Below are 119,160 nucleotides of genomic sequence, written 5' to 3' on the forward strand. Positions count from 1 at the left end.
ATGAAGTGGCCGTGAGTGGCGTATCTAGAAATTTTCACTGACCGTTTTAGAGGGGCCGATGCAGTCTGCTGTGGTAATTCCCTATATAACCAGCCCATATATTTTTTCCGCATTAAAAAAACAAGAGTGGTCCCACCAATAGGCTGAAATTAAAACTTGCTTTTTTTTAAATAAATGGTTCAATAATTCATCTTTTGATCAGGTGGAGAATGGGTTCGAAATTTATAATCTGCTTCTTCTATACCAAAAACAATATATATTATTTTTTAACCAAGGATTTATATGGAAATACTTATAGAAACCTTATTTAAGCTTCTTTTATATCTAAATACAGGAGTTTTACACATTCAATGAAAATATTTTGTTCATCTCGCTTTTAACACAAATCATTCCTAATAAAACGCATCTAAATAACAGATAAAAATATCCCGGCTCTTTAAAATAAAACAGCACGATACTAAAAAATCGTATGCGAGGCTCATGAATATGGTAAACGGACAAGTCATAGGAAAAAAAGTCACAGGACATAAAGTCACAAATTTGGTAGGACAAAAAGTCACAACATATATAATAGAAATATCTTGAAATATTTACTTTTTAATAATATTTTCATACTAAAGTTTAGGAAATGTGTCATTATTTATTTAATTTTAATCATGCAAAAGAAAGATTTCTTGGAACCATGAAGCCATTTAAGTGCCAAGCCACTATGACATTTTGTTTTTTTAACATTATTTGATCTGCATCTTTGATATTTTTTGGATAAATTGTGTGTACAAAGTTGGTTTATACTATACAATAGTTCAAGAAAAATACAAAATATATTTAAAGAAATAAGCATTCTTTTATTCAAATAAAATAATCAGAAAAATGAATTGTGACTTTTTGTCCTGTGACTTTTTGTCCGTGACTTTTTGTCCTGTGACTTTCTGTCCTACATTCCATGAAGATCCATGAATATAACATACATCTCAAGATAAGACCGATAACTCTGGTACATCGAGACTACTGAAGTAGAAGAATAAGAATATAATATGTCTCGGTTAAAACAATAACTTTGGGTTTCGGTGGTTGTCCACACATAGGGAGTTATATAGACTTATAATCCAAACATGTGTATATTTTCCCGCCAAATTTAGCAGAAGAGAGTGTGCAGCAGCTGAAACTAATCCAGAGTGAACATGCCCATAAATCAGCTTTAGCCACACAAGTTATCATGTCACAGGTCAGACTAACAAACAAATCTTCATTAAAGCAACCCACACAAATCGTTTGCGCCCCTTGATTATAGTGATGTAGGTTTTTTTCAGAAAAAGGGGGGGGGGGGGGGGGGGCAAATCAGAAAGCTGAGTGCGACCCATGAAAACAGAGAATCCGATCAGTTTGAATTACAAATGTACAGTTCTTTAAAGTTCTTAGTAGGTGTTCTGATGACCTGGGGTGATATTTTTAGCATGATCTATATAAATGACAACCCACCAGATGGAAAACTATCCTACAGTTACACCCCCTCCCATGACATTTAATGGGAAATACGAATATGAAAGATTATTTCGAGAATAATGTGAGGATGCTTACAATTATCCTACCGTAGTGTAAAATCAGTCATCTGGTTGGTTTGTTCAGTATTTGTGTTTGAACTTGTCACACAGGAAACTAAGCTTTGGCGTAACTACGCTACTACCAGCTTACAAAGTTAGTGCAGAATACGTTTTTTCTACACTTTTGAATATAAAAACATTTCTAAAGATGTGTTTTCATTGTTATTCTCAATTGTGGCTCAAAAATGCCAATTTCTAATGGCCTTTTCATACCTGACTTCTGAATGCCTAAAAACATTTCAGAACTTCACAAAATCCCACTGGCGGCCTTCACTGCTTTGTGTACATTCCATTCAGCGTCATCAATCTTGTGGCAGACAAAACAGGTCAAGCAAATCGAATTTTTATGAATTTCAACTTCTTAAGCAATTTTCCTGCGAAAAAAAAACCTATCCAAGATGAAAGGAAAACTATATGAAAAAACTATGTTCATGCCATAATTTTGTTCAGGAATATAGAGTAGGTAAATAAAAAATGATTTACATTTATTTTTCATAGAAAAAAAAATGATTCAATATGAAAAGATCAATATTCTGACCATCATGACTGTAGCTAAAATACAAAGTTCCATTGATGTCGAATTGCGAGGCTAAAAATGAGGTTTCCTGTTAAATAAACCCCTAAATTATTGCAAACTAATTCAAAGCAATATCACACAAACAAATAATATAATTGCCTAAGACTAAAAAAAGCACCTAATTGACAAATAAGAGCAATTTGATTGGATAGAAGATTCAAAGCATCACGTGATTTTGACGCCAATTTTAATGTAAAACAAACCAGGTCAGCAGCTATAGTATGGAACAATATCGTACATTGAGTGACTGAGAAATAATTATGAGTAACCAAGCTTGACAATACATGGTAATAAAAAATCAAAGCTAAGTCTACAGAAAAAATATGAAAAAAAATGTCCATAGGTGAATGACTTACCAACAGCAGGATATAAAACCAAGAAAACGTTCTGGTAAAGAGTGAAACAAAATAAAAATTTCCATTTAGCATTATTATTTTCCTCCTTACATAACAAATGATCATGAGTACAGCAGGATATAGAAGCTTGGTATAAATTGGTTTTAAATGTTGCTATGTGAATGAATCCCTGAGAACACACTTCAATTTATTTTTCTAAAGGCTTTATGCCTCTCTGGAACATGCCAATTCAGTGGCAGATCTAGAACTTTATATAAGGGGGGTGGAACCCGCTGACTGACCTAAAGGGGATCCACTGACTGACCTAAGGGGGGCCAACTTCAGTCATGCTTTATTAATTCCCTATATAATCAACCAAATCTTTCCCACGAAAAAAAGGGTGGTAGGGCATGGCACCCTTGGATCTTCCTATGCAATTATCAGTATATGTAGGAAGCTAGATTACATACATGTAATTTTTCTGGCAGGAGTCATATGGAGACAGCTACCCACCAGAAAGCTCACAACTCTATCAATTCAACACCACTGTTCAGTAGTGGTACCAAAATTGTCAATGTAGCTTTAATAGGCCAGGATTTTTTAATTTGTTGGTTTATGGATTTTCCCCTTGAAAAAGTTTGGTCGGTTGGTTGGGAAAAAAAAGATCTTTTAAGACTGAAAAATATGCAAAATAAATATATATTTCACCTTTCTAACAATATCATCATGAATATGATTGTTAATTTGTCATCATTTCTTAAATTTGAGTTCGATGAAATGTTATTGCTCAGCTGTCATAAACATCGCATGACATTGTCTAATAATTTCCCGTAAAAAAGGGGTGGGAGTGTGCAGGGACAAAGAAGAAATTACATCGTCATTTCACAAACAAGAAAAACATATTCACGTAGCTTTTAATCAATTCGAGAAAACTTGGTGAATAATGATCTTCAAGCATGATAACTGATAAAGAAAAAAAATTTAAAAACGTCGTACGAAAATATGTTTCAACACTTGTGTCAAAAACGTAATAGACTCGTCCACTGGGAAAACAAGAATATCGGGTTAAAGTGTTGTCACGCATTCCCGGTTTTTTGGTGGAAGAAGACATCAAGTCATGAAGGCCTATGGTGCCGGCTGTAAAATTATTGAACCGTTACCACATCTTTATGCCACATCAGTTTCTGTGTATTACAATTTCATAACAACTTCCGATTCTTGACACCGATTTAAACACATGATTAAGCATTCGAATCATTTAATTTGTAAATTAGGTTTGAAAAAAAATCACTATCGTATATATATATATATATCATGTATATACCCTTTTATTTATGTAAATTATTAGATTTCATCTCATCTTCATGAACATTATTTGTTTACTTGTAACCAGATGTTTTTAATGTAAATATTTGTAGTAGGCATGCATGAATTTGGTATCGGGTCGACTCGCTCTGTTTACATGTTCGCCCTTGGTCTGTTCGTCTTGAGTTCTTTCGCCCATATAGTACGTTCGCCCTGTGTTCATTCTCTTTACTCTTATCAAGGACATTTTATAATACGTCCTTGCATTTATTAAAAAATATTATAACATTAACTGGAAATCGGCAAAATCGGAACGGCGGATCCGTACACCAACAAATTAAAAAATCCTAGCCTTAAGCAGAGATACTTTTTACCAACTTTATATGAAGGCTGATCAATTTATCTTGAACTATAAATATATTCTTGCACTATATATATATATAATAAATAAATATTTGAAAACCCCTTATCTTTTATTTCTATCAAGTAAAAATGGCTATGGAGGTGTTTAAAGGTGTAGAATCATCAACAAAAAAGGAAAATATGCAGTTTGAACACAAAAAAGAAACACATTGTGTACGTTGAAAAAAAATGTAGATAAAAAATCTCCAGTTATGAGGCCCAAACTCCAGCTGAAAATTTCCTAATCTCCAGTTGTGGCTTGACAACTCTGTCACATGTCTGAGATTAGAGAAGTTCAGGGGGAAATATTCAAAGGAATTATTAAAAATGAAATGTTGTTAGAATTAACAGAATAAATTATGAATTGTATCGTCATCAACATTGTTTTATTCTTTGATTTTCTCAAATTTTTCAGAAGTGAATTTTCTTATGTTCTCAGTCACTATATATCATGTATATATCCCACCGCATTGTGTAACATACAGTAGGAATGAATAATATTTGGGTTTTCCTTGACTGTAGCATGCAGATATTTTGAAAGAATGAAATGTTAAGGGTATCACATGTCTTGCATTGTATAATGTATTTAAGATTGATTCTAATGTAAAATGTCTTGCATTGTATACATGTATTGAAGATTGATTCACATTTTATTCTTTTACAGGGAACAGATAGAAAGAAGAGATTTGAATTCCTTCTTAAACAGAGCGAGGTTTTTTCCCACTTTATACAAACAGGAATTGACACTGGAAAAAGCAAGCTGCCATCATGTCCATTGAAGATATCGAAGGTCATTGGTAAAAATGAAAAACACTTGAAAAGAGATAGAAAAGAAAGGTTTTTATATTTTTGATTTCTGTTAGATTTAATTTGTATTTAATAGCAATTCTATGTAACCAGGTGTTTGAAGCTTGGTTCATTTCAAGGATTTAGAATTTTGTCCATCAGTTTCGATGCTGTGCAAGAATTAAAATGAATTTATCATATTTTGATATTCAACAACTCAAGTCTTTGATGTTTATAATAAAACTTAAAGTAAATAAATTGTGCAACTGATAAGTATACCATATTGTAGCCTTGTAATATCTTAATACATGTATATTGTTAGAAAACACCATTGTGGTGCTGAAAAAGAAGCAGACAAAGAACTGCTTAATGTACAAGAAAGTGACACACCAATTAGATTTGAAAAAACTCCATCATGTAAGTTATAAATCCACTTTAATATTGAACAGAATACATTAGTGAAAAGTTCAAATTACAAATTTAAAATGTCTATAACTAGCAAGTATATATATATATAAAAGAAGATGTGGTATGATTGCCAATGAGACAACTCTCCACAATAGACCAACATGACTCAGAAATTTACAACTTAGGTCACCAACAGCCTTCAACAATGAGCAAAGCCCACACCGCATAGTCAGCTATATAAGGCCCCGAAATGACAATGTACAACAGTTCAAACGAAGAAAACGAACAGCCTTATTTATGTACAAAAAATGAACGAAAAACAAATATGTAACACATAAACAAATAGCAAGGTCTATTAATTTTGCAACTAGACATGATAAAAATTGTACAAAAATTAAATATCACAACCTATAAAAATTGAGATGAAAGCCCATATCATTTTAACCTCTTTTTTTTGGCCTTTGAGATTGAATTATTGAGGTATGAACTATAAGAATTATGTGAATTTGTCCTTAAAAGAACACAAGACATAGTAGAAATGCAAATAATTAGATATGTCGATAGTAATTATTCATTATATTAAAAGGAAACTTGTTTACTAGTTATTTTAACATAATTTTCTAGTTATAGAGGGTGGAGAAATGAGAGATTACCAGCTTAGAGGATTGAACTGGATGATATCCTTGAATAGAAATGATATAAACGGCATATTGGCTGATGAAATGGTACGAAATTATCTTTAATGGGAATGATAATTGGAGAAATTGTATACATATATGTTATTAGGGAATTGTTGGTTCCCATGTGCTTTAGCAAAACCTGAATCAAAAGATAACAAGTTATTAAACTTTAAACTATTTTATACTGTAAATAATAATGAAATGAAGGCTAAACTCTGAAGAACATTGACAACCTTTTATTACTTCGCAATGACCTTGAGGTCATTCCGATGTATTGCTATCACCCAGATTTCCATTATGTAAATTAGTTTTGGGTTTATAACCGATCTATAAACATGATAAATACGCACACATTAACGAGTGCAAAATAACATTCCTTATCATTTGATATAAATGGACCATTCCAGTTAATATCTGCTAAAGGGGGATGGATGGTCCTTTCTGAGGGGTGTAAAATTTATACATCTTAGGGGTAAAATTTTTGGCTTTTTCATCTGACACATACACTTATACGCAAAAATTTCTGAGGGTCTTGCAGCAGTAAATTAGAAAAAATAATTACATCTTAGGGGTTACAAAAAATACCTATTTCAGATCTTAGGGGTGCTTTGGAATGTAGACAGTTTCGTATCATGCATTATCTGGTATTGTATTTAAAATTCTGATGGGTACAATCCTTGCAGTAAAACATTCTGATAGGTCATTTTTACCAAGAAAGCCCATCCACCAAATATGAACAGAAACTCTACATCTGATAGGTCTTAATTTATAGATCTGATAGGTAGTTTTTCATGATGTTTTTTCTGATAGGTATGAAAAAAAATCTCCCCATCCATCCCCACCTGTCAGAAATTAACTGGAATGGCCCAATACATCTGTTCAATGAATAATGATAAAAATATTATTGTTTACAACATAAATTAATAATATGAAAATGTTTTGTAGTTATAAGTAAAAAATCATTGATAATATCAATGCACACATACCGAAAAATTATGTTAAAGCATGCCGGAGAACGCTTTGCCACAATACCGGCAAGAACAGGTAACTCTGTAATTGTTTTTGCGGTAAAGTATGAATTGCTACTAGTATGCAATTTTTAGAAAAATCAAAGTTTTACAGAAAAGTGTCCACCATGCACTTGCAATGCGCTATTTTTCGAATAGTAGAATAGAATGATATACAAATGGATGGAAATCATATATATATGTAACTGTTATTTTAATATGATAAATAACAACAAATCAGTGTATGTATACTGATTTGTATCACTACAATATAACAGTTATTACGATGAAGTTGAATTTCCTATCATTTATTCATCATCCAAACACGAACTTGTCTCAGGTAAAGAGATAAGTGATATTTTTTTCTGAGACAAGTGCTTTTGACCATTCACATGCAAGAATTTGTGGTCATCCGATGTTCAGTACTTCAGTACTTTGATCAGTATTACTATGCCTCCAAATCGAGAAAAAGATTTTCCCTTTTCATTTAATAATAAAATAATGAGTAGCTTGGGGTCAGCTGGATTTTGGTTCAAGTCCAGCCAATATTGCAACTTGAATCCTAAAATATACAAAAATATTTTGCATGTGATCAAGATATAAGTATGCGGTCTAAGTAGTAATCTCAAAAGTGCAAGAATTCTTGTTCTTTTATTCTGATAAAACAAACTATTTAATATTCAGTTTTGTTCTATTGTGATATTTTTGCAGCAGCTAAGCTACAATAGATAAAGGGGAAATTACCAATGTCCAATTTGAAAGTGGATGTTTACATATTCTAGCTGTTATTAGAAGATTGTCTATTTTCTTTCAGGGACTAGGAAAGACACTGCAGACAATATCTCTACTTGGATACATGAAGCACTATATGAATATTTCTGAACCTCATCTGGTCATTTGTCCGAAGTCAACTATGGACACATGGAAAGCAGAATTCAAAAGATGGTGTCCATCATTGAAAATCTTTTGTCTGACCGGTTACAAAGAGGAAAGGGTACATTTATTTAAAATCTGGTTTTTTTTCTACAGCAGCTCATTGTGGTTGTGGGGGCATTGCAACATGCAAAATTATAGCCTTTAGAATGACTGCAACTACAGTAAATATCCAAAAGCAAATACTGGTAACTTATTTGTTTTTGAATATTTTACTTGTTACAGTCATTCTTTTAAAGGTTAGCTGCCATTTGGCAAAAGTCCACTAAAATCAAATGCATGATCTGCTGTCCTATTGTAGTCTGAGATTACTCTGACGTCCAATGGCTGTTTTGCCAGACAAGCTGGGGCTTTGGGACGTCAGAGCTTGTCCAATATCAAAAAGTGGATATTTGCCCACCCAAAATAGATGTGCTGCTTCGTCGCTTCTGGTGCCGACTGACAGCCTTGGAATTTATCTTTTCATTTATGTAAGTTTCACCTTTATTTTTCCATATTTTAACAGTTTTCACAGAGACCCATCGATTTCTGCATTTTGACTTTCACTTTCAAATGGACCAAGTTACGAGAGAGTTCGTGGCCTCGAGACTCAAATATGCAAATATTTATATTTGTTCATCTCCTTTGCAAGCAAAAGAACAATTATAATATATGTTAAATTATGTTTCGGTGTTTGAAAGGTCACTGTTAAATGTTGTAGGGCAACATTTCTGCTTTGGGTAACTCCTTCCCCCTTTTCAAAACTGATGTCAGTTGAGATATGTTGAATTTTAAATTGGGAATCAATATTTGTGTTCTATCTATAGAAACTGATACAATAGTTTTTGTAAAAAATAATAAATGATTACAGTTAACAATCTCTTTAATTTTACAGAAAGAAATGATAAAGAAAGTTATGAAGACAACAGAATGGGATATCTGTCTGACATCTTATGAACTTTGTATCCTTGAGAAAACAGAATTGAAGAAGATTAAGTGGAAATACCTCATTATTGATGAGGCCCACAGGATAAAGAATGAAAAATCCAAGGTATATTATTGTGGTCAGATTGGTCTTGGAATATCTGAGTTTTAAGTTTGAATAAGGTCGTCCTAATCAAGAATGACAATATCTTGGAATGTCTTCGATCTTAAACTAGTCTACCTCTGATTTAGAATTACAAATATGAAGTTATACAGAAATACAGATTTTATATGGCTGAACATTTCAATAAAACGTACAAACATGAAATCCTTATTGCTTGAAAAAGAAAGAAAAAACCCTGAAAAACTAAAAGATGTCATGCAGTCTGATAAAATTGAGTGGAAATCAACATTCAAATTTTTTTGTGAGAGACCAGTTCGAACTTGTCATTGATTGAAAAGGGAAATTCTGACTTAACTTGTGTGTCTATCATGCCAGAGCTGTTGTTGTTTAACAAAATTTCCAGAGTTTGAATACATAGCCTTCGACTTTAGTCTAAAAAGCAAGACATAGTGATCCTACATTCTGTTTGCGTAGGTGTCGGCGGTGGCATCCACAAACATTCACTCTGTGGTTAAAGTTTTTGAAATTTTAATAACTTTCTTTTTCCGTATTTTACTTATAAATGGACTTAGTTTTTTTCTGCCAGGAAACATTACTTTCACTCTGTGGTTAAAGTTTTTATAATTTTAATAACTTTCTTAAACTATCCTGGATTTTTAACAAACTTGGACAGAAGCATGTTTCTAATCACAAGATAGTATCCAGAAGTAAATTTTGGAAAAAAAATATCTATTTTTCTGTATTTTACTTATAAATGGACTTATTATTTCTTCCATTTAACATTTCATAGTCTGCAGTTAAAGTTTTTAAAACATTTTTAAGATTCTTAAACTATCCTGGATTTTTACAAAAATTGGACAAAAGCTTCTGACAATCAAAAGATATATAATAGTATAGAGAGGAATATTTTTATTAATTTTTTTCATCATTTTGTTGAGTGTGATTAACAGCAAAAGTAGGCAAGACACTGGGTTCCGTGGAACCTTTACAAATTTTTTAGTATATAAGTTCTTTTAACAACTTTGCAATAAAAGTAATACGTAATGCCCAATATTAAAAGTGTTGTGTATTTTCAGCTATCAGAGATTGTTCGAAGCATAGCTTCAACCAACAGATTGTTGCTGACTGGAACCCCATTACAGAATAATTTGCATGAGTTATGGGCATTGCTGAATTTTCTATTACCTGATGTTTTTCATTCAGCTGGGGTACTTATTGATTTAATATATTCCTTTACATGATGTTGCAGAATTGTCCCCCTTGGTCTGAGACCACAATTGTCGTCCCTTGATTTTCGTTGTTCACAAATATAGTCCCTAGTGTTGACAGTGGGTTACTTGCCATTAATTTTTATACCCCTTCCAAATTTATTTCTCCATGTTTAACTCCTCAAATTGCAAGTAGGGGGGTGAAATTACACTGTAAAAAAATTTGGGTCCAGAATTTTAAAGGAAAGTAGTGATTTGGTCCAGCTGAAAAAGGTTGAAAATTAGCACTTCGGAAGCTGTCAAAAGATTTCAAGACGCCCTAAACATAAAATTGTCCATATTTTGAGTTAGAGCCGATGAAGTTTTCTATAATTTTGATATAATTTGTCCCAAAAGTAGTACAACACACTGTAAAAGTTTCTTTGAGAAAGCACAGGTGGGATTTTTGTTATTTTCATTTATGTTCTAAAAGAAATGCACTACGAAATAATTGTGTTCTTGGACCTAAGAGGTGAAATCTGTAAATATAGAATCTGTACTTTGGCAACTTCCCTAAATGTTTTGATGGTGTCAATTTGTCAAATAGCATGAAACTAAAGGATTTAAACTTTTAATTTTATAGAATTTCTGCAAAAATGACAAATTTTGGCATTTTATGGTCAAAATAGACATTTATAGCTTTTTCAATATTGATGCATAAATGGCATCCTGACTTTCTATCTGACAGGTTTTCATGTGTCAATATTTGTGTTTCTATGCCTTTATCTAGTTCTTTTACTTATTTATGAACTCTGAATCTACAGAAAAGAAGATTATCTCAGACAATATGTGCAAATTGTGTTGTATAAATGACCCTTGTCTAACGCCCTGTTTGGATGAAGTAAAAAGTGGGGAGCTTGGTACATAAAATTTGAAGTCCATAATAAAGACCTCACTTAATTTGTATCAAAAGCACTTTACAATGTCTATTGTACCTGTTCCATTTCACATAATATCTTTCTGTTCTTCTGTAGGATAGCAAGTGATTTAAATATAAGCCTGTTGAGAATAAATTGCATGCAAGTTTTTCCCTAAAAAGGCAAAAATCTTTGTATCAGACCATGCTGTTTGTAAGAAAAGTTAATTGCAAGAGTATTTTTGTGCTCAGATTTGTTGTATCATGTCACATGAGTATAGAAATGATAAAAAAGACACACATTTTTATTTCTTATAGCCTCAGTATGCATTTTTTAATGTAAATATATGGCACCGCCTAAATTGACCCTAATTTTTTTCCAGTCTTACTTGGCCTAAGACCCTTTTAAACTAATATGATATGTTATTTGTAACTTTTCTTTCCATTTAAAGTACTTTCAATACATATGTAAGGATAATTTATAACCAAAAAGCTTCACAAATTTAAAATTGCTGGAAAATATTACATCTTCATGTAAGGCTCCCCTTCATTGAAAAACCTCAATTTTTAGGCGCAGGCTCATATAAATTTTACTTTTGAATAATTATGCCAAGTCTGATAAATCAAATGAGTACTCTATTGCTTTAAGTACAGGATAAGTTATATATTCAGGCATTTAAAAAGTTTTTTTTTTGCAATATTTTAATTTTTAAAGCCCCAAATGTTGATAATTGAAATTTTTCAATTTTAACTTCAAAATTTTACACGCAGAGATGAGTGTAGAACTTAAGTTATTGTCTATAATATACATCCTATTGTCATGAAACTTTGTAAGCAGTGTTATAATTTATTAAGCTTTGGTCATACCAAGTTTTTTTTAGATTTGTCAACTCTTTCTATCCTATTAGGTCCGAGACCACAATTGTCGTCCCTTGATTTTCGTTGTTCACAAATATAGTCCCTAGTGGTGACAGTGGGTTACTTGCCATTAATTTTTATACCCCTTCCAAATTTATTTCTCCATGTTTAATGCCTCAAATTGCAAGTAGGGGGGTGAAATTACACTGTAAAAAAATTTGGGTCCAGAATTTTAAAGGAAAGTAGTGATTTGGTCCAGCTGAAAAAGGTTGAAAATTAGCACTTCGGAAGCTGTCAAAAGATTTCAAGACGCCCTATACATAAAATTGTCCATATTTTGAGTTAGAGCCGATGAAGTTTTCTATAATTTTGATATAATTTGTCCCAAAAGTAGTACAACACACTGTAAAAGTTTCTTCGAGAAAGCGCAGGTGGGATTTTTTTTTATTTTCATTTATGTTCTAAAAGAAATGCACTACGAAATAATTGTGTTCTCAAACCCTTGATTTGTGTTAAATTAATGATGATAATTTCAGGTTATATTTAAATTCAATATTCACAGTCTTTTTTACAGTTCTTTTAGATATACTTTAATTAAGTACTTTTAATGTACTATGGTTTCAATATAATTTGAGTGATTCCAATTTTAAATAATTTGGTGGTATAGGTGAACCACAAAATTCAATGTCCAACCAAACCACGAAATTTGATGTTCGACCAGGTTCAATTTTTCTATAAGTTTAGTTTTATTATACTTAAGAAAATAATACATTTAGCAAAACATACACATTAGACTAACTCAACACACAAATTAAAAAAAATAATAAAACCTGTACACACACAACACAGTCTATAGGGTTGTTTATTTTGGTTACTACCGGTAAATATACTCATTTAGGTAGCAATAAACAGTTAGGAAAAAATACTAAAATTTGCCCTTATGAATTTTACCATCCCCTTTTTCATTGCTTTCTTGCAATATCAAGCGTACTGTTTGTGTCATATATGGGCATATGTATGTAATCTGAATCTTCCATAGATTTTATATCCAGTATATAAAATGGTAAAATATAATTTCTTTTTGATGTATCCATGGCAACAATCTGCACCATTTATTTGTTATTAAATATTGCAGAAAGGGGGGGGGGGGGGGGGAAGATGTCACATATTTCCCCAAAAATTGGCTAAAAGTAGAATTTCAACCGCTTGAAGTAATACCTTTTCTGAAACTGTGTACATATATCATTCAGCAAATCCAATGAAAATCATACGTCGTTCGTCTCATTTTTTTGTAAAATTACGTCAAAAACTTTGTGTAGAAAAATAGTGTTTGTAAACAGTAAATTAATGGCCGGTCTAGCTATTAAAAAACAGATTGTCAAACAGAAAACAGCCCATAAAACATGTAAAAAATAATCTTGATGCACTTATAAACCATCTTTGAAGGCTAAATTAGCACTCATCTGTCTAAAAATGAATTTTATTACACAATAATCTTCCTATTTGAAAAATTCACAGGGGCCAAAATGCGAAACTAAACTCCTAACTGTGTATTGCTACCTTTATGATTTATGGTACTTTGCATGTAGCCAAGATCTTATATTTGTTGTGCTTGGGCCATACAACTTTGTAGCATCACAATTTTTTAAACATGCTGGTCACGAAAGAACTTAATAGATTTTAAATTGGCAGTCATGATCTTCTGATCTTTGACTGAATGACCATGAGAGGGCTTTATATCCAGTCAAGATTGTTACCAATAAGTAAGTCTCCACTATAGGTAAACTGTATGTGGAGAAAATATTGACTCTATAAAGTAGGATAGGAATCTTATCAAACCTCATGAGCTTTATCCATAATTATATAGCTCCTGTTGTTAAAAACACATTTTCACATTAATGCATTTCAAATCTTCTAAATTTTCAGCAACATTTTTTTATAAAGATCTGTTACTGTATTTATTTTGTAGGACTTCGATGCTTGGTTTTCCACTACAAATAGCTTGAGTGACGAAGAATTGATTAAACGTCTTCATGATGTAAGAGATTCTTTTACTGAAATTGGATTGTATGTTTAAATTTGAGAAATTCCTGATAATACTTGTGAGCCATTACTGATGAAAAATTGTGTATATGATACATTGAAGATCATATTTATTTACATTTAAGGTTTCCCAGATTTCTTATGTATCCCAGAACTAGGGCGTTTGCCAATGAATGTAATTAGAAAACAAAAAGTTTTAAAATACTGGTTAAAAATTGTAACTCATAAACCACTTATTGTGTATGATATTTATATATTGTTACTCAGAGATGCAAATACTGGTAAAACTAATTGGGTTTCTAATGTTCGTGACCTATTGTTTAGTATTGGTTTAAACTTTGTATGGTACCAGCAGTCTGGTATAAATATATCATTAGATGTAATAAAAACTAGGTTAAAAGATCAATATATTCAAAGCTGGTCTGCATCTATACAGGATTGTGAGAAACTTACTATGTACAGAATTTTAAAATTAGATTTTTGTTTTGAAGATTACGTAGATTATAACTATAATTCACATTTTTTCACAAAGCTATGTAGTGGTACTATGAAGTTAAATGTTGAGGTGGGGCGTTATACAAATATACTAAGAGAAAACAGATTATGTACTTGCTGTAATATGAAAAGTGTTGAAGATGTAGTGTGTCCTGTGTATAGACATGTACGGCTGCAGTTTTTACCAAATTATTACTGTTCGTGGCCAAATGTGACAAAACTTATGTATCTGTATCAAACAAAATCTAGATCTTTAGTTGGAAAATTATGTAATTATTAGAAATCTCCTTGGCCGGTTAGATCACATCTAATAAGTTGATAATTTTTCTATTGTTATATCTTATTATATTGTTCTCTGTTGTTTATTGTGTGTCACAATGTAAATATGTTTGTGTTGCTATAGCACGTAACTACTGCTTTGCAAATAAAGAATTCATTCATTCATAAAGTGTATTTATTCTATCTATATTTTTTCTTGTAATACAGATTTTAAGACCATTCCTTTTGAGAAGAATCAAATCAGATGTTGAGAAACAGCTTTTGCCTAAAAAGGAGACAAAAATATTTGTTGGATTAAGTAGCATGCAAAGAGAATGGTATGTTATTTGTGAATAAAAAAAGACAGACCAAAAAAAAAAAAAAAACATGCACAATTTGGAAAAATTAGATTTTAGTTTTATTGTAGATGTAATTTTGAATGTGTATATCAAAAGAAATATTTGTTTATATATCTATACAGCCAATTTCAGAAAGTAAAAAAATGTCAAGATTAGACATATTAAGATAGTTATCCCAAAAAGATCTAAAAATCCCCAGTTCAAAGTCAGATGTTCATGAAAAAGTTGTTTGATAGAAACTTCTTATTGAAAAGTCTGATCAACAAAATAATTTTGCTGAAACAATATGTGATTTAATGAAAATGGTAGCTTTTATAAATTTTCAATTTTGATAAAGGGAGATAACCCAAAGTAACACCAAGATGAAAAGCCAAACTATACATGTATACATACTTTGTAATATCTGCATTGTACAAAGAAAGGTCTAGTCTGTACATAGTTACACATGCTTGTTATATACTTATTCATAATTGTGATAAATAGTGTTATATTTTTTAATTTTTTACTTGTATGCATTTAAATGTACCTGCAATTCATGTTTACATTTTCAAATATTGGCCATAGTGTCTACATGCTATTTTTCTATCACAGCAAATGGGATAAACTCTTATCATATAGATCAACTGTCAGAATTTCGTCAAATCTAGGTGATAATTTCTTTTTCTCATCTTTTATAATTACAAATTCTAGTTTTCATTTAAGAATTGAATGCTTCTTTTTGTAAATTTATTGGAGTGTAAAAGCGTTGACCGAAGTACATTTTATATGAAGCGCGGAAGCACTTCATTCTAAAAATTTATGCACGGTCAACGCTTTTACAACCCTATAAAGTTACAAAAAGAAGCATTCAATACTTATAATTACATTTTTTAGCTATGATCACGAAAACACGAATCTTATATATTTTATTATTTAATTCACCTGTGCACTTTATTGTTCGAGCACGTGTTATCATGAATGAAAAGTTGTATTGAGCATTACAACTGCTTACGGAATAACACGTGATGTGCAGTAAGCCAATCAGAATAAAATATTATAATGAAACATACATCTAATGTAATTATAATATAATGTTTATACATACAAAGAGAGACAACTCTTATCTTCTTAAATTTCCATGTTCAACTCTTACATTATCAAACAAAAGTTATTAAGTTACTTTCATTCTTATTTTCTCATTTTATTATTAAACACAACTGATATATTGAAACTACATCTTATCAAATAAGAATTAAGCCTCAGGTATAAAATTGATTAATAGATTTGAAATTTATTCATATAATTATTCGTACATAAATGACAGTGCATCATAAGCCTCTAAAGGCTGGTTGGAATAATTATACATGTTTATTGAATGTTTATGTTTAAAACTGCAATATATTGCATTTCATGTATATGTACCAAGTTGTAATTTAATAATAAAAATATCTATCTATAAAATGTATGCTTATGGTTACCTTTTTATACCTATAGGTACACAAACATATTGATGAAAGACATAGATATAGTTAATGGAACTGGTGATGTGGATAAGATGAGATTACTCAATGTGTTGATGCAACTGAGGAAATGTTGTAATCATCCTTACTTGTTCGCTGGAGCGGAACAGGGTAAAATATAAATTAATCTATTTGCATGGATCCTGGAAATTACTTAAAATTGATATAACGTAGAAAAATCAAGGACTTTATTGTATCATATATAATTATTGATGAAGGAACTTGAAAAATATTAAATATTCTGAAACTGTGCAAAATGTTTTGAAGTGCTGTTTTTCAGTGTAGTTTAAAGTCACAAATTTTGAAAATCCAAATTAGATATAACCGTAGATAAGCTGGTATAACCGTTTGGAGGACAAAAAGTAACTCTGATACTTGTTAAACATACAATGGTAATATTAAAATTTTAGAAGTTTAAAAAAAAAAGGAACAAATAAAACCATTCATTTAAATCACAAGAAAAAAGAATTATAAAGTCTTTTGGGTAAATGGACCTTTATATTGCTTATTTTTTCAACATTCAAGGACTTAAACAACACTACAGAAAAAATTGGTGAAAATTATGAAAAGATGATTAACTGATCTAAAGCAACTGATTTTCTAATTTTAAAAATTAGGACAACTCTTCCACATTTTACCAGAAAAATTCTAATCATTTTCAGTATTAAAAATGCACAATTGAAGAAAATGGGCACAATGTTTGTATTTGGATATATTTAAGGGAAGAAAATGTACATATGTCAATTAGATGTGCGTTTATTCATCATCTGGTTTTGTAAGAATAATTATTGTAGGTCCACCGTATACAACTGGTATGCACCTTGTGTTAAACTGTGGAAAGATGTCAGTCCTACATAAACTGCTACCAAAATTAAAGAGTCAGGGTAGGTTGTTTAATTTAAGTATCACATAGAGATAAAACATTGCCTAATTTTGAAGAGACTCAAGTATATGTGTATAGTTCTACTTGAAGTCCTTTTTCTGGAATTGAATTCAGTAATGATTAGTTCTCAATTTTAAGAACTTTTGACCAATTGTGTTTGAGGGATATTTAGAAACTTCATTTCACATAATTACCAAAAACATTGGAAAAGACAACAGACAATGTACACTTAACACCAAATTTATTCCTTGGAGAAAATATACCACACAAAGACGAAAAACACTGAAAATTGCTGTAGGGGTGATCATCATATTTCCCTTAAAGATACAACCATTTCAGGAAAATTTAATATATCATTTTGCAAAATTAGAACTGGTCATGTATTTGGTTCATAATTGAGTGACAGCATATTTTGTCTATACATATTTTTTCATATATTTTTAGGTTCTAGAGTTTTGATCTTCAGTCAGATGACACGGGTACTAGACATTCTAGAAGATTACTTGTTCTGGCAAGGATACCAGTTTTGTAGACTGGATGGGAAAACTCCACATTTAGAAAGAACAGTAAGTGTAGAATGGTTAAATACCTGGATTTGTTTGCATTGGCCTAATTTTGTAGTTTGTTGCAGTAAATTTGAAATATTGGTCATAAGAAAAAGTATGGCCAAATCTTAACATTTTACTTTCATGGATTTACTGGTTTAACTCTGTTTGTCTGTCTGTCAGCTTAATATCCATTCCACATTAATTCTCAGCAACTACAAATCAAAGTCTCTTTAATAAACCATCCAGCCTCATCTAACTATGCAGATTGTAATATGTTTTTAGCTCCTTTGGTGCTTTCCTTCCTGTTGGGCTGAAAACGTATATCTTTAAGTTGTCATGCATACTGTATTTAGGGTTATATAATCCATGGACTTGTACTCAAAAATTTAAATTTGCATGCAGTACTTCAAGCAAGAAATAAGAGCAAAATTCAAATAAGTCAGACCAATGCCTGTTTTATTTTTACTTTTATTTTTTGTGTAATTATATGATTTGTGCAATCTTATTATTAACTTGTGCTATGTTTTAAGTGTACTATATGCTTTTAACTTATATATGTCATTAATGGTATCTTACTATGCATTATATGTTTAAAATTGTGTTGTTTTCATGACTTTTGTATGTGTGTATTGTATTGTGTGTGTGTATTGTATTTTGTTATTAAGTCGATTTGAAAAGCTCACTAGAGCTTGTGTTATGTAGTTTATTGAATATCGACTCTAAATAAAACTTTGAATCTTGAATCTTGAATCTTGAAAACAGTTTTGGCAAAACAGATAATTAATCCAAAATGACTTTTATTTTAGGTCTCGATCAATGAATTTAATTCACCTGATAGTGAAAAGTTCATCTTTATGTTGAGTACCCGAGCTGGTGGATTGGGAATAAATTTAGCAACAGCAGATGTCGTCATTATTTATGATTCTGATTTTAATCCACAGGTGGATTTACAAGCCATGGTAAGTTTTGAATGATTTCTTCAAATAGAAAGTTGTAATTAAATAAGTCACTTAAAAAATCCAATTTGAAGGGGTTCGCGGGTCTAAATCATTTATATAGGATTTCTCTATATTTTTCTATAAATGAACTTTATCTTATAGTTAATAGAAAAATAAAATAAAAAAGTGGGGTCACCGTTCATTTGCGCTCACAATCTGCCTTCGAAAGAAGCATACATTTTTGTAAAGGTGTTTTTTTTCTGTTGAAGTATTAGGAGAAATAAAGGTAATATCGAAATAAAAAAAAGAAATTTATTACAGAAATCGCTAAAATTTTACAATAATTTAGTTTTAAGTACAGCTTATATGGAAATTATATTAAAAAAGATAGGTCGCCGATGAGTTGAAAAAGATATTTCAATTTTAGAGCCAAAAAATTGCACTTTTCCACCAAAGGGAGATAATTTGGAACTTTTTCAATGATGTATACATTTTGAAAGTCATCTGGGGCCAACACGAAGTGATTGTTTTGAATGATTTTTGTACCATATGATAAAGTAGCAACTACAAAAGGAAATTAATAAAATTTGTAATGAAAAACAAATGTTTGATTTTTTTCTGAAATTTTTATACCCTCGAGCCTCCTTAAATTGTTTCATTTAACTTTTCAAGAAATAAACTCATCCCACCATAGAATCCCAAGCTGAAAATGTCCTTATGCTGATTTTATTCTTTCATATTTTGGAAGGTATGGCCCCATGATGGAAAATGTGATGAGTTGTAACATGTGAGCTTTATGAATATATCAGACACCTACTTCCTGTTTGCTGATTTCCATGATAAATTGGCCGTTTCAAAATCTAAAGCATCATGGGTAATTTCATTGTTTGAACCCCAAAATGAAAATAATGTCACGTCATTGGCTCAATTTCCATTGTTTATGACATTTTTAACCAATCACAAAAATATTACCCAGAATGCATTAGATTCTGAAACGGCGAATTGTCAAAGGGGATAAATTTAAGTTCTGTCCGACACATGCTTGCTGTTGAGGAATGTTTGACTTACAACTTAAATGTGCTAAGCAGAAAATGCATTCATTCTTTTTTTTTCTGGCTTAAACAAATCTTTTCTTGCAAACTACTGTTTCCAATTACATTACAAATGAAAAGCATGAGACTTTGATAATAAGCCTTTTATTCTTTATTCAGGACAGGGCACACAGAATTGGCCAGACCAAACAAGTCAGGGTCCTACGCTTTGTTACAGAACACACAGTGGAAGAGAAAATACTTGAAAGAGCTGAGAAAAAGCTGCGACTTGACCATATAGTTATACAGCAAGGTATTAAATTACAAACATATTTTGAGATATAATTCCATAATCAAAAGCAAGTGGTAAGCCCATCCATTAATCAGGAAGACATTTACTATAATCCACAAAAATTGGAACCCAAGAAAATAATTTAATCCCCATTGATTGGTTTTGGTATGCAGTTACACAAGCATATGCACATTTAATTTTTACCACAAATATGGTCAATTGAAATTTTAAAAGGATAATTTACATGTTTAAGCTTTGCCATTTAATTTCAACATTTGTATTTATCTTTTGATATTACATATGTCCAAGGCTTCTTTGTGTGAACAGTTTTTAGCTCACCTTTCCTAAAAGGAAATGTTAGCTTTTGCCATCACTTGGTGTCCGTCGTCGTCCGTCTGTTGTCGTCGTCGTCGTAAACTATTTCAAAGATCTTCTCCTCTGAAACTACTGAACCAATTCAAACCAAACTTCATCTGATTGATTCCTAGGGTATCTAAAATAAAATTTGTGTTTTAATTCCCATTTCATCAAAAAACATGGCCGCCATGGCTAAAAATAGAACATAGAGGGTAAAATGCAGTTTTTGGCTTATAACTCAAAAACCAAAGCATTTAGAGCAAATCTGACATGGGGTAAAATGTTTATCAGGTCAAGATCTATCTGCCCTGAAATTTTCAGATGAATCGGATAACTTGTTGTTGGGTTCCTGCCCCTGAATTGGTAATTTTTAGGAAATTTTACTGTTTTTGGTTATTATCTTGAAAATTATTATAGATAGAAATAAACTGTAAACAACAATAATGTTCAGCAAAGTAAGATCTACAAATAAGTCAACATGACCAAAATGGTCAGTTGACCCCTTTAGGAGTAATTGCCCTTTATAGTCAATTTTTAACCATTTTCTGTAAATCTTAGTTATCTTTTACAAAAATCTTCTCCTCTGAAACTACTGGGCCAAATAAAATCAAACTTGGCCACAATTCTCATTGGGGTATCTAGTTTAAAAATTGTGTCCAGTGACCCGGTCAACCATCCAAGATGGTCGCCATGGCTAAAAATAGAACATAGGGGTAAAATGCAGTATTGGGCTTATAACTTAAAAACCAAAGCATTTAGAGCAAATCTGACAGTGGAAGAAATTGTTTATCAAGTCCAGATCTATCTGCTCTAAAAATTTTCAGATGAATTGGACAACTGGTTGTTAGGTTGCTGCCCCTGAATTGGTAATTTTAAGGAAATTTTGCTGTTTTTAGTTATTATCTTGAATACTATTATAGATAGAGATAACCTGTAAACAGCAATGATGTTCAGAAAAGTAAGATTTACAAATAAGTCAACATGACTGAAATGGTCAATTGACCCTCTAAGGAGTTATTGTCCTTTATAGTCAATTTTTTAAAAATTTCATAAAATTTGGAAATTTTTACTAACATTTCCACTGAAACTACTTGGCCAAGTTCATTATAGATAGAGATAATTGTAAGCAGCAAGAATGTTCAGTAAAGTAAGATATACAAACACATCACCATCACCAAAACACAATTTTGTCATGAATCTATCTGCGTCCTTTGTTTAATATTCACATATACCAAGGTGAGCGAAACAGGCTCTTTAGAGCCTCTAGTTTAAGATCAAAGTCTTTTTAACCTCGCAACACCCTACAGTTAAAGCTCAAAAGTTAATTAGAATATGGGATAAATAATATTTGTTAAATGGGCAAGGATTTATTAAAGCATGCTTACTATTTTGTAAGATGTGCATACCAGAACTTCAATGACTTAAGAATAAGTGTAAAATTTTGAACTAGCAGTTTAACAATTCAAAATGAGAATCTGATGTCATTGCTTTGCGGAATCAAATTCATTCTCTGCAGCAATCTAGCTAAAGAAAACACTGTTATTAAATTCCATTGAATGAAAATGCTGTTTATTATTAAATTTCATTGAATGAAAATGCTGTTTATTATTATATTCCATTGAATGATTGCAGGTAGATTATCAGACAGCTCCAATAAACTAGGAAAAGGAGAAGTTCTTAATATGATCAAACATGGAGCCAGCCGAATAGCTGCTTCTAAAAACACTGATGTCAATGATGATGATATTGATACTATTTTGGCAAAGGGAGAGAAAAGGGTAAGGACAATTATTATGATGATATTGATATCATTTTGGCATAGGGAGAAAAAAAGGGTACAAACGTTTCCTGCAGTAAAAAGTTGAGAATAGTTATAGGCTATCAATGGTATTTTGAACAAGATGATTTTTAGCTACAATCTAATTAAAGGGAAACTACTGCAATGAGATGAAATCGAAAAGCATCCTCCAATATAAAAGACCATTGAAAGCATGGTTATCATAGTTTTCCTAGGTAATAATAACAAATTTTACACATATTTAAAATTTTAATAGATGTATATTTCTTATCTGTCATCAAGCTAAATTGTACCAGATAAAGGGTTTAACCTTGCATACAAAATTATTGGGATTATACAAAATTATTGGGATTTTCTTGTTAGATTTATGAAGGACTTACCAAAGGACATGTATTTTTTTATTGTGAAAGTTTTTCTGGATTGTCATGTCAAAGTTGCAGAATCTCAAGTATCAGATTTTTGTTGAATGTTTGCACATTGTACAATAAATGAGTAATCAGTATGCTTGGATACATTTTCTTAAAACATTAGACAAATGTTTGATTTGGTTCAATACTTCAAATTTTATACTGTTGTTGGGATTAATAAACATTACTCCATTTCAGTATACAAAAAAGGTATTTTCAGTCTGCAAAGAAAGATGTATTATGGATTCATTTATTTTCGTGGATGAGGGAAAACTTGCATATTTGTGGATATTTAAATTTGTGGTTTTGATAAAGTCTACATACAGGCCAATATAAGTTTTGTCATTTGATAAAGTCTACATACAGGCCAATATAAGTTTTGTCATTTGTTGAATATTTTATTTCGTGGTTCACCTGTAACAACAAAATCCACGAAAATGGATATCCAACAAAATTAATGAATCCACAGTATTATGCACAGCTAAGTATTATTCATTGAAATCTTAATTTACAGGAGTTCAATGGGTATATTAGTCCACAAATTTGAGTGTTCAATAAAGTATATATAGTCATATAGGTTGTATCCAGAATTTGTAAAACCAAAGTTTTATTAAAAGTACAATATGTCTTGAATCAATCAAAAATTGGTTTTAACAAAATAAAACGATCCATAATTTTTTGTTCTTTAAAATGATTTCAGACTGAAGAGATAAAAGAGAAGATGGATAGTGTAAGTGATCAGAACCTTAGATCATTCACCATGGATACATCCGAGATTGATATCTATCATTTTGAGGGGGAGGACTATAGAAACAAACAAAAAGTGGAGGAGACATTTATAGAACCTCCAAAGCGTACTAGAAGAGTCAACTACAGTGTTCAGGTGATTCCAGTTAAATTTAATATTTTGTACCTGAATATATGTGTTTGCTTTTTCAAAGTCATTTGGTTTGTAACCTTAAGCACAGAGTGCTATGGCTTTATCATGTATAAATATGAATTTAAAGAAAAGTTCAAAATCTAGAACCTCCAATTAACCTGACCTTGACCTCAATTTCAAGGTCATAAACTAAGGCCTTTAGGACTTGAATATGTATGGTTTATGAGTTATATCAGTTTACGCTTAAGTTTCAATATAAGAGGAGCCTAAAACTCCTATTTATTGTCCTTGACCTTCACCTTTGACCTTGACCTATTTTCATTTTTTGGACCAAGGACCTCAAATCAAAAGACCCTAGGCACTTATCAAATGCATAAGGGGGAATAACTCATATTGAGTCTCGTGATAGCTGTGGTCCAAATGGTCACCCTAATCCTTAAGACGTGCTGAGCAATTTGGTAATCTTTTACGGTTGTGAAGGAGTAGTGGACAGAAGAAAAATAGTGTTTGAGGAGATAACTCTTACAGCGTAAAGTCTTCAGTTCAATGGTGTCAGTTTTAAAAGTGTATAAACTGTTCGATATAATACACAAAATATCTAAGCGACATCTTATGATTGTGGCTATTAAATATTGATATTGACCATATAAAAATTCTTGGTGTGCAACACATAATCTTATGAACATTTAGTTTTCCTTTATAGCTGGAAACTTAGTGGCTTGTGAAATAGTACTCCAATGATATTATAATTTAACAGCTTAACTTTTAGGATCACACCACCAAAAGGCTTTTTTATGCCTCATCTATGATAGTTGAGGGGCATTATGTTTTCTGGTCTGTTCATTCGTCTGTCTGTCCCGCTTCAGGATAAAGTTTTTGGTCCAGTTAGTTTTTGATGAAGCTTAAGTCCAATCAACTTGAAACTTGGTACACATGTTCCCTATGATTTTAATTTTAGAGTTGTGATCCCAATTTCATGGTCCACAAGTGGGGCATCCATGTACTATGGACACATTCTTGTTTTATAAGGATTTTTTTATTGTGATCAAGTTTGAATGTTATACTTTCAGAAGGAAATGGTTAAACATAAACCAAGATTATCGTTGGAAAAGAAAATGGAAATTTTGGAAGAAGTCCACAAAGGGGAACAACCAAGACGACTAATTGCTGACAATTTTGGAATTTCTTCTGAATATTTAAGACATATTATACGAAGTCGTGTTAAAACAGTAGAAAGCTACTTCAATGTACAGTATGGATCAACATTTCAAGATGTAGAGTCTGAGTTAAAGAAGTATGTTGAGGAAAATATAAAGCTGAATATACTCGTTGAAAACCAGTATCTGCTGCTGGAGAATGCAAAGAATATTGCAAAAGAAAGAAGAATTGAAAATTTTCCTGGATCTCTTGCATGGATTGATAGATTCAAAACTATATATGTTGAATTGTTTTATCCACCTGTTGATGGCATAGTAAGATATTTTTGATAAACATATCTGAGAACTATTTTAATGGCTGGAGTTTTTGCCTTTCTCTCCTTAATATGTAAAAGGATAACAGGAATCTCCAAAAAATATCATGCAGTAGACTTTAAACCCCTTCCCCTTCCACTCTCCCCCCCCCCCCCCCCCCCCCCCCCCCCCCAGTAGTATTTGCATAATTGTATGAAGTCATTCTGTAGGATGAGGAATTTGTTCTGTTTCTGGCTCAAGAGTAATATTAATCTTTTTAATCACACCTAGTCTGAAAGGTCATGAGCTATATTGCTACTATATGGCATCAGTTGTTAATTAACATTTAAATTTTCACCCATCTTTTTTTTTTAAAGTACTTCACTTTTTACCCATTCTTGGCAAGAATAGTGTATTGAAGAACCCTTAAACTTGATCCTCACATTTTTAAGTCACCTGGCCTACTGGGCGAAATTTAATCAAACTTGGCCACTATCCTCATTAAGGTTTCTAGTTTTAAAAATGTGTACGATGATTTCGAAGATTTTTAAAGATAGAAATAAACAGTAAGCAGCAATAATGTTCTGCAAATTAAGATCTACAAATTAGTCAACATGACCAAAATTGTTAATCGACCCTTTTAGGAAGTATTGCCCTTTACAGTGAGTCAATTTTTCATAAATTATTGTTATCTTTTACAAAACTGCCAACCAAGATAGCAGACATGGCTAAAAATAGAACATAAGGGTAAAATGCATGTTTTGGCTTATATCTCCGAAACCTAAGCATTTAGAGCAAATCTGACATCTGATTAATATGTGTAATAGGTTATTATTTATCTGCCTTCAAATTTCCCAAGAATTATTAATTTAAAGGAATTTGTATTTTTTTGTTATTACCTTAAATATTATTATAATATCTAATCTAATCAAAAGTATCTTATTCAAATTAATTATGATTTTATTTACATCATTTCAAAAACAACAATTAATTCAGGTGAGCTACAAGCTCTTGAGATTGAGAGCCTCTAGATTAAGTTATACTTGAACGATGAGTTGGTATCATATACAACTGATTGCACTTAAATTACCAGTGAAATTATGTGGAGAAATTCCTTTTATTTTCTACAACTACTGGTACTTATCAATAGAAGCAAAGTTGGCAGAATTTATGAAAGGGTCCTTTTACTCTTGACCAAATTAGATTTAAATCTTCTACAAAGCTCTGCAGTTGTTCTAATTTGGAATGAAAACATGGTTGCAGGCACATTCTTTAATAATATTTGATCTGTCTTTAGACATTTTTTCCTTGAAAGTGCAAAATGGTATAATTCCTTTCTACACTGACAAATGGATACTCAAAGAAACATACGTACAGTGACCTATAGTTGTTTATGTCTGTGTCATTTTGGTCTCTTGTGGACAGTTGTCTCATTGGCAATCATACCACATCTTCTTTTTTATATTGTCTTGATAAATGGCAATCCTACTGAAGGAGCTTACCAAGTTGACTGATGCATCATTTGATTTTTTCAGGGTAGTAAACAAGACTTCAACCAAGCAAGGAAACAGTTAGATCATGCTTGCAATGATAATTCAGTATTGCCTGAACATCAAGTTAATTTATCTGAGTTGGGAAATCACAAGTCAGCCACCATTGAACCAAGAACAGAGTTGCAGAGAAAACAGGTTGAAAAAATCTACTTAAAGTGTGCAAATAAATTTCAAATTCTTGGATATATGAATAAAGTCCAACCTGCTTAAGAGACAACCTATAATAAGCAAAAACATGTTTTAAAAACCACCAATTTTAGATCCCTCTGTAGTACATTTCATATATATTGAACCGTTTATTAAAAGATCACCTGTCTTAAGAGACCACTTGTTTGCTCTCCGTTAAAGTCATATGAAACCTCAAATTAAAAAAAATGAAGCGTATGTTTTTTTATAAAAAAAAAAATGGATAGTTTTCATTATTAAACTTCTGTACATATACTTTTTTCTGAAGAAAATTCTTCAATTTGTCAACATTCAGAAGAAGTTTACTTTTTTTTTAATTGCTTGCTTCCAGGAAGCAATTCGACGACATATTTTCCGTATGCAAAGTGACCTTAGCGTGACCTTTCTCGTAAAAATCCTGTCATCGCAATATGCATGGATCTGTCACTGAAATAAATATGATTGTACATGTTAAACACGTGCTCAATATTTATGCTCTTTGTTGATTGTTTACAAACGGGTGACAATCATTAAACTTCGGCTTCAAAACACAAACTTTAATTACCTGCCATATTTGTTAAATCATAACAGACAGAAAGAAAAAAATTGACGATTATACGAAATTTATGCGAAAAAAAATGATAAAAGCATGCACAGAAGACTAAGTTTATGATATATGTATGCATTGGTTCAAAAATTGGATTAACATTATTTTTCACCGGTCATTTGTTTCATATGACTTTAAGTGGTTTCTTTAAACAGGTTTGACTACATCTTCTTTTCACCTAGTAGTCTAAGAAGGTTACTATCTACAAATAGGCATAAGGGAATATAATCCAAGTCCTACAGGTTTGAGGGGAGATAATCAAGTTCAAAAAATTATTGCAAGGTTTTTATAGATGAAAATAATGCAATGTATATAATGACCCTGCCATCCAACCAACATGGCCACCATGGATTAAAATAAAACATAGGGGTTTACTTTATAGAAGCCTATGGGAAAATTGTTTAAAACAATTTCAAATGGTCACAACTTGAACACTAATTTAAATAATGATAAGGAGTCTTCAGTAACTATTATCAGACTACACTCGGATGACCTGCTTTTAATTTAATTGCTGGGCCAAATTTTTTACAAAACTTGGTCTCAATCTTTATTAGGATATTTAATACTATTTATTAAGATTTTAACCTTATTTTACATGATCACCATAGATACAGGTGAGAGCCTCTAGTTATTAGAGACATTGACAATAAGAGTGCATTTGTTTCTAACCCGAAATTTTTTTCATCGATGACTATCGTTTAGTAAAAGTTAAGCTACTAGAAACAAATACTTCGTTTAATAAACTTTATCGACCCCACGTTGTCAGACAAAAATAGAGTACACTCACACACTGTAAACAAACAGGTAAAAGTGCGGGAAATAAATAACCAGGACTTTGCAAAAACAACACGTGCTCGTAATTATTTAAACGACAGATGCAGAAACAAATTTATCGTTTACACGTCTCAACAATAAATGATCAACGACTACGCGACTATTTTGCACGTACATCGTTTATGTGAACGATGTCAATGTTGACCAAAAAATGTAAAAAACAAATGGATTAAACGACTACGCGCGTAGTCGTTTACATCGTTTAGGTTAGAAACAAATGCGCTCTTATTAAATTGAAACAATGACATTCCGTGTAAAAAAAAGTTTTTCAGTAAGATTGACAATTGTTAAAAAGCTTAAGTTTTTAAATGTAAAATATGGTTTCAAAATGATATCTGCAGGCTGGATGGTTTTAGCATACCAAAAAATCAAGTTTAAGGTGGTACATAACACTACAGGGAGATAACTCTGTAAAAATCAACTGGAAGTTTTAATGACGTTCTATTGTCAAGTAAATATTAAGCTTCTTAATGATAAAAATTTGAGCTAGTCAAACTGCTATATGTTCAATGCAAATTGTACAATAAAGTGTGTGGTTCAAGGTTTTTGAAAATTTTGTCAAACGGTCAAAGTAAATATTTTGTCAAAATTTTATGAAAATTAAATGAGCCAAATTGATTTTAGTGAAGGTGTTTAGAACCACCTTTAGTAGAATAACTAAAAACAGTTCAGTAAGGAAAGATTAAAATTAATTTTTTAATTTCAGGTAAAGAAGCTGAAACATCAACAATATGATCACCCACCTTTCGGAGAGATGATACAAGATGCTATACACAGTTTAAAGATCAGAGGTGGATGCTCTAGACAGGCTATTCTGAAATACATTATAGCAAATTATAAGATAGCTGTTAATGGAAAATCTGAAAATAACAAGTTGAAATTGGCCCTTAATGATGGATTAAAAAATGGAACGTTAATACAATGCACAGGCTGGGGAGCATCAGGTTCATTTAAGATAGGAAGATCTATAAAAACCAAAAGCAAACCAAAACACAAAGAAACTAAGTGGACACCGAAACATTCATCAGAGCCAGAGGTAAATAAATCCAAATCTCAATCTGACTGCCAATACCAGAGTAGTCTTCCATCAGAGAACAGTTTAAGGCAATGGTCTGAAAAACAACCAAAGAAAGATGTCAGCAGTGTAAGTCAAAGATTAGGTGGATAAACGAATACATCGACAACAGTAAAAGATTGGAAACTATAATTGAAATTTTATCAGAGCAAATTGAGCAACATTGTATTATAGAGGCTTTAGAAAACAACCAAACAGCCTGGAAAATCATTTTTATCAATTAATAATATTTAGCATATTTATTTCACTTAGTTTTAAGATATAAGAATTTATAATTAGCTGGGTTGTAATGATGTTGAATTCCACTAATTAAATGATGAGTTTTCGAGGTCATTGAACTTGAACACACACAAAAAAATTCATCCACACATAATCCATAAAATTTCAAAACTGTTGTTGTGGACCCATTGTGTTTCTGCAATGCTACAGTAATATGGCAGAGGTATTTTATTTCTAGTTTCAATTAAAATTAAAGATATTTTTGGCATAATTAAAAAACAAAAATAGCCATAGATATGAAAGCACTCTCCAGGCCTCTACAATAACTTTTTTTTCAACTTGTCCTGTAGGACAAGTACATACCAAAACTTACTTGTCCGAATGAAATTGTAACTTGTCCAAAAAAAATCTTAATAATAACCTTTTTTGCATTTCAAGTTGATTCAAGGAACAAAATGAATTAAAAAAAAGATTGAACAGAATTTGAATTATATCCTTTGAAATACTTTTAAAAGATATGAGCCATGAACAACTGAATTTAGTTGTGTCACAGGACTTTGGTTCTAGTTTTTATCAATGCTAAAGTCTCATCATACTTTGCACATAAGGCACCATCTGATTGGCCTCTAAATGTACACTCATTGGATTTTTATCCTATTTTTTTTAAAAGTTGAAAAAAGTTTATTCAAATGCAATCAATAAAAAGAATATGAGGTATGATTGTCAATGAGACAAAAGACCAAATGACACAGAAATTAACAACTATAGGTCACTGCATTGCAAGTATTGTTTTTTCTACATCAAGATCAAACATGATTTGATGATTCTTATGGTAAATAATTTCCTCATTCTTATTTAAAAAATACGGTATGGACATTGGTATTAATTATTATAAAATAACAAAATAAGGTAGGAAAAAGTAAAATCACAAAAATACTGAACTTAGAGGAAGATCAATTGGGAAAGTCCATAATCACATGGCAAAATCAAATAACAAAACGCATCAAAAACGAATGGACAAGAACTGTCATATTCCTGACTTGGTACAGGCATTTTCAAATGTAGAAAATGGTGGATTAAACCTGGTTCTATAGCGCTAACCCTCTCACTTTTGTAATGACAGTCTCATCAATTTCCGATATTTTTACATTGATGCGTTAAATAAACAGACACAATAAATATAATAGTCAAAATATGGGTACATCAGTCATCATCGTTTAACAATTTTAAAAGGAACAATTTAACAGAACACAAAAACATCTACTATCTACGAACACATTTATTGAGTGTCTGACGTCAGAAAATTTTATACGTCACATAAATTTGTCGTTCAATGTGCGTACAAACAATTTTAAAATTTTCATGGGAATGTTAGCCGAAAAGAGGTTCTGATTTGTCTTGGTCCAGAAATGTCTACTGCCTTGCAAAACTGTCTATTAATCATGTCTGAAATATGTCTCCTATGGTGCCGAACTGTCTATTAAACTTGGAGCCGAATCATTTCCGAGCTGGTGACGAACTGTCTTTTAAAGTTACCTTATCTAAAAAGTGCATGGTTGAATGGGATCGGTAAGACTGGTTTCCGAGAAAAGTGTGCTTTTTACCTGTAAAAAGTACATGACAAAGAACCAGTTTTGAATTATAGATTGCAAGTCTGAGGGGTCTTGAGAAATAAAAAGTTTCAATTAGTTTCAGCTTAAAAAGGAAAGATGTCAAACAAATCTTCTTTTCTTGTTTTTTTTTTGTCAATAATTATACTTTGTTCATCAAAGTTGGATTAAAATTTATTTTCTGCAGAACGATTCTACTTGTCCGACCTTTTTTACCTCTGGTACCGGACAATCGGACAAGCGTTATTGTTGAGGCCTGCTCTCTTAATTCATGTTTAAAGAGGAATGAATTAAAAAAAGAATTCTAGTGGGGAAAAAAAATATTTTCTTTTAAATTAGGAAATAAAATATATGCACTGCAATTTTCATGTTATTGTATTGATTTCATTTGTTTACTTTCATATTTAGATGAATGCACTGACTTGTGATGCATCTAATTTGACCAATGATGGCAAGATCATGAGCAAACCTAAGAATGTAGATCGTGGAAACAAGGAAAATCAACACCTTGGCATTCAAAGGGGAGGTAATGAGGGTCGAGGAAATTTCATCCAGAGTTACCTTTCCTTTATATCAATTAGTGGAGATGCTTCAAATAATGAAGGAAAAAAGAAACAAGAAAGATGCATAATTGGAAAATCTGATGAAGTTAAGGCAGGATCGTATGTTCTGCTAAAACAATCTGATGAAGTTGAGGCAGGATCATATGTTCTGCCAAAACAAAATGCTAACTTTTTACCTAGTAATAAAGTTTTGTCTTCAAATGAAGCTGTTAATTCTGAAAACATTTCTGAGAGAAATGATGACAACCAAATTGTTCCAACTAGTCGGGCATTAAGTACTCAAAAAAGAAAAGCAGGGTCTTCCTTGATGGAGTCATCCTATAAAAAGTCATGTACAGACAGGATATCAGTTGCTGTAGAGAGAATAAATATAATCAAGAAAAATGTACAGCTGAATCAAACGCAATTATTTGGTACATTGCAGAATACAAAAAAGGATGATCTGTCTTTTAAATATCAATCTGGTGTCTATGGAGAGCAAAAGGTCATCAAAAAGGTGAACTTCGAAAACCAAGAAAATACAGTTGAGAAAAGTTCAAGGAATTTATCCGAAAATTTCCCTTCATTCTTTCAGGAAAAGGCATTTCAAAAATCAACAATACACACATCTCAGCCACTAGCAGACATATCTTCTAACACCAATTAAGATTCCTTTGTACTTGGCAGGAATAAAGAGTTCTGAGAGGAGTATGCTAATATTAAAACTTGTCTATAAACAAATAGTCATTGAGGCAAGAGAATAAGCTTGTTAAATGACATTAATTTATCAAATATTATCATTAAAAAGTACACAGAATAGTGTCCAAAATATTTTAGTTATAAAATTAATATTGAACTATGTTACTGTTAAAAGATGCAGACTATGGTATTGTAGTAAATATGCATTACCGGTACATGTTTTATGACTGGATTATATAGAAATGCTTTTGGTAAATAATTTTTTTTGCTTTTTTCTAACAATAAGGGCATTTGCTGGAAGATCTTGTATCTAGCCAAATAGACTTACCAAGGTCTTTTAAACAAAAAGAAAAGAATAAATTTTAGAATAACTTGTTTTAAGATTCCATGTTTTTAGTTGGGATCCTTTGGTGTCCCTTATGATCAATGAAGAATTCACTATTTTGAAAATATCAAGAAAATTGCTTGAGTATCATATAATACAAAATAAATAATACAGCATCACTGCCAGGGAATGGACGTGTCATTGTAAGTATGTTATTCCCCTTGAAGACATGTTATTGATACTAATAAATTTTCATGTCCTATTTTCTGTTGCATCCAAATTGAGTTGATCCTCAAATTCCAGTAATATCCAATAAAACCTTAATAAAACTTTTCAGTGAATTTGTTACGAAAATTCCTGCTTGAATTTTTATACCCCAGACTGAAGGGAAACAGTTATCAAATATGCACAACAATCTGATGACATATAATCATAAGTGAAAGTCAATTTGGCAGACACTGCACATGATTGTTTTTACTCTTTTTGAAAATTTAGGGCAAGTTGGCAATAGGGAAAGAGCCTTGATTTGAACTGTCTTTCTAATTTTTGTAATATTGGCATGAACCAAACTTTATTTTTGTGTGATGGCAGTTGAGAGTAAACTGTAATGTTAGGCCTAAATTAATATATTGTTTGTTTCCCCAATCCCAACCCTGCCAAGCCAGGTGTGGGTCGGAAGGTATGGAAATACTTTTATTTTTTCCAAAAAGCTTGAACAACATTGGACGATCCTGCAAGTCTGAAAATCGGAAATGAATAAAATAATATTTAACTTAAATTTGACAATAAAATTTTATGAGTAGCACTGTTTTTGCAGGGTCGGTCGGGATTGGGGAAACAAACAATATTTTATTTTAGGCCTTAGTGATAATATGTTGTTACTATTTAACTGCAGTGTGCACATGTTTTTTTTATAGTTCTGCTAGTCTTTATTGTTTTGTAGTTTTATCACTTAAGTTTAAAGCCAAATAAAGAAGATTTCAGCAGGAAAATCATATTTCTTTCTTTTATTAGTATTATTATTTTTGTATGTTAAGTTTGAGTTGAATCATAGATTTTGTGATATGATGAAAATGAAAGGAATTTTTATCAAAGAATTTATAGATGTGTTACTTTTGTTTTATGTTGAGGTATTAAATATTGAATAAAAAATTTCTGATTTTTCTTTTTTTCCAACAGTCATAAAAATGAATAATATATGTACAGTATGCAACTATGATAACTTACTATATGTACACAGAAACAGACCTTGAGCTGGGGGTGTGGTCTCGTATGACAAAATTTGCCTTCTGTGTCTGTAGTTTAAAAGATCATTCCAATAGTCTATTTGCCAATTCCTGTAATTGACCCTGTAATTAGAAATGTCTTTTTAGCTCATGTAGCCACAGGGCCAAGTAAGCTTTTCTCATCACTGTCCAGCGTCTATCAACATCGTCGTCGTTAACTTTGACAAATATCTTCTTCGCTGAAACTACTGGGCCAAATTTAAATTTGGCCACAATCATCATTGGGGTATCTAGTTTGAAAAATGCGTTTGATGACCCGGCCAACCAACCAAGGTGGCGGCCATGGCTAAAAATAGAACATATGGGTAAAATGCAGATTTTGGCTGATATATCTCAAACCAAAGCATTTAGAGCTTATCTGACATTGGTGATATTGTTTATCAGGTCAAGGTCTATCTGCCCTGAAATTTTCATACAAATCAGACAACCCGTTGTTTAGTTGCTGACCCTGAATTGGTAATTTTAAGGAATTTTGCAGTTTTTGGTTATTATCTTTAATATTATTATAGATAGAGTTAAACTGTAAATAGCAATAATGTTAAGCAAATTAATATCTACAAATAAGTCAAAGATGACTAAAATGGTCAATTGACCCCTTAAATAGTTATTGTCCTTTAAAGTCATTTTTAGCTCACCTGGCCTTTTCTCATCACTTGGCGTCCAGCTTCGTCGTTAACTTTTACAAAAATCTTCCCCTCTGAAACTACTTGGCCACAATCATCATTGGAGTATCTAGTTTTAAAAAATGTGTCCGGTGACCCGGCCAATCATCTAAGATGGCCCCCATGGCTAAAATTAGAACATAGGGGTGAAATGCAGTTTTTGGCTTATAACTCAAAAACCAAAGCATTTAGAGCAAATCTGACATGGGGTAGAATTGTTAAACAGGTAAACATCTATCTGCCCTGAAATTTTCAGATGAATCGGATAACCCGTTGTTGGGTTGCTGCCCCTGAATTAGTAATTTTAAGGAAATTTTGCTGTTTTTGGTTATCTTGAATATTATTATAGATAGAGATAAACAGTAAACAGCAATAATGTTCAGCAAAGTAAGATTTACAAATAAGTCAACATGACTGAAATGGTCAGTTGACCCCTTTAGGAGTTATTGCCCTTTATAGTCAATTTTTAACCATTTTTCGTAAATCTTAGTAATATTTTACAAAAATCTTCTCCTCTGAAACTACTGGGCCAAATTAATCCAAACTTGGCCACAATAATCTTTTGGGTTAGTAGTTTGAAAAATGTATCCGGTGATCCGGCCATCAAACCAAGATGGCCGCCATTGCTAAAAATAGAACATGGGGTAAAATGCAGTTTTTGGCTTATAACTCAAAACCCAAAGCATTTAGAGCAAATCTGACATGGCGTAAAATTGTTCAGTTCAAGATCTATCTGCCCTGAAATTTTCAGATGAATCGGACAACCCGTTGTTGGGTTGCTGGCCCTGAATTAGTAATTTTAAGGAAATTTTGATCTTTTTAGTAATTATCTTGAATATTATTATAGATAGAGATAAACTATAAACAGCAGTAATGTTCAGCAAAGTAAGATTTACAAATAAGTCGACATGACTGAAATGGTCAGTTGACCCCTTTAGGAGTTATTGCCCTTTATAGTCAATTTTTAACCATTTTTCGTAAATCTTATTAATCTTTTACAAAAATCTTCTCCTCTGAAACTACTGGGCCAAATTAATCCAAACTTGGCCACAATCATCTTTTGGGTTAGTAGTTTGAAAAATGTGTCCGGTGACCCGGCCATCCAACCAAGATGGCCGCCATGGCTAAAAATAAAACATGGGGTAAAATGCAGTTTTTGGCTTATAACTCAAAACTCGAAGCATTTATGCAAATCTGACATGGGGTAAAATTGTTTATCAGGTCAACATTTATCTGCTCTGAAATTTTTAGATGAATTGGACAACCCGTTGTTGGGTTGCTGACCCTGAATTGTTAGTTTTAAGAAAATTTTGCTGTTTTTGGTCATTATCTTGAATGTTATTATTGATAGAGATAAACTGTTAACAACAATAATGTTCAGCCAAGTAAGATTTACAAATAAGTCAACATGACCGAAATGGTCAATTGACCCCCTTAGGAGTTATTGTTCTTTATAGTCAATTTTTAACAATTTTCATAAAATTTGTAATTTTTTACTAACATTTTCCCCTGAAACTAATGGGCCAAGTTCATTATAGATAGAGATAATTTTAAGCAGCAAGAATGTTCAGTAAAGTAAGATGTACAAACACATCACCATCACCAAAACACAATTTTGTCATGAATCCATCTGCTTCCTTTAATATTCCCATATACCAAGGTGAGCGACACAGGCTCTTTAGAGCCTCTAGCTAGTTAGTTCACCTTGACCAAAGGGCCAAGTGAGTTTTTCTCATCACTTTGCGTCCATCGTCCGTCATCGTTAGCTTTTACAAAAATCTTCTCTGAAACTACTGGGCCATATTAAACCAAAAATTGGCCACAATCATCATTGGGGTATCTAGTTTTAAAAATGTGTGGCGTGACCCGGCCAACCAACCAAGATGGACACCATGGCTAAAATTAGAACATAGGGGTAAAATGTAGAATTTGGCTTATAACTCTGAAACCAAAGCATTTAGAGCAAATCTAACATGGGGTTAAAATTGTTTATCAGGTAAAGATCTATCTGCCCTGAAATTTTCAGAAGAATCTGACAACTGGTTGTTGGGTTTCTGTCCCTGAATTGGCAATTTTAAGGAAATTATACCGTTTCTTGGCTATTATCTTGAATATTATTATAGATAGAGATAAACTGTAAACAGCAATAATGATCAGCAAAGTAAGATCTACAAATAAGTTAAATATGACTAAAATGGTCAGTTGACCCCTTAAGGGGGTTCGCGGGTCTAAATCATTTATATAGGATTTCTCTATATTTTTCTATAAATGAACTTTATCTTATAGTTAACAGAAAAACAAAATAAAAAAGTGGGGTCACCGTTCATTTGCGCTCACAATCTGCCTTCGAAAGAAGCATACATTTTTGTAAAGCTGTTTTTTTTCTGTTGAAGTAATAGGAGAAATAAAGGTAATATCGAGAAAAAAAAGAAAGAAATTTATTACAGAAATCGCTCAAATTTTACAATAATTTAGTTTAAGTACAGCTTATATGGAAATTATATTAAAAAATATAGGTCACCGATGAGTTAAAAAAGATATTTCAATTTGAAAGCCAAAAAATGGCATTTTTCCACCAAAGGGAGATAATTTGGAACTTTTTCAATGATGTATACATTTTAAAAGTCATCTGGGGCCAACACGAATTGTTTGTTTTGAATGATTTTTGTACCATATGATAAGTAACAACTACAAAAGGTAACAAATAAAAATTTGAAATGAAAAACAAATGTTTATTTTTTTTCTGAAATTTTTATACCCTCGAGCCTCCTTAAGGAGTTATTGCCCTTTTATAGTCATTTTTTTACCAATTTTTGTAATTTTTTCTAATCTTTTACAAAAATCTTCTCCTCTAAAACTACTGTTCCAAATTTAACAATACTTTACCTTAATCATTATTGAGGTATCTAGTTTAAAAAATGTGTGCAGTGACCCAGCCAACCAACCAAGATGGCCACCATAGCTAAAAATAAAAAACATAGGGGTAAAATGTAGATTTTGGCTTATAACTCTGAAACCAAAGCATTAAGAGCAATTCAGATAGAGATAAATTGTTTTGCAAGTCAAGATCTATCTGCCCTGAAATTTTCAGATGAATCTGACAAGTGTTTGTTGGGTTGCTGCCCCTGAATTGGAAATTTTTAAGGAAATTTTGCTGTTTTTGGTTAATATCTTGAATATTATTATAGATATAAATAAACTGTAAACAGCAATAATGTTCAGCAAAGTAAGATCCACAAATAAGTTAACATGACCAAAAAGGTCAGTTGACCCCTTAAGGAGTTATTGCCCTTTATAGTCAATTTTTAATATTTTTGTAAATTTTAACAAAATATTTTCCTCTTTTACTAATGGGCCAAGTTCATTATAAATTGAGATAATTGTAAGAAGCAAGAATGTTCAGTTAAGTAAGATCTACAAACACATCATTATCACCAAAACACAATTTTGTCATGAATCCATCTGTGTCTTTGTTTAATATGCACATAGACCAAGGTGAGCGACACCGGCTCTTAAGAGCCTCTAGTTTAATAATCTTTTGTAATCTTTTACAAAAATCTTCTCCTCTGAAAAAGTTAAATTTTGCTGATATACTAGTAGTTAGTAGACTGTCACTCTTCATAGAACAGTGATTGCCCTTAAATGAGGATTGGTTTTACCTTTTTTTTCTGTTTTGAGCAAAAACTAAATGAGATAGAGAGAAACTAAACAGACTTAAAGATATCTTACAAGATCAACAAAATGTAGATTTTTGTCATTAAGTCTATTCTCTTCTGCAATGTTGGAGAGTGTCCTTTGTTTGATATGCACATAGTCCAATGTGAGTGACGCAGGCTATTTAGAGCTTCCAGTTTATATTTACCTAATATTGTGTGATTAATCATTCCTGAGTTGTTCATGTATAGTTTCCTAGCTCTCCTGGCTCAAAAGGCCATATGACATATTGGTATCACTTGGTATTCATCATCAGAAACTTACCAAAAATCTTTTGAAATAATACTAATATAAAAAAGAAGATATGGTATGATTGCAAATGAGACAACTATCCACAAAAGACCAAAATGACACAGACATTAACAACTATAGGTCACCATACAGCCTTCAACAATGAGCAGAGCCCATACCGCATAGTCAGCTATAAAAGGCCCCGAGAAGACAATGTAAAACAAGAAAACAAGAAAACTAACGGCCTTATTTATTTAAAAAAAAAAAAAAAAAAAAAATGAAACCAAATTTCAACCAATCTTACTGAATGATCCTTAGGGTATCTAGTATAAAGTATGTAGTTTTTGTTCCTGCCTTTTATGTCTTATATCGGGGTAAATTAAAAGGGTGCAAAATGCAAAGCAATTTTTTAAAAGAGCTACTTTCTTTCTTTTCCAACAAAATATATAATTACTTTATAGAAGTTATTGCCTATAAATGACAGTTTTTGGCATATTATCAAGTTAATGTCTATTATCTTGAAATATGTAATTAAAAAAAACTGAACACTAAAAATAATAATCCAAAATTAAAAATCAACAGAAATTCCAAAATGACCAAAACAATTGGAATTACTGCGAAAAACTAACATTTCAGAGTTTCTGTGCAAGATGGCTCTCATAGTCAAACTAAACCTTAAGAGCCTTCAAATATATTTTAATGGTGTTTTTTTTTTTTCTTCATACTTTTCCAGTCATAATGATATAGGCATGGTAAAATCGATAGTTTAGTTTGAATTTCGTGGACATATTTCCCGAAGAAACAATATGTACTATTTAGTGAATAAGGAGATCAGACTAAACTCCAAAGCATATATTAAACTAACTACTTTTACAAATTGTGACTTGGATGGAGGGTTGTCTCATTGGCACGCGATGATTATACCACATCTTCTTATATCTATAAAAATTTTAAAAAAAAAATTACAAAAATAACAAAGGCCAGAGGCTACTGACTTGAGACAGGCACAAAACTGTGGCGGGGTTAACCAGTAAAACTCGTTTAAACGAAGTTCGAGTCCGATGTCCTGAATAGGTAACAAAAAGAAACTAAGCAAAATGACAATTATACATAGATTAGCAAAGGACTACTAGCAGTTACTGACATGCCATCTCCAGACCTCAATTAAACTGATGAAAGAGTATTCAACATCATATGAGAAACAAGCAAAATCCCTACCGTAAAGGGTTTAGTATACAATCATGAAATATACGAAAAAGAACATAACCCGTACTTTGCCAGCAGTTTGTTTAAGAATAAATGTGTTTTTCCCTATGCAAACACCCTATGAGTTAATCAATATTGATACCAAAATATGCTTGACAACAGAATCGTAACTATATCACTTCTGAACAATTCTGTGTAAAGGTTCGGTTGACTTTATTTGTAGGTGAATGTCGACATTTTTGTGCTTTGTATAGAATATTACCATAAAAGAGTGGATGTAAAATACCTGAACGTATTAAACTTCTGCATGTTGATTTATATTTATGAATGATGTCATTGTACCGATTTGTGACATCGAAAACCCTGGTGTAATAATTTTTCAGTGATACAGAGATTTTTGTGGTTGAAATATAAATCTGTCAGATCTATGTTGGTTTTTTTTTCTTCAATTTTTATATTTTCAGCAGGGTTTCTAACTTCTTTTATTTAACATTAAAACAGCCAAATTGGTCCAACTATAGTTAATGGATTATTGTTGGTGTTTAACGTCACTTTTAGTGTTGTTGGCCATATCGTGGCGGTCAGTTTGTATTGGTGGGTGAAGCTGGACGCCCTGGAGATTACCCGATCAACTTTCAGTTTCAGCCAACTTAAAAAGGTTTTATCCAAAAACGATATTGTGTTGCAAGATGTACTTACAAAGCTGTTAGTGTGTGAACTATCGTCTTACAATATGCTTAGTTCGATATGAGTGAGAAGTGACCAATCTCTGTGTTTAAGAAGTCTCAGGTTCGAGTGAGGATTAAGAAGGGGCGCTTATTTGTAATTGAAGTATCCGTCATTTTTTTTGGGGCCAAAATATGGGGTTATAACTCATAATGAATTCTCAAGTTCGACCCCCTCCCCTTAACATCAATTCCTGGGTCCGCGCCTTCATGTCTAATTTGTCCAAGAATTTATATATGGTCACTTAAGGTCAATTTATGTCAATTTTGACATGTTTATGGCCATGTCACCATTAGTGTACTTTCTGAAATCAATGTCAAGTTATATCAACCTGTCCATTTATCAATCAAATTAACCTAATTTTGAAAGGCTTTAATAATTACACTATTTCTTCAATTTGGGGGGTCAAATAATAGCTCTTATCACCTCCTTTCCGTCTGGTTTATGTGTATTTCTGTAGCGCAGGTCATTTAATTTGTTCTCAGTTCTGTATGAGGATTACATATATTTTCACATCTTAAATTCATGCTTATGGTTAAGGATTAAAGGGTTTAATTTTATTTCCTAATAAGTTTGATTGAAAGTTAAAAAATATTTGTATATTAACTTATAACAAGTATATAATCAACCTGATCATAACGGTCATGCGCGTAGCTACGTTTACGTCAAAACGCCCGGGCGTACACTTGAATTTTGAAAATAAAACAAATAATCGACATAGAATAAGAAAGCACATCAGCCTTGTGTTTCTTTTTTTAATGGATTGTAATTTTGAATAAAAATTGGGACTAAATTTACTCAAATAAATCATTTAATATATTTGTTCGAATCTTTTGTAAAAGTCTGAAACCACTTTGAATTCTACCTTCTTTTCTTATATTTAAAGCAATTCACTATCTGCTCAGATTCGATATGCTGTTTGTATTTTTGTCGAGCCTGTGTTTTATGTCCCAAAAGCGAGACAAAGTGGTGTCAATATTTAGGTTTCCGAATGTGGATAAATTCTTTTAAATGACTCTCCGACCGTGAAATTTTACGAAAGTTGTACAGAAACTGTTTATGATCAAAAGAGTATTCAGAGCAATATAATAATGCAATTATATCTTTAATCTTCCCGCATTTTAAGGATAAAATGTGTTTCTTTCTGCAATTAATCTGAGACTACTATACCTGTGTTATAGTAGTCTCAGAATTAATAAGTGGTCGCAGTTTGGGCTTACATTTTGTTATTTTGTTATTTCTTCTACTTGTCGAACCTTCATCGAAATTTATGAAAATGTCGAAGAAGCTTTTTCTATGACTAATGTCTAAAGCTAAAATTTTAAAAGCATTAATTCGTTCATTTTTCGGTTCATTTCTGATAGACAGATAGCTGGACTCTTCTTTACGCAATTACATGCTCAATTTATAAACCTTCATAGATTGTCGTGAAAAATTCCAGATCAAGAAAAAAATATCAAAAGAAAATTTTAATTTTTTTTTAAATCCCTGTAAAGGAATGATACATTGATTCACTTTTTGTGGAAGAAATCCTAGGTGTTCCAGAATTTTTTTATATTGCACCTCTTAGAAATATTTTTTTTCGTGATCATTAAAAGGTGCTTTTGTTGATTATATGCGCACTCACGGCACCATTTAAACTTATTTAAAAGTAATATTGGTTTGGACGTTTTCTCTAAAACCAATTACCATAAGGCTAGCTTCCAGTTTAACACTATGAATAAGTTAACATATTACAAAATTTAACCAAAAAAAAAATAAACCATTTAGATTCAAAAGTATGTTGTTATCAATGATTTTTTACTGACAGGAATCATTATGGTATCTCATTCTCGATAGCTTTCGGGGGCTTCGTCCCTTTCGAACCCACTACCAACAGGTGCTTTGACATTGAGCGGTTGGCACCCCTCATATCCCTCGCCAAGGTTCGGGCGTACACGTAAAAATGACCCAGGTACGCCACTGACGGTAGATGGCCTTGGGCGAGTCAAGTATTTATAAATTTCAACTAGTTTAACAGAGTGATCAACTTTTTGTCATTAGAAGCAATGAAGTTATATCAGTATAAACGGTACATCAACCTTGGTGTGAAATATTCCAAACTAGTCACATCTATTATTTCTGACTGTGTCAATTGTGACAAAAGCTTTAGGCCTGTTGAGCGGATGAGCTACATTATAGTCGTTTCACTAGCTACTTACAAAAGGAAAGACGGATTCAGATAAATTTTACATTATACAGAAAAAAAGGTCTTTTTAAAACTCAAACAACTATTTGCTGTTTTAACTTTCAATTGTCATGGTATGATCTAAGAGAAACTAAAATCAAAGAAATTACTAATACCACTATTATACCAGCTTACAGTATAATTCTAAACCTTACACACAGGTAAAAGTTTGTTTTTCTCACGATCACAGTATAATAATGTGAAAACTTGAAACTTTTATTGAAGTCAAACTTATCTTTATAGCCCTTGAATATATCAATCATTTATGTAACAGCATGTGAGCTATTTACCCCCGCCCAGTTTTGACTGATATAATTGGTTGTACTTTTTTAAATGATAATCATTATTTTTTCACCCTTGAAATATATTAATATTAGACGAATCTCTCACAATTATATATACAGCGGTATCATTATTTCAAGATATACATTTAATACTGTCCAAATTAACTTTATAATCTAGACTTTGCAAAAAAATTCCAACAATAAAGAACCGCCTTTGGTTTTCGTAGATGTATTTTTTTCTATATTCGTCCGATTTCACCAGCCATATGACACTACTGATTTTTTACTTTTTACGTCACAACTTGTGTGGTGTATAATGTCGGTAATACGGTTTTCTGTAGACTGTATCTTTGCCTTATAGTCGTTGTCAACAATAAAACTATTTATATATATGACAAGGCCTTCTTGTTTCAACTTTGTATACTAATACTAATACTTTGCATGGGAAACGTTCATCTAGAAAATGAAGATAGCACTTTAATTGTCATATTTATAAATTTCTTGCGTACTGTTCCTTTTATTGGTTTGCCTAATTATTTCGAAAGCCAGGGATGTATAAATGCATATGATTTTTTTTTGCCAAAAGATGGGACTGTTATAGTATAATAGTCCCAGCCAAAAGGGACTGATAAGAATAGATCCAGGAAATTTTATTTTGAGGCAGTTGCGACCATAATTTCTAAATATGTTTTAATTTAATATTTGAGTCGAACAGGAATTGAATAAAATTGAGATGGAAATGCCCGATTATGGGGAATTTGTCAAAGAGACAACAACCCGACCATGCATGGAACAGACAACAGCAGAAGGTCACCAGCAGGTCTTCAATACAGCGAGAAACTCCCGCACCCGGAGGCATCCTTCAGCTGGTCCCTGCTGGTTTTGTTAGCTTCAGAGGTGAATACTGACATTTTTGTGCTTTATAAAGAATATTTCCATAAAAAAAATTGGATGTTAAATACCTGATCATATACTAGTCAACAAAAGAAACGATACAAGACTTTTTTTTCAAATTAAAGATAAAGTTTTCCGTTCATTGGACCAATATTGAAGGTAGTAATACTTAATCATTATGGAAATATAAATCCGTTTTAAAAAAAATATTTTTTTGCTTTCGTGACGTTTTTTCGCGATTTTTTTTTTTTTTTTTACAAAATTTACATAAAACGACAATTCTAAAAACAGAAGTTCCAATAAATGATGCCAACCTCTCATTTAAAAGTAAAGACAATGTTTGCCATCAATTTGTTTTTAAAAATCATACAGTTTCTTTGTTTATTTGTTAAGCAAAGTTCGGCCCCACGAGAAATCGTTAAAATGTATACATTATCAACTGATTTACCATAGACAGTATGTGTAAAGTGATATTCAAAAAGCGGTAAAAATCTTAAAACTAATCCGAAAGGTTCCAAATTTACTGTGTGTTGTTTTCATATCTAAAGCATTGATTTGAGACGAAAATAAAAAAAACCCATTTTTTTGCATTTTTTGAGATTTCAAAAATTTGAAAAAAAACAATATTTCAACCCATTAATTACAACATGAACATAACTTGATTAGCATATTGAATATTTTTAAACAAACTTGAAATTTTATTTAGTACTTAGAAAATTATCTGTCGATTTTTTATTCAACTTTCCGCAAAACTAATTTGCACCCTATGCTCGTTTACACGGAATTTAGATACTTTCCGACAAGTTTTGATTTTCATTATCACATGTGCATACATTGCAAATGAAAGCTTTTTAAAATAGTATATTTCATTTTGTTTTACATTTAATACTTTTTGATAAATTTTATTTCAAAGTCGTGTATCGTTTCTTTTGTTGACTAGTATATATATAAGAAGTCTGCATGTTGTATATTTACGAATGATGTCCCTATACCGATGATAAAATTTAGTAAATGTTTTGACTAGTTTGTGATATCGAAAACCCTGGTGTAATAATTTTTCAGTAATACATAACTTTCTCTCGTTAACATCTAAAACATTTTTACATACACGAGCGAATCGTACAAGTTGAGATATATAAACACCGTAAGATGGTGACAAGGGAACGTCACCATCTAAAAATGGATAATTAACGATAAGAATAGTTATAAATATCATGTCAGTATCAAAGTACTGACTACTATGCTGAACTGATGATACCCTCTGCTAGCAGTTGACCAGCAATGGTTTCGACCTAATGCTCGTAGATTTGAATAGAACTTTATTTGTCGTGTGTCAGAAGCGCTTTTCTTGATTCATGAATGATATAATAGATATATGAAATTATGATTTGGGGATGTTTGCCCTGTTGCCCAGATCCGAAGTACCTGTTTTTAGACTATCCAAGTTTCGGGTACCAGTGTGCTCTATTATATAATATGTTGTTTTTTCGTCACAGATAAGTCGGTATCAGATAATTTGCTATGAAATAACTGCCGCTTTATTCTAACTTAAGTCGAAAAATCTATGAATGCTTAAAATGGCATAGTGGTTTTATCCTAGAAAACACATTTAAAGCAAGTGCGTGTCTGCGTTTCTATTATATATAATTCTGGTGGATTTTTTCTCTCTCTCAGAAAAGTACCAAAAAAAACAATTGTTTAAGTTAACTTGAGGTGAATTTCTGACCCAATGGCTTTAATTTGCATGGAATATATGCCACTGAACGTTAAGCAAAAAATAAACAAATCAATCTAATACACTTGATGCAAAGAAACACTGGTAGTGCTAAGTCTATCCGATTTATACCCAGAAAAATTGTCAGCCATTATTCCACACGGAAAATGAAGTGCTGCATAAATAAAAGAAGATGAGAGGTAATTGTCAATGAGACAGCAACCCAACTACAGAAATAACCAAAACACATCTAGAGGGAGACGTGTAATCTACAACAATAGACAGCCTCAGGTGTCCTAAAAATATCTCACACGAGTGCTATCAGATTTATATTTTTTGTTCAACAATCCCTTGAACACTAAAGAACGTGTGGTTGGAATGAATAGAGGTTTAACATGTGGCATATGAGACCGACAAACGTATAAAATTAACAAAATAACAAAATAACAACAAACTGCAGGGTCTAGATTGAGGCTTCACATGCAGTAAACTAGAGAAATTATTGTATGAGGAATAATGAAATAATATGAAGGACATTGATTAATTAAAAGATAGTAAAGAACTTGAGAATCAATGGTTCCACTGGGCTTTCATCTAGAGTACAGGCCTTTTACAACGCGTTTAAAAATCTATTGAAATTTTGCAGCTTTAAACTTTTTTGATTAAGATTGAACTGCATACGACTGACCGTTGTTCTTCGATCACGGGACAACATTGGATTGTTCATGTATGTGATTGACAGCTGTTCAACGGAGCTCGTTTTCGGGCAACATGATGGAACATCGGTTATCAAAATACTAGATGATGGAACTTTCATGAGTGGTCCAGATCAGGGGTTATAAACTATAAAAAGAACATAATTATAGCACATGGAATTAAGCAAATATATCCCTTGTTTTCCAGTTTTCCAGTTTCAAATGCTAATGAATTCTTTTTTATCAGAGGTCAGATAAACCACCAAATATACATATATAAGTTCAAAAGATAAAAGCAATTATATATAAAAAAAAAAGAAGATGTGGTATGATTGCCAATGAGACTCGCAACTCTCCACAAAAGACCAAAATGACACAGAAATTAACAACTATAGGTCACCGTACGGCCTTCAACGATGAGCAAAGCCCATACCGCATAGTCAGCGTAAAGGGCCCCAAAATGGCAATGTAAAACAATTCAAACGAGAAAACTAACGGCCATATTTATATATAAAAAATGAACGAAAAACAAATATGTAACGCATAAACAAACGACAACCTATGAATAACAGGCTCCTGGCTTGGGACAGGAATATGCAGATCTAGAATGTGATATTTTTTTCATTTTGTTACAGATCGTAGTGTCCTCTCGCTTCAAACGTCACTATCAACCATATTCTGTAGCCAAAGATTACTATAATACAGTCTGCTTGAGAAATTCAAGGAAATATTAAGTCCTATTAAATTAATCTAACTGTTTTTACAGTAATTAAGTTTTGCCATATTAATAAGGGATAAAAAAATTGTTTTAATATTCAAAAGTTATGACAGTATTAATGTTACGAATATCAACAGTCGCCCAAGTGAACTCTATCAGACATCTTTTCTCCGCAGATATAAAGAATCTTTTTTTATACCGACGATATACCGTGCATAGTCATTAAAATTAATACACTCAGACTCAAACTGAGATTCGCTCCACCTTTACTTGCGGTATTGTATTCGTTCAAACCGACAAAAACACGTAATAATTTATTTCAATGCCATGTTCTCTAAATTCTTAATTGGTGGATACGCGTATTAGTCCTTGCCGAACGGTAGGTTTGTACAAATAATTTCAAATTAAAAAATGATAGAGGCCATTAACTAATGTCAAGATAATTAGACTTGTTATTTGCTTGGACTGTCACTTTCAGAAGAATGCACCCATCCCCTTATATATATCTAATCATACCATAGTGTGGCGACATAGCGAAATTAGGACTCATATTATATATCAGTCCAAGCATACATTCTGTTGATTTCTTTGATTTATTTTTGCCTTGGATTAATACATCATTTTCTTCTGTAAATTGCGTGTTAAAACTTAAAAAAGGAATCGCATTTGAGAATACACAACTTGAATTGTTTTACAGTGTCATTTCGGGGCCTTTTATAGCTGACTATGCGGTATGGGTTTTGTTCATTTTTTGAAGGCCGTACAGTGACCTATAGTTGTTAATTTCTGTGTCATTTTGGTCTCTTGTGGAGAGTTGTCTCTTGGCAATCATACCATATCTTCTTTTTTTATATTTCCTTGTTTCGTTAATCGTTAATTCATATCTGTACATACAAAATCTGTTAATTATGATCAATTATGATATATCGTATAGATTTTGTTTTTGTTGTCTTAAAAGTTCATATGAAAAATAGAATGAAATTCAAAACAGTGTAGCTATGGCCATTGATTGACACATTAAAATCATCCATTGATTGGGACAATTTACGTGAACGTTTGTCTGTAACGACCACTGTTCACGACGTACCTACGATAGACATTTAAACTGTGGGGTCACCAAAGGTTTCTTAACGCCTTTAATTATAAAATAATTCGAAAAATTAATCAGGAATAATTTTTGTGTTTTGATTTATATAATTGATATAAATCAAAATATCGTGTTATTTATGATTAATTTTTCGAATTACTTTATTTAGGTGTTGAGAACCTTTGGTGACCCCTTAGTTTAAGTGTCTTTAAAAAGTACATAGTGAGCATTGGTCGTTACATACAAACGTTCACCTAAATTGTCCCAGTCAATGGATGGTTTTAATGTGTCAATAAATGGCCACAGCTACACTGTTTTGAATTTCATTCTATATGATGAGCATATTTTATATGAATTTAGGGAGCTACCATTTGATTTTTATGGGGGGGGGGGGGGGGGGGGGAGGGGGGGGCTAGGATGAAAAATTTTGTCCTGCATTTTGTTTTAGCTGTAATCTCTGTCCTGCCTTTTTATTTTTCACTCTGTTCGGTCCTGCCTTTTTTTTTTTTTTTTTTATCTAAATTGTCGTCCTGACTTTTTTATTTTGCAAGTGTCTCATCCTGCCTTTTTTTTTTACTCAAAACTCCTGTCCTGCCTATTTTTTTCAAATTTCATCCTAGCCCCCCCCTAAAAATCAAATGGTAGCTCCCTTATGTAACTAAAATACCAATAAAACTGGAAAGACGGTTGACGTTTGTCATTTGTAGATAAAGTTATCAAATCGATTACGCATTGTGATGATTTCGTGATTAATTTTATTAATCTTATTAATCACTGAAATATTAGTTTCATGGACATTAAGTTGGCTTGGAGCAGAAATCAGATACTAGTCACAAGAAAAACCAATGTGTCATCAACAATTCCGTGTACTTTTAAATTGGGACAAAAACACGGTTTTATAGTATACCTGCATGACTGGGTATTACATAAAAAAATAAATCGGCATGTGTAATTATATTAATTTATTAATATTCGTACAAAAGGTAGCCTGGTATATATAAAAATGTATTTCCAATATGTTCAAATAATAGAGTAATTTTCTGTTGAAGCGAGAATTAATTAAAACAATTCGTTTTGATTAATTTCACTCAATATTTTAAATCCGTATTCTATCATACCTGAGTTATGACATCATTTAATCATAGGTGGCGCTAATAATTGAGCGTTATAGGCTTGACATCTGAAAGGATATAGAAATGTTTACCTTTTCGAAATTACTGACCTAAATTCCAAACCAAGGTAGGGGCTGGGTCTTATTATATTATTTGTTCATATATTGCAAGTATGATTTGCCTCTGTATTGGCAATAACTACGTCAGAAAAGTTCGATTTTATATGTAAACAACCCGACATTTTCACCTGCACATGCAGGTAAATTGTTTAATTGGCTAAAGGACGGCCTCAGTATTACATTCAGTGTTACTGGCAAATAAAGACATCCATAAGTTGCAAATAGTTATTTATTGTTTTTATTTCAGGCAACTTATTTTATTTAAAACCGGTGACCTCACGAGAAAGTTGTAAACAATCATGGCCAACGTTGATAGTCCGGAGAAAACTCGACGCCTTGCCCAAGCTGCCAGTTCAGGAAGGAGTGTAATTTGCAGAGTTTTATTATTAGATGGAACCACGTACGACATTGATGTCGATGTAAGATAGCAAATTTGCAAAAATAATTAAATATTTATATATCAGGAAGTGTTCGTTTGTTTTTCACACCTGGGTAAATCTAAAATGAGAATTTCTACCACAAAAACGAACTTATAACATGCGCATTTTGGTAAAGGTATGAGAAACAAAAACAGAACTAATTGGTTCACCTACATCATACCTAATGGGGTAAAAAGTGACCTTATTAAAGTTTAAATAAGCAGTCCCAAAGTGAGTGATCTACAAAATAAGTATTTTTAAGAAAAAAACATTGTATCATAACTATATATATAGAAATTTATAATAAAGCAACTTATAATATGAATATATTTTTATTGGTGATCCTCATTGCAAATAGTATCTTTATATGATTATGCATACCCTTTATAGGAATAGTGCTACACATTATTTTTATTTAGTACACAAAAAAAATATTATGTACGCTATAATGATTGATTAATTCCATTGATCTCTATGTATGTCATCAACGCTTGTTGTTCAGTATAACTACTAAACTGGCTCAGAGTGTTGATGCCATGTGGTACAAATAGTCAATGTGTGGCTCAAACTCAAAAACATATTAACATTGTCTTGTCCTCAGAAGTGACTGTAATATTTGGCGCTGGACATTACACACTTATCCATCATCATTCACCACCAACATGATTCTTTTTTGTGGAACTTTCAGAAAGTCTCAATTTTCGGCATTCAGTGAACAGGGTGAATCTCCCTTTTTTTCCTTCTAATTATGCTTTTTGATTTTCCAAAAGCAAAATTTCTGCAAGAATGATAAAGGGAGGTAGATGTTTTATGATTGTAACTAAACTCCTAAACCAGAAATTTGATTTTGATTTTTGGAGATTGAGTTCTGCATCAGGTTCTGTTTTTTTATTATACACTTCAACGGTTATTTACCTTATAATTACAGATTTCAAGTATGACATTTGAAAAACACCAAATATTTGCTTCAAGATTTTGATAATTGTGCTAGAAATGTGTTCATGATTATCTCAGACTCTTAATCTGAAATTGTATTGACCATATTTTTCATTTATTATTTCAGAAAAAAGCAGTTGGTTTGGTGTTGTTTGATAAAGTTTGCGATCATCTTGACTTGTTAGAAAAAGACTATTTCGGACTGAACTTTATTGATCCAAAAACTAACTTACAAGTAAGTCCAATTCCTTTATTTTAAGGAAACAGTGTTAAAAATTCTATTGACATTTTTAAAGTAACTTATTAAAGAACTTAATTAAGTTTCAAGCTTCAGTAATAAGTAGACTAATAGTGTACCATACCCAAAAGAAAAGTCTAATTTTCAACAAAAGAAAATTGGCAATCCTTAAGAGTGACTACCAGACAGAACTCTGGAAAATTAACATGAATATTATGCATTGCAAAATTGTTCAAATTTTATGTTTTATTATATAAATATATACATGATGTACAGTTAACAGTTAAAAAAATCGTCAAAATGAGTCCTATATGGGAACAAAACAAAAAAAGGATCAGTAATTGCAAACATATATTAATTCATAATATATAGGATAATATTAACTTTTTCAATCTTGATCGATGTTTAGAAAAATGTACAGTGAAGTATCGTGTGATTTGAGCTCTTAAAAAAATTCTTACAAATGTAACATGTCAATTTAGGAAATGAAATATGTTGTATTATTTAGTTGACCTAAGTTTTATATAAAATTCTTAATATGTTTGTTTTTTAATTTTCAGTCATGGTTAAATTTAGACAAGAAAATATCAAAACAAATGAAAGGTAGTGTATACATCCGTTTTCTTATGTCTTTGTGAGGGGTCTCATTGGGGGTTCTGATCCCCAATCCCACTTACACTATGTACGTTAGCAATTCTCATTTTTTGTAATTTCCTGTGTCCTTCTAGACTTCATTTCCCGTTTTCACGGCACAATAATTTGACTTTCACGTGTCACGCTTACAAAAAATAGGCAATCCCACATCATGCTTAGACACCAATGGGACCCACTTTGAGTGTCAACTGTGCTGAAATGATAAGCTGAATAGTAATGATTTTAAATTGAAACCATCTGAAAGAATAGATTCTTAGCTTAGTCAAAACTATGCAATACCAAGATCATCAGGTTCACTTCTGCATGCCTGACTTGTAAACACAAATTCCCAATATTTATATTTAATGTAGGATTTGAAAGAAAAATGACAGAATTATTTCAAACCATTTAATAAGGATTGTTTCAATTTGCATGTATTTGCAAAAGTGTCTGAATTGATCCCAACTGTGTGAAACTCGTAATTATTTAATGCATCTCATAACTTAAATTGTACCATGTTATACCTTTTAGATGTTTGATTATTTGTGCCAACATTTTGCATTTGTTTTCAAACTTTTTTTTATAGTTGGCTGAAGTCATCACCTTATAAAAGTTATTAAGTTAAGAGGAGAGCTAAAAGTTTACTATAATGTACAAAGATACAGTGAAACCCTGTCAGTAATATCATTTGTTTGGAAAGATACATACAGATTTTGTTGCTTTCATGAATTCATTTTGCTTTTTAGATCAAGCATGGCATTTTAATTTTGAAATAAAATTTTATCCGACTGATGTTCACCAGCTGCATGAAGATTTAACAAGGTAATGAATGTACTAATATATAAAGTTGTTTTGGACGTTGTGTAAATGGTGTTGATGTATAAATAAATGAAGAATTTAATTTGACTGATGCAGTAATCTTAACCTTTAAATTAGATTTGATAAAAATAGGATTATTTAATATTTTGTTTCTGTCATAATTCTGTATATCACATATCTCTCTTTATTCATATATGTTGTATTTAGTATGAACACTTTTTTTTTTATTTACCTTTTTATTTTCACTGAAAAGCAGTTGGTTTTGTTATATGATTTTCTGTTTGAATTACTTACAGGGATAGTAGCTACAATTTTGACAAAATTATGAACAAGTTTTAAAGCTGCTAAAATCAAAGATATGTACTAAATATAAGCAATAAGATCGCTAGATTATGTTTTCATAAACTACAGAAGTGTTAATAATTGATAATTCATATCGTGTTGTGTGCCTATTCATCTCATTAATTATGCATCAGGTTTACTTCCCGAACTTTGCCGACATAGCGAGTGAGCTAACCAAGATATATATAGATACGAACACGTGCTTTTTGTTTTCTTACATATTTGATAATTACTCTTTATCAAACGTACATATTTGACGCCATTTATCAAATTATGTAAATAAAAAATATAACAAATACCGGCATATTATTCCAACCCAAGATTCTCCAACAATGGCGATATTATACACTTGTTATTACCTTTGTATGACCAAGGACGTATAACTAACATACGTCCTTGGTATGACCAAACCATGCTGATAATGTATACATGTGTTTATGTGTTAAATCGGGGCCTCCATGAAGGATACACTTCAAGAATAATACTAAAGTTAAGGAAGTTGATTTCTAATTTCTTCTAAGCTGGGAGATTGACTGCCCGTAAATTTATAAACATATTTTTGACAATTATGAACACGTTGAGATTTTTTTTCATGTGATCTGGTAAATTTAAGAAATGTAAATATTACGCAAACCGTCGGCTACTTCTGTTTGACTTTGCCTGCGTTGCAGGTGTTTTTAGTGATTTTAATGACCGATCTCATCGACATTTTTTATTTTTGATTTACAATAACTTGTCTGCAGCTCTTTTTTGTTTCTTTTCTCGCTGAAACTGTAAATTCGCGTACCATTTCCGCGATAACATTCCCCTGTTCGACCATTTTCCCTTCGAGGAACAATGTGCGATTGCGCATTGGGAACTGAAAAGTAAAGGTCATATGAATAAGGGTTGGGCTTAACATCGAATTATAATCTATAGATAATAAATAAATGTAGGTGTTAAACGTTAAAAAGCTTCTAAATGCTCAATTGAACGGAACCAGTAATTGTTTTAATCCTAATTATTTTACTTTTTGTACAAAATCCGGTATATAGATTAAAAAAGTAATTTTAATGAAAATCGTAGCTACTATCCGTTTAAAGTGTGTATATTTTAACATAAAGATCTTTAGATATGGCATGTCTGGAATGTATTTGTTGTACATAATTTCTATTTTGATTCCAGAGTAAAAGAATTTAGAAAAAAATATGGTCTTGAATCAGGCCATAAAATAGCAATATGCTTGTAAGAAACAAGGCATGACATTTCACATAAATATTATCCGTTGAAGCACCCTCCTGTCGTTATTGACAAAACGTTGGTTTCTGGCCATCAAATTATTATCTCGGTTTTCTAATCACATACTTTATCCAATTGTTAGAACAATACCAATTACTTTAAAAAGTCTACACAACTTCACACTTCTCATAAATATTTAATGAATGATTTTGTAGCTCACCTTGTTCCATGAATCTAATGTTGCATATTTTTCTTTAGAATATGTTTATTTATGACACATGTATTTGTATCAAGAAGAAGTATAAATGTTATATTTTAGAATTTTGAAATCACAATTAGGAGTCTCTTTCCTCATAGTTACTAGTTAACATTAATTTGTGCATAATATCTGAACTATCTGATTGATTTAATCCACATGATTGACAAGCTTATGGTTCATTCCACCAATAAAATAGCTATATACCTGTAGATTTTGTGTCTTGTTTGTATTTCTGTTGTGTTGTTTGTTGCTGTTTAATGGAGGTATACCCTTACCTAAATGGCAAATTCTTCTCATAATAAAATCAATAGTTCAGAAAGTTTCAGTTGAAATAAGCCTAAAGAAATCAACCATTATAGGATGATTTTTTTTAAGTCATTATATCTGTTATTGTAATGTGGTTTAGCTAAAGATTTTTTTAATTTATATTGGAATATTTACATGTGATTTGATATAAGACACCTGTGTGATTATTATAGGCAAACAGCTGTATTGAGGTACAAGTATTCTAGATAACCAAAGTTATTACTAAATTTACAATATTTTGTGTCTTCTTTTTTTATAGATACAAGAATAATATAATTTTATTTTCAGGTTTAATAATGATACAATAAAATTAACTTAACAAAACACATGTATATTGTTATAAGTATTGTTTAGCATTTTCAAGCATTATGTTTATTTGTTAGACTTTTGAAAAATTTATAATGCTGTTCCATTTATTTCACTATTTAATTCATTAAAACATTATGCCACAAAATAAAAAATATAAAAATTAATAAGATGCTGAACATCATTTTTTTTATTATTATACAAGATATTTTCAGAAAATAATTTATACATGTGTTTTGTTTTCATGATAATTAAAAAGAAATTAACATTAAACTAAAAGGACCACTGGAAAGTGAATTTTTAAATAATAAAACAGCAATAATAGAAATGTTTTGAAATTGTTCTTTGGGATGAAATTTTAAAATAAGCATGTGGTCAGTGGATTGTTTCCTTAAATAAAAATTACAAATTTACTGATCTTTGGTGAATGTAATCCATAATGCAATGTTTTATTGAAACACATTTATAGTTATAGACCAACTATTTAAATGTGCAACGGGTCCTGACTTTTTCTAACATCACCAAATAAGAAAGATAACATATTATATATTCAGGATTACTTCATATATGTACATACTTGTAAAGATGACAATCAGTATAATCAGGATTAATTGATAAATTATTAAAGATGACAAAAGCATATTCAGGATTACTATTTCTAAAACAGTATGAAATGTATCATATATTTTCTATTTCTCTGTTGGCAACATTATATATTTAACAGATGAATATATATTTTAAATGGTCCAACATGGTTGTTATCTGAGACAACGTTGGGCCAAAATGACATACAAATATAAAGTAAGAAATATTTATTTGGCAAAAGTACAAAATTGTACGGCCACGGCTTCACAAAGAATGGGACTGCCGAGAAACATAATTGGCAAGTCCCTAGTACATGTATATAATATAATTAAACCTTATTGTCCATTCCTTATTTCCACATTATTGTCCATTCCTTATTGCTTATTTCCACCTTATTGTTATTCCTTATAATGTCATTTTCTTATATATCAACATAATATCCTTATTAACATTATTGCTTCCAAAATATATCGGATGCTGGCCCTGGGAAACAGAAGCTCAGCGGATACATAATTCCATTATAAGAAGCCTAATATATTTGTAGATGTTGTGTCGCTATTTTCGCCAAATGGTGGAAGTCTGGAAGTCTTTGTCTGAAGCCGTGACGAAGGACTGGGATTATAATTGAAATAAACTAACAATCTTTTCAACCTGAAAAATAGAACAAAAACAGCAGAACATCGAACAACATGATATAACATATATACATATTAATTACATTTAAGTGGTGGGTGGGTGGGTATCTTTTGAAACAACATTTGTTAATTTATACGGAACCTAATTTTCTACGTCTTGTCTCTGCTGTGGCGTGGGAAAGAAAGAATGAATGACGTCACAGTTATCAAGGTTAAAATAATCAACGTCACTTATAATATATTAATTCCATAACGTGTACAAAGCGGAACAACTCCCAAAACGTATGCCCACTTTCCTCCGATAACCGGATTTATTCTTCATAGGAATAAATCTTATTATCTGAGACAACGTTGGGCCAAAATGACATACAAATATAAAGTAAGAAATATTTATTTGGCAAAAGTACAAAATTGTACGGCCACGGCTTCACAAAGAATGGGACTGCCGAGAAACATAATTGGCAAGTCCCTAGTACATGTATATAATATAATTAAACCTTATTGTCCATTCCTTATTTCCACATTATTGTCCATTCCTTATTGCTTATTTCCACCTTATTGTTATTCCTTATAATGTCATTTTCTTATATATCAACATAATATCCTTATTAACATTATTGCTTCCAAAATATATCGGATGCTGGCCCTGGGAAACAGAAGCTCAGCGGATACATAATTCCATTATAAGAAGCCTAATATATTTGTAGATGTTGTGTCGCTATTTTCGCCATATGGTCGAATTCAGTGGCTATTCCGAGTGTTATTGGACACTGAGTTCGACCACCGCCACAAATGCGGTAGCGACATAACACAACCGCCGTGACCGTACTTTTAAATGACCATATTCATTAAATAAGCCTGTAAATGAAATAAGAAAAAACAATTTCCCAAATCAGATAAATGAACGCCGTCAGATGTGAACATTCCGGGATTGTTATATGATATTTCCGGGTATTTTATGTAACACCCTCCCAATTGTATACATAGCCAAGCGGCAAAGTTATTAATTCTTGTGGCTGCTATATTCATTGCTTGTTGGTTTTTACCATATCTCCACTTAAAACGCGGGAGAATCTGGGACCACACAATTTTTGTTTGTGGAAGCATTTCGTGTAATTTCATAATATCAGACCTCAAGGTTTCTCTAAAATCAAAGAGTGATATAGCCCCTATACTGTTACCACCACAATGTATAACTAAAATTTTAGGAGGGGATTCAATTTGCAGAAGAAATTTTATTCTTGGTACAAGCTCCCCCCATTTCATGCCACCTTTACCTTGCCACCATACCCTGTAACTTTTTCTATGTAGTCCTAAACTACAGCCATCAAATGATCTTTTCGCTTCTATAAACGCATGTTTTACAATCGAAGACCCAACAACCCAAATTGAATTGAGTTCTTGTTGACTTGAAGATTCATCTAATAAAAAAGTATGAATTGTAAATTTGTTAATTGGATATTTAACAAGCTGGTGTACATAAATTTTGCATTAATTGAATTTAAAGTTTTTTGAAAGAAAATCAATATCAGATCTTGTCGTACTTTGCAACTAGTTAACGAATGTACCCCTTAAATGCATTTGACTTCCAGCGACCTAGTCTCTTTATCTCTTCTTCAGAGGTTCCCTTTTCAAAGTGGCTTGAAGCAGCACCGATACGGAAAGAATGTGTTCGAAATGAAACCGAATCGGTTATCCCTACATGTATTAAAACCTTACTTAGAACACATGAAAACTGGTACCTTGTCACTGGACATCCTCCGAAGTGACAAAATAAGGGGCCTTTAACCTTTGGTCTTTGCATTAAATAATTTTTCAACCAATAAATTGGACAATCTTTTAGTTTAGTTTCCGTTATTTCTATAACTGTACCATGACCATATTGATCAGTTTTTGAGAATGGGATAACAATTTTAGCAATTTCAATGTAATCTTTCTTTGACAGTGTAACGTTCTCAATTGCTATTACTTGGTGCGCCTGCCACTTTTTATTGCGTACTATTTCACCTATCCTAAAAAACCCATGATAAGCCAACGAAAACGCAGATGAAAACAAGCTTGCTTCAAATTTTGAAGAACAAACATTTGGTAATTTATCAATGATACGTATTAATATTTCCTTTGTAATTGGCAATCTTGTATCTTTAGATTTGTTTATACGTTTTAAACCCTCAACCATTTTTTGAACCAGGAAATTTTTTGAAAACCCAGAATGTTCCATTGACTTACAACGAAAATTTATTGCAGACAGATAACAATTAACTGTCCTATAAGCCCTTTTGTTGAGTGACATATAAGCAATAAATGTAGTTACATGCGATAAAAGTGGTGGCCAAATGATATCATAATTATACAATTTACGGAACGCTTCGAAAACCACTAAACCTGTACGATATGTCTCTTTAGTGTTCACTGATACTGAAGAATCCACTAGTTTGTTAATTTCAACATCGATATCAGCCTCAGAAAATCTCGTGGTATTGGTTTTGGTAATGGATCTGCAGCTGGATCTATGCTTCTGAATCTTTCCCACTGTTTACGAGAAATTGCATCTGCTATGCAGTTGAGACGTCCTTCGATAAAGCATGCTTTAAATTGCATATTATACACCATTGTTTGCAATACGAGCGGTCGAACCAACTGCATAACTCGTTTCGATTTTGATGATTTTTTATTCAAAATAGCAACCAAAGAACAGTTATCTGTGTGAAACATAATTTGTTTGTCCCTCAATTCGGACGTAAATAGATATATGGCCAATAGTATTGGTACAAGTTCTAAAAATGTCATATCTTTCATTATTTCTGTTTCGTGCCATTGAACGGGCCAATCAAAGTATGCCCATTTTCCAGAAAATATACTCCACATCCAAGTTTGGAATTTCCTGTACTATCAGTGTACAAATTTAACTGTTCATTTGTCAACCAGATATTTTTATCAAATTTACAACTTCCATTAAATAATTCTAGAAATGTTAACCACATATGTATATCCTCTTTCATGCTAACAGAAACTCGAATAAAATGTTCTGGTTTAACTACTCCACACATTGCGTCACAAAAGCGTCTATTGAAAGCTCTCACTGCAGGAATTGCTCTTGCGCAGAAATTCAATAAACCAACTAGTGATTGTAACGCTTTTAGTGTAACCTTTTTACTTTTTAAAATGAAGGATAATTTTTTCTTTGTTTCTCTCAACTTATCAAGCGGAATTCTTATAACCATGTATATAGTGTCAATTTCTAAACCCAGAAAAGTTATTTTACTTGATGGACCAGTAGTTTTATCTTCCGCTAGAGGAATGCCCATTTCGGTACAAACATTTTGAAAAGTGTTCATAAGTATTAAACAATTGTTTGAATCTACTTTCCCGACAAAGAAAAAATCATCCAGATAATGCTCCACAGATTCCTGTCCCGATCTCAACCTTACCAACCATTCAACAAAAGTGGCAAACTTTTCAAACAAATTACACGCAGCCGCTAACCCCATTGGCAACGCTTTTTGAAAAAAGTAATTATCATCAAATTTAAAACCAAATAAATCAAAATCATCGGGATGTAATGGTATCAATCTAAATGCCGAGGACACGTCCATTCGTCCCATCAGCGATTTTGGTCCTATTTCACTTATAGTATCAAGAACCTTGTCAAAAGAAGTGTATTGTACAGAACAATTCTGAGGATCAATAAAAGAATTTACACTTTTTCCAAATGGATATGACAAATGATGAATGAAACGCCATCCAGACGGTTTTTTAGGAACAAGACCTATTGGAGATAAACGTAGATTTTTGAATGGCCTGCATGAAAATGGACCCGCAATTCGGTCCGACTCTAACTCCTTTAAAAGTTTAATTTCAAGTTCTTTTTTTTGTTTTGATATGCTGAAATTAAATTATGACAATTTGTAGGCAACCTTGGTCCTCCATAACCCACTTTAAAACCATATAAAAAACCATCAGATAAAATCTGTTTGTCCACCTGATTAGGATAATTTGTAACCAATTTTAATAAAACTTCGACCTTAATTGGAGATTTTGACAGCCTATGTATTTCGGATAAAGGGTATCTGTCTACCTGCATCTGTTCCACTTCCGGTTTGTCTGAAATTTGTTCTATTGAACGGACGAAAATTACCCCTTCGTGAACCAGTCCCATTTTGAGGGACCCTACAATTGATGGCAGGATGGGAACCATTGCATTTCAAACATTTGTGAATGTATCGACATTGTGGTAACATACATGCACCTTTGTTATTGTACTCGTAACACTTCCTGTATGTGTTAACCATATTAACCCCAGAACTAGGTGCAGTTGACTGCCCTGTATGAATATATAACAGCCAAAGTTCTTGGTCAACTGTAGCCCATGACAAAGCTGGATTTCTAGCTTTCTTTAGACGAAACTGTTGATCATAGTCCTTCCAACCTAGCCCAATTGAACGACTTGCACCCAACTTAACCGAATACATATATTTTAAAATAGTTTGTGTGTCTTCTAAATGCACACCAACATAAATACTTGTGTAAATTAGGAAAGCATCTATCCATGTGCTAATATCAGTAATCTTTTTACTTGGTTTTGCTTGGATAACCAGCTGTCCATTTGTATCTAAAGTTAAAGAACTTGATTGCTCTGTGCTTGCATTTGTAAGCAAAATACTTAAATCTACATATTCACCATTAATTATTTTGTCCTGAGTTTGTTGTGAAACATTTAAACCTAGATTATCATTTACACTATATACTGGTAAAATATTAGGTGTTATACCTGTATTCAATTGTTGACTTTCATTGATTGAATCAGGGGATGTAACAGTAGCTGGTGAGTGAACAAGGGCATTGACCGTCTGAATAACTTCATTCCTAAGTTCTGGAGTCATCTGAGCTGAAACTTGCGTGGAAGTAGGCTGTCCAGCGACATTACTAGATCCGTTTCCCAACTGTGCCGGTACATCCCTTGGCTGTACTCTTTGGTATATAACCTCGTCGGACTGCTGTGCTGATGACCTTAACCTTTTCTTGGCTGCGTACGGACTTTTAGAAGGCCTTTGCGACATACGCACTGTCTTCCCCATTTCTGTACGATGTATGGTTTTTAAACTAAAAAATACTACAATAATATTAGTGAAATCACCTTTGAAAAGTTATATTTTATTTATTTATTTTTATTTATTTATCTACATTTATTCATTATTGGTTTCACTTCCAATTGCTCGCATCGTAGCTGTTGGAAAAGTTTCATACAACAATAGTTTCCAATTCGCATACGTCCATGCGACACGTGTCATAAAACCATGTGCGTAGTTTTTATCAGTCTGTTAACATTTCTATTTTCTGGAAACGAAATTCATAAGTTCAACTGAATTGAACAAACAAATAAAAATCTCAATGACATATCATAGTAATTCTCGTTTATCTTAACAGAAGAGAAAGGCAAATTAAAAAATATCTTAACAGGATCAAGACCATGTGCTTTTTCCTATCTTCCAAACTTTCAAAACTTCAATAAAATTACGATTTTTTGAAAGACATTCATTCAATATACCAAGTTAAATAGATAAAATTCAATATTCAACCAAATTTTTTATCTTTTGAAACAACATTTGTTAATTTATACGGAACCTAATTTTCTACGTCTTGTCTCTGCTGTGGCGTGGGAAAGAAAGAATGAATGACGTCACAGTTATCAAGGTTAAAATAATCAACGTCACTTATAATATATTAATTCCATAACGTGTACAAAGCGGAACAACTCCCAAAACGTATGCCCACTTTCCTCCGATAACCGGATTTATTCTTCATAGGAATAAATCTTATTATTGTTGCATAAATTCCTTTTAAATTACCATTGGTTTCCCTTGAGCTGTTGACAACTTAGTGAAATTGTAAAAGTATATTCACTATTTGAACCAAAAAGAACAAGTTAGAAAAGCTCATGTTCTAAGAGAGAAAGAAAGATGTTTATGCACCACCTACGATAGTAGAGGGGCATTATGTTTTCTGGTCTGTTCGCCTGACTGTCCTGCTTCATGTTAAAGTTTTTGGTCAAGGTAGTTTTGATAAAGTTCAAGTCCTAACAACTTGAAACTTAGTACACATGTTCCCTATAATATGATCTTTCTAATCTTAATGCCAAATAAGAGTTTTTATCCCAATTTCACGTTCCATTGAGTGGCGAATCCATGTACTATGGACACATTCTTGTTTTTGGTGAAATTGAGTTTTTTATATGTAAAATTCAACAAGACAATTTAACTTTTGTAATACATGTACAAGAAAGCCATGATAAACAAGTTAGTATAAGTATGTAATTGAATACCAATGAGCTATTGGATACGTCTGATGTTCTTTAGAAGTCTGTAATTATTGTCTATTATATTTGTGATCTGATACAATTTTGTCTTTCCTGCTTTAAAAGGATGGCAAATTTAGCGTATTGTATAATTTGGTCATATAAGCTTGAATAAATTATAACCTTGTTGCTGCTTGAAATTCCAGAGAAAATGTTATAAAACATTAAATGCACATCAACAAATCTGTTCAATATTTGCAATAACATATAGGAAAAATTCCTTACCCTTCAATCTCACTTCTATAAATAGTAGAACCATGCATTCCATGTGCACTTTATAAGCATGTTATTAAATATCTCTTCATTACATAAAACTTATTTGCATTTTAAGAAAATGAGGAGAATAATAAGCTATCCTTTATATGACATCCTCAATTTAAGATTTTAAAGTATGAATAATTTGAAAAAGAAAATTTCACAAAAACGAAATATTGTACAAGACTTGTAAAACTTGGGAAAAATGGTAATATCCATTCACCTGTACATTATAATTCCTTATAAGAAATAATTTGTTACACAAAAAAAGGAATGTAAAATTTTATGGCTAAAGTTTAATTAATTTTTTTCTTTTTTTCAGGTACCAGCTTTGTTTGCAAATAAGGAGAGATATTGTCAGTGAAAAGTAAGTGATTTTGGGAACTAATGTGGTGGTTTGTATTATATCTTTTATTTAAGAAACTCATCTGTAAATTAAATGTCCAGTTTAGTTGAACTTGAAAAAAAATGGGTCTTTAAATATGAATTTTAAAAAGTGCCAAAAATTATTTGCTCAACAGCATTCAAAAGTGTCAATTAACTATTTGATCATTGTTCTTAGTTTTAGTTGTTTTGTGAACTTTTTTAATAAATATACAAAATGTTTATTTCTGCTCAATATATAAAATTGAGAATGGAAATGGGAAATGTGTCAAAGAGACAACAACTCGACCATAGAAAAAAAACCAACCATAGAAAAAACAACAGCAGAAGGTCACCAACAGGTCTTAGTATATTAGATAAAAGAAAATAGCTGTCAGCTTTTAAAAATTTATTTTTTTCCTTTTCAGATTGCCATGTTCATTTGTAACCTACAGTTTATTGGGGTCATATACAGTCCAGTCAGAGTTAGGAGACTGGGAAATGGAAGAATTTGGTCCTGGTGTAGATTATATTAAAGGAATGCGATTTGCACCTACACAAGACAGAGATTTATTAAAGAAAATTGTAGAACTACACAAAACACACAAGTAGGTTTAAATGCTATTGAATGATCAAAATGAGCTACAGAAATGTAGAGTTAGAAGGAACACACTTAACAAACCAAAAAATTACAAGCGTCAAGTTAAACACTTTTGTCAATACATGAAAGATTTTTTTTGATGTAAGCAGTCTTCGTAAGTATGAAGGTATTTAACTATTTTATAAAAGTGGCCAAACAAATCATCACAAAAAAAGAACTTTGATGTTATTTCATTTCAGATAGGAAAACCAAATATTCTAACGCATAAATAACATGAGAGATATTTTCTCTGTTGATTTACTGAATTATTTACTTATTTTATAAAAATAAACAAAATGACTTGACAATCTTTCCTAATTTTTCCTTGTTTTCTAATCTTTGAAAAATCCATGTTTTACTAAATTCAGTTTGTCTATACATTTAGTAGTTTTGTTGTTACCTACATTATATTGGTTCATTTAGATTTCATGTTGTAAATACTTAATTTTCTTCTAAATATGTTGTTTGCAATTTTGTACAAATGAAGTGTATGAATTTTTCAAATCAACAAGTTGCTAAACACTTTCTATTAATATCTATATTTTAGACTTTTCAATATCAAGATTTTTCGTTAAAGAATTATCTCCCATTTTATCTCAAACCATTTATATTGCAAATATTTATAATTAATATTACATGTTGTTCCCTAACTCTATAATGCTCAATTCATAAATAAGCATATTTTTAGTTTGGTATGAAAATAAAAAAAATTGAAATCTTTTAAAGTTTTAAGCAAAAACATAGAAAAAATATACACTTCATTAAAATCTATGTCAGCAGTTAATGTCACATGTTTCAAGAAGGTTTTATTTTTAAATGACTTATCAACTTAGAAATGAAGTTGCTTTACATTCTTTTATGTAACATTTTTTTTAAATTTCAGAGGTCAAACCCCAGAAGAAGCTGAACTTCATTTTCTAGACAATGCCAAGAAGTTATCTTTATATGGAGTTTATCTTCACGATGCAAAGGTAAGCAATTGTTTTAAAAGAAGAATCAATAATCAGGGGCGTAGCTAGGTATTCGGTCAACTGTAGGCACCAATCGGCAGGAGGTCTGGGGGCTGCTAAAGGCCCCCAATAGGTCCAGGGTAGGGGCGACCCCCCCCCCCCCCCCCCCCGACAAAAACGGCTTTTAGCGTTATAGCTGCAAAATTTTATGTACAAAAATATCAAAATTACTAGTTATTTAATCATGAAAATTATAATATACATGATGAAAAGTTCGAAGAATTATGAATTAGGTACCATAACATCAGACTGGTGAATAAAATAACGCAGTACAATTGGAAATATAAAAAAAAATATCAACAATATGCATTGCCCAGCGTAGATCAGTGTATGGACTATCCCTTTAATAGAGCAGTAAACCCTGTTTGGTATTATCATATCTAATTCCGTTCTGATTGATATATACGTTAACTTAATTAATAGTACATATTGACGATCCTTCATTAAAAAAAATAGGCATGTAAAGTAAACACTGATATAACTATACATAATAAAACTATCCTTTTGGCTCGACATCAACCGTCAATCTTTTGAATCTTAAACCTTCAACCTAGCCACACAAACACATACACACATAGTCGATGCATAACAAAATTCAAGAAATTCGTATTTCTTTATATCCTGTACTGTAAAATCCCTACCTGCTTGGGAATTTGAATAATTGTAGCCATTATACGCAGATCTGAGAGTACTCAAAATTACTGGAAGCCAGTTGATTGATTAATTTTTAAACATCCAGTGTCAAATATCTATGCAAGTTCAGTACAAAAAAAACAGATGTACAATAAATACAACTTGGAGCAAGGACCTGTAATAGGTGTCGTCCAGGACGAAGGTCTGGAAATAAAAAAAATGCCATCCATTGGAAAATGAGGGATTATTGGATAGGAGCAGAAATTTTGCCTTCCAGTAGACCAACTACGAACTCATACAACTAGGCATCGGATTTGATGTCCCCATTCTGACCAGACGTGATTGCGTATTTATACATCCTGCACAGCCAAACGGACGACCAACATTGGCAAGTCGGGTGAAGACATAGTGGAAAGCTAGTTGAAACCTAACAACAACTAACTAAAAAACTCATGTGTCTAAGTTGAGGTTCATTTTAACTTTTTGTTGATAGAAGTGAAAAGTTCTAGTTTATAGTTTCTATATAAGGTAAAATCGTAAAAACATTCAATTCTATCCAATATTCAATTCACTAAGGACGAGTGACTAGTGTACACATGACATTCGATCATTAAAGAGTTTTGACAACTTCACTGGCTTTCATCTACAGATAACGTTTATTTTTTTTTAATAAAATAAAATATTTGTGAAAAAATTATGTGTAGGCACTTGCCTAAAGTGCTTAACGGCAGCTATGCCCCTGATGGTTGACATGATCATGTTATGCTATGGCCTTTTTCTTTCTTTCAAAATGTATGAGAAGTCCTATATACTACAGATATCAACCTGTGAGTTGTTGAAATTTAAATTTACTATAGTAAGTTCATAGTTTCATGTACTTATGAAAGAAAGATTATTTGAACTTTCTTTCGAATTTGCATGCATTTTACAAAAATACAAGGGATGCAGGTCATGGGGTCTATAGCCAGATGGGTAAAATCAAAGATTTGAAAGTAAGTATTTGCTGCTAATATTTGAGCATGCAGCATTTAGGAGTAAGAGCAGAAACCGGTCATAGCTCAGAGTCAGAATCTTACATTCCAGTGTGGTGACATGTCTACCTACTGACTGCCAACTCATGAACTAACATGTTAAAAATCTTGCTCTACATGAACAGTCTTAGTACAAAGAAATGTTCATATCAGGCCTTGCGGTAATAAAACTTTCGAGTACGATTTTTGTTTTCTCAGACTCAAGTATCAACCAATCAAAATACCGGATTTTGTGTTTCGAGCACTTATTTTGTACTCTGAGTGCTAAGTAAAGTTTTATGACCAAGAGCCCTGATCAACATGTTTCTGTCCTGAACATCTTGAATATCAATTTCATTTGTCACATGACTTTAAACAGCCAATCATCTTCTTCATCATTTTACAGTAACAAAAATACTGTCTGAAATGCATAAAATGATTTTGTGATTGAAAATGTCAATACATTGGTTATGGATTATCTAGTCAGCTGGCAAGATATTTATAAAATAGTGCATTTTAAAATATATTTTTCAGGATGGAGAAGGTGTTGACATACAGATGGGTATCTGTGCAAGTGGAGTTATGATCTACAAAGATAAATTACAAATCAACAGATTTGTTTGGCCAAAGGTTGTAAAGATGTCATACCGAAGAAATAAGTTTTATATCAAACTGAGACCAGGGGAGGTAAGTCCAACTTCTTTTCTCTATGTCAGCTGCTTAGACACCGAAAGAACTCAAAAACATGCAATGATTTTCACATGTTCTACTTAAAAGATGAAAGTTGCTTAACAATACAAAATTTCTCTTCAATTTATTTATTGCACAGAATAAATGATTTGTAAGACATGACGAGTCATTACATTGTTCTCAAAACTATCAAATGTTTATAAATTATATAATTTAAATGTGCAAATAACTCCATATTTTGTATATATATATTTTTTTGGAAACATAATTTAAAGACAGAGACCAAATTCACATTTATTTTATTGTTTTTGTTACCAGCATTGATATTTATAATTACCAGGTATTGTTCATGATACAAAAAAGTATTCATATTTCTATTTGTCCATTAACTTTGTAAAACTTACTAATTTTTCTTTTCAGTTTGAAGATTTTCAAAGTATGATAGCATTTAAATTACTCTCAATCAGACATTCCAAGAGACTGTGGAAAATTGCTGTTGAACATCATTCATTCTTCAGGTATTTATATTGGAAAATTATCAATGGCAAATAAAAACTTGGGAAACTTTATTAGATGAATGTGGTTTGATTGCCAATGAGACAACTCTCCACAAGAGACCAAATGACATAGAAATTTACAGCTATAGGTCAATGTACAGCCTTCAACAATGAGCAAAACCCATTAAAAGATTGCATAAGCCTTAAAAACAAAATTTTGGTCAGTTTCCTACATTTTGGAAGTACCGGTAAAGCTTCAAAATGTTTTTAAGGACTTGTAATCTGGTATGGCTATTTTCAAAACACCAGCACCTATCAATAGGCAACTTTTGAGTTCGATACATTTCCGTCAAAAACTTGATTTTAGTGAACATCATTCGTGTGTTTAGGGGCATGTTTAGCGAGTGGTTGGAAAACTATGATGCTATTGAATTTGAATTCTTATAATTGAAAATCAGCCTTGCTATCGTAAGGGAATTGTGCTTAAGTACATACGGAACATACCATATTTCTAGTTTATCCTGCATAATGGTGTTCACTAAGGTGCTTGATGAATGTTCATAGAGCAGGGATACAGGCAATCCCCTCTATCGGGTAAATGACGTCATAAATGCGTGCATTATTGAGTTTTTTCCAGTGAAGGACAAACTAAAAAGTGATCTATTCTCTAGGCTAAAAATTCATTTTCTAGGCTGACATACCAGGTTAGAAGGCAACATAGAATTGTGATATAACTGGTACTGGTGTTTTGAAAATATGCATGAAATATTTACCTCTGGGCATTTAGCAAGCTACAATCAATCATTTTAAAATTACAAACCTCTCAATACTACAGTATGTCTTGAAGTATTTGGGAATTCTGAAATTTTGTTTGTTACCCATGCTTATTATGATAAAAAGTTTTAATTTCTGAAGTTGATTTTGATATAAATATTACTTTCAGTTTGAATTTCATTTTCAAGAAATTGGTGTTTATTTACATTTCAATAATATTTAGAAAGACGCCTCCGGGTGCGGGAATGTCTCGCTACATTGAAGACCTGTTAGTGACCTTCTGCTGTTGTTTTTTCTATGGTCGGGTTGTTGTCTCTTTGACACATTCCCCATTTCCATTCTCAATTTTACTTTCATAAAGTTTTTTTAGATTACTTGAATAGATACAATAATGAATATAGTAAAAAGTTTTGACTATTTATCATAGGTTTAGAAGCTCAAAAATGTTATTCTGTGAGATGGAAAACTGGGTTATACATCATTAGAAAATCGGGAGAAAGACAGGAAAACAAAAATGAGGTGTTTTCAGTGTGGTAATGTTTAAACAAACAAATATTTTGATTTATATTTCAGGTTTAAAGAATCAGACATGCCAAGGAAACGAGGTTTATTAAAACTTGGTTCAAAGTTCAGATATTCTGGTCGTACATTATATCAGTCAAAGATGGCAGTATCAGCTGTTGATAGACCTATGCCAAACTTTGACAGGATTCATAGTAAAAGGGCAACCTATGGTGGCAGGCCTAACAAAAGACCACATGAAATTGAGGGTAGATTATAATTTATTGATAATATGGTTAAAAGATATTTATTCTTAAATCCTGGTATATTTTAATGTTGGAGCTTGTGTAAAGACCAGGGACGTAATGGTCATAAAACTTTACTAATTACTTGAAATACTAAATTTGAGCTCAAATACCAAATCCAGCAGTTTGATAGATTGAATTCTTAGTCTGAGAACAAAAAGTATAGCTCTTAACTTTTATGGCCACAGAGCCTGGTAACTTTTATATTTTTCAAATCAATACTTTTATTCAGTCTATTTTAAAAACTTCCATTGGATCAACAAAATTTTTATATATACTGAGCCAAAAAAGTTTAGCAACAAAAATGTGAAATTTCGTTTTATTACAAAATCATAACAACATATAATTTTAATAATAACAAAATGGAATTATGACATGTCAGAAGCAACATGAATGTTTATCACTCACATTCATTAGGATTGTCTTTGTATGGAGTGCGGGAGGGTCAAAATGCGGAAATGAGTATAGTGTTATTCAAAATCAATTTTCAGCCATGCCTTAAGTGTACCAACGAAGGACTTGCAAGCACACCAGCAGCTGCCCTTAGTCTATGCATACTCTTGTGGCCGAAAAAAAACTTGTCACGTGTTGACATAGAGGGAAGGTAGCGCTCCTCCCTTTAACGATAGTTTTTTTTGGTCTACGAGATATCGACCTATCCTGTGCAGTTGCAATTTGTCGATATCTGTTTGTTAGTCTCTAAACGGTTGCCTTATGCATCTACCATTCCAACAGCTTTCTGACAGTCATTTTCAGGGAGGCCTGGTTAACGCCCCATGCAATTTTTTCAAAGGTGTATGTGTTTTTCTTACCAATGATGTGTTTCTGAACGTTAGTGAAAAAGAATTTTTTACTATCGTTTTAAAAGTTCAGGTACAGAAGGTAAAACATCAATTAAACGTGCAAAGCTGAAATGGCGAGAAATCAATCACCAGGAAAAAAGTATGACTGTTTTAAATTACAGGTTAAACTTAGGATTATATCAATAATGTTTAAATATTTTTATTCCAGAAAAAACAAAAAACAAACAAATTCAAAAAAAAGTGTTGCTAAACTTTTTTGGCTTAGTATATTATAATTATATATCTCTAAACGCTAATTGTTGTTTATCTGTTTACTGAAATGTTTTGATTTTTCAGACTATTATAGCAGGCCTACTAGAGAACCTAGATCATCTGAAAGGCCACCCAAACCAGAGGTGCGTAATGATAACTTTATAGATAGAAACCCTGAAGATGAACCACCTCCTGCCAGAAATGAACCCGATAGGTCTGAGGATGAAGACGAGGACCCAATAGATACAAAGCATCGTATGGAGAAAATGCATGCCATCCCAACCCCCCTGGCATTAATGAACAAAGAAAGAGAACAGACCGAAAATAATAATGGACAACCAAGGCATATGGAAGAACCTGAAGATGACAGACCTGAACCAAGAAGAGAGAGACGAGATGATTATAGACGGGAACCAGAGGAAGATATGGTACGTACACGCATAATTGGTAGAAGGGCTAGGCAAGGGAAGGGGAGGCAACCCATGTATGGCTTAGGTACTAACCATAATCCTATCCATCGTCCACTAACCTTGTCAGATAGTTATATATCAAAGTCTTGTAGTTCTGATTTGTCTGCTAGAAAATCTGTATCATTTCGAGAAGATTTAAAAGATGCTGAAAATCTGAATCGAAAGAAGAATCGTCAGAAAGTCCGTTATTACAGCAAATACCAGTCTGCAAGGAATATGCAAAATGGAGATTCTCAAAAAGCATTCAGTTCAGAGGACATTTCTAACCAAAGAACAAGAAATGAAAATGTAGCTCAGCTAAAGAAATCTGATCTGCCTAATTTGCCAGATGTCAGACATTCGTTGCAACCTTTTGAGGATTTTACTGATGTTTTTATGAGAGAAGAAATAAGATCACGTTCAAGCTCTGTAGATTTTGTCGATAGTGAAGACGTGAAATTTGATAATTTAATCAAATCCAAACAAGCTCAGTCAAAAACTAAAAATGTTTTGTCTTCTGAAAATCAAAATAATTCATGTGTGAATAATAGATCTAAAAGAAATTCTTATGCTTATGATTATTCTAGTCAATCTGAAAATGACAGTCTTACTGAAATGAGTATTTCCAATAATGATGAAGTTTTTATACCATCTGCACAAGGAAAATCATTTATTCTGTCAAATTCTGGATATAAGTCATTTGAAGAAGGTATGAAGCAAAGCATTCGGAGACAATCGTCATCAAGTAGTTTAAGAAAAGATGAAATAGATAATGAATCAGAACGTATCCACCAACAAGGAAGTAAAATGGACTGTATTACTGAAAAAGAGGTTTTTAATCCTGAAAGCAACGAGACGATATTATTAGAAAAGTATATGATCAATAGGCAGCAATCTACAGACACAGTTTCTAGCTGTGGCTTGTTAGATCTAAGTTTCTCTGAGGAACAAAGTTTTCTTAATTCTAGTATAACATCAAACATGTCTGTGGACTCCGCAGGTAGAAAAACACTGATTAAAACTAATGGATCTTTTAACAGAAGTGTAAGCTTAGAAAAATATCAAAATTTAATGAAAACTGCAGAGGATCACAATTCTTTGACTGAGAAAACTGTAACATTTAACCTTCAATCTAGTCCAAGATCTATGTCAGATTTGTGTGATATTCCTGAAATCATTGGAGAAAGACCTAAGAGTTGTCAGATTAGTTCCACAGACAGAATTAAAATTAAAACATGTCTCAAAGTATCAAAAAGTGTTCAGAATATCGGAAATAACAATTCATCAGTAAAGGATGAGAACAAAAATGGCAGCTGTAATTATACAATAGATACATTTAGTAATAAAACATCAAACTTTGAACTAGACAATAATTCAAATGAGCCTGAATCTGAATTCAAATTAGATAGTTACTCTGAAGAGCCAAGGAGGATTGTAAGAGTTAGATCAGAGACTGGTGACTCAAACAATAGTGAGAAAAAATTGAGAAATTCTGTAAATGTTAGAGATGAAAATGAATATCCAATAGTTACTAATAATGATATGAATGATTCAGGTATTTTTGAGAGTAGCTTAGATAACAGAAAAAAGAAGACAGCCAAAAATGTGTCCCTTTCAACAGATACCAAAGGTGTTGAAGCAGCGTCCTGTGATGGTGAAATTGTTTCCACTGAAGTTAGAGAACAGGATTCAATGATAAGCAATCAAAATGGTAGTTCTGTTGATAATGTTTTAAGGTTGTTGTTAAAAGATAAAAACAATGTAAAACACAGTAAAAGTGACGAGTCAAAATTGTCAGATTTAACAGATATAGACAAAAACCAGGATGTAATTAATTTTTCCCAAGTTAATTGCAGTCAGACCAATTGTGAAAAACTGGAACCAACTGAACAACATTTGTTAGCAATTGATCAATTAGATTCTCCAACAATGGTTCAAGTTTCATCAGGAGAAAATCAACAAGAGTCAACAGAATATCTATCAAATCAACAACACAATTGCTTAACAAATGGCCAACGAACTGGGAACCAGCAACTGTCACATCAAAACTTTAGGGAACAGTCACATCAAAACTCAAGGGAACAGTCACATCCAAACAGGGAACCTTCATATCCTTCCCACAATCCTTCAGATAGACCAAGGATAAGAAGACATCCAATAGCCAGAACACCAAGCTTCAGACTGCCAACTCACAACAGACAAACTATGCCTGAGGATATTCATATCCTTACACAGTTTTTTGTCACTCTTGTTATTTGTGCAATTTCTTTATTAAGTTTGTTTTATGAAATTTCATAAGTTTGCATTTTATTGTTTTTTTAAGTCATAATATAGCTTCTGACAATCTCTCTATATACATTTAAGTTTATATACATTTTCTTTTTACAATTTATATATATATATATATATATATACATTTACATATGTATTACCAAATTATTTATTTATTTTTTGTACCAAAATATGTTTATGGAGGTACCTAACACCTGAACTAAAATTAATTTGGCTCGTTTAATTTTCTTAAAATTTTGACAAAGTATTTACTTTGACCCTTTGACAAAAATATAAAAAAAACTGAACCAACCGTTTAATCAGAAAAATTACACTGGTTATATAGCAGTTTGACAAACACTCATTTTGATCATTGAGAAGCTTAATATTAACACAATGTCATTAAAACGTTCTGCTGATTTTACAGAGTTATCTCCCTGTAGTGTAAGGTACCACCTTAATTCAGACATATCAGAACATTAACCATACAATTTTTGCCAAATTGTTAAACAGATATGGTGTCAATTAACCATTTTTACTTTTTACTTGATGTTTAAAATTTTGTATTGTTGGACATGAAATCCACTTAATGATTGAAGTCCTTATATTATGTTTACTTTTTCAATTTTACAAACATAATTTGAATGTTTATTAAAATGAAATGTATAACAAACTAAGTGTACAACTTGCTGTAAGATATTTCTAAAAATAATTTCAGTTTCAGTCCGTTCTTTTATGTTTTATTTGTCAAAATGACTTAGTCAGTTCATTAAAAAAGGATTAAAGCAATTTATTAAAACACTTTTTAGCCACAAACAACAAAATTGAAGGTACAAATAATTTGTAAGTCTACCTTAAATTTACAGTATATGTCCTAAATGTTTGAAATTTTGTTTCAGTAGCTTTAGATGTATTTAAATCTTAAAATTTTCTAGTGCCTTTCTATTTGCTTGTAAAGTATGGGGTTAAGGCTTTATTCTGTAAAAAAAATAATAATTGTAGATAATAATATTATTCAAATCTCTCTATGTTATTTTCTTCAATCAAAATAGTATAGCTTTTTAGAATTGTTTTTTTTTAATTATTATTTACCCTAAGAATTTATAATGTTAGTTTATAATGATCTATTATGATCAGTGTAATTCTTATTTATTGACTGGGATGTAGAATATGAAATAAGGGGGTGTTTGGATATATGCCTGAGGTGGCCTATGGTTACCCATAGGTACCTATGGTTTGATATTTTATACACAAAACATCAAACCATAGGTACCTATGGGTAACCATAGGCTGCCTCAGGCGTATATCCAAACACACCCATGCTTTCAATGTCAATGGTTGTTATTTAGGTTTTACTAGTGAATTCTTATGCCTGTGATAATATTGTGATATAAAAGCTGTCTCCTCTGCTCTAAATCCATCATTAACTAGTCCTTTGTGTGCAATTTTATAAATGGTACTGTGCTAAAGTCCACTTAGTCATACGTTTTCTTAGCTGCAGAACCGTAGCTCTTTGGGCCTTATGTTATTTTTTGACTATTTGCGGACGGTCCGCAAATAGTCAAAAGTAACATAAGGACCTAAGAGCTACGGTTCCTTAGCTAACGTTTTCTTGAAAATTTATTGTTTTGTTTGTTTTTTATTTAGTGCTTTGTATTTTACAAATTTATTGAAATATTATATTTATATTTTATTTATGTTTATCTGTATACTATTTATTTATAGATATTTACTTTTTATCATTTAAAAGATCTTTTATCTCTAAATTTGGACAATAATTTTATTAGAGACTGTAGATAGTTTATTTATAAATGTTATATTAAACATGTATATTTTCACTCTTAACAAATAAAATTGTTACCCTTATAAAATTGAGAATGGAAATGGGGAATGTGTCAAAGACACATCAACCCGACCATAGAAAAAACAACAGCAGAAGGTCACCAACAGGTCTTCAATGTAGCGAGAAATTCGCGCACCTGGAGGCGTCCTTCAGTTGGCCCCTTAACAAATATATACTAATTCAGTGATAATGAAAGCCATACTAATTTCCAAATTGTACACAAGAAACTAAAATTAAAATAACACAAGACTTAACAAAGGCCAGAGGCTCCTGACTTGGAACAGGCGCAAAAATGTGGCGGGGTTAGACATGTTTATGAGATCTCAAACCTCCCCCTATACCTCTAGGCAATGTAGAAAATGGGAACTATAGTTTTACTGTATGTTTTTGAACTCAAGCTTAATAAGACATTTTACCTACATGAGTATAGATATTGAACTTCAGATTTATGAACAGTATAATTTTAAAGAAAGTTTGACCAGACTATATGTCAGTGTACATTAAAATTGATTGAAGATTCAAAATGTTTTATAAAGTAATGTGTTTGTGTAACTGAAACTGAAATTTTTGTTTTACATTTTGTATGTTTTAAAATTTTACATTTGCCAAAAAAAACATGAAAATTATGATACACGTATACATATATTCATTGATTGTGGATCTAATTTTGCAGCACATTTCAAGTTTCAGTGGACAATATGTTTTTCTGTTTGTCTGTCTGTCTGTGTTATATGTACAACTTTTAAAGTTTTGTTTATTATTTTTAAAGTATACGTTTATTTGTTTTGTGATTCCCTTGCCATAAAAATATCCTTATCTTATAAAGATGATAATATAATAAGTATAATATATTTATTGTTTATGTCCACAAATTTTCATTGTTGAGTTTAACACTTTATTTTTGTTGTTTTTATCCACACTTTCCACATTGTATTCCTGTTTTATATTTAATTTACAAAACCAATCCATATATTATCTATAAGTTCCAATGTGAGAAGTAAGTACTAAGTTGATTTGCTGTCCATACTCATGTGTTACCTTTAGGGACCACAGAGCTAAAATGTGATACAAAATCACTCTGCTCTACCTATCTAGAAGAAGTTATACATCAATTAAAATTTTAAAACCATGGGAATAATACATTTTTGGGAATACATTTTTAGTCAATTATTTCCCTTGTATTTTTTCTATCAAAAGTTGTTAGACTTGGTAAGAGCTGTTAGAAAAAGAAACTTTAGTAAGTCCTCTAAGAAAATCAGGTTTAAGTCTACAGTATTATCAGAGAATATATATATACATGTGGGTTTTTTTCTTTAATCAAGAAAGGGAAATAATCTCAGTTCATTTATCAAAATAAATCTAGGTTTCATTATGTGATTGATTTTAGAACAGATAATATTTTAGCCAATAATTTCACTTGTTAGACATATACAAAAACTTTAATGAACACCTTTTAATTTTTTCACCACACTTAAGATTTGATTATTTATATATGAAACAAATTTGCCAGGTTGAGCATATTACCAGGATTGTTAAATCAAATTTGAGAACTTTGATGATGAAGAATTCCATTTAAGGAAAGTCACTTAAGTGTGCATAATTTATCACCCTTTTGAATCATTGAATCAAAGAAAAGAACAATTTTAGTTTTTGTTTTGATTATGTCGCATACAATAGATATCCTATGGTAGTAATTGAACAGCATTGTTTCTCTCTCAGAAATCCAAATCAAATTATCTTTATTGTATTATAATAATTATAATGATTAATTAATTGCATCTTTATTGTATTATAATAATTATATTGATCAATTAATTGCAGGTTAAGTATAAGGTACGTTAGGTACTACATGTACAATAAAATGCTTGGTGAATGGCTCTTGGCCTCTTAATTTCAAACTAATTTGATTTCATGTGTTGATGAATTAGCTTAACACTATTTTGTGTTTGCTTTTTGTTGACTATTTTGACTTTTCAGATTATAATTTATTGCAAACCATATAATCATATTTGATTTTAATCCTGTCTTCTTTTTAAAAAATCCTTGTTTTTTTTTTTTATTCTGAAGAGTTGAGTTGCAAAACTAATTTTATCTTTTGTGTTTAGGTTTGCATATATAAAATACCTGTATTACTGCTGACCACTATTTTAATATTTATACCCCCGCTTTAAAAAAGGGGGGTTATAATGTTTTACCTCTGTCTGTCAGTCCGTCCGTCAGTCCGTCCGTCCGTCTGTCAGTCAGTCCGTCCCATGAAACTTTCGTCACATTTTTCTCAGGAACTACACATCCACCCTTTCTGTAATTTGGTATCAACATTTATATATGTCAGCCATACCGTGTGATGCGTTTTCAGATTCATCACTTGACAACTTCCTGTTTACCGAACACTTGTCTGATTTTACACATGATAGCCAAGTTGAAAATTTTCGTCACATTTTTCTCAGGAACTACAATACAAGGATTTCTGAAATTTGGTTTCAGGATTTATATAAGTCAGCTATACCGTGTGATGCGTTTTCAGATTCATCACTCGACAACTTCCTATTTACCGAACACTTGCATATTTTTACACTATTAATATTATCCACTTGCAGCGGGGGTATCATCAGTGAGCAGTAGCTCGCAGTTTCACTTGTTTTGGCATTTTTGGACCAGCACTATTTAGTTTGACTGTTTTCCACTGGTTAAAACATGTAAAAAAAAGATATACAAGGATTTCTGAAATTTGGTTTCAGGATTTATATAAGTCAGCTATACCGTGTGATGCGTTTTCAGATTCATCACTCGACAACTTCCTATTTACCGAACACTTGCATATTTTTACACTATTAATATTATCCACTTGCAGCGGGGGTATCATCAGTGAGCAGTAGCTCGCAGTTTCACTTGTTTTGGCATTTTTGGACCAGCACTATTTAGTTTGACTGTTTTCCACTGGTTAAAACATGTAAAAAAAAGATATACAAGGATTTCTGAAATTTGGTTTCAGGATTTATATAAGTCAGCTATACTGTGTGATGCGTTTTCAGATTCATCACTCGATAACTTCCTGTTTACCGAACACTTGCATATTTTTACACTATTAATATTATCCACTTGCGGCGGGGGTATCATCAGTGAGCAGTAGCTCTCAGTTTCACTTGTTTTGGCATTTTTGGACCAGCACTATTTAGTTTGACTGTTTTCCACTGATTAAAACATGTAAAAAAAAGATGAAAATAAAATTATTTGTCTACCTACTGCGTCCCTAAATTTTTTTTAGAATGTTAGCAGAAACTCAGGGTGTTCTTTCTAGACAAGACAAGCTGTATTCAATTATAATGCTTTCAACCTTTCCTTAGGCAGCAACCATTTGATTTTCTGGGGGGGGCTATGGTTTTTTTTTCTGTACAAACTTTTTTTTTCGCCTGCGGCGAAAAACAATCTATTTTTTCCGCGACAAGTCGAAAACAATTTTTTTCTTTCAATTTTAGCATAACATATAGTGGCAGCTGAGGGTGAAACAAACAATTTTTTTTTCTCAGAATCAAAAACAAATTATTTTTTTCTCCAAAAACTGGAAACAAACTTTTTTTTCCAAAAAAAACCATAGCCCCCCCCAGAAAATCAAATGGTTGCTGCCTTATGCAATGATAAAACATTTCAAAATTTCTGAATGTACAGTACCAGATAGATGTCTCAAAAGATTTTTCATTTCAGGGATGACATCAAAAGTTCAATGTAGGATGAAAAAACTTTATTCACATAGTTTTTTCACTGACTCCCCCCCCCCCCCCTCTTAACTTAATTTGGGAAAAATTGATTTACCAATAGGGATAATATGTAAAAATTGATTTTAGATATACAAAACTTGCAGAATTTTAACCCCCCCCCCCCCCAAACTTTTTGATTTAAGTTTTTATCCTACATCGATCTTTTGATGTCGTCCCTAATGCTTTGTTAAAAATAGCATGTAATGTTTGTTCATGTTATCTTACAATTTTATTTTCACCTGATTTAAGTTGTTGGTTGTGAATTGTTTTATTATCAACCCAAGTTTAGTTTGTTGGTTGTGTATCATGTTATAATAATAATAAAGCAATCCATGAACTGCCACTGTTACTATGTTCCATATAAAACAAGAGTTTCAAGGAAAATTGTAAAAAAAAAAATGGACATAAATTATTTGCCTTTCAACTATTTTGATTTAAGGTTATGTAGAGTAAATGTATACCTGGCAAACTGAATGACAAGCATGGGATCAATTAAAAAAAAAAATTATGAGAAAAAGCATTTAGAATAATGTTACAAAAATATTGAGCGTCTGTCATCCATGGTGGCTATAAATTGCATTACATTCCCAAAGTGATATATGTTCCATTTAGATATTTGGTTGAAGGAAGTTTGAATAGGGTAAATGGGGTCTTATTATTGGAACCTTAGAAAGCATAAAGATCTGACTTGATTCAAAGTCATGTCGAAAGGATACAGTAGTTTTCCAAATATTTCATTGAACACATTTATGATTTGAGTATTACGTTGCAGTCAAAATTCAAGCCTTTTTTAAGGTTATTCGATGAGATATCTGAGGACTGTGTTTCCATAAACTTGTGGTAAAAGTGTGATGAGATCACAATGTAATGATTTATGTGATTTTTCTTGACATTTAACACTAAGATTCCAACTTCTAAGGTGTCTTTGTCCTATTGAAATCAAAGATACATACATCAATATCAAAAGGATGGTAGTCTTAGATAGGAGTATAGACCTTATCTTTATTTGGGAATTCACAACACTAAAAATTTAGTTGACCATTTCCAACTATTGACATCATACAACAATCACTTTACTTTTGTGGCATCAGATTTTCCATTGTGATGTCAAAACTTTATCATAACCTTTTTGATGTACTGTATTGGTGGACAAATAGTGATCAAGTGTAAAGGATAAATCAGGGTCTTGGATAAATCAATAAAGTACATGTACCCATAAAACAAAAATCTAGTCCGAGATTGATCTAACCTCTGAAAGTCTATTTATCTGATCAGAGGAATAGCAGAATGTACATATAAATAAACACAGTTGAAATCAGACCAGAAAAAGCACTTAATTTAATTATACAGATGACAAAAACATGGCATAAAGTTCAACAATTACTGAAAAAAAAAACATATCAAAGATTAGCAATGAGAAAAACCCACAACGTATAGCCGTCAAAACATAAGCCCAGACATGTAAAAGATAAACAAATTATTTGACAAAGATGACAAACAATTCACGAAAAAGAAATACTAGTATAACAAACATGAACCAACGGCAACCACTTAACTGACATGTCAAAATTACGAATTTTTAATTGAAATATCTTGTAATTCGACTAAAAATGTCTGAAGGCTGAATCATATGGCATATAATTCCTTCATTTCATTTCATTTGAACTTCAGTAGATGGTGTCCCATAAGTGTTCATACACTATTCAGTGTTAATAATAATATTTTTGAATATAAAGTATAGAGAGAAGCCTTTTTTTTCTTTCAATGACTATGTATGCGTCAAAGCTTTGCTGTTTGGATTCACATTATACACATAATATTACATGCACACACTTTGAATATGCATTTCTAATCCTATTATATTTTTGTTCTTCTAAAACATTAAAATTCATGCACCAGAAAGTGCTGCAATAGCTGATTTTATAAAAAAAAAGTTGCATCTTTGAATAAGTGCTTTTTGACATTTCCCACAAAGACAAACACAAAAATGTGCTTTCCAGAATTTGTTTTAGACTTTTTCTCTGCATTTTGTAAATTACAATGTCAATTTATACTTATGAAATATTGAAACATACATGTATGGATATTTTTTTCACAATTAGTAATCTTTACACAGTTCCATCAATTGCATGATTAGACCTATATTTTACAATTTGGAGTTAGCTCCCTTTGTGTTCATGTTAAAGACGATGACATTTGGAAATAGAGGTTCGGTTGATAAGAATAAGTACATTATACCAACATTCTACAATGCTAAAATACAGGTTTAAGAAAATCAACTAGCAGTTGTTTATAACTTTCTACTTCAATTCTTTAAAAAGTTATTTACAATTCATTTTGTAACAATTTTTAAAGCAACTGTTTAAAATTTATTCAATAACTAATTTGAAAAATAATTAAAAAGTTAATATTGACTTTTTAAATGATAGTCAATTTAACATTGAAGTATATCTTTATGTTACTAGTATTTGAAAATTAAACCGAAATAATTGTACCAGACAGATAAAAGCCTAAAGTAAATAAATGTACCTTTAATACTTGTAGGAAAGACCAATAGACATACCACCAAGCCATGCACCTCCTCAATTAGAACCAGGCCAAGGCACTCCTTTTCAATTACTGAGTAAAGAGGAGCAAAAAAGACAACACAAGGAAGAAAAAGAAAGAATAAAGAGAGCAAAGGAAGAAGAAAAACGGCGGAAGAAAGAAGAAGAGAAAGAAAGGAAAAGAATAGAAAAAGAACGCAAGTCAAAGAAAGGAAAAGAACATATTGGTCAAGAATGGGACCAAGCTGTAAATACAGCTGTCAGAACAGAAGTATATATACCCCCTGTTGAAGAATCTCCTGAAAGAGTACGGACTAAACGCATGAGTAGTTTCGAAGAAAATAAGGTTGGTATACAAAAAAACATGATTTACATTGGGAAAAGTTGATATATGTATTTTCAGAAAATAATTAATTTCTTGATCTATCGGGATTTTATTACATTAAAATGTTGGTCTTGAATATCATTTGCTAAATATAAATATTCAAAATCATATATGCTTCTTAATAAAGGCTTAATAAAGCTATGGTAAGTGAGACATGATAACTGATTGTGTATTTTTTATTTATTACACAGATATTTATGTATTTTTATTAACACTTTAATTAGGAACGACTAAGGCAACAAATAGTAAGTAAATCATACACCAGAGCTAGCTTATTCATTGGAAACCCCTGTGCATGTTGGTAAAAAAGGTCATCTATTCATACCAGCAGTGTTGTTTATCATATTTATGTTACCATACGTTTTGTGTTTTCCGAAATCATCAATGATACTGAAAGGGATAGAAAAAACCTCGTTATTGTTAGACAGAGGATGGTATATTGGTTTACCACTGTTTGGACGTGTGTCCGTCTGTCATTCCCTTGACATGTTCTGTGCAAGAACTAAAAAATCAGGGCCTCCTGAAATTTGGTATCAAGCTTCATGTGTAATGTGTTTGAACATACCTAGCTCCTCAACCTCTTAATGAATAAATATATATATATATATAAGTAGTGTGTGTAAAAGGGGGGGGGGGGGGTATCAAGTTAGACCATAGAACATCTTGTTTATTCTAAAGATTGATACAAAAGCACATGCAATATGTCTTTCATGCAAATTATTGAAATAAGCATTCATGTTTAATTTATTGAATGCATTAAACTATTTTTTTGTAAACATGATTTAATGATGGGAGATGAAGGTTTTATCAGTGCAAATTCATTTTAAATAGAATCTGGTCTAGGGACATTTTAAAATATATATAATTGACAGCCATCAACTTATAGTTTGAGTTCTCTAGTAAATTTAAAAACCAATAATGGACAATATACTTTTCACAATCTTTTTAAAATTAGCAATGGATATAATTCAAGCATTCTGTGAAATTGGAATTGTAACTTAATAAAATTGAACTGGCTATGTTTATTATCAGAGAAAAGAGACAATTAAGTACATTCATTGAACTTTCAGATATGTTTATGTACAGTTGATATATACTGAGAACCAATTCAGAAATGAAGTTGAATTACGGCAAATTTCTACCCAGAAATTTAAATAACATCCTCATATAGAGGAAATTTTGAAAAGAAACTTGAGTCTAACATTTAAAGCATCATGCAAAAAAAGTTCAAATTATTTTTGTTGCATGCATCAGGGTGCTTTGATGCTATAAAACGTACCCTGAAATTAATACTGATAATTGTAATGTCTCTGCAAGGACAGACAGACAGAAGGAGGGGGAATTTATAAGAACAAAAGTCAAGTTTCTGAATTGGTTCGTTAAAAGAAATGCAATGTGTCATCCCTGCTTCCTAAATGTTGCCTCTCCAGTGTTGTGGTTTCATATCCTTATGAAATAGATCATTATGTTACCTATAAAAACATTTCTAGATGTGTTAGGTTTCTGACTTACAAATATTTATACCACTTTTGAGTCTTGTGTTTTATTTAAACATCATAATGTGTGACAAAAAAATATTTTCCTTTATGACTTTCTTATTGTATGAAAATAATCCAAAACTTTCTGTTGACATATAAATATATAAGTTTTTTGTTGGTATTTATAAGAATTTCATAATGCAATGCACTGTTTGCATATTTGTTTTTTTTAAAATTCTTCTTAAATTGTCTTCTGAACGAAAATCAATTTCTGTGATATAATTGAATGAAATAGTAATATTTTTATGGAAGAAAAAATTTGCTTGTATATTCAATATAAGAGTTGAAAAGATATTAGAATACATGTACTTGCAAATGATATATATATAGCTGAGGGTTTGAATGAACAAAACTGAGAAAAAAAAATGAATTTCAAAAATCAAAGAAACGCATGTGTCATGCATGATTGGGAAGAAACTGTATTACATACTATTGAACGGATGAATGAATTTGCATGTTGATATATACATTATTGACAGGTCTCGAGAGTACACGATGGTCACCTTTCATCCGAGGGTGAGCCAGATGATTATCCAAGTGACAAAGAAACTGAGGCTGCTGATGATAATGAGGATGTCGGTGATACAGAGGTCAAAGTTCAAACCATTAATGCTTTGCTTCCTTTGACGTTCTTGTCGGTTCTGCACTGCCACAATATATATTATCATATTTGAGAGAATACTAATATAATATTTTTTTCTTTAATAACTTCTCATTTTTTCTGTGTGGAAAACCAAATCCTTTATAGCAAAAATGTGAATACTTCGTTGCAATTGAGATGGTGCTATTTATGTTTTGTCTTTATAGTAGTAGTGGAGATATTGAAAGTATAACCTATTACAAAAATATCTTATCCTCATTTTGACACAAGTGACAGTAGTCGGGTTAAGTTTTCAGGATCTGAATTGTTCTTCTGTAAAAATGCACATTGTATTTGAATTCATTCATACACTGATATATGACTATCTAACATGTATAACATGGAGTTGTCCTCATATTTATCTCTAGTGGTCTGAACAAGTTTTTTTAGATTTTGAATATTCCAAATGTTCCAAATGGATCAGGTTTAAGTTTATGATGCCAATACCATAAGGTTGTTGTCAATTCAACTGTAAACTTGGTATACATACATGTAAATTATGGTTTGAAATATTTGAGGCATGCCAAAATGAGAGTTTTTACCAAGATTTCACAGATTTTAGAAATGTGATAAAGTGAGTTGGGCATGGTCTCTGATGGAAATTTTGTAAGTGAACTATACATAATTCTTGGCAGGTTTTATTTGAACTTTGTTTTAGTTTGGAGTTCATTGACCTGTAAAATAAAAGAGATATTGCAACAGCATTACATCTAATTGTACTATTTAAAAAAATTGAAAATCAACCTATGTTATGAAATTTTTGATATAAGTTATACATGTACAGGTACATTTTGTACTTCTTAACTTAGTTAATAGCTAGACCTCGTAGACAATGGAGTTGGGCCATGACTTGCTTCCTATATATATTATGGTGTGGTGTGCACAAATTAATAAAAAGTCCAAAATACTAATATCATATTTTTTATATGAAACTACCTTAAATCGCATTTGTATAGATCTGTCATCATATTTTGATATGTTTCTTAACTCGTATTAAATTTTCTTCAGTTGTTAATTATGAATTCCACAGCTTTCATCTTGCTCTTAAAATATTTATAGAGTTGCATATGTTATATGTTATATACATGTTTTGATTATTAGCCTGAAAGCCAGTATCAAGTCATCCATTTGGATTTATTGTAGTTTGTTTTAAAATCTTTTACTCTGCAGCCACTAAAGTTGTGACAAAGCATAGTGGTCACATTTATCAACATGGGAACTAGTTACAACAATATGCCCAATTTTCATCTTATCAACTAATATGACAAACACTACTAAAAATAGATTTATTTCCTAAATTCTCTTCGTTCAAACGAACATAAATTATTTATATACTAGACTACATAATTTCTATATACCTCAGCCCAATCTGTTTCTTATCTCATTCATAATATAAATAACTAAAACACTAGTTTTAGAACTTGTCAGGCACAATGACCGCTCTTTTTTATATAATATCAAATATTTGCAATACATGTTTATCAAATGATAACAAATTCAAAGGTTTGTAATTGTGTAAATACAGTCCACATCACAGAATAAGTCCTCTGTTTAAATAAACTAAAAAAGGTTGCCTCAACAATCTACAAAAAACAAACAAAAAATGTTACAAAAAGTATTTAATACTGTTTTGGAATGTATATGTGCTCAAGTATAACTAACAAAAACTACATGTGTCAACGCCCTTATCGATAATTTCAAATCGAGTTCACCGTATTTAAATACACTCGGGTTCATAAAACCTGTTACAATTCTATTGTTATATTAATAGAATTATCATACGATAAAATTCTTCCGCCACACACATAAATAGATAATCTGACACCTTTTTTACAGACAAGTCCCTCCCATTCAAATACTATTTTAAAAGAACATTACTAAGATATTTCAGTGAAGGAAAAATTATCTTAACTCCAAGTAATCAAAGTAAATTTAGCATTGAATTGGTTATTTTTTTTCAGATGCCTATCTTTATTTGCTTTACATGTTATACAGTGTATATTTTGAATGAAAGTATGAATTTGATATTACATGTACAACTAGAAATTTATAAAACTTTTATTGCAGTCTTTTTATAATTGCAATTTTTGGTAAAAATATATATTTGACAATTTATACATCTCTTTTGCTACTTGTCAGAAACATGCAGCATTTGTGTGATACCAATTCTAACTGATGTTTTTTACATCTTGAACATCTACTTAATAAAGAAAAACACATACACATAAAATATTTTCCATTGTTTCAGCAATATTTTGATAATTTGTTTGAATATTTTCAAGCAGCATTCAAAAGAGAACCAATGAAATGTTATTGTTTTTCAATGATGTAGAATTAAAATTAAATATAAAATTTTTTCAATATTTGTATACTTTTTTTTACAGAATCAGGCAGTTACCCAGTCAAGAGTTGGTGAAGAATTTGATCTGTAACTTTCTTTAATCTATGCATCTATGCACATAACTTCAGCAGAGGATCGGAAGAACAAGTGCTTCGTTTTAATTAACCATGTCTAATGTGTCATGTTTAACATTTAGAATGTTATTTTTCATTATATATAGACAATGGGATTACCTTTTTTTTTAACAAATTTTATCAATTTTGATTTTAAAATTAGCATTGTTTGAATTTTGATTTTACTGTGAATTTTGTGAAGATTTACAGTTTTACTTTGTTATTAATCACATATCATTTTATTGAAATAAAATTTTAGCATTTATAATTGCAAACTTTATGATATTTTATGTAATTGTTTTGAAAATTTAGAATGGGTCTTCTTTTACATCCCAGTTTTATACATAACATTCCATAAAAGTCAATTTAATTTGTAATGATATTTTTTTTTCCATTTATATTCATTGACTGAAAGTGGTTGTGATACTGGCGTTAGTGATTGAAACATATCATTGAAATGTAAATAATTTTGTTAGATATTGTAAAATTTAAATCAAAATGCTATATTTCAGCTTTGAGGTTAGGAAAGCTTTATAGAATAAAAATTAACATATTTAAATAGTATTTATATTTGATAAAATAGTGCCATCTACTGATTTGTTAGTACTAAGTTGTAGTGAGGTTGAAGATTGATTATTTTTTAATTTTTATTATTTGTAGAAAATTGATTAATTAATTATTTTACTTACATTTTAGAAATTAAACCATCAATCTTGACACAAAATATAGTGAAAAAGAAAAAAGAAAAAAAAATATAGAATGCAAAATGACAGCTAATACAGAAATCCTTTTCACTAGTTTTTTTTATTCAACTTTTTATAATAAAATTCTGTGTTATAAATGTTGATTATTTCATTTGATACATTATTCAATCCCAAATTTTGTATGTCCTTGAAAATTTTTCACATTTTTTTTTTCATTTTTGAAACAAAATCTTTTTTGCCTTTATAATTCAAAATTACTTTGTTTTATTTTAAGATAGTAATAAGAGAATTTATAAGATTATAATAAATGGGAATAGGTTTTTTACATCTTGTATTTTTATAAATATCAGATTACCCTAAATTTTAATAAATGAAAAGTTGTATTTTTGTGAGTATTGTTTACCTCATAGGAAACTTAGATATGTGGAATTCCTTGTAGACAGAATTAATTATATGGATCACATTATACGCCATCATTCTTTTAATGCTCAACGTTAGATAGAACTGCTCATCATCTTACTTTTTCTTCTTCTGAAATGTAACTGAAATATTTGCCACTAGAAGATTAACAAACGACAAATGAACCCTTATTTTATTTTGAAATAATTTCATCCCTATATATTAAAGGAAAACTTACACAGATTTGTGAATTAGAGTGATATCTGGGTTTACCATACTTAGACTCGATTTTTTTGTGATGGTTGGTAGGCAATAAAGCAATTCAACCAAATTTTAGAAACAAGAACACTTCACAAATTGTAATCCAACATTTTTATAACAAGTTGACAGTGTCAATTTGATGTAAAAGCAAAAATTTTGTCATCTCTTCTGATTTGACATTAAAATTTTCTATGATTGTTTAGATGAGGACATTTTTACATCTTCTTGAATTCTTTTTTGGCTATGAATTAAAATTCAAGGTTGTATTGCTAACAATATTAGTGATAGAAAACAATTGCCACCATCAAATCATGGACTGAAGTATTGAAAAACAATAGAGTTATCTTTTCAGCAGAAGGGAGACAAGAAATGTGTGGCATTAAAATGAGATTTTACTTTACTATAGTTCAAATCATAATCTACAAATATATTTATGTATAGATAAATTTATTTTAACATTTGTAAAAAAAATCATGAGGTTTTTATTCATTATTGGTTTTTCATTTGTTTTTGTCTGCTTATATCATTTTTCCAGATGAATGATGCTTATGTTTAATGACCGGACTGTTATTCCCTAATTTTTGTTATTTTGCATGCAGGTTTGAACATATATATCATTTTGTGCTTTAAGTTAAGACAATATTGTGTTAAGTTGGTGTAGTGGTTCTTTATAGCTGATAGGTGATATGGATTATTAAAATTTTTAATTTAACCTTAAAAACTAAGGACTATTTGTACACGACAGTAAAAGATAAATGTTTGCTTTTTGGCTATCAGCTTTAAAAAAATATTTTTTAAATGGGTTATACACATTTATTTGGACTTAGACAATAAATCTCTATGCTTTCATTCAGCTATTGATGTACCTCCCAAATTGTCCAAAGGTGACTGATTGTATAACTAGTGATTATCTTTCCATTTTTCAAAAGTCTGTCATTTCCAATGACTGGTTTTTACTGGAAACACTATGAAGCTCATGTGCACATCTGACCTTGAAATAAATTGGGAAGGGGGAATCAAAGGGTTTTATTTAGTGCTAAAAATATGCACCTTTGTCCCTTTTATAGATTCTATGCACTTGATCACTATTTAGGTCTAATATTGTTGTAATAATGATTTTTATATATATTTTGAAATTTTAAAAGATTAATACACATTAATCACATGTTGTTCTTTTGGATTTTTTTCAAGTCATTCATTGTAAGCAATATGATTGAATTTTAATAACTTTTCATAACCTTTCACCATATTTCATTAATAAAAGATAAGTTGCAATAAAACCATACCTCATGTACCTTAATGTTTATCATAAAGAATTGGAGTCAATTGTCTTCTTTGATGTTTTTGTCCATATCACATTTGTATTGCAAACATTTGAAAAAACATATGCAATTTAAAAGTTTAAATTGAATTTTTAATTTGAGATATCTTTTTATATGTCAATGTTGATCAATTAAAAATCAGGTGAAACAACAAAATTATTTTTCTTCTTAAGATATCCCAAACATTACTGAGTTTCAACAGATAGTATAGTGATGAAATAGCTTATTAATTTACAACCATCTACAAGTCTTTTTGTATTAATTCTATGGATGCAGATATAAATGTGATATGATGTATATTTATAATCAACATGACATAGTGTATATAATAAAAGTACATCTATATATTTTGTACCATTTATTTGTCAACTGATGGTTTTAATAGTTACCTAGAAAAATTTAAAGAATTGAGGTATCAATCCTCAAAAATAAAATGAATATAAAATTATTTCTTGAGTTTATTTGTGTTTATAACTATTAAAGGATTTATTGATTTATATTTTACACATGTTTAAATTGTCAACTTTTTATACACCACCTAGGGGCATAAATATAAAATGTATTTTGGTTTGTTTGTTTGTCTGTCTGTCCTGCTTTCGGTTAAAGTTTTTGGTCAGGGTTATTTTTTTATGTAGTCCAATCAGCGAGAAACATAATACACATTTTCCCTAAAATATGATCTTTCTAATTTTAATAATGTTGAATTAGAGTTTTGACCCAAATTTCACTGAACATAGAAAATAATGGGAGTGGGGAATCTGTGTACTTATAATGGTCACAATGGGAGTGGGGCATCTGTGTACTTATAATGGTCACATTCTTGTTAATGTACTGTATCTTCAGAAATTTGATTTTTTTTATATGAGTTAAAACAGGGTGTTTCTGAATATCGCAAAAATTAAAAATCACATTTTAGTCTAAATTGACAAAATTGCAATAATAAATTCACGAAATAATTTCTGAATTAACAGTATTATTTGATTGAAATAGCAATTGAGACAGCAACCAAAAAATAAAAAAAACTCTGTAACAGACATTTGGAAGATGACAAACAATTTTCTACTATAGACAATGTCTACAACAATTTGTACATTTCATAGTCTTCAGTTGAAGACAAATTTGAACTCAGTGACAAACTTTCAATTATCTGCTATCAACAACAAATTCATTATTTCATTACTGGACAAAATATTTTAGATAAAACAAAACAGGGCTTATGAGAAGTTTTTTTGTTTGGAACTAATACACTTATATATAGCCTGGTGAAACTAGATATAAGAAGATTTGGTATGATTGCCATTGAGAGAACTCTCCATCCTAGTCACAATGTGCAGTCTAATCTCTATAAAAGACTAGAAACGAGAAACCCTTATGAACCACATCAACAAACGACAACCTTTGAACATCAGGTTCCTGACTTAGGACAGGTGCAAACATCTGCAGCACTAAGTTTCTCCCTAACCTGAGACAGTGGTGTATCAATAAGATAAAGTCTTTTTAGAACTCAACCCTCCTCATTTCCAGTTTCAGAAATAGTAATGGACACAATAATTTAGGTTGTACAATAATTGTACATCTAAAGCAGCCCTGCTTTCATGATATTCATGTATTCATGAATAAAGTAGAATATTCATGAATATTCATGAATATTCCACTTCCATTCATGGTTACTATTCCAGTGTCAAAATTATTCATGAATATGAAACATGAATTAAGTGGAATATACATGAATTCTTAATAACTGTTTGGAGACAACAAATAAATGTTCTTAAAATGCTAGTCACTTACTATATCATAGTATAATCAAGTTTCCTTCATTCAAAATTGTTTTTTTGTGGTAATAAAACCCTTTTTGTCAATATGAATAAACATGAATAAGAATGAATGTTTGGACTTAGAATTTGTTTGCATACATTTCATGAATAAGAATGAATAATGAGGAATAAATTTTGGACTTAGAATATTTTTTCCATTGTGTGACAAACATGAATAAGCATGAATAAAGCTGCATGATAATGACTCAGAACTATTTGTGGTAAACGGCATAAAAATTGATAATGAAATTTGTTCTAGGACTTTTGTATACGTATATTTTTACTTGATTGTTGATGCGGAATAACATACATGTACATGTATGTATTCCACAGTTAAATGAAAAAAATATATGATAATTTTAATAGATAGCTCATGTAGGTGATATTCATAACATCTTCATACAAAACACTGCCCCTGCGAGATGAAATTCATGAACTGATGAACCACCATGAACTGTTCATGAATGTTCATGAACAATGCATGACTGTTCATAATGAGTTCATTAAGTTTCGTTCATGAATTTAGTTCATGAATAGTTCATAAAATGCAGTTCATGAATATTTTCTGAACTTTAATGAACTGTAAGTCAGTTCATAATGTTCATAAATTGTTCATAACACATGTTCATGAACATTTTATGAACTTTAATGAATAAATGAATACATAAAGTTTATAAAAAAATTCATAAATTTGACTGTCATACAAGTTCTCATAAAATTTTACATCCATTACATTGTATCATGACATCACAATTAAAGTGCTTTTAGCATGACCTCTAGTTTATTCATTTACAGATCTTGAGATCATTTTGAGACAAAATTCAGTTGAATAGCAAAAGTGTAAATACATGTATGAGGGGGAGGACAGGGGTAAGGGAGACAGGGAGGAAGGGTGTAGGAGAAAGGAGAAAGGGTGTAGGAGAAAGGAGAAAGGGGGTAGGAGAAAGGAGAGGAAGGCTGGGAGAAAGAGAAAAAGTTGGAGAAAAAAAATAAAATATGAAAAAATAAAATATCTCTCTTTTTTGTGGTAAATTAAAGAAAATAAAATAATCATTAAAAAAAAATCATTTAACAACAGATATTAGCTCAGCACCTTTTTCTTTTTTTCATACTATGCCAGAAGAGTGTTACATTTTTAGAGTCATACAAAATTTGGGACTAACTTTGAAGTTTTGTAACTTACTTTGAGCTGGAGATGTTTCTCATGTTTCGTTTTTACAATCATGACAAATTTGGTAAACTTAATTTCTTTCTTCTAAAGATGTAATTTCTGATTGTCTCTCAAAGTTCAAACATGTGCCTTTCTTAACCATCATACGGCACATAGAGGAACTTGGAAAATAAGGACAGATTAATGACAATTCATTCTTTCCCAAACATTGCAGACTGGTGTCAATAATTATCATTATTAATGAATTACGTTTACCTATTGTAAAACGCTTCAATGACTTTGACAAAAGATTACAATGTAGACAAATGATTACAAGTGACTGGGAATAGAAAAACGTCATAATGACGTCAGCAAAATGATGTTTTTGACGCTTACAATACAAATGAAGATGTTTGATGAGGAGTGAAGTAATATAGCTGTCAAAACAAAGCAGATTTGTTATCAGATAAGTAAATTATATATATTTTGATTATATTTTTTTGCTGAATAACTATTTGTTGAAGCATTTTATAATAATTATTGATTAATTAAAATAAATATAAAACACCAGAAAGTAGCCTTTACATTTTACAGTGTTAGTTTAATGATTTCCATTCAGGAATAACTGATAGATTTGTACAATATATTGTATTTCAAGGTAAAAATAATTCATGCTTCAGCCACTCTTATGATTGTGTGTGGGTAAATTAAAAGGGGAAAAAGGGGGGTAGGTACATTATTTGAAATGTCATGAAAAGGCTGAAGTGATATTCATGTTATTAATCTTACTCTATTGATATTTTAATAAAAACAACATTTATTAAATTAAATTATTACATTGTATTATACCTGTTAGAAACTGTTTAATCTTGAGTGCTTATTTATAAAAACAAATATCAAGGACTTTTGATTCTTTGTGGAGTGATTTTTGATTTTGCAGGGGGAAACTCAGATGCATTTATTGATTAAAAGATCTGTTCAACTGTGAAGAATTTCAAGCAGAACAACTGCACCAAGATGTTATTTAGCATTTCTAGTTGGAAGTCCTGATACAGCAATTTTAATTACAGACAGGAAGAGAAGTTTACTTATGATAATAACACAAAAAATGAAAATTCAAAAAAATCCTTTTAAATTATTTCATGAACTTTAGATGAACAGTTCATGAACTACAAGTGGACAGACAATGTTCATGAATTAAATTACTAATGAACAGTTCATAAACACAGTAGTTCATGTGTTCATGAATGATTCATGGACTGGTATGGTTCATGAACAAATTCATGAATCATTCATAAAAAAATTCATGAACTATACATGAACAGGACATGAACTACAAATGGACAAGCGTGTTCATGAACTATAAAATCATGAACAATTCATGAATAATAAAAGTTCAAGAACTATTTTTGTTCATGAACTTTAATGAACCAAAGAGTTCATGAACACTTTCTGTTCATGAATAGTTCATTATTCACTGGTTCATGAACAATTCATGAATTATGTTCATGAATCATTCATGAATCATCCATGAACATTCATGAACTATTCATAATCATTTCGCAGGGGAGATGTCAAGAAAATAATAAGCAACAAAAGTGACTTTCAGTCATGTGTCATAGATGTTTTCCTGTTCATTTTTGGAGAAAACTAGCGGGTTGGGTAAAGTTAATGAAAGGAAGAAAAGCCAATGCAAAGGACGACGTCAAGCCAGCATTAGATAGGCCTACATAAGAATTATTGACAATAACAATTTTTGAACAATTCCCAGATAAATGAGAAAAAATATCTTTGCATAATTACAAAATGTTCAAAAAGCTATCCGACTAAACAGGTTTGGATTAAATTCTAGATTAAATAGTGGACAATTTTGCTAGCTTTTAATGAAAGTGATTGTAAAATTCATATTTCACAGCTATCATGATTAAAAAATATTTTAAACTTAAATGTCTGTATTTGCTTTTGGTTTTCAAAAAACCTCTCAAGGACACTTATTTCAATATTCATGGTTAATCTAGAATATTCAACCATTCAATATTCATAGTTATTCTAGAATATTCAACCTTTCAATATTCATGGTTATTCTAGAATATTCAACCTTTCAATATTCATTAAATATTCAAGGTTATTCTAGAGTATGTATTTAGCATTCAAAATTGGGATAGATATATATTTTTCATTCATGGTGATTCTAATCATGCATTATTCATAGACATCCTATTTCATGTTCATGAATATTCTACAGATAATTATTCATGTTTAATCGTGGTTATTCAGTTCATACAATATTCATGTATATTCAAGCTTATTCAGCTCATACAATATTCATGTATATTCAAGCTTATTCAGTTCAAACAATATTCATGTATATTCAAGGTGCCATTTAACATTCATGAATATTCATGAATATTCATGAACTGTTACCTTGAATATTCATGAATATTCATGAATATTATTCATGAATATTCATGAATTGTTCATGAATATTCATGAATAATTCAAGGTCAGGAAAGCAGGGTGTCATCAAGCAAGCAAAGATTTTATATACTGTAGCTTTAGCAATTTGTGATTGTATTGAGGTGTTACCCAACACTTTCACTAAAATTAATTTGGCTCGTTTAATTTTCATAAAATTTTGTCAAAGTATTTACTTAACATTTTTTTTTTTTAATTTTGAACCAACTGTTTTGTCAGAAAAAATTCACTGGTTATATAGCAATTTGACAAACACCAATTTTGATCATTGAGAAGCTTAATATTTTCTTTTTACAACACAACATAATTAAAACATTTAGCTGACTTTACAGAGTTATCTCCCTGTAGTGTTAGGTTCCACTGTAATAGGGTCCTGCTGAATGGCGGGTCACCCTTCAGTGATCAGTCTGTCTGTCCATCAGTAACTAATTGTGTCCACTGTATATCTAAAGAACCGTTATAATTTCATACTTTATACTTGACATGTATACTAACCAACACCAGAGGCTGTCATAATGTTTGTACAGCTTCCTAGGTCAAAGGTCAAGGTAAAAAACTGGCTTTAGCTGAAAACCCAATGTCCCGTGGTTAAGATCATGTCTGCTCTATATCTTGAGAACAGTTTTAATTTCAAAGTTTATAATTGACATTTATTTTTACCCAACACCAGAGGATGTGTCATAATGGTTTTACAACTTCATAGGTCAAAGGTCAAGGTCAAAAACAGGTTTCTTTTGACAACCCCCATGCCCTATGGAATAAAGATCATGTCTGCTCTAACTTGAGAACTCTTTGATTTCAAAGTTTATTCTTGTCATCTATATTTGTATGTACAACTTCAAAGTTCAAGGTCAAAACTTGGTTTCAATTGACAAACCCATATCCCATGGTTGATGGTAAAGATACAATTTTTTACCATACATTATTCATATCGGGGCCTACGTACAGAGACAGCTCCTAACACAATAATGTCTAGTTATTGCAATAATAATTGTTCAACAAAAAACCAACGTACAAGATAAAATATTGCTAGAAAATTTATAAAATGTTCGATTTTTATTGTGACACAATTTCAGTAACAATTTTGGCAATTATAGAAACATTGCAAATATTTTTGAACAAACAGTAACCATGACAAGGACAACCAATGTAAATACATGTCCCAAATTTTAACTTGCAACTAAAGGTCACTTTTCAACCATGCAACTTTAGGCCACAGTTCAGCCTTTCATCTATAGACCACTATACAACATGGCCCCTTTAGGTCACTGGGCAGCCTTGCAACTATAGATCACTGGACATCCATTCAGCTACAGATCTCTTTACCACCTTCCAACTCTAGGTCACTGTACAGCCTTCCAACAATTAAAAGGGCACTGTGCAGCCAATGCAACTACAGATCACTATACAGTCTTCCAACAATAGGTCACTTTAAAGTCTTCCAACCTTCCAGTCTTAATTATAAGTCACTGTACAGCCTTCCAACTCTAGGTCACTGGACACCCATTCAACTATACATCTCTTTACAACCTTCCAACTCTAGGTCACTGTACAGCCTTCCAACTATAGGTCTCTGTACAGCCTTCCAACAATTAATAGGGCACTGTGCAGCCCTGCAACTACAGATTACTATACAGTCTTCCAACAATAGGTCACTTTAAAGTCTTACAACCTTCCAGTCTTAATTATAAGTCACTGTACAGCCTTCTAACTATAAGTCACTGTACAGCCTTCTAACTCTAGGTCACTGGACATCCATTCAACTATAGATCTCTTTACAACCTTCCAACTCTAGGTCACTGTACAGCCTTCCAACTATAGGTCTCTGTACAGCCTTCCAACAATTAATAGCGAACTGTGCAGCCCTGCAACTACAGATTACTATACAGTCTTCCAACAATAGGTCACTTTAAAGTCTTACAACCTTCCAGTCTTAATTATAAGTCATTGTACAGCCTTCTAACTATAAGTCACTGTACAGCCTTCTAACTCTAGGTCACTGGACATCCATTCAACTATAGATCTCTTTACAACCTTCCAACTCTAGGTCACTGTACTGCCTTCCAACTATAGGTCTCTGTACAGCCTTCCAACAATTAATAGCGCACTGTGCAGCCCTGCAACTACAGATTACTATACAGTCTTCCAACAATAGGTCACTTTAAAGTCTTCCAACCTTCCAGTCTTAATTATAAGTCACTGTACAGCCTTCTAACTATAAGTTACTGTACAGCCTACTAACTATAAGTCACTGTACAGCCTTCCAACTCTAGGTCACTGGACATCTATTCACATATAGATCTCTTTACAACCTTCCAAATCTAGGTCAATGTACAGCCTTCCAACTATAGGTCTCTGTCCAGCCTTCCAGCAATTAATAGGGCACTGTGCAGCCCTAGCTGCAACTACAGATCACTATACAGCCTTCCAACAATAGATCACTTTAAAGTCTTCCAACCTTCCAGTCATAATTATTAGTCACTGTACAGCCTTCTAACTATAAGTCACTGTACAGCCTTCCAACTCTAGGTCACTGTACAGTCTTTCAACTATCGACCACTGTACAGTCTTCCAACTATAGGTCACTTTAAAGCTGAGCTTTAAAGTCTTCCAACCATAAATCACTGTACAGTCTTCTAACTATAGGTCATTGTACAGCCTTGCAGCTCTAGGTCACTGTACATCCTTCAAACTATAGGTCACTGTACAGCCTTCCAATCATATATCACTGTACAGCCTTCAAACTATAAATCACCGAACAGCCTTCCAATTATAGATCACTTTACACTGTACAGCCATCCAGTTATATATAGGTCACTGTACAGTCTTTCTACTATAGATCCCTGTCCAAACTTCCAACAATAGATCACTGTACAGCCTTCCAACTATAGATTACTGTACATGTGGCATTCAAACTAAAGATCTCTGAACAGTCTTTCAACTATAGGTCACTGTACAGCCTTCCAACAATAGGTCACTGTATAGCCTTCCAACTATAGATCACTGTATAGCCTTCCAACAAAAGGTAACTGTACAGCCTTCCAACAAAAGGTAAATGTACAGCCTTCCAATTATTCAACTAAGCAAACTCAAACTAAATAGTTGGTTGTATATGGTTATTGAATAAAAATAGAAAAAGCTGCTTAACATTAATCTAGTTTCACTAAAAACATTCATTCCATAATTTACCTCTGATATTTCACCTTATGGAAAATCTGCAAAACCTCCTCTGCGGTGTACATGTACGTCTCATCTTCAATATTTATGCAAGCATCTTGGGGAGGTATGGAGGCTCTGTGTTAGGAATTCCAGAAGTTGACCTCTGATGAGAGCTTAAATTATTAAAATAATACAATCGTCTGAAACAGTTGAAAGGCTATATGTATTTAGACTGTTGCAGCATAGGAGGGTTGGTTGACTGGTACCTTATGTCAAGAATGTTATTGAAAATTGATGTTCCACCACGCGCGGAATCTTCATTTTTTTCTTTCAAATATGTATAACAAGGTTTATTACATGTCAATGCACCAATAAACATTGTAGAAAGTTTAAAAAAAGTTTTAAAGTTTTGAAAACAAGGAGCTGGTTCCACAAAATACTTAATGGGAAATCCTCCTATCTGCCTAACCTGTCTCATGCCTTACTGTTAAAAAGTTCCATGCTTTAAGCCCAATTTGGAATGTGTGCAACCAATGAATACCACACAACATATTTACTCAGTTTATTTATCTAAAAGAAAACTTTATAAACATAACAAAAAGACATGTTATTTCAAATATACACAGCATGGTGTCATTACAAGAGACTAGACCTTTTGATAAGGATGACTCATTTTACCATAAAATCTTAATGAATGACATCAATAGTAACATTTATTTTTCAACAATAAATGCTCCTTCAGTAACGCTTGTTGCCAAAATATTTGTAAATCCAAAACTAGTGCAAACTAAAGCTGATTTTGTTTTCAAATACCAACAGTAAAGACTGACCATGAAAGAAATGAAGACTTATGCCAGAGGATAGTAATTCCTTAATTTAAAAGATTTCCAACATATTGATACAGCATATTGTTATTAAATAATATCTGCATTTTCATATGCCAGAATCGACGAAATTCGTCAATTTACCAATGCTGTATACGTATAAAGTAGTGATTTCATTTTTTAAATTTTTTTTTATTGTTTATTGTTTTTGTCGAGCTTGCGACTTTTGTCGCAGAAAGCTCGACATAGGGATAGTGATCTGGAGGCGGCGGCGGCGTAAGCTAACTTTTAAAATTTTTATATTTTAGAAGGTGGAGACCTGGATGCTTCATAATTTGTATATGGATGCCTACTGTTAAGAAGTTTCCGTCAGTCGCATGTCCAATGTCCTTGACATCATTTTCATGGTTCAGTGACTACTTAAAAAAATGTAATGTTAAATTCTCTCTTATTATAAGTAATAGGATAACTATATTTGGTAAATGCGTACCTTGCAAGGTCCTCATGCCCGTCAGACAGTGTTCGTTTTACCTCGACCTCATTTCATGGATCAGTGAAGGTTAAGTTTTTGTGGTCAAGTTCATATCTCAGATACTATAAGCAATAGGTCTAGTATATAAGGTGTATGGAAGGACTATAAGGTGTACATGTCCAACTAGAAGGTGTCATCTTTTCATAGTTTAGTGGTTATAGTTAAGTTTTTGTGTTTTGGTCCGTTTTTCTTATACTCATATGTTCATATACTATATGCCATAGGTCTACTATATTTGGTGTATGGGATGATTGTAAGGTGTACATGTCTAGCTGGCAGGTTTCATTTGACTTTGACCTCATTTTCATGGTTCAGTGGTCAAAGTAAAGTTTTTGTGTTTTGGATTTTTTTCTTCTAATACTATATGCAGTAGGTCAACTATATTTGGTGTATGGAAATATTTTATGATCTATATGTCTGTTGTGCAGGTTTTATTTGACCTTGGCCTCATTTCACGGTTCATTCCTCAGTGTTAAGTTTTGTGTTTTGGTCTGGGTTTTTTTTAAAAACTATAAGCAATAGGTCATCTATATTTGTTGTATGGAAAAATTGTTAGCTGTATATGTCTGCCTGGTATGGTTGGCTTATTCTCATTTCGCCTTAGCTGTCAAAATTATTATATAAAATTCATCCCATTTCGCCTTAGTGCAAATTTTCAGGTTAAAAAGAATAAACTAAGGTGAAATGGGAACTTGTGTTAACAATGGAATTAAATTTTTCTTTGTTTGTATTGCAATTATGTTTTATTTTAATGTCAAAATCTGCCTTGAAATACTTTTAAAAAGATTTTTTTGTGTGTCTTGTACATGTAATATAGAATCGCATGAGAGAAAAGCACTAATACATGAAGCACAAGAACTATTTACATAATAAATAATTTGTTATAATGATAGTATTTTACTTATAAATTGACTTAGTTTTTCTACCAGGAAAGTCCGAAACATAACTTTCACTCTGTGGTTTAAGTTTTTAAAAATTTTATAATAATAACTTTCTTAAACTATCCTGGATTTGTACCAATCTTGGACAGAAGCTTGTTTATGATCATAAGATAGTGTAACCAAGAAATCCACAGTCTAAAACTAGGAGACTGCTATGAGGATTTGGTCACAACTAAATGTTAAACCTAAATAACCATGCACCATTAACTAGCAGTAATACACAGAAGATTAATTCCACTTAGTATATAATTTATTTCCAAGACTGGAACTTGTCATCAAGCCTGTGACTTCCAAACTTATATCTTTTACAATATCGTACAATATATTTATATGAGAATTAAACAATAAGCTAAGATCAATTATTACATAATGTGTTGAGAAATATAAACAAGTTATTATCCAGATAAAGAAAGATAAATAATTAATACAACTCTTTTAGCAATGTCTCTAATTTAAGAAGGATAAAGGATTAAGCCCTGAGGCATTATTGTCACTTTGATTGTAAAATGTCCATTATCAATTAGATATATATTAACTTATTGTCCAAGTAGAATATATAATATAAAACATAATTCATGATAAATTCTTTGAGTCTCAACATTAACATTAAAAACCTAAACACATTTGAAAGTCATTTTAACTCTGTCATACATTTCTCCCTGTCCGACTAAAACATTTCCACATGTTTTTGAATAACACCTTAAATCTTAAGATGTATTTTTGGAAACACGAGATTTGCATTTTGAATTCTTTGAACTTCTTTTGGTTGAATGTTTTTTATTTTGGTTTTGAATCAATTTGTCAACAATATCCATTGGAGACATACGTGTCTCTGTATTAAGTCTAGTTTCTTGTTTCTCGATGGTTGAATTTGCACATTGAACTGATGTCAGATGTTCCATTTTACTTTTTAGAGTCCTATTTTCATCCTCAAGTTTTGAAACTAATTTTAGATGAGTGTCACTTTGTTCTTCCAGCATTTTGTCCACATCTTTGTTCGTAATAAAATATGTTTCCTCACCGTCAGAATCAAACATTGTATTTTCTTCTTCGAACTCTTTATATTCCTCTAGTTCCTCTGATAGTTCACTGTTCTTTTTTATAAGTTCTTCCAGTATTTGATTTGTTTCAGCTTCTGACTCTTTGTTTTGGTCTACAGTTATTGAGAGTTTTTCATTTTCCTGCTTTAAATCTGATGTTTGGTCAATGAATTCGGTAATTATTTGCCGAGCTTGAATTATTTCATTTACTAGTTTTTCTAATTGAGACTGTAATTCATTCACATGATTTTGCTGGTCAATTTGATTATCCTTGTATTTCTGCTTAACATTTTTCAGTTCTGTTTTAATCACACATGTTACATCCAAATATTTTCCAAAATTTGCATCCTTTAAGTTCGAAAATGGTAGTTCACGACATGTTTTCTTGTTCTGAATGTATGTGTCCATTCTCTTCTTGTCACAAATAACCAAGGCCAGTACTATGCTCGTTCCTGACCTGGTTACTCATCTTGCTAGGTTGGGGGAACTAGCTGGTAGCTTTCATATGAATACATGTTAACGTAACACAGATTCAAAGTTCAATATATAATGTTTATTAAATCAGCATTCAGTATAATAGTTTATCAATCACAATAATCACAATAATCACATAAGTTCATGAGACATAATAAAACAGTATGTCTAATATAAATCCAAGTCTATATACGTGACTATCAGGCAAGTCTGCCAAACTGCATGGTCAACTAATATATATTGTATATTTTATAATTCAATTTACATAACATTAATACTCGTATATCTAATTTACATAATAATGCTAGTTTATCTATTTTCTCAAAATCAAGTCTTTGTGACATAACTTAAATCATCTTAAAAAGTAAGAAATCCCTTTTGTATATATAGCACTTCTCTAATCCTTAATTCGCTATTGCTATTAGGCCTCAGGGGATTACATAATAATTTGCTTTACACTTATCTAAAATTGTGAAGATTTATATTAACTATTTATCAAGTGAATTATTTCTTAAGCTAGTGCTAAATATCTTAACTAATACTGAATTATAACAATTATTCAAATTCCACATTTTATCATTCTTGCATCTAAAATATACTGGTTATACCCTTCCCTTCGTCGCCAAAATTGCTCCTGCAATCTTCAATTAAAATACAAAATGCATCATGAAAAAAATAATATTATACACATATTATATAGCAACAATTGAATTACTGATTCCTGTCAATAAAGTAATACAATATATTGTGAAAGAATTGAATCACTGATTTCTGTCAATAAGATATTACAATATATATACAAAAAAAAATGATGGTGAAAACATTAATTAATTCACTGATTCCTGTAATAAAACATTAATAAATATATATATATATACATGTACCTGGATGGGGAATGGTCAAGTTTAGATTGTCCATATCAGGGAAGTTCTCTGAAGTTCACTAATATTGACAAGTCCAACTCTCACATAATTAATGACAATGAGCTCATTGCATACTTCATGAAGTATTTCTAGGTGCATAAAGGGGCATAAAAATAGCAATATATAGCTGAAATATAAGATTATTAATATATTATCCATATCAGTCATCATCTGCAAGTTAAACACATAATTATTTAAATCATATCATCTTCTTATATAATGAACATAAGACATATTTAGACATATACATTTTTATATGATTAATCTGTGAATAATCTGGAAAGAAAATATATAATTAAAACAACAATAAAGCAATAGAAATGATCTCTATCAAAGCAAGCAAGCATTTAAATAAGCAAATATAAGTGTCTTCTGTACACATATTCAATATAGACAATTAATGTTCAACAGTACAATCTTCACATTTTTCACCATTGGTAGTCAAATAAAAGTTACTAGTTTTCAACGATATTGTTTATACATCATGATACATGTCCACCTGGTTTCTTCTTTTGTTTGATCGTCATAGTAATTTTCCAGATATTACTATAAAATTTCATATCACATTGTCTTTTACTCTTCATCAATATTCATGTTAGGTTAATAAAATGTCACTTCAGGTCACAAATCTCTGCTAATAAGTTTTATAATATCAAATAAATTTTCACTACGTAATATGATATGTTCATCATTGTTTGTCTTTCTTTAATTTTAAATGCACCATTTGGTCACTTCTATGGGTCCACCATTTCTTTATCTGTGTGTCCACCATTTCTTCATTTTGTGGGTCCACCATTTCTTCATTTTGTGGGTCCACCATTTCTTCATTTTGTGGGTCCACAATTTCTTCATCTGTGGGTCCACCATTCCTTTATCTGTTGGTCCACCATTTCTTTATCTGTGTGTCCACCATTTCTTCATTTTGTGGGTCCACCATTTCTTCATTTTGTGGGTCCACCATTTCTTCATCTGTGGGTCCACCATTCCTTTATCTGTGGGTCCACCATTGGTAGGTTACTTCATGAATGTAAGTGCAACCAATATCATAATCATACATGACACCAATTAACCCTTATCTCTTATTATAATTAATTCATTTGAATTGGGGAATTTTTATTTATTTATCTCTTAAATATTCACTAGAATACTACAATTTTAGGCCATTAATTGAACTACATGTACCTATTTATAAACATTACAATAAATAACATACTACATGTAAGAATTTTTAATTCTCTTCCCTTTATATTTTATCTTAATATCCTATACTTTCTCTTCTTATTTCTAATTATTTAGCAACTGTACGCCAGTTTATTTTGTACTTTCTTATTAAGTACTCTTTAATTATTTTATCTCTTTAGTAAAAAAATCTTTACGTCATCATAATAAAAAAACACAGCTCAAAAATAGTGATGCCTATATACAATGTATGTATAGGGACCACTTGATATTTCTATTTGTATCATTGATAAAGTACATTTTGTATAATCTGATCTAAAATTGGTTTAAAAGTACATCAGTAGATGTGCCGTTTAACCTGCAATATTTAAGGATCTAATAGAAAGAACTACTAATGTATTGAATACATTTGTCCAGCAGGATTAAATTAACAGACACTATAACTTCTGAAAATTGTGTACTTTAACCAGAAATTCAGAACAAAAATAACATTTTTTCAACGATACTAGTATTGAATGAATTGTAAAATACCATTGATAAAAACATAAATTAACACTCGTAATAAAACCTGAACCGCGATTGATCAATTTTATTATACCCCTACACACGACACTTCTAAGATCCTCCCCTTAAATCGTACTTACCAATACTGATTGGTTAGTAAGTATATATTAAGAGGTACTAAAAGCAAATATATTCAATCGTCATATCATTTAACGGGTATTCATTGAAAAATTTAAAATATACATTTACTTATTGAAAGGATTATTTTTTTGCTATTATTCAGAGAACAATAAAATGCTAACAGAATTACTACTTGCAATTGTGATTATTTCCTTCATTATATTTTACAGGTAAGTGTAGATTTCATTTTTATATTATTATATTTACAAGGAACATTAGCTACAAATTGGTCATTGTACTTTCAAATTATATATATTTTACAGACTTAAGAGGTATTGAGTGAAAGTAAAGTATATATTCATCATTTAACACCATTTAAATGCATTTAAATAAGTTGGTTCGAGTTAGCAGTGGTACGAGTTTGCATTGGTACGAGGTTTTTTTTAGTGGTACGAGTTGACGTTGGTACGAGTTTACAATGGTACGGGATAACTATAATTCGTTGCATCGCCCTTACAATCCACTAATACATAACCCATTATCATGCAAACATGCAACGTGAATGTGATTGGTTATCAAATAATACAGAAATAATGCATGTACAGTTTATGAAGAAATTAGTTCATCAAATAGATGCGATTTTCACTTTTGACACGAACAGGTCGGGTTGACATTTCTGTCATCGGGGATAATAATTTGAGATAAATTGGAAAAAACTGACCGTCAAAAAGGTCTAGAGAAGCACATCAGTAGAACCTTAACATTAATAAGTAAAACTTACCAAAATTTCTCTAATTAATAAACTATATAACTGAAATTTCACAAAGATAACGGTAAATAATTTTGATGATGGTGATGATGGTGGTTAAATTGGCGCGAAATAATATTCTTACTCTTTTTGCTTTACGTAAAAAAAAATGTATAGAATTGAATTTGACTAAAGTTGAGCATACAAAAACGTGAATATGCAAAAGCCTGGTAATATATTAATGATAAAGTGTGTATAAATTTCCGTAAACGAATTTACCCGTATACTTCACTAAGAATTACATTTGAGCGCAAGGAGATCTTTACCATCTTTATTTGTGAATCGGTTTATATAACCCCGGTTGAACTCAGGGTCGTATTAACGGAATTTTTTGCGTTGCTTTAACTCATTGAGGCCATCTAATTTTATTACGGGTTTCTACATCTTTAAATCGGAATTATAGAAAAAATGGAATGTTGTTAGCAGAATCAAAACAGAAATGATGAACACTGCAACATTTTCAGCAAAACATAAATAGGATGGAGGATCTGTGTATTCACATTATTTGTAAAACTCTCCTTATTCCTGTGAAGCGTGTGCTTACATCGAGGCTTTCTATGTTTATCATCGACGCCACAGTACTTCAACCAATCAGACAACGTTTATTTGGGGCATTCGACCTATTTGAACTCAGATTTTGGAATTTTTCAATCGAAATTGTAGAAAAATGGAATGTTGTTAGTACATATAAAATAGAAAAAGATGAATACTATTAGCTAAAGCAAGTTTGTATGGGGTTCTGTGTATTTACATTGTTTGTACAACTCTCCTTACTGATGCCATATTTTGGAATTTCCGTGACCTAAATGGTTCGCGAAAATTAATATTTTTATATATAGTATAGTAACAAAAGAATATTGTCACAATGCATTTATGTATGCTCATAACATGTATAATACTACTTGAATATCTAGTTATAACATCTCAACCACTCATTTTCATATTTATTTTGGAAAATTTTAAGAAGTCCTGGGGGACAAGTTTCAAACGGTACCCACTCTGGATCATAAATATGTTTTTCCTCATAGTGTATGAAACATTTTGGGACATTATTTTCTATTTTAAAATGTGTAATGTGAGAGCCTGTAACAAAACATGCTGGTCCCATATCTTTTGTTTGTGAATTGCCTGTAAGGGTCAGCATAATGTTATAAAACTGGTCACCATAAAAATAATCAAGCAAGTTTGTAAAAGCATGCTGATCTTCTCCATTTACTCTGTGTAAGGGTTGATAATGTGATATCCTATTATTTCTCAATATGGTTTTGACGAGAAATCTGTTATTTTCTAGTTTTACAGCTTGCACTGGAAATTTAACCCAATTTATTTTTGGTCTTTCGTTTATATTTAACATCATTGTTTTGGTCTATTGCAGTTACATTTTGTGGTTCATTTGAAGGTTCAAAAAATTTATGTTTGTTTCCTAGTAATGGTCTTTTTCTCTTTTTACCAGTATGCGTTCTGTTTTCATGAAATTCTCTTCTCATATTCTCTGGGATTTTATCTTGGTGTACCCATTCAGTTTTTGACATGTTTTTAATTTTTATTTTGTAGCATAGTTTCTTGTTTACCCATGCCGATGATATAATCTTTTCAACATCATCAGGTGTAATTTGTATTTCTGTTGTAGCTTGTTGATCAGTTTTATTTGTATTTTGTTTGTTTTCTATAGAATTGTGAGGAGGCACTGCTTTATTTTGCTTTGAAAGTTTTGATTGACAATGTTTGTTTTGATTATTCTTGGGTGCATTTTTGGGTTGAGAATTCAATATTGTGTCTTGTGTTAGATTTTCAGGGCCTTCATTCTGGACTTGTTGATTTTCACCTTCATCATTCTCATCTTCTTCAAATGGATCATCAGTGTCATCTAGGAGGTAGTCAGGGCGGTCTGTTTTACTGTTAAATACTTTCAGACGACTTGCATTAACTAATTTCTTTGAGATTTTGTTATCGCTGTCCCTTCTTAGTTTAAAAGTATTACAGTCGGGGGGTCCAAGGTTTGTTATTGTGAATGGGCCTGTCCACCTAACTTTTAATTTTGGACTTTGACCTTTTTTAACCTTTTTACAAAATAGCATTACTTTGTCACCAGGTAAATATGTGGGTTTCACTGCTCTTTTGTCATGCTGTGTTTTGTATTTTGCTTGTGCTCTTTTTGTGTTTTCTGCAGCAACATCCCTTGTTAATAGGAGGTCCTTAATAAATTTATTGAGGTATTCTCTATGGTTTTTAGGCAATGTTGACTTTGGAATTAAGGCAACATCAATAGGTGCTCTCATTTCTTGTCCAAAGAGAAGGTGAAAAGGTGAGTATTGAGTAGACTGAGTAGCTGGTGTCATTCTATAAGCCATCATTATAGGTGCTATATAGTTTGGCCAATCTGTCTGTTTTTCCAGTTGAGCTCTCAAAGATTGGACAATGAATGAGTTCATCCGTTCACATGCTGCATTTGTTTGTGGATGATATGCACTTGTATAGTGGCGTTTGATTTGGAGAAGCTCACATAAAGCTGCAACTAGCTTTGAAAGAAAATTGGCACCTTGATCAGATACAATACAGCGTGGTGCACCAAAACGGGCAATTATCTCTCTAAACAGGATGTTGGCTACTTCTGTTGCTTCTTGTGTTCTCATGGGAAAAGCTTCACACCATTTGGATCCGCTATCAACCACCAACAATAAATAGCGATATTTTTCTGGAGTCTCTGGGAGTTCTAAAATATCCATGTGCCATCTTGAAAAAACTTCTTCTATTGGCATTGGTTTCAATGGCAATGGATGGCTGTGTGTATTTCTTTTAGATCTTTGACAGATTTCACAGGTCTTAATGTATGTCTTGATATCTGTATACATGTTTGGCCAGTAATATCGTTGACGTACAGCTTCATATGTCCTTTCTTCTCCTTGGTGACATCCAACAATATTGTCATGGAAAGCTTCTAAAACCTCCTTCCGTAGGGTTCTTGGTATTGCTAGCTGCTTAACCATGTTTTGTCCTTTTGGTAGGCTTCTAGATCTTGCATTAAAAAAATGATAAAGTATACCATTATCAATTTCGTAATGGAAGGCTTTCGCATCCAGTTGTCTAGCTTTCTGTCTTTCCTCAGGTACTTGGCCATCTAATTTGTAATTAAAAATTTCAACAAAATCGAGGCAATGTCTTTGAAGGTGCCGAAATGTTTTACGCTTCTTAAACTGTTCTGGGTCAATGTTTTCTAATGTTTCATCATCCTCATTACCAGTATCTGTTATTGTAAGAATGTTGGGTTGCTGTTCGTCATCTCCTTTGTAATCAAATGTTATGATTTCGTACTTCTTATTGCTCATGGCTGCAACTGTTTGTTCAATTTCATTCTGCGGAAAATATTCTGGACCTATCTTTTCATACTCTCTTCTTGACAGGGCATCTGCATTATTTTTCTTCCCAGGTCTATGCATTATTTCGAAGTCATATCCTTGAAGTTCAAGTGCCCATCTACCTAGTCTCCCTTGTATATTTTTAATTGTATCTATCCAACGAACAGTTATATTATCTGTATAAACTGTAAATTTGTGTGAGGCCAAATATGGATTAAAATGTTTTATTCCCTCTTTAAGTGCTAACCCTTCTTTTTCGTTTATGTGCCATTTTTGTTCATTTTTATTCAGTGATCTACCACCATAGGCTACGACATGTTCAAGTTTTGTGTTTGGATTTAATTGTCCAAGGACATAGCCAATAGCATAATCAGAAGCGTCCACTGACAACACAAATGGTTTCTCAAAGTCTGGGAACACTAAGATTGGAGCTGAGACAAGGCTGTGCTTCAATGTTTCGAAAGCTGCTTGACAATCTTGTGTCCAGATGTATTTCTTATTTTTCTGAGTCAATTGTGTAAGTGGAGTTACAATTTTTGAGTAATTGTGCACAAATTTTCTGTAGTAATTGCATAATCCTAAGAAACTACGTAATTGTTTGATATTTTTAGGTATTGGGTATGTTTGCACAGCAGATGTTTTTTCAGGGTTTACTTTAATACCATTTTTGGACAAAATATGACCTAAATAATGTACTTCTTCTTTTGCAAAATGACATTTTGTTGGATTTAGTGTAAGATTTGCTTGTTTTAGTTTGTCAAAAACTAATTGTAAATGTTTTAAATGTTCTTCAAAATTTTTACTAAAAATCAAAATGTCGTCTATGTATACTAAAGCAACTTTCCAGTTCAATTCTTTTAAAACTTTTGTCATGAGCATTTGAAAAGCCATTGGTGCATTTGTTAACCCGAAACTCATTCTTTTGAATTGGTAAATACCTTGATGTGTTACAAATGCAGATTTGTGTTTTGTTTCTGGATCTAAGGGTGTCTGAAAAAATCCACTCATGAGATCCAGTACTGAATATATTACAGCTTTTGAATTAGCAACTGTGTCAAAAACATCATCTATCCTAGGAATACTAAATTTTGCCCTTAATGTGCATTTGTTAAGCCTACGATAGTCTACCGCGAACCTATACTCTTGTTTTGCATCCATATTACTTTTCTTTTTGCGAACTAATACAATTGGGGATGACCATGGATAGTTTGATTCCTCTATAATGTCATTTTTTAACATTATATCAATATGTTTTTCTGTTTCTTGCCTCATTTGTGGTGTTTGCCTGTAGGGCATTGATTGTACAGGTGGTGCATTACCTGTATCAATTCTGTGGTAGTGGTAACTAGTTTTACCTAACTCTGTAATGTCTTTAGCAAAAACGTTTCTATTCCTTGATAGAAGCTCAGTTAACTGTTTCCTTTGATTTGCATTTAAGTTTTCATTTATTTTTATTCCCAACTCTTTTTCAACATTCTGATATTTATTAACTTTAATACATTTTTCTTTTGAATTATTATCATTTAAGGCAAAAATACCATTTTTGTCTACTTCAAAAGCCTTGGCTACTTTCTTATTCCTATATAATGTTATGCTTAATCCAGTAGGATTTAGAATTCTGTACAAAGCCTTTCCATTTTGTACATTAACTACCACTTTTGAACCAACCAAATTTTTAATATCATTTGAAAAGTTTGGTTCAAGAATTACTGTACTGTTACTGCGATGCCTTACAGAAAGCCTAACGGGTATGATCATTTCACAGTGTGGGGGAATAACTTCTACTGCTATAGTTTTTACATGTGCATAATGTTCATCCATAGTCTCTATATTATTTAAAGGTACATTCAATAGATTTTCTTGAATTGCTAAGGTATTATTTTCAAAATTTATGTGAGCTTTATTAGCTTTAAGAAAGTCTATTCCTAAAATTATATTAAAGGTCAAATTCTCAAGCACTGTTAATTCTTGATATATAATTAAATCATCTATATTTAATTCAACATCTACTTTTCCTAAAATTGGATAGCTCATTCCACAAGCAGTAAAAATTCCAGATTGTGTACTTTTTTGTATTTTGATGTTTTTCAAACATTTTTGTAAACATTTTAATGATATACAAGAAATTGAAGCACCTGTATCAACTAACGAATCAACTGTTTTATTACCTAATTGCAAATGTATAATATTTTTAGAAAGGGGGGCTATTAGAGCTAAGGAGGGGTCAGGATAAACTGAATTAGACATGTTGAGTCTTTTTTTAGAGGGAAAATCCTATTAATAGATCTTGACAACTTTAATTACAAAATAAAGTAAAATTTAAAGATTTGGTGTCATATAAGATCATAAATAAAAGGTTGACTCACCTCTGCATACTCAGGAAAATGCACTGTTTCCTATATGGAGATATGCTGACTCTTGTCTTCAGGTATTCAGGTTTGCATCCTACGTGTATCCCTCCTTAGTACCGGAAAGCTGGGTCACTCCGCCACAAATAACCAAGGCCAGTACTATGCTCGTTCCTGACCTAGTTACTCATCTTGCTAGGTTGGGGGAACTAGCTGGTAGCTTTCATATGAATACATGTTAACGTAACACAGATTCAAAGTTCAATATATAATGTTTATTAAATCAGCATTCAGTATAATAGTTTATCAATCACAATAATCACATAAGTTCATGAGACATAATAAAACAGTATGTCTAATATAAATCCAAGTCTATATACGTGACTATCAGGCAAGTCTGCCAAACTGCATGGTCAACTAATATATATTGTATATTTTATAATTCAATTTACATAACATTAACACTCGTATATCTAATTTACATAATAATGCTAGTTTATTTTTTTTCTCAAAATCAAGTCTTTGTGACATAACTTAAATCATCTTAAAAAGTAAGAAATCCCTTTTGTATATATAGCACTTCTCTAATCCTTAATTCGCTATTGTCATTTAGGCCTCAGGGGATTACATAATAATTTGCTTTACACTTATCTAAAATTGTGAAGATTTATATTAACTATTTATCAAGTGAATTATTTCTTAAGCTAGTGCTAAATATCTTAACTAATACTGAATTATAACAATTATTCAAATTCCACATTTTATCATTCTTGCATCTAAAATATACTGGTTATAATAGTATACAGTTCTAAGTAAATTTTGTAAAGTAAAATATTCTATTTTTTCAGTATTTTCTTATAAATGGACTCAGTTTTTCTGCCTGGAAACATTACATTCACTCTGTGGTTAAAGATTTTTTTTTAATTTTGATAGCTTTCTTCAACTATCCTGGATTTGTACCAAACCTTGACAGAAGCTTTTTTATGATCAAAAGCTATTATCTAGAAAGAAACTTAGTTTTAAAAAATCTTCTTTTTCCGTATTTTACTCATAAATGGACTTAGCTTTTCTTCCAGTTACATTACATATAGTTTGCAGTTAAAGTTTGTAAAACATTTATTAGATTCATAAACTATCCTGGATTTTTACCAAACTTGGACAGAAGCTTCTTTCAATCAAAAGATAGTATAAATAATAATAATAATAATGATTTATTTTATTATAGTGTCACATATTTGATCAGACATATATATATACACACAATTTCATAAACAACGCAAAATAAAAAGACCAAATATCCAGCCTTATGTAGACTTATGAGACACTTATGTACAAACATTTCTAAAATCAAAAAGTTAAAAGACTTCATTAAATAAGTCATTGTAGTCTAAATGTTCAAAAATTCAAATTCTAAAAATTTAAAAAAGATTTAAAAAGATAAACTTATCATTATACTGAGCTTTAAAAATAAGACATAACAATAGAAAAATATTAATTATCAGATAAACTTACAAAAAAGTAAGTTTTTCAAAAATGAGAGGAATATTTTTATTATTTTTTTCCTCATTTTTGTTGAGCCTGCGATTAACAGCAAAAGTAGGTGAGACAGTTTTTATTTTTATTTTTGTTATTAAAGTTTCTGTTATATAATAAACAAGTCTGTGGAAAGACATGTTTTTTTTGTTCTATTAAACTTTTTGTGTGTTTCATTATGTAAAGGATAAATAAATTATTTAGATTTTTAGACAATATTTCAAGAGAAGCAACTTTCCTACTCAAAAATGTTTTTATTGTAGATTTTTCCTGATTTCACAACTTTTGAAATAAAAAAAATGGTCACTTTTATTAAAAATATTCACTCAAGAGAAACAATTCCCCAATTACATGTCGTTTAAATTGCTATAAAAACACAGAGGTTTAATTTGTTTATTTAGTATTTTTTTTATCTAAATTCACATTTTGCCTTAGTTCAATTCCCACCTGGCCTTAGTATATTTTTTACCTTTTTTACCTGGAATTCGCAGTTAAGGCGAAATGAGAACACAGCGTATGGTTAATCTTACCTTGACCTCATTTTCATGGTTCATTGGTTAATGTTAAAGTTTAAGTGACAGTTATAATAAAGCTTTAATATTTAGGACTATCAACATATAATATCAATGAATGATTAGTAAAGAAGGCGAGACATTTCAGCGTGTGCACTCTTGTTTGTTATTGTTGCAGTTTTTAATCACTATATGTTCTTATTTTCATTATTAATTTATGTTTGGGCCCGCTATACATAATATACACGGAACATTATAGGATTCATCTTTGTGATATTTGAATGACATTCGGGTCTTTTTACGAGCAATGCTTTTTATTGGAGTCCCCCTTTATAATGGCTCTATCTGCTCCTGATTAGTGTGACTTGAATCAAACGGACTCTGTTTAACAGAGTTAAAGAGAATCAATTTATTTTTTATTTTTTAGTATCATCAAGTTCCTGTTTGTTTGTACTTAACATCAATTCTCTGTAAAAATGGACCAAATATGAAATTTTTTGGCCAGATTATTTTTTTTCGATTACTTTTTTTTAAGTTGAAATGGTCCAAACTAACAGTAAAATTAAAAAAAAATCAATAAAAAAAATCTGAATAGTCTGGTTGCCATGGAAACCACGTGACATCATATGCATATATTAGTATAGCAAGGAGAAATGGCTAACATTGTATTTTATGGTAAAAATGAGATAAAGCATATCATTTTTTGTTATTTTCATGGGTATAAGAGAAGATTTCAATCATTTAAACTGCTAACTGACAAATTTTTTGAATAAAAAAAGTTTTTGGTACATAAGGTGGTCCACTTAACACAAAAATCAGCATGATTTTTGCCGATTTTTGTCATTTTTTACATCTGATTTTTCCGAAAACGCAGAAATCCTCACATAAAAGACTATAAAATCTAAAATTATAAATGTTTTGTCAACAGAATGCTGAAAAAAAATCTTGGGTAAATGTTGCAGAAAGTTGCCAATAGAGGAATATAAGTCATTGTAATTTACTCTGAAATTCCCCCTTTTTTAGGTTCTATTTGTAAATTAATATTTCATATGAATATTTTCAAGATAAAATAGTCCTTTCTTATGAAAACAACTATTTTCAGATGTATTGAGGGTAATAAGATCATACTAAATATTCCAGCAATTAAAAATTTGATGCTCAAACTAATCTGGATGTAGTTTCGAAAAATGAGTTATTTCCCTTTTTTGAAAAATTTCGTTCAAGAGATAGAAAAAAAACTGTAGCAGCAATAACATTTAGGAGACAGCTTGATTATACTATTTCTGGATCATTATTCATTATTTGACAGCTTTACAACAATTATCATTGAAGTATTCCACAGATAGTGACATACTGAATTATGAATGTTGTCTACATGTCCATTTTAATACGACCTCTGGTATGACGTCTACACTACAACTGGCGTTGTCGTCGTCCGAAGACAATTGTTTTTCGCACTGTAACTTTAGTATAAGTAAATAGAAATCTATGAGATTTAAACACAAGGTTTATGACCATAAAAGGAAGGTTTGGATTGTGTTTGGGAGTTTTGGTCCCAACAGTTTAGGAATTAGGGGCCAAAAAGGTCCCAAATAAGCATTTTTCTTGATTTTCGCTCAATAACCTTGGTATAAGTAAACAGAAATCTGTGAAATTTTACCATAAGGTTATGACCACATATGGGAGGTTGGGATTGATTTTTCGAGTTTTGGTCCCAACAGTTAAGGAATAAGGGACCAAAAAAAGGTCCCAAATAAGCATTTGTCTTGGTTTTTGCTCAATATCTTTAGTATAAGTAAATAGAAATCTATGAAATGTTGGGGTTGGTTTTTGGAGTTTTTGTCCCAACAGTTTAGGAATTAGGGACCAAAAGGTTTCAAAATTAATTTTGTTTGATTTCATCAAAAAATAAATTATTGGGGTTCTTTGATATGCCAAATCAAACCGTGTATTTAGATTCTTTGTTTTTGGTCCTGCTTTCAAATTGGTCTACATTAAGGTCCAAAGGGTCCAAAATTAAACTTAGTTAGATTTTAACAAAAAATAAATTCTTGGAGTTCTTTGATATGCTGAATCTAAACATGTACTTATATTTTTGATTAAGGGCCCAGTTTTGAATATAAAGTTTTGAAATTGATCCAAATCGGAGTCCAAAATTAAACTTTGTTTGATTTCAACAAAAATTGAATATATGGGGTTCTTCAATATGTTGAATTTAGCCATGTATTTAGATTTTTAATATTTGAGGCTGGTTATCAAATTGGTCCATATTGAGGTCTAAAGGGTCTAAAATTGAACATTATTTGATTTCATCAAAATATGAATTCTTTGGGTTCTATGATTTGCTGAATCTAACCATGTATTTAGATTTTGGATATTGGACCATAATCATGATAATAAATAATAAATTTTCAATTTAAAATATTTAAGTTTAAGTTCTTAGATCACAATCATTCTGTATTAGAAACCTATCTTGTGTCAACTATTTAATCCAAATCCAAATGCAGAGCTGTTTCAAGATTAAATGTTGTGTCCATACTTGCCCCAACTGTTCAGAGTTAGACCTCTGCGGTCGTATTAAGCTGTGCCTTGTTGAGCATCTGGTTAAAACAATTTCCGGACATAATTTGTGACATTTATTACACTGAAATATCACATTGAAACTCTGAGTATTAAAAACTTTCAACTATGAAACACACTTGTGAATATAAAAAAGATGTGGTATGATTGCCAATGAGACAACTACCCACAAAAAGACCAAAATGACACAAACATGTTAAGTTCCCAATTCCTCTAAGTCAGGAAAATAAATATCAAAGCAAGGAAAGGAAAATACTATAAGAAATTTCCAATGGGTAGGCTTCTTTTGTAAAGTTTTGTTCTAAAATTCAACAATGGGCTATCTTATTTTATTTTTCTAAACAGGAAGAATATTCAAGCCTGAATGTTATTCAATTAACCCTGTTAACCTAATTTTTCCACATTTCATATGAATTGTATTAATTTTCAAAAAAATGGATTGTGATTGGAATTTTCAAAAGTAGTATTTTGCTCTTTGAAAGATTGGATGACAATAATTTGCTCAAGAAGAAAGAAATTTTCATTTGCCTTTGGGTTTAGTCTGACATATATGTCACTTTGATAAAAGTATTTTGCATGAATATAGACTAATGTCCTAATTTTGGCCAAAGCACTGCATTGCCGTCTCATTTTTCATATTCTTGTTTATAAAATATATTGTTTAAAAACATTTTTACAACTGTATCATGTGTATGATACATATATTGATATGATATCGTCAAAACAAAATGATTTATAGTTCAAACAATTTAAAGTAAACACATGTATTAAAAATAACTTGAATACATGCGGATCTAGTCATGTTTGGCCAAAGACAATAAGTATCTATAAAGGCAATTAGCAATTGTCTATATATATAACAAACAAAAAAAAAACACTTAAAAGAAAATATCAAAACCTTTTTTCTTTTAAAAATAATTGAAGTATAATACGAAAAAACAAAAGTAGCACTGCCACTGATACTTAATAAAATTAGCATCTGCCTAAAGTACACTTCATTCCAAAATTACGGTTTTTCAACAAAGATGTAGTATTTTGTCCTCTAACCTTTACTTTAAATTGAATTGAAGAAAAAAAATTACCAAGTTATATGTTCAGTTTTGATTCAAAAGAGTTTTTCCTTATAATTACTCAAAGTATACCCTGTAAAATAAATATATTCTAAAAATCCCCAATTTTTAAACATAAAACCCAAATTTTACATAAATATAATGAATCTAGTAATTAATGAACCCATTTTGTTTATCTCTGTACTTAAAGAAAATCATTTGAAGCATCCATCTAAAAATTCTTTGATTTTAGTGCCTCTCTATTTCTATTTTTTTGGTGCAAAAAAAATTAAAAAAAATTGTGTCAATACCTACAACCCCCTCTCTTTTTTTTTAAAGGTTTGCATTAAGATTTTTTTTATTGTCAACCATAGGTCAGTCATCTGAACAAACATATTCAACAAACACCAACATCAATATAACATGTTAGTTGGTTTGAACATATGGTGGAAATTGTCAGTGCAGTATGATAGCAAACATATGAAAAATTGGCCTACATGAACAGTTTACACCCATAATATGACCCAATTTAAATTATCCGCCATCGATTCAAAATATGTTTACCCAGAGATATTTTTTCATTAATGATTAGCTAAATACCTTATCTTTAAGTGTAGTGTGTCACTTTTTGGCTATATTTCTGCAAAAAAAATATTTTAGGGACCAAATTTGGTAGAATTGGACTCTTTTTGCTTAAAATCCACAGTACCTAAAATAGCTATTAGCTCCGATATTCTATACTGTATTCAACCATATATGATTTGTTTTAATGAATATATTTTTAAAAAGCATATTCTGTAGTTCATTTAATGATAAACTATTTAAAGCTATCTGCCATAATAAATGAGCTGTTCATTACTGAAATTTGGTCATTTTGAGGTAAATTTTTGCTTGGTTGCTAAGGAAATCTATGTTCCTTAGCAACCGACAAGAAGGACTGGGATGATTAAGATTTTAAACTGATTTGTATGAATAATGCAACTAACTTTGATGTTAGAGGTAGTTTTTCTATCAACTTATTTTTTTTATGTGGCCAGCTGTTGGTTGATGCATACAGAGAATTGATGTTAAAACATGTACTTTATTAACCTTTTGAACGATTGCACCAATATTTCTTTGTTGTTTAAAAACAATGCTCAGTTTACTATCCATATCCGTATACTGAAAAATCCTATACGGATGTGGATAGTAAGCAGTCTATTGCATTAAAAAACAAAGAAGTATCGATGGTATCGTTAAATACTTTGCAAATTAACAGAAAATACAAAAAAAGTAATATTGCTATGCGTTTCTTATTTCTACATTGGCTAGAGGTATAGGGGAGGGTTGGGAACTAACAAAACCTGTTTAACCCTGCCGCTTTTTTGCGCCTGTCTGAGGCCCGGAGCATGTGACCTTTGCTATTCATGCATTTTGTTTTTAATTTTAGGTCATTTATAATTTATGTTTTGGAGTTTAGTGTGACGTCCATTTTCACTTGAGCTAGTACACAATTTTATTTAGGGGCCAGCTGAGGACCACCTCCGGTGCGGGATTTTCTCGCTGCGTTGAAAACCCATTGGTGGCCTTCGGCTGTTATCTTTTTTTTTGGTCGGGTTGTTGTCTCTTTGACTATTTCCATTCCCATTCTCAAAATAAATTAAAAAAAATCTTCTTATAGAGTTTCTGGGATTTGAATGACATTTATTCTATAATTTAAAAGACATTTGTGTTTTTTAATAGAAATAGGTAAGGTGTGTATATTTTGATATTTGTGTTATAGTATAGCAAGTAAAATTTAAAACCCTGGATATTCTAACTAGTCAGGGGTGTCTTCACATGGGATATATGGTACTCGGATTGGGTACAGACATGCGGCTTGCATTTTAAAACACCCCTATTCATACATTGGAGTCTTGTGAAAATCACGACCCACAAGGATATATCATGCAAAGAATAAAAAAAAACACTATTTAGTCTCTATTTACAGATATCTTTTCATAGGATGACAATTACTGACCCATTGACCTTTTTCCCTTGTGAAAATTCAACCCATTAATCTGTTTGACAATTTGAAAGCAGAATATATTTCTCAATAATGTTTGGTCAAAATCTATTCAGCGGGAAAATATGCTGCTAATAAACGAGAGACGACGAAAGATCAACAGACAATAATGGACATCAAGGAATGGCAATGGCTCATCTGGAATTTCTGTCAACTTCGGTGATCTAATAAAAGGGAGCTAAAGTACATTTAGACTACTTGAATCAAACTACTACCTGGTATTTGACAGTATTATATAAAAGCTTTGGATATGAACCCAAACCCAACTAAATAAACTGTTTATCGATTAAGTAATTATTTTCATTTGTTGTATACATGGTATATAAATGCCATAAAAACCGGAGTATTGTAAACTTTTCATTTAAAGGAAGTTGAATATTATTATATACATGATATAGTGGGTGTTGAATATAGTTTGGACTTCCATACATTTAAAAATAGATAATGGATGTCAACATGTTTACATATCCACCCACTGATTTTACCCGTTCACGGTTTTCCGTAAATTTCGGTTTTCGAGATAGATGAAAACGATTTTCATATAATTATATTAAATAAATGAATTCGAACTTTACAAATTGTGCAGGTCTGTGTTTTCAAGTTTCATTTTACCGTTGCACTGAGTAGGATTATATTTTGTCTGTTTCTAGACTTTATTTTAAAATGTTGGTTATATTTGCTAGGTATAGAAATTACAATGTCACAGAGAAGCTGATCGAAGTAGTTTAAAACTAAATGGAATAGGGGGAACGCCATAAACTTGGTTTGATCAAGCACTTTTTGTAATCTTTATTCTTTGAATACAGAGTTATTTTATTCCAAATTTGAAAACTCTCTCGGAAATAAATTTATATTAGTACAAACTACTCATGTAAAATG

The 119,160-nt window shown here is 31.3% G+C and overlaps 3 protein-coding genes across 11 annotated transcripts; 2 read left to right on the plus strand and 1 right to left on the minus strand.

The window, feature by feature from the left end:
- The first annotated feature begins 1,119 nt into the window (after nt 1–1,119).
- On the plus strand, nt 1,120–32,684 carry LOC139520207 (SWI/SNF-related matrix-associated actin-dependent regulator of chromatin subfamily A member 5-like). Its single transcript, XM_071312678.1, has 20 exons — nt 1,120–1,225; nt 4,885–5,057; nt 5,329–5,423; nt 6,039–6,139; nt 7,916–8,095; nt 8,909–9,064; nt 10,138–10,269; nt 13,992–14,060; nt 15,047–15,156; nt 16,651–16,787; nt 17,471–17,560; nt 18,004–18,125; nt 18,914–19,066; nt 20,257–20,389; nt 22,358–22,503; nt 23,631–23,813; nt 24,881–25,282; nt 26,797–26,949; nt 29,127–29,564; nt 31,733–32,684. The coding sequence occupies exons 1-20, from the start codon at nt 1,217–1,219 to the stop codon at nt 32,531–32,533; spliced, it is 3,783 nt and encodes a 1,260-aa protein (XP_071168779.1). The 5' UTR covers nt 1,120–1,216; the 3' UTR covers nt 32,534–32,684.
- A 16,764-nt stretch (nt 32,685–49,448) lies between these two features.
- LOC139520221 (band 4.1-like protein 3) lies at nt 49,449–89,364 on the plus strand. 8 transcript variants are annotated; one of them, XM_071312698.1, is made up of 17 exons: nt 49,449–49,573; nt 49,813–49,984; nt 51,048–51,155; nt 51,719–51,761; nt 52,538–52,613; nt 63,194–63,238; nt 63,663–63,842; nt 64,758–64,845; nt 67,062–67,214; nt 67,638–67,735; nt 69,062–69,258; nt 70,434–70,777; nt 76,734–76,745; nt 81,212–81,559; nt 81,823–81,843; nt 83,616–83,726; nt 86,161–86,789. In XM_071312698.1, exons 2-17 carry the CDS (start codon nt 49,865–49,867, stop codon nt 86,206–86,208), a joined length of 1,992 nt encoding a protein of 663 aa, XP_071168799.1. In that variant the 5' UTR covers nt 49,449–49,573; nt 49,813–49,864; the 3' UTR covers nt 86,209–86,789. The 8 variants fall into 8 exon arrangements, with proteins under 8 accessions (XP_071168799.1, XP_071168804.1, XP_071168801.1 ...); XM_071312703.1 differs by lacking the exon at nt 83,616–83,726 and having other exon boundaries at nt 86,161–89,364; XM_071312700.1 differs by lacking the exon at nt 81,823–81,843.
- On the minus strand, nt 56,960–61,920 carry LOC139520223 (uncharacterized). Of its 2 annotated transcripts, none has more exons than XM_071312709.1 (2): nt 61,033–61,473; nt 56,960–57,682 (listed from the first exon to the last, which is right to left on the minus strand). In XM_071312709.1, exons 1-2 carry the CDS (start codon nt 61,337–61,339, stop codon nt 57,093–57,095), a joined length of 897 nt encoding a protein of 298 aa, XP_071168810.1. In that variant the 5' UTR covers nt 61,340–61,473; the 3' UTR covers nt 56,960–57,092. The 2 variants fall into 2 exon arrangements, with proteins under 2 accessions (XP_071168810.1, XP_071168809.1); XM_071312708.1 differs by lacking the exon at nt 56,960–57,682 and adding an exon at nt 61,887–61,920 and having other exon boundaries at nt 60,180–61,364.
- Nucleotides 89,365–119,160: the final 29,796 nt, after the last annotated feature.

Source organism: Mytilus edulis, chromosome 4 (genome assembly GCF_963676685.1).
Source record: "Mytilus edulis chromosome 4, xbMytEdul2.2, whole genome shotgun sequence".
Lineage (NCBI taxonomy): Eukaryota > Metazoa > Mollusca > Bivalvia > Mytilida > Mytilidae > Mytilus > Mytilus edulis.

What these genes read in the sequence shown, in the direction of transcription:
- LOC139520207 (XM_071312678.1), top strand. An exon ending in CCGGTTACAAAGAGGAAAGG is followed by an intron (nt 8,096 to 8,908) that starts GTACATTTATTT and finishes TTAATTTTACAG; the next exon opens with AAAGAAATGATAAAGAAAGT. An exon ending in AGGTGGATTTACAAGCCATG is followed by an intron (nt 19,067 to 20,256) that starts GTAAGTTTTGAA and finishes TTCTTTATTCAG; the next exon opens with GACAGGGCACACAGAATTGG.
- LOC139520223 (XM_071312708.1), bottom strand. Translation starts at nt 61,339, where the DNA reads ATGGGGAAGACAGTGCGTATGTCGCAAAGGCCTTCTAAAAGTCCGTAC.
- LOC139520221 (XM_071312698.1), top strand. Translation starts at nt 49,865, where the DNA reads ATGGCCAACGTTGATAGTCCGGAGAAAACTCGACGCCTTGCCCAAGCT. An exon ending in AGAGATATTGTCAGTGAAAA is followed by an intron (nt 63,239 to 63,662) that starts GTAAGTGATTTT and finishes TTTCCTTTTCAG; the next exon opens with ATTGCCATGTTCATTTGTAA. An exon ending in GAACATCATTCATTCTTCAG is followed by an intron (nt 67,736 to 69,061) that starts GTATTTATATTG and finishes TTTATATTTCAG; the next exon opens with GTTTAAAGAATCAGACATGC.